Here is a 144179-nt window from a genome sequence, read left to right on the forward strand (position 1 = left end):
CATAGACACAGGTTGCAACGGATCACCTAGGGCAGTGGTGGCGAACCTATGGCACATATGCCAGAGGCGACACTCAGAGACCTCTCTGTGGGCACATGTGCCGTTGCCCCAGCCTCGCCTCCCCCCACGACCCCATCAGCACCCCCCCTGGAGCAGAGTCGCCCCCCAAGCGTGGCCCACATCAAGCAGCGCATCCAAGGACATGGCAGCCAGGCAGCGTAGACAAGACTCTGCCCTCATGCCTCATCCCGCACAGTTGATGCTGTAGGGCGCGGGCAGAGGGCATGGCCACCATGGCGCTGCTGGGCTACCTGGGCGATCTGCAGTGGGCCCTGGAGTCGGTGAGTGGCCCTGCGGGCAGGTGGGGTGGGGGATGGGGGGTGGAGCGGGGGCCAGTTTTTGGGCACTCGGTCTCTAAAAGGTTCGCCATCACTGACCTAGGATCTAATGTTGCAAAAACAGTTTTTAAAAAGTCACCACTAAATGCCCAGTTTGTTTATTAAAAATGTTTATATAGCTCCCCATTAATCAAAAGGAGCATATACCTGACTTTGGGCTTACATACCCACTTCATTAGTAAGATTAAAACACTATATAAAAATATAACAACAACAAAAAAATCAACCCTGAAACCAAAACAGCTTTGTGTTCAGAAAAATTGGATCCGATCTGATGGCAGGGGGAATGCGCGTCCAAAGAAGGGAGGCAGCAATAGAGGTATTTTGACTCTGGCATGTCAGGAGATGGCATTTCTCAAGGGATGGGATCCAGAAAGCTCAATCTTCCAGCTGGAAGTAGATGATCCAGAATATATTCATGAAGGGCTTTAAAAGTAGATGATCCTGATGCATGAAGGGCTTTCAAAGTGACAGCCAGCACCTTGAATTGCATGCAGAAGGAGATTGGTAACAAGTGCAGCTCTCAAGAGTGATATATAGTCAACTCACAATATATTTGTATCTATTCAAGCTACTGCATTCTGGACCAGTTGGAATTTCTGAGTGAACTTCAAGGACAACCCAGTGTAGAGCAGTTGCAGAAATACAAAAGGGAGTTGATCAACACATGAGACAATGGTGCCTTCTCAGAGATGTGCCCACCTGGGATTTGATTCCACCAGCAACTTCTTATTCCCCCCCCCCCCAATTGATCTGAACCACTCATTCAGAAAGAAACTGTGCCTCCCCCTTCTTGTTGACAATTAAGGTGGATACTGTAGTAAAGACCACTGAGGGACGAGCAGGACCAGGATTTACACTTCCCCTATTCTGGCCCCTCTACAAAAGTGACTGATGTGGATTTCCTCCAGAGCACTCTGCAAATGCAGCCATACAACCCTCTCAACAACTCTTCCCAGAAAGGGAATGTCACTGATACACTTAACAGGCTGAAAGTTTCCTAACTCTGCTTGGCCAAGCAATGGTTTCTTGAAGAAGGATTGCACTATTGCATCTTTCAGGCAGGTGGCACCATCTTCTCCTTCAAGGAGGCATTCAGTATTGTTTGCACATAGCCTGATTCCTTCTTGAAGGCTTTCACCAACAAGAAAGGCAGGGATCTAAGATACAGTATTAACAGAAAATGGAAGTTGGGTTCAAGCATCATGTTAAACCCTACCTGTTTTGTCCATGGCTTATAGAATAAGGCATGGTGATCTAGTTCATATAAAGACCCTAGTTTGCGAGTCAGCAGACTCCCATACTACTTGAACGAAATGATGCAGCTTTTAATATCAAGAAAATCAAAGTGTTGTATGTAGATTCAGTCTTACTAAGCTTCAATTGGTTCTCCTATCCTTTCTAAACTTCTGACATATTGCAATCAAAAGTTCTTTTAGAAACGAAACTACAAATTTTTAGTTGGGTGGGTGTAGAGAACTGAACTGGCTGTAATTTGTGAAATCAAACTTAGCTTCTCTTGTTCCCTCTCACGCACATTTTAGCAATGTGGTTATAGCATATTTCACACTCCTCTGGGAGACAAATGTAGGCCAAAGGCTTCAGGAAGGAATCTCTAGAAAGAAACATAGTGCCTTAGTTCTGACTGTAAGAGGGACAAAGAAAATATTTTTTTTTTTAAAAAAAAAACTTCTATAAATGGTTTTGCACTTTTTATTATTTATGCTGACAATGCAGACAACAGACCCTTGGTTTAGTAAGCAGGAGCCAAATGCGAGGAATTTACTCACTGTATATGGGACCTTGCAATTATCTGTACATAAAGCAGCTGGAAAAATCATCATTCTAGCTAGGCCTATGGTCAAACTAAATATACATATGCTAAACAAATCCTGCGTATTGTAAGCAAAAGTAATTTCATATTAGCAAGTTTTGCAATATCTCACATAGATATTTCAGGTCCAGTTTCCTTGCCCCTGGCAACTACTTCATATATCTCCATCTCTAAAGTTTTTTGTTTCCTCCATTTCTTGGATCTGTGTATTTATATTGTCTCTTAATGCACAATGTTTCCACACTCCTTTCCAATTTTTTTTCCATTTTTCAGACTGCCTGTAAATGTCCCATAAATAATATGCTTGTTTTCTGAGCAGAATAAGTGAGAATCATAAAGTAATGGGCTCAAAATCCGATACAATCATTGAAGGACTGAGATTAATATAATTGGTCAAACAAACCTGATATAAGCTTCTGAGAATATTTTTAAACCCAGCAATTAGGTGTTGGCCCAACTTGCCAGAAAGAACATGGAATTTCTGAATGTGTCAACAAAGAAACAGAGGCAAAAAGAGATCAGTCTCTTATGCGATGTCATAGAAACCCTCATGTTCATTGCTATGTGGCAAAGAGAGAACTTGGTTGTATGGCTTTATTCTTCTAGCCACATCTGATGGCCACCTTGCCTTCCTCACTGCTAGTAAAATACCAAAAAAAAAAAAAAAAACCCCCACAAAAAACAAAACCGAGCATATTCACTGGCATCTTTTACTACTATAGAAAAACCGGGTTGCATTTACATAATAAATACCCTGTTACAAATAAAATATATACAGTAGAGATTTCAAAAGGTACCAAAATACTTATATTTTGGCTTGAGGCTATAGACTATCCTAACATTTTCCCCAATCTACCCCAAGTAGAAGTATTCTTAGAAATTTTTTGAAGATTTGTATAGTGAAAACTACTGAAGTGCTCTAAACAAGACTAGGAAAGCAGCAGACCTTTGACAATTTTCCACTAACACAACTAAGATTCAAAAAACATTAAACTGCATCCCTGCTGTCAAATAGAAATTCAATATTATTTTAGCTGTATATAAAACACTGTCTTACAACCTTCTCAAGTCTAAAATTGGGAGTGCGCCAGTTAAATATATTTGAAGAGGTCCAGTACAATTACTTTTGTTGCTGTGTTTTGACAATTGACTTCTTTTTTTAAAAAAACCCAAAAAAACAAATGCATAAACCAAACTAAAGAATAACCAACTGGCTTCTAGAATTACAATTTGCTGCAGAGTACAAATCAGCTTGAGTTCTTAGAGAAGAGTACAATCTGATTGCCAAAAAAGAAAACTAAGTTAAGTGTTTTAAATTTAAGGTGCAATCCACTTTGGCAAACCACTATCACCTTTCTACCACGCCAATTTTCAGAAAGCTGTCATCATTCATAACAGGCATTCTCATCATTTGTTTAAGTATAGCATATAAACATGTAATTCAAGAAGCATCATCATAATAACCTAAGAACAATTGTGTTGTATCAGCAAATCCAAAACTATGCTAGTGCTGCATTCCATTTTTTTTTTTTGCTGGCCAGTTGCAAGGCTAATATGCCTTTAAAAAAACCTACAACAAAATATATTTTATTTTAAAAAATGCAAACGGTATAAAGGTCAAAGTCCATTAAACTACACATATCTAAACAATTGATGAAACAAACAGCAGGGAGAATGTAAATATGATACCACAGTTTTGCAAGTCATATTCCCTCAGTTCCCAGATTTAGGTAGTGTTCCTCTATCATGTACTGATATCTTCACTCCCCCGATCTCCCCCATCCAGAATCAAGCACGTTATTCTCAAGCAAGCAACATAATAATGATACATTTCATTACTTAATTAAACTTCTTTACTCAAACTTAACGCACTCCTAGCATTTTGTCCCTCACTTTTTTTTTAACCCAATTCCTTAAACTTTAGGAGGGATTCCTGTTCATATGTACTATCTGGGTAGTATACTCACTGTCTTTCTACCTCAGAATTGGACTTCCTATCCTTCATTTTCTCTCTCTCTCCTCAAACTTAGTAGTCCAAGTAATATCCAAGACAGGGGTCCCCAACCCCCGGTCCGTGGACCTGTACTGGGCCGTGGCATGCCAGCAACCAGTCTGCAAAAACAAGCAAAGCCCCATCTGCGGGATGCAGGGAACACACAAAACTACACCTCCTCTGGTCTGTGGAAAAACTTCTCTCCATATAACCGGTCCCTGGTGCCCAAAAGGTTGGGGACCTCTGATCTAGTGTCAACAGAAGGAAGACAGAACTACAACTTGGTCTCCTCCACGACAAAACTGTTATTGCAATAGGTGGCCAACTCTCATTCTCCGTTCTTTTCTTAACTGGATGCTTTCATTCAGTGCTTCTGGGGAGTTTTAGGCTGCATCTGTGCAAGTTTCCAACCCAAAAGGATTGACAAATCCTAAACTAAACCTAAGTGTAGTTCTGTGGTATGACCATTAGCAGCTCAAGAACATGCCAGAGAAAGAGAGCAGGGTTGACATGGGAAACAGTAATTCAAGGCACTGATATCCCCAGGCTCTCTGCCTCGGTGCTGTGTGGGCTGAGAGCAAGTGACTGGTCCAAGGTCCCCAGCTAGCTTCATGCCCAAAGTGGGACTAGAACTCACAGTCTTCTGATTTCAAGCCTGATGCTAGAAGATAGATGCTAGACCAGTGGTTCTCAATCTGTGGGTCGGGACCCCATTTGGGGTCGAACGACCATTTCACAGGGGTCACCAAACAATGCAGTCCGCCATTTTTTTCCCCTTTTCCTTAGCTGTGCTACTTCCTTTTATTCTATTGGCTTTTGAAAGCCAATAGAATAGATTCTCTTGAATAGAGTCTAATTCTATTGGCTTTCAAAAGCCAATAGGAATTATCCAGGTTGTCTCTGCCCTGCTGAGCCCGCCAAAAGTCCCATTCTGCAAACGGTGCTGCAAGTTGTCTGCAGTGAAGGCGAGCTGTCTGGAAGTTTCCACCCCTCCCTGCTGAGCAACTACTAAAAATGTAAGTAAAAGAGAGCCAGGGGTGAAAGGTGGGAGGCCGGCGGGCACAAGGAGGGTTGCTGGCGCGCGTGGGGCCCGGCGGGTGCCTTACTTCCCTTGGGCTGGGCAAGCTGGTGGCCCAGCCGGTGGTCGGCCTGTGCCATCTCTGCCGCTTGCCAGCTACGCCGGTGCAGGGGGCAGCACCACACATGCGTGGCGCTCCCGGGCAGGGAAAGTCCTCGACTTACAACCGGTTGGGTAGTCCTTGACTTACGACTGGTTGGGTAGTCCTCCACTTATGACCAGTTGGGGTCACGGCATTAAAAAGGTTGAGAACCACTGTGCTAGACAGTTAGAAAGTAACTATCTGTTACTTTCGGTACATCTTGATGTTTATTTTCCTTTTTAAATTTGTATTTTACTTTGTGAGCCAATATACAGTATATGCAGATTTTCTATCTATTTCTGCTGATTTTCTATCCAGATGACAGACAGAAGTACCACCCTAATTTTCAATTAACAAAATGAACAAACCCCTGCATCTTTTAAACCAGGGATTGTGAAGAAAGCAGTGATTGCAATCATAAAAGCTCTGAGAACAGGAGGCCACACTCACTGAATGAAATCTTCCTTCTCCCCAGCGCATATAGCCTGTGTATAAGCTTGCATGTGTGTCTAGGTTGAGCTAATGTACATGATTAGCCGTAGATTCAGGAAGTGCCAAAGAAAACATTTCAACATACAGTAAATAATTCATGGAATTTACTGAAGGCCACTGTCTAAAAAAAGCTTTAAAGGGGAATTAAATACATTGATGGAATATGGTAATGTAGGAATTCTTCACTCCGAAGCAACAAGCATCTCAGTACAACAGGTAGAAAAAAAGTTATTGGCTTCATGGTGGGGCTTCTTGGATCCTTGCAAAGCAGAATGTAGGGCAAAATGTAACATAGTCTAATCAGCATTCTTACTAGAACACTTAAATTCAGGAACATATCTGAAATCATATCCAATCTGGCATGTATTTACACTACTCCCTTCCATCCCCATTGACTCCCAACATGATGCTTCTTCCAAGTGACCATTCATGCTCTGAGCAGAAGTGGCCTGACTGCTAATGCAAACAAATTCCCTGGAAAAAGCCTGTCAAAACCAATGGGGAGTACATAGTTTTAGCCATACATTCGAAGGCTGGCAGTAATAGAAACCGCTTTGTGTTTTCCTTGGTCTGGCTTCTCTTCTGTGTTAAAGGAGAAACAGTCAACATATCTGCTATGCTACTATATAAAAAGGCTGAATGGTTCTTCGTTCAGATAAAGGTAGTTCATTCTGTGGCTCATTAGTAGCAGTATAGCTATCAAGCAATCAGACTGGCATATAACTATTCACAATTAACTAGACCTAACTCAAAAGTGTTAACAAATCAAGAAGACCTGCCTTAGTGAGTAAATATTGCAAATAAAATAATTCTTGAATGACACAACAGGTGGAAGAAGGGTTGTTCTTTCAGCCAAGAGAGAAACTATGGGCAACCTCTGATTGCATTCATAAGCTCTTTATAAGTATTCAGCTCAAATCTCTGTTCTTGAGAGAGAAGAAAAAAGAAACAAAGAAAGGTGCCAGAAGGAGAGAATATGTGGAAAGGAGGCACCCATTTTGGTTCTGCTCTTATCTGGAATTTGCTTCAGCCCTGCTTTAGCACAAGATACACTTCAACAAAAGAAGAAAAAATATAATTGCCAAATTCTGCCTTAAGAATTGGGCTCTAATATTGTTGGTAATTTCTTAGAGTATTGCTGGTGTGTGACCATACTAAACTGATGATGATTTCTTAGACTACTTTTTAAATGCACACTCTGGAACCTATATGCAGGTCTGTGGCTTGGCCATCATTTTGTTAGCAGTTACTTCCAGTACGGCTGCAGCATAAACAAATGGGTTGCTAAGGGAAATGGCAGCATGTCTGGAGAAACCAAGATTATGGAACAAGAGCTTTTTAGAACCAAAGAACCATATCTTCAAGTAACAATTATTATATTTGGATAGTAAAGTGTCCCAACTTTAGTGATGATCCAAAATTCGATGTAACAATTCCAGAAGTTTATTTTAAAGCCCTCATGGAGTCTCTATTCAAATGGGTTTTTAAAGAAGAAATAGTACATCCTTTGTGCTAATTTTATGATCTAACATTTTATCCATTCAACATAGTTTCAGCCTTCCAAAGTGCCACTCTCAACCTGCCAAAATCAACATCTCTACATTATGTACAGTATGATTTGATAAACCTTTGAACTTTTCCAGATGGTTATCTTGGCAGGAATCATTTTGACAAAATGTGCTATCCAGTGCCATGCTGCAATAACTATTAGTTATGTACAACATTAAGTGGTTAATTCCTGAAATACTCTGTTCTTCACCAGAATCTTGCATTTCTCCCTCTCTCAAGGATAAGCTGAACCAAGCCATTCAGAATGGCTCAACCCATTTCAGAAATAAATGCAGATTGGGGGGTGGGGCAGATATCATCCAGTTCATCTAAAGTACCCAGCTGCCTTATTATGGGGAAAACCATAATGCTGACAAAGATTGAAGCAAAAGGAGGGCAAGAAGCAGCAAGGCGGGTGGACTCAAAATGCACTGGCAATAGGTGCCCCATCAGAAAATCTGAAGGAGAGCCAGATCATCCTGGAGAGATCTACCTATGTAGTTGCTAAAAGGTGACAGTACCTTGAAGGCACACCATCAATTAGTGTGTTCACAATTATGGCAGTTCCTTGGATTGTCTAGTGCTTTGCACTAAAAGATAAAAAGATGCAATGCTTTCCACATGACATTGTTCGCAATTCCTTGAAAAAAAAATCTGTTTCCCCCCCCCCACCCCATCGTGCACAGGAGAAAAGTTGTAACCTGGGGTTAATAAGTATCTTTAAATCTGAAGCATTGAAGAGTCTGAATATTTATCACCTCACCTCAGATGCTTCTCTATCAGTTGCAGGGAAAGGGGGCTATGTACTACAAGAAAGCAAAACATCATGACTCAGTAGTGCTTCTCTGCATGTGAATGTTTTCTAAAAGGTGGATTGCTTAAATGGATTCAAAGCACAAATTTGTTGTTGGCAATCCAGTATTGTTTCACAAAAGACAAACTGAAGAAGTGACTTTACTCAGGTTGCCTCAAGAGAAGAGCAAGGGTTGAGGATAAGGAGCATGAAGAAATTTATTTTCAAGTATATGGGGGGAAAGCCCAGAGGCTTAAGAGTTAAGAAAACATTACCCAGAAGAAGAGTCCCCTAAAGAGATGCTTCATCTTAGGAAACAAGCACATATTTCAGCCACATTTGTTCATTTTTTGCTCCTTTCATTGCAATGTGTGTTTCTGGCGACAAGCTGGGGGAGAAGACAAAATTTAAGCTCTTGGAATTTAAAAGTTATTAAAGTTTATCTTCCAAAGGAGCAATAGAGATCTTTTTAGGAGTTTCAAAGTGAGATGGGCTAAAGAAGAGAACACATACCTGCTTCTTTCCAGGGATATATAAGGAACAATGTATACTGGTATTTGGGGTATTTTGAAACAATGTAGGTAAGGATAAGCATTTGTGGGAAGTGTATCTATCTATTGGGGAACTCTCTCCCTTTGTGCTCCTATCTAATTGTGTAGAAGAGGAAACCATTCCAGCTTTGCTGTGCTCTCCCTCCCTTCCTGCCTTTCTTCCCTCCCTTATCCACCATGGAATCTATAAATCACTTCTGGAAGGTAGCTGGGAAGCAGCGGCTAATGATAGTTTTGCTCTGGAAGAAAGGAAGTCACCTTTTAACCCTGCCTGCTGTTGTTTCTTTTACAATAAGACTAGCGAACAGATAAAAAACAACATGCCAACTGTCACAGAAGAGCTGGTCACAACTGCAGCAGGAAACCTTATGCAGACCCACAACATGTTCAGACTGAGGATGTCTGTCCCTCAGTCGAGTGTTTTGATGGGATGCCTTTTACCCTTCACTCATTCAAATGCTCCCTAAGTTCAATCAATGACGAATCAAACAGCCAGCTTTCTGAATGGAAAAATCAAAAATATTGCATGCCTGTTTCAGCCCATGAGAGATATTACCGTCAACACTTTTGACTTATGGAAAAATCAAGGGAGGGGGGAGAGAGAGGGAAATAGAGAAGCATCATGCAGTTTAAGTCATGAGAGCTAAGGCTTAATAGCCCAAATTCCAGAGAAAAACCGGTGCCAAAAGTACAACACGAAGTACGAATTAGCTTTAACAGGAAATGGTGAGAGGCTGATAGCCTGAATAGCTTTGACAGCAGGCCTAGGCCAATATATGAATGGAACCCTTTTGTTCCTTCAGTGACAAATAGGTTATAAACATAATAGAAGGTAAGTGTCTCTAAATTTCTTAAAAGCTACTTTTCAAATAATTTCCGGTAAATAAATCATAGGAAGCATTGAAATAGAACCTATTCAAATAATTACTGAGGGTCTATTTAGCCAGTTTACTTTTCAGTTTGTGAAACCTGAGAAGATGGACAAAATCCTTGGAATGACAAGGTCTACCATGCCTGTCATGACTTATTAAATTTTCTAGGGCAGAGCTGAGTGATTGGGTCAAGGAGATGATAAATGTTTTCCTGAAAGACAGCAAGGTCCTGATTCATCTTGAAGTGTAGACCTTTTAAAGACACCAGTCTTTTGCTACAGCATACTTTAGAAAAACAAAAACAAAAAACAGATGTGGGGAATAAGCTCTGAGCATATGGTTCAGAGTGTCATGGTTTGACTGAAATAGATGGTTTAGATCTGCTCTAGCAGAACTTCTGGAAGCGATCATTTGGAGATTACAGCTGGAATGCCATTAATACGCTCTTCCCTTCCTTCTTTTTCTTACCTGATCTGAGGGAAAAAGTCGATTTTCTAAACTAGTGCCACAAAACTTTCTGAAATAAGTAAAAGAATCTAAGCATTAAACAAGATACTAGATTTTTCTATTTACTTACTAAGGTTGGAGAGACAGTTGACCTTGGAAGTTTCACTAAGCTATATGAGATGAAATTGCATTCCCACTTGAAGCAAAAAAAGAGGGGGAAGGGAGTGAATCAATAGAGCCATTTCCACTTAGGGATGCCTGTGGTAGAGCAGCATTTATCAACCTCCATCCAATTTGTTAACTGTTCCCTTTTCCTAGGGAAATTAACAATGAAAATTCAACTTTAGAATGGCTGCTCAGGATAAATTTATCAACTGGATGGCAGTTTTAAAGCCAAAGACTATATTGACACCTTTCATTTTGTTATCTTTACTTTTTCTTTTACTGATAGGATTATGCCATAACATTTATTTTTGTAATTTGCCTTATATTTTTGTTGCAGAAAAGAAAAGAAGATGTTCAAAGTAAACAAATCAATAATATTTCCACATGTACCGTAAATGCCGGTGTATAAGACGACTTCCGCGAGCGCTGAAATTGGCGCCAAAGACGGGGGTCGTCTTATACGCCGAGTCGTCTTATACGCCGGAAATACTGGTAGTTTCCGGCGTATAAGACGACGTTCTAGGAATGCGGCCCGGCTATAAAGACGGGGGTCGTCTTATACGCCGGGTCGCCTAATACGCCGGCATATACGGTACATTTGCAAGTAACTGGAAGCGCTGAACCAAAATTGGCTGATCTCAAAATATGGTTGGACCTGATAAGTGCTTGGATGGGATACTACCAGGATATCTATGTCTGGGAAATCAAAGCAGTATTCTACAAGAATACTAACCTAATCATCTGAATCATTTGCCAAGAAAGCAACACGGAGGTGGTCTTTGTGTTGTCACCGAAAGCTCAGTTTGGCTTAAGGGAGATTTTATTACCACTTTTACGACCAACTTCTCTTTGAGCGAACAGCAATCAGTACCCTCATAGGCTCTAGTTCCCATGAAAGACAAAAACTATTCAGAGGCCACAAAAATGAATTTGATATGAAAGATACGTACAGTGAAGACATCGTCATCTCCAACTTCAGTTTCATTATGGATCGTGGAAGATGATGTTGTAGAACCTGCAAAGACATTTTAAAATGTGTGTTGTTCCTTTAGATAAAACATTATATTCCAACCATACCCTATTAAGAAAAATGTAGTGGAGGACAAATATTTCTTTTGGGCACAGTCATCTCTCTCATAAACCACCTGTTAAGCCCACATTTCTAAAGTCAAACAAGCCAGAGTGTTGTGCTGGAATGAAGAAGAGCGCCTGGACTCATGATTAAAAACCAGGTCAATATTTTTTAGGACAAAACCATTTTTTCCCGTTTTCACAAAAGCAATTCTATCTGGAATTTTGTTTTTGTGAATTCCTGATCAAGTCTTTTAGAATGGTACAAAAAATTAGGTGAATTAGGACTTGGGATTTCCTCTTGCCACTCTCCAACTATGTAAAGAATTTAAAAACCCAAGATACAAATTAGTTGGCAAAATAATAATAAATAATTACAACTTAACATCAATCTTAAAGTCTATTCAAGATAACAGCAAATATGGAAAACAAAAAGAAAGATCCACAGTATGAGAAATATAGGACACTTGCTCACTTTGGATTAACCTTACAGTTCCTTCTAACATTCCTAGATAGTACAGAGGACTGGCTGAATGATGGGATCACATTCTCTGAAAGCCAATATAGAAGATTAAGACTCTGATTTAAGTAATGTAGCAGGGCTTCAGTTTAAGACATGCAACGTTCTATCTTCAAAGTTGGTACCAAAAACAAAGAAATGGGGGGGGGGGGAGGGAGAATAGAGAAGACAGCCATTTTGCTACACACATTAAAGTGGTAGGATATTGTATAGTACCTTCTGTGAGATCTTCAATGGCTTTTCTCACCCCTCTGTCAAATGCTCGTGCATCAGCAGGGCTTAGAAAAGTGAGTCCAAATTTTCGGTTGTCAACTTTCCAGTGGTGAAATATAGGATTTGCCTTAGTGTAGATCAAGTCTTTTTTCACATAGCATTCCAGCACCACCTGGGGTGAAAATGCAAAGATGTGCAATGATGATATTTACAGGCAAAGGACACAAGTTTGTTAGCGTATTTACTACTTCCTCTTGCACGCATAAAAAAATTAAGACTGCTTATTTTGCGGTTGTTTAGTATGACTCTCCTTTCAACACAAGAAATCAGGAAAATTAAATGAGAGAGGACAACATGCTTGAAACATTTCCTGCTTGGCTGATAGAGGAACACAAACCTTTATATTACACACCATATTTCATATCTCTGTAAAGCCAAGTTTAACTTCTTTAGGAACTTATTCTCAACATGTGTTTGGGTATAAGTATTATATCATTTCAGCATTCATGACTTTACTCCTTTTCATGCAAAATGAAATCCGATCCATACAGTTAGTACCACAGAGTCATTGCTGCTCCATTTTATAATGAAAACTCCTTACTCTCACAATACATTGACAGACTCAGTTTCAACTGGGAAATTACCTTAAACCAAGCCAAATCCAAAAATGCTAGGGAATTCCTGGAAGCCTGGCATTTAGACAAATAAGCCATCAATGGATACATAGAGACAAATCACATTTACATATGGTTCAAAAGAGACAATAAAAAAGCTAAAAAGGAAACAAAAAACTAGAACACTTCCTGGCCAGTAGCTTACACCCAGATAAGCAGGGATTAACACAAGACACACAATCAAGCAGAAAACAATACCCTAATCAAGGAACTACCAAGGAGAAAACTATACTCCCACCAACACTGGCAATGCAAGCTACTATATATAAACAGGAAGCAAATCCCACACTCACTAGGACTGATGATGTTGTGTCTGCAAGCAAACAACTAAGCTCAGAGAATATCAAGGATTCCATAGTTCAACCCTGAGGTACAAAATATTCTTTTCTTTTGGGCAATTAGTACCACACTGATCACTCACATCTCAGAGCCAACCATGTAATCATTATTCTTTTTCTCTTCCTCTGCTACAGTTTTGTCTAATTTAATATCCTCCGGACATATTGGACTACAGCTATCATAAAACATTGGTAGAAGCCCAACAGGCATGCTAATTAGAAGATACTAGAGTTTAATTTATTACAGTGTTTTCAAATTGCTTTGACTCTAAACCAGTATCTTATGACTGAATCAGTGAAGCCCAGCTCATTCAAAAACATCTGTATGACCAAACCATAATAACTGATTCATCATCTCCTTTGTATTTATTTTAACAGTACCTTCATTTATCAGTGGTTTAACCACTCACAGTAGAACAACTGCATTTTTAACAGCTTCCAAAACATTAAGATTTGTGGGGTTGTAGAAACTACCCACTAACAATTTTGCTATTTTCCCTATTGAACCGGAAATAGCTAAAATCTATATATTGCGTTACTGGTTAAGACTTGGATAGTGAGACCTGCATTATAACTAATACTGAACATAACAACCCTGTAAGCTAGGTTAAGTTATTCATTTATGATTGAGTTGTAAATTAAGTTATTCATTATAAAGGTTTAAAGGTTTTCTATGTCCATGCATTGCCTGAGAGACGTTTCCATCATCATGTGGCCAGCATGAAAATACAGAACACAGTGACCTTTCTCACCAAAGTGGTACCTATTTATCAACTTGGATTTACATGCTTCTGAACTGTTAGGCTGGCAGAAGCTGGAATAAGTAACAATAGGTCACCCCATCATGCAATGCTTGGGTCTTGAACCTGGGCTGTCAACTTTCCTTGTGACAAGCTCAGAGTCTTAAACGTTGAGCCATTGCACCACCCTTATTCATTATGATTGCCACCAAATCATCATGAGGTCATGATGGGCAAATGCAATTCAGAACTCTGGAAAAAGGGTAAGCAACTTGGTTGATATGCACCCTTCTTTCTGTTGACAGGATGTGTGTGTATGTGTGTATATATATATATATATATATATATATCTATAATATATAATATATATATATATATATATATATATATATAGACACCACACACACACACACACACACACACTTACAGAAGCTGCAAAAAGCCATGGCCATACTTTCAGTGACAAACCTGAGGAATTTGGGGTGTAGAGTAAAGGCAAAAGCATACTAAGGTCACCTAGAACCTCAAGCAGATCCCACATCTGATGGGGCCATTTCATTTTTGAAGGGCCATACAGAAAGATAGTTTGATTTGAGGAAACAAACTTCTTTAAAGAAGGGGAAGAGGTAGAAAGATTTAATGAGGAGCATTAAAGCAACCAAAGCAACTCAATTAGGAGTGAAAATGTTCAGTAGCCACAGAGTATTTACAGTGGGGAAAATGAAGGAATGGAATGATTTTCTTTATAAATGAGACTGTCTGCTAAGCAGCATTAACTTACCTTATTAAAAGTATCTAAAATATATAAACTATTTCTAGTTCATACTCTGCTTTTGCCAACAGTAATTCAACCCACAATAACTTGTTTTATTCTTTATCAATTCTTCTTGCCTTAGAAATACTGTCTCCCCTTTCTTTTATTTTCTGGCTAGGATCACATTTCACTTCCAATGGAGAGGAATATTGCTGAGAAAGGCACAGTTGACTAGGACTCTGAAGACTTCATGCTGCAACATTTTATTGCAGGCCTCATTTGTTATGTCCAAGATCTAAAGGTGCAACAAAACGTGTATCTGTTATCTCTTTAGTTTGTTACCCCATCTTTGGATTAGACTAGAATTTGTGGACAGGGTCACCTTCTGATTAAAAGTGGGCAAGAACACCCAAAAGCAGGAAGCTGTGGTCACAGCAAAGTCACAGCAAAAAGCTACGTTTAAATCATCCTGGCATTTTTGCTCTACTGGACTCTTATCTCAAATGAAATGGTATGAATAATTCAGTCCCATTTCAAAAGCTGGAATTACCTCATACAATTAGGTATGGCTTGGTTAGGTTTTTTTTAAATATTTCTAATCTGTTTAGCAAATTTTGGAAAAAAAAAGTGTTGTTTTCCATTCTCATTCTCTTTAAACCTTTAAGGAGTTTAAACATTACTAGGCACCTTGCTCTTTGTGAAACCATACACTAACAATGCACTAAGAGAAGTTTTGTAGATGTATCACACATGAGCTTAGGAAATGTTAAGAAAGATGGGAGGGGGGCATTTTGGAAGAAAAGGGACCAAAGTCCATACCAGATCAATTTAATTTACCAGTTTGTCTTTTTGCCTTTCTCCATGGATGAGAAATCCATTTCTTCCATTAGCCTCTGTGCACTGGATCTTGCAGACACCAACCCTACTAAGGCCACCTCCTTCTTGGGGCAGCCATCCTCCACTGGAGTCATCTCGGGTCATAACCACAGCTTTGACACGCACAATATAGCTGTCACTGCAACAGACAAAAACAGGAGACGATTAAATCACAGAGTCCATTTCACAGTTTTCAGCATCTGATTATCTAAAGCTACAGAAAAACCATGGGGATGTAGACCTCAACTAAAAATGTGATCTGCCATCATAGCTAAAAAGTGATACAACAAAAAGATTCCAGGCATCATTCATGCTCAATCCAACTGAAGACCTCAAACTGCCTCAAGGAAAATCTTCATATTGAGAAGGTAGATCTTCCTTTGCACGTGAGCAACCTACATTCGACACCCAAAAAACTCAAGTAATTCCACACGCTAAGCGATGCGGATGATTTTTTAATGGGGATGGGGGAGGATGAATAGTTAACAATCTATGGAGTGAGATCAATGTTTATGGTTCATTTTGAAACAAAAAGATTCAATCTGGCCTTATGGGCTCTTGCCTATAAAAGCTGACCTCAGAACCAATGCATTATTAGACAATGCTACAGTGTGACTGCATGGAGCTATTGGTACTTGAAACAGGAAGGTCAGAACTGTAAATATATAATTTTTGGAGATGAGGGAGAGGAATGGTAGGATTGAAGGGCAAGTTGAAGAGTAAGGTGTCCAAGTACAATAGAACAGCATTACTGTAGAAACCCTAGGACTGAGAAAAGAGAAGGATCCTTTAATTTTGCTTTTATTTCCTCCTGTTTTGTCATTTTTCCGAATCCTACACAACTTATCACAAGCTTACCCAGAGGAATCTTTATTTCTATTTGTTACACATTCCAGCAGGAATGAAGTGCTGGCTATTTTCAATTCTCTTTTCTTAAAAGATCAAATCATGTAGCTTGTCTAAAGAAGCGCCATCTCTCTTCTCTTTCTCTCTTTTCAATTATTTTATGTAATATAATATAAAGTATTTTCCTTACAGAAAGAAAATATTCAACAAGATACTCACATAAGCTCACGATCGAATCCTTAATGAAGGACTGCATTAGAATAAATGCAACTGAAATTCACAGATGCAGCTTTCAATCTGGACTTTAGATTAGTAATAGAAACACTTTGTACTTTGTGGAGGTTTGTATGATACAATGTGATTTCGACTACAGCTAATTCTCGACTTACAATAGTTTATTGACCATTCAATTACAATGACACTGAAAAAAGTGACTCATGACCAGTTTTCACACTTATGATCATGTGACATCTCCATAATCACATGGTCAAAATCAGACACTTGGCTATTGATTTATATTTATGACTGGTTGCAGTGTCCTAGGATCATGTGATCCCCTTTTGCAAACTTCTGACAAGCAAAGTTGGTAGGGAAGCCAAATTCACTTAACAAGTTTGGCAAGAAAAGTCATAAAATGGAGCAAACTCACTTAATAAATGTTTCACTTAGCCACAGAAATTTTGGGTTCAATTGTGGTCATAAATTGAGGACTACCTTAAAGCTCTCTCTTCAAGGAAATTTTAAAATTCAATATATCATGAAAAATTAAGCAATCTCTCTTTTTGGATGTGCTTTCTCTCTCTCTCTCTCTCTCTCTCTCTCTCTCTCTCTCTCTCTCTCTCTCTCTCTCACACACACACACACACACACACACACACACACACACACACACAGGGGAGGAGGGGGGAAGGAGAGAGAGAGAAACATGCCTGGTAAAGTATGACTCATTTATTGTTTTTCTACCACAAGCTTGGTGAACAAAAGCAAATGGAAATAAACCAATAGTTCTTATTACTCTGTCCGTCCATCTACCCATTCAGGGTATGTCTGCCAGTAATAAGGATGCCAGCCCAGTACTCTATTGAAAAAGTAGACCCTACCAACCTTTTAAGATATTTACTTCCCACATAGATATTTATATGTCCAAGACTATAAATAACTTCTATAAACAACTTCCCTAGCCCGGAAGTTCTAAACTCATGCTATTTTGAGGGCAGTGTTTCATCTGTACATCTTGTATTAATTGACTAATAAAATTCAACTGATGCCTGTGATGGTGGAAGCTTTAGGAAAATGCATATCTCCAAACTACTAAGCTAATTGGTAACTACCTAGTCCTGTCTACCACTCTTTTCATAGTCTGTTTTCTGTCCAGAACAAGAGTCATCATTTTATTTAAGGGCAAAGAGGTATCCCTAGATTAACCAGAATGAAAAGACGGAATAAAATCTCCCACACATATATTTTTAAAATGGAAGTATTTTCTTTATTACGTGGGGTGTAGCTGGATACTATATTATATGCTATATATCCATGCTACTGATAGCATGGACTTCCACGCCAACATCCTTCAAGTCTTCAGTACAATATTTATGAAAAGAATCTGGTTCAAAGACAACTTTAATAAATACTAGATAACTGCTTATCAAGTAAACAGAAAATACAGTAAATGGCTCTAACATTTGATTTTCAACATCAAACATAATATTTGCATCAGAGGTTAACTGACTAAATAGGACTGATATCAGTGCCATTTGTATCTCTATTCATGTATACCTGTAATTAATGAAAAAAAAGATTCATAATGAATTTGGATGATGGAAGAATGTTTACAAAGAATAGGACAAAGTGGAAAAAATAAGACAGAAGTGCTAGTCATAAAATTGTGGGTAGTATGTAAGGAAAGAATGTTTGCCAAATGGAACAACATAGATGCATAGAAAGAGTACTTCTGCTTGTTTGGTTACATGGAAATATATGGATACTGGGTATGTCAGGAAAAACAAAAACAATGTGAATGCTGTGGGAATGTACTTATGCAGTACATATACTTATATGTGCGATAAGAAAAGTATAATAGGATCAAGAATAAATAGGTGTCACGTGAATGTGGATTGAATACAAAATCAGTGACCAGTATGAAAGAAATATGGAGTATGGAGTAGTCATATAGAGAGAATGTATGAGGATTAAGGTGGCAAAAGAAATATATGAAAGAGGAATGAACAGATCAAGAAAAGGGGAAATTCATGGCAATTTATGAGATCCTAAAAGAGAGGTAAGAATTTAAAGATCAAAAGGCAGATGGACAGTAAAATATGGCAAGTAAATACTAATTGATTAGATTTCTTTTAATTTTTTTCTTATCTCCTATTTTTATTTTGCCTTGCTGGCTACTTTCTACTTTTCTCCTGAGGCTATACAAACATGTTGCTAACTCCCAAAAACAAAAAAACAAAACAAAACAAAAAACCCACCATCGTGAGTCCCTATGTTTGTATCTTCATTAAGAATGATGTATTACTCTATATAGGCTACATACCCTATAACAAATATATGGAAAGAAATCCATTTGTCTTCAGCTTGGATATTAGTTTTCTAAGAGATAAATTTCTTTCTGTACCAGGTATTGCACACAAAACAATATATCCATTTTATAATAAAAGTATTGATTTATACTACATTCAATGTTACTAGAAGACATTTAGCATTTTCAACTTGGTGCTCCGTCTAGTCCTGTTTTGATACCTCCCTCCAGCATGGCCATAGTAAGTTGAAATCTAACCCAACTTGAAGAAAATGGAGGTATTTTCAAGATTTGAATTGTATTTTCCCTTAATGATGATTATTGGTAGCATTTTTAGTATTCCAAAATAAGGTTTAGTTTCCAACTGATATCTTTTCATGAAACAATTAAAGAAGCATTTCTGTATTATTCACATTGATTCAAAATAAAACTACATTTCTCTTAATGCAAGATATTTTGGGCATATTAACTTTAAGTCTCTTTTTATATGCTTCTTGGTAAATTCAGCCTTTGCCAAGAAGCACAAATGCTACTATATAAAACATCCTTTTCTAAATATCTGAAGGTAAAATACTCTAGGCACAGTTATTGACTGTGAACCTATTTTGCTTACAAAGATTGAAAATGACAATATAGATTGAATATAATTATGCTTCCTTGCTGATGTGAAGGAACTAAGTCTTCATGAGTTTAACATTATTAATGGTACGTATATAGCACTGCTTAGATGCTTAAAGCATTTCTCATACATTATCCTTATGATAGCCATGTACAATAATCAGCAGTGTTCACAGCATATTGCAGCTGCGGGGCTTTGAGAATGTGCTAGCCCACAGGTTGGCAACCTGCAGCTCCGGAGCCGCATGCGGCTCTTTGAGCCTTCCCCTGCGGCTCCCAGCCTCCTCTGCCTTTGCAGAGAGAGACAGAGACAGAGAGAGGAATTGCGCTTCCCTGCTTCTCTCTCTCTCTCTCTCTCTGTGTGTGTTTGTGTGTGTGTGTGTGTGTGCTGCGTCTCTGCAGGAAGCAGGAAGGGCAGGAGAGAGCTAGCTAGCCCAGCTAGGCTGACTCAGGAATTCTGGGAGTTGAAGTCCATGAATCATAAAAGAGACCAGGTTGCCTACCCCTGATCTTGTTGGACAACAGCCTGAAGCTTGTCAGGTGAGCAGCAGATAGGAGAGGGGGGGGAGAAAGAGAGAGAGAGAGAGGGAGAGAGGGAGAGAGAGAGAGAGAGAGAGAGAGAGAGAGAGAGAGGGAGAGAGAGAGAGCGGGGGAAGAGGAGTGGCAGACCAAGGGCAGATAGAGAGGTAGAGAGAGAGAGAGAGAGAGAGAGACCCTTTTGACATCTAAAATGAAGATAACACTGTATATATCCTTTTTTTACCTGTGTGTGTGTGTGTGTGTGTGTGTATATATACATACATACATATATATACACACACACACATACATACACACAAACACCTATAATAAAGGTAAAAAAGGATATATGCAGTGTTATCTTCATTTTAGATATCAAAATGGTTTTGCGGCTCCCAGTGTTTTGTTTTTGGTGGGAAACGGGTCCAAGTAGCTCTTTAAGTGTTTTGGGTTGCCTACCCCTGTGCTAGCCTAAAGTTTTAGACATAGGTACATTGTTCAGTTTATGATAGGTCAGAGTCCTCTTGCAGAGATTCCCACGCACTTTTACTTTATTCTTTTCTCTTTCTTTCTTTTTCAGTGCACTTTTTCCTCTTCTTGTTTCTTTTCTTTCTCTAAGTTTAGCTTGTATTATTAATATGGCTGTCAGACCAAAGGCATTTATTTCAAAGGGAGATGAAAAGTTATTAATTTTACGCAGTTTTATGTTATTTTAATCTTTCCAAGTGACTGACAGGAAAGAACAATACAATGAATGCAATAATAGTCAACACCATCTTCAAAACTATAGCTTGTAACTTCTCTATGTATTATAGATCCATCCATCCTCAAAAGATGTGGATGTTTTGAAGAGCAAAAAATAGGAAAAAAAATCTGCCAAGCTGCAACTTGCAGGAAGTTGATATCATGGGGTAGTACAGGGTGTCAAACTGCCGGCCCATGGGCCGGATGCATCATGCCAAAACCACACCCACCCCATTGCCGGCAATGGAAAAGAAGTCTCAATATGTTGCGACACGTCACGTGACGTTGTAAGTTTGACACCCCTGGGATAGTAAGATAAGGAGGATCATATCTTCTCCACCTCCGCTGAAGAGACCCATTTATAGTAATGGTAGTATACTGACCTAACCTATAGATTGAAATAAAGACAAAGGAAGAAAGATCCATGACCAGATGTACCATGGTTTAACATTATGGCTAAAGAATTGCAGTTACTTATAACTTAATATCTTCTAGATATGATTTCCCCTCCCCCCATTTTCCACAATCTTAGCTGGTATAAATGTTGCCAAATTAATTGGAAACTTATGGGAGGCAGAGCAGGTGCGCAGTTTTTATAATTATGACTTGTGTATTCCTAAGTATAATTATAATATTCTCTAGGAGACAATCAAAGGTTCATAATTTCTTCAGAAAATCACAATTAGCTTGATATACTATTAGCATGAAATAGCACTGAGGATATCTAAAACAATCAATTTATTGAGCTGTGCGTTTTGAAAACTTGAAAGAATATCCCTATTCAAGACTCTAGGGCAGGGGTGTCAAACTCGCAATGTTATGTGACGTGTCGTATCGTGACTTTTTTCCCATTGCCGGCAATGGGGTGGGCACAGTTTCGGTATGACGCATCCGGCCCGTGGGCTGGCAGTTTGATACCCCTGCTCTAGGGCATCATTCAATGTGCATCCTGTGTATTTGTAAAAAAAAAAAAAGAAGTCCTTTGTCATATTACATTATCCTTTTTTAAAAAAGAACTTCATAATAGGGACCCTAGACATAATAATTAAATGATACTGGAAAAGTTGCATTGCTTGAATATCTGAGAAATAGCTGCTCTTCCCTTTGTTAATCAGACCCTGTGACTGGATTATCAAACTTATGTCAGAATAAGGGCAACAACCCATTCAGTAGAGTTGAAATCTTGACAAGTGAAGCCGCTTTCCGATTTTCTCAGCTTGGATGCCCCAAATGCAATTGTCTAAAAAAACACAGTCCAATTATAAATATAAAAAGTCCTAATATTCTAATTAAAGAAATATTAATATACATAAGGATGTGACAAGGAAAAATCGGCAATGAAGCCAAAGGCGGATCTATCACCTTTAACAGATGAGAAGTGAGAGCAGTATAATGGGCTGTGAGAACAACCTTTAGATAGGAGATGAAAGAGCTGCAGCCTGAGACAATGATCTGATAAGAGGAAACCGAGTCCATCACCAGGAATGGGATGAAAAAGCATGTAAGAGAGAATTGATTCTCTCTTGTCCTCTGATCAGAGAGTGGGGAAGTGCTTTCAGACGGGCAATATTCTGTTACTCTAACCTCAGAATAAAGGTAGCATTAGTATTCTTGATTTTGTAGTCCAGACTATCTTGAAGGACTCACAAGCTGGAACTCTTGGATCTCCAAAAACTGGAAAAACAATGAGCAATTGAAAGATGGACAAGTCCTCCCCCGATAATATAATATTGTAATTCAGTCACATGGGCCGTTTAGAAATAAGGGAAAGTGCACTGGTTATGGGATCTGCAGTCAGCAAATGTAATGATGACTATCAGAACAGATGCTTGAAAGAGGAGACTAAATGGATCTTGAGAGTACCTGTAGTTTCTGTGAGAACACGCAACCAATTTCAATGAAATGATTATTTAAGGGACTTTCTGATCTCTCTGGGGAAATTTCCTGCACTTCTAAGTCTGACATCTTCTAAGCTAAACATTAAGAAAAGATCCAACAAGAAGACCAGAAATAGTGAACTGCCAATACGCTTATGAATAAGCATACGTTAAAACTCATTAGCAGGCATATTTTATCACCATTATGACTTTGAAATGGGCTATTAATAAGTTGATGGGTATGGGAGATATCTTTTGGAATTATTTCCAGAAAAATATATCACTAGATTTACCTCACCACCTTCCCGAAAGGGAGCTGAAATATAAATATATGAATAGGAAAGACTAATAATAATTTACTAATTGTGATGGCTTTAGACTCAGGAGCAAAATGTGTCTCAGCTGCAATGCTAGAGGAACTAAGCAAGAGACTGCTATTCATATCCTATTTTTTGGCTTCTGATGGGCAACTGGTTGACTACTGTGGGATGCTGGATGAGATAGGTCTTTAGTCTGAGTCAGCTTGACTCTTTTTAGGTCTTCTACTTGACTCAAAGTTTGGTAGCCAAGGCAACAATTACCCAGGCTGGTTCTCTTTAGACAGGTGTTTCTTTTCTTTTTTTATATTTTATTTTTAAAGAGATAGTATCAATACCGTATTTTCTGGCGTATAAGGCGACCCGGCGTATAAGACGACCCCCGACTTTGGCGCCAATTTCCATGCCTAGAAAATCATCTTATCTGCCGGAAACTACTGTAATTTCTGGTGTATAAGACGACTCGGCGTATAAGACGACCCCCGATTTCGGCGCCGTTTTCCACGCTTTAGAAAGTTGTCTTATATGCCAGAAAATACGGTAAATGGATTAGAATTACTGAAGCTACACAATTCAGACACAACCTAACATTAATAAAAGATAAGGCATAGCAAGGAAAGTTCTTTATGATATTAAAATGTTAATTTTTTTAGCTTAATGCCAAAATCTATAGTAGTAATCTATAAATGTTGAAAAAGAAAGAAAAAACCCACCCTAAAATATTATAGATTTTAATTTTTAATTTCTGATTTCTCCCTCCTTTTCAACCAATTTATAGTACCTATTGGCATAAACGTAAGAAACCATACTCGAAGTATTTTTATCTTGTTCCATAATAAATGATATATATGGATATCATTCTTGCTTAAAATTGGTTGAGACAGGTGTTCTGTCTTTAAACAAGTTGCTGTCTCTCCTGCATTCTGAAAAAAAAAAAAAAAAGGATGCTTGTGCTTTGCAAGCTCAGATTGGTCACAAGATTATATGGATTCGCAATATAAAGAGATGAAATCTGTCTTCGGTGACAAAATAGTGTTAAGATTCACAAATTGGATCGTTACTTTTCCATTTAAACAGCTTAGCTTGTGACCGTATATGCATTTTTCATGTAAAAAAGTAAAATATAACATTTTAAATTTCCTTTGAATTTGAAGCCAAATTTCTATCATCCTGACTTTTTAACATAACCTGATATATGATATTGTCCAAATGTGCTTGCATATGGATCTATGAATTTGTGAATCCACATAATCTTATATCATGCCTTGTGACCAATGTGAACTTGCAAAGCCCAAGCATCTTTATTCCCCTACAAAAGCATCAAATCTCTTTGGCACAGCAATGCACATTAAGAATGGAGTGCTCTTAATGACTTCACAATTTACAATGAAATAATCATCTGGCTCTGAAGCACCCATTCAGCAAAAGAACATTATAGTGTCAGAGGTCAAAGGCAGGCATTGTTAAATTGGAGCAGACAAAGGGGAAGGGTGGAATTCAATAATGAAGCAAATTAATGGCTGAAACTCCATTCAGAATCTGCACTAATTCCATTCAGCTTCACATTCTGGGTCTGCATTCACATGATGTGTTCATCAAAAGGAGCAAAACAGATTGATCCAATTATGTCTAAAGAAGACATTTAATTGGATAACTGGAAGGTGTATATATTTTTTAAAGCTTTAGACTTTTTGGAGTGGGGAGAAAGACCGATACTGTCTTGAAATACTGTCAAGCATTTCTCAACAATTCTATTTTCACTTAAGGGCATCACTTTATTTCAGAAATTAATATAACACATTACTCGGATTAAGGAGGTAATATTGTGAAGGGAATGACCTCAGTCTACTGGTGTTATATTTTTGGATATATTAATATTTATGGTATTCTCAGAATTACAGTAAATTTGCAAACTAGATAACATTTTAGAATACTTTGTTGTTTTACTACTTTTAAGCTATCATTTCTATTTTTTTGATTGTCAAATTGTATCAGAAATTTAGAAATGCTAGTGGTTGCCAAGGCTTTTACTCTAATAACCGCCAGGCATATTTGAAAAAATAAATCTAACAATTCTACAAAAATTGTGGGAAAAGACCACCAAATAATATTTTGTGGGACTCTGAAACACACCAACATGGGCAACTGAAAGATTAGTTTCTTGCTCAATGTAAATAAACTTTACACAATAAAACAAATGTACTCTTATCCATGTTATCCACTACTTACAACCACCAATTAACTATCTTTAAGGTTTTATACCAGGAGAAACACTTGCTAATGAGGACATATTTGGAATATTCAGTATCTTAAGATGGGCACAGATGTGAAATGACTGCCATGCAAGATTTGCCTCTCTGCAAAATGAACACCACAGCAGGTATGGTAGTTTCAAAACCACCATTTACAGAAGGCATACTCTCATCCCAAAGGCATTTCTGCCAATAAATATGTTAGAGACAATGTTTTGCTTTGCAGCATGTCTCTCACCTGTTTAGTTTCATTTTTAATTAAAGGAATATTTTTAAAATGAAAATTGGGAGAAGGAGTCTGGTGAGCACAATGGAAGGTATCTACTGGTATACTGCTGTTATGTATAATATATGTTGCCAACACATGGATAATTGCACTAATTGATCATAGTGGGGAGAGAAGTGGTTAATTTGCTTTTATAAGCAAACAGGATTCAAATCTACTCAGTGCGGTGGCGATTTGGAGACTAACATTCTTCAGATGCACTGGACTTTGACTCCCATTGCCCTAAACCAACAGAGGAAGGTTTCTCATATTCTACAGAGTTGATCTGGAAAATTGCAGCTAATAACCCAGGTGTTGCCATAAAGCAAACTGCTAAAGTTGGTTCTTGCTCTGACTTCATCATAAGAATTCCCTTCTTAAATGAAAGCAATACATTATTGAACATCAATTAAGCCAAGAGAGACAGCCTGGAAAACTTCCCCGAGATGTACTTTTTAAGAGACCATTCTCTGATGGTTGCTTAAAGCCATTAGTCAGGCTTTCTAGGAAATGAGTTCATAATTAGCCTCATGTCAGATAACACAAAAGCACTTCAGTCACAGCAGGTAACATGTGGAGAGCTTGTCAGTTTTTTTTAAAACATATTCTCATGTGGGCACTCACTCCATCATTGGAGGTTTTTAAGAAGAGGCTAGAGCAGGGGTGTAAAACTTGCAACGTCAAGTGATGTGTTGTGGCATATTGTGACTTTTTTGCCATTGCCGGCAATGGGGTGGGGATGGTTTTGCTATGATGCATCTGGCCCATGGGACAGCAGATTGATGCCCTTGGGCTAGAGAGTCACTTGTCTGAGATGGTAAAGGTTCTCCTGCTTGAGCAGGGGGCTGGACTAGAAGACCTCCAAAGTCCCTTCCAGCTCTACTCTATTCAATTCTACATTTATCTATAGGTAACAGAGCTTAATGGAAATCAGAATTTTCTGTTGTGTGAAATTGCACAGCACTATTCATATGTTTCTACAACTCTACATTCCTGGCAAACAGAAGCATATAAGATAACTGCTGTCAAATACAGTGGAACCTCCTTGGGATGATACGCTAGCTCTCTCACACTTGGCATTTTTATTTCAGCTATTTGAAGATTCTCCCAAAACTGTTCTGAAATTCCCAGCTAGTCTCTCTGAGGTGTAAGTAGGGATAACCTGATTTTTTCCCCAAGATCAGCCAAATTCTGCAAGGAAATTGTTTTAACCTTTGCAGATCTGAAAATGCCTGAATTCGTAGAGAATTTCTTTGCAGTCCTACATAATTTAAAATTGGCATCTGTAAATCTACAAACTATGGGGGACAAAATGGAGAAGAGGCAAGGATTCACAAGTCTTCATAGCCCCCCCCCCCGATATACCACAACAGTCAGTCTGGATTGTTCAGCCTTATTTAGATGGCTTTTGTTGGCAATGACTTGAGTTGTCAGTCCAACTTTAGTAGGCATTATTTTTAGATATATGTTATAACCAAGCTTGGGCCCCACCCAAGGGTGGGGACAAGCTAGAAACGAAATGTTCGACAGTCAAAATACAGGGTAGTTTCAAGTAATTAAGTGGAGAAGGCTGAAGTCAGTTTGTCTTAATTATGAGGATTCAAATTGTTTTGAATAAACTTGCCAAACACACACCTTCTTCCTTCTAGTAATTCTCCCTGATAACAGTGTCTTTCTCCTTATAGATATACAGTATGGGCAAATCAAATATTTCACGTTTTCTTTCAGTGGCAATTATTTGCTCATAGTTTGAACAGCAACTGTTCCTGCAGGAGATAGAAGAAGTAGAATCTCCTCTATTTGCTGAAATAGAGGCTTTGTTATGGAAGCCCGTTGGCATAGGAAGAAAGCCAGAATAAGACTAAAACGAGAAATTTAAAATTATATGTAATAGTTTAAAAAGGGTTTGAGAAATATGGACTGATTTAAGGATTAAGATTTAGAGTTGAAAATTTGTGATTATTAGAATATATATGTTAAAAAGAGTAAGAATGTATTTTCTTGAATAATATGTTTATTTGTATGAAAATTATTTCGTAATGGAATGAGAATAAGAATATGAAAGAGGCTTTTAGAAATTCAGATAGCTTTAACAACTAATTGTGTGTGTTAAGTTAGGTGTGTTCTTTTTTTTAGATATGATAATTATTTGAATGAGATTTAAATGCTATTTGAAGTAATAAGAGAGATCTGTGATAAAATCCATAGTTTATGAGATTATGAATTAGAATATATCTGGATTAGTATTTTAAAAGGGATACCCGAAGTGATAATACATTTATCTAAGGTTAAATTGGACTATGGTAATTGTAAATTAATAAAGCTCAAAACAGGATTAGGATTTATAGATATGCAATGTAGAAATGGATTGTGTTAAATAGGTTATATCATTTGAGGGAAATAGAGAGGGAACATTTAATGTATTTACTTGAGTTATTATATGATTTTGTTTTTGGATGATTGACCACCTAACCACCACGGTGTGTCTTGAGCATTCTGTTGTAAAAGTTTAAAAAAAACAATAAAATTTGTTATTAAAAAGAAGTAGAATCTTCTCAATGCACAATCCACTAGAACAGTGGTTCTCAACCTTTCTAATGCCGTGACCCCATAATACAGTTCCCCATGTTGTGGTGACCCCCAAGTGGGTGTGGCCACCAATAAGAGGGAGTAGGACAGCAAGGGAAAAGGGAAAAAATTGGCGGACAGCGTGGTTTGGCGACCCCCGTGAAATGGTCGTTCGACCCCAAATGGGGTCCCGACCCACAGATTGAGAACCACTGCACTAGAATATCTCCCACAAATGACTATACAGCCTCTGTTTGAAAACCTCCGACAAATTAGAAGTCATTAGTTTATGTGGCAACCTGCTCCATTGACTGACAGCTATATAGTCAAGAAATTCCTGCTGATATCTAGCCTGATCCTCTTTCCTTGTAGTTTTAACCCATTGGTTTTGGTTCTGCCCTCCTTATGGACTATTGTAACATGCTCTACAAGGGACTACCCTTGAAGAATATCCAGAAGCTGCAACTGGTGCAGGATCTGGTGGCTCAGGCAGTCTTGGATGTCCCCAAGGGTTGCTCATATAACACCTCTGCTATAAGGAAGGAAAGAAAACAGCACTATGATAACTGTACAGTCTTATGCATGAAATTTCTGAATTATGAAACTAGATGCTCAACTGTTGCCAAAGTCAACAATAAATTAACATCTGCTCATGTCTTACTTTTTCTCCTTTGCACATTAACTCATAACTTAAATGCTTATTTTAAAAAAATAGGCATAAATTAGGAAAGTGTGAAGACAAAGGAATAAAAACCAGAACATTTTATGCTTGTATTTAGTATATATATATACACACACATATACACACACACACACATGCTTAGAAATAAAAGCAAAACGCAGGTTTCCATTAGATCAGGCATGTCAAACTTGACGTATTGCAACTTTTTCCCCATTGTTGGCAATGGGGTGGGCGCGGTTTCGGCGTGACACATCCGGCCCATGGGCCAGCAGTTTGACATGCCTGTATTAGATGAATGGAAAAGTACTGTTCTTATTGAATTTTTCTCTGAATAACACCCAATACAGAACACTGGGGATTTGGATAAAAGAGACAATGCCGTTTTCAGTCCGATCAGAAGCCTCCCTGCTTCATCCGCCACAGGCAGACAGACAGATGAAGGGCCCATTTTGTGTGGGTGACAAACATACATGCACGGGTATGCGTAAGAGAACTACTATTCTTTTCTTTGAATATTAGGTGTAACCTGATACTGAAAGCACCTGCCTTCAGTCTACAACATACTTGAGACTTTGAACTACAGATCTCAGAGCTGAAACACCTGGGTTAATTTAAAAAAACAAAAAAACAAAAAAACCCTTTCTTGCTTTTTCCTCACTCCCTGATATTTTTAATACCTATTGAAGAGCATTGGAGAGCTTACAAATTTTTGCACATTTTATCACTATTTTGATTGATTCCAAGAAAAGGATTTGTCTTACTGTTAATAATAGGTTTGGATAAGAAATTAGCTAAGATTTGCAAAGCCTCTAGCTCAGTTTTTGCCAGGATGGTACCCTCCTTCAGATGTCTTCTGCCCAAGTCCTATCAACTCAAGCAATTGACCATGGTGGTTTAGGCTAGAGTTATATTCTAGGTAGCCTAATTTTTTTTTGTTTTGAGCTGTCCTCAGGCAAGGAAACTTGCTTGTTCATCTTTATTTTAAAAATCCTCACATAAAACTATTTATACAAGTAAATTATTCATTTCTGTACCTAGCTTCGTCTTCCTGGGACCTTGCCCTTGAACAAGAGCCCTGGAAAATTAGTTGATAGCTAACACACTGCCTTTTTTCTTTTCTTTTCTTTTCTTGCTGATCAATTCAACAGGAAGGAACAAAAACTGTATAGTTGCACAAAAATGGTACCAAGAGATTAGGCGATTCAGTAACATTGACAGGAAAATTCTTTTTCACCTGTTAGCAAGATTCCAATCAGGTGAAGAACAGAAATTTATTAAAATAAAAATGGATGCAAACAGTGCAACAGTAGAGAAGTCATTTCAAGTGAGCTTTTGCATTTTTTGATCTGTTTGAAGCCAAAGTTTCTGGCATGGAACTATGCTTTATCCCCTTTAGATGGCATTATTATTAATATAATTTGCTCATTGACCCAACAACTCAAATGCTGGGCCATTAACTAAATACAAATCCATTACACAATTCTATAAATGTACTTTTATCTGTACTTCAGTCTGTCTGCTCCATTCTTTTCCTTTAATGCTTTATTTACATATTCTCCATGTAAATGAATATAACACAAAGAAATGAAGTGTGAAACTGGAGCCATTTGCATTTGACCATATGCAACTTATTTTTTAAAAAAAGAAATAAATTTTCCCTCGGTAAAGAGAATCTGTCATTACAGCGAACACTTAATTCTATTTCAATCTGGCTCACAGTTAAATAACTGAAGGAAAACTCATAATTTAAAGACTGTTAATCACCTGCAAGATCAAGTGAATTAAAAACTTCATTTCCAAAATGGCACGTGTGCATTGCTAAACCCCAAATTCTCCTGTTTCTCCTTTACTCTGTTCAGGAACAGAGAACATTCATTGCTCTCCACCCACACCACAAGTCAGTGAGAACGGTTCATGCAAACACAAGTTAATTCTTTTTTAATGAATCATTTTCACTTAAAATTAAAATGCATATTCTCTCCCACCACAGACCTCTGCAGCATTCATAGATTCTTTTAAATGGAAAAGAATGAGGCAGAGAAACAAACCCAAGGTATATGAGCACACACACGTATAGTCTCTAAAAGGGGAAGGCACATACCTGCCACCAGATGCCATTTCCTCTACATTTTATACCCCAGTGTGCACCGTTTTCCCATTATTGCTACAATAAACCATATGCTAAAATGAATTGCCTCGCTGACTTGAGTAGCAGCTGGTTAGCAGAAAAGTGGCTTCCCCAGGCATGATTCAGTCTCCTGACAAATATACTGCGCCATACTAGATGAGTCATCAGAGGACTATTCTGCATTTTATACAGCAGTGGCATAATTCTTCATATTTCACTGTCCTGATTCTCACAGGGAATAATAAAACTGTCCAAAGGTTCTTCTTCACTCTTCGGCACCTCAGATTTTGGTTGAATAATGCTGCTCACACCCTGCATTTGTTGTGGAAGAAACTACAAATGTAAACCAAAACACACAAGCCTCTCTAACAGGAAGAAAATGAAACAACAGCTGCAGCATTGGCATTTTATTAGCAGTTGCACAATACAGATTTGCAAGATGTTTGGTTGTGTCTTTGCCTTCAGATACTTCTTCAATGTGGAACTAAAACTGTATAACTTCTGACCCATGAAGTCAGGCCTGGCCACATTTTGCCAGCCACAACATTGCTCCTTGGCTAAGCCAATTAAATTTGATTTTGCAATGAATATCACATGTGTTCAATATGCACTGTTATATTTTTATTACACAATTAGAGGTTCTGTGTGGACTACAGCAGGGGAAGTCCCAACAGTCATTCCCCATCTGAAATTCTGGGTCTGCCAAAATCCTTTCAGCTTAAAGGATATGACTGAAGTCTTTGGTTCCTTTTTAGCTTCTGTTGGGTGGGTTTAAGGATAGGAATGGGTGCAGGAGGCCTCTGAAGACAAGCTACCATCATACCCACCCATTATCCCTCCAAGCCCAAAAGGCAAACCTTAAACTGTTTTATTGAAGTGTGCTGTTTTTACTGACAAATTCTGATGTGATCTCAAAGTGCTGGAGTCCTCATGTGGCCCATGGGCTATCTCAGTCTGATTTGTCTCAACCAATTAAGCACACTAGCAAATGCCAAAATCTATATGTGCCATGAAAATTAAAGGAGTAGAAAGCATCTGCACTGGAAAATAGCCTGTGAAAGAGTGCGTGCAACTCTTTGGGTACTTGCCAACATGCCTTGCCAATATTCCATCCACCCCAAACACATATTTCACTCTTAAATCAGGCTTACTTCTAGTTTATAAGCCAATCTGGAAATAAAAGTTTAACAATAGCTGAGTAAGGCCAACCATGGGGAAAAATGGAATATATAGCTCTTTAATAACTTCTGTAGAAGCATCTTCCTGCACTTGCCTTATAAAAAAGACACTTGTGGAGTCTTATGTAATTTCTCCAAACTACAAAAGGAAGAGAACATTTTTTGCTTGCTGGTTCACTAGAAGTCAGAAACAGTGGCTTCCTATCATGTGTGACAGCTCAACCACTGTCTGCTATAACTATCAAAGGACAAGAGTAGCAGAACTAAGTTTAAGTTGTCTCATAACAAGTCAAAACTAGATATTTGTAATCAGTTTTTAAAAATGGGCATCATGGTTCTGAGTGGAGCAGACAGGTGTGATAAGCAAAAGGTTTGACCACACAGGATTTTCTAAGAAAGAGCATGAGAATTCAACACCTGGATTCTGCACTGTCTAGATCTGGGGTAGCAGCATACATAGAGAAAATCTGAAGAGACAGGCATCTGAAACAAAACAGTTAGTGCTGCATGCTTATGTAAATAGTGCCCTGTGTGCAGTCTAACTCTGATTAATCCAGCATTAACTGCACAGCTGCCAGAGCATAAAGCTAGGCTGCTGGTGAAAGATGGAAGGTGTCGAAGAAACAGAACAAATGACTCAGACCAAAGGACGAGAGAGAGCACCGTGATATGGGAGAGAAAGAGAACAGTGTTTATTTATATAATGCGAATATTTTAAAAGCTTTAGTCACAAGTAACTTATCAAAATAACACAGAGAATGATGTATGGAAGAGATCCAAACTGTCATTTGCAAATGTATAGGATGTTAATGAAAAGGATGCATCAAAAGCTTACTATTTTTAAATATAGCTGGCTGTGAGGCTCTAATTGCTTTTAACTCACTTGGAGTTCTTTCTCAAAGATGAAAAGTAGGAATTCTGAGGTACTTTTGAAGCAGATTCAAACAGCACCAATTGACAAAAATGAGCAAGGCAAGGTGTTTCAAGGATTTTGTTTTCATCCAGCTTACCATAAATGGAAAAATCTCCAATGTTTATTAAAAACATCCTTACATGCTTTCCTAAAAGCTTAAAAATGCTAAACAGGGATGTTTATCTTCCCAAGATGGGGAGGACATATAGTTGAAATCAAAATTAAACAAGGGTAAAATTATTAAGCAAGCATTTAGGCTAATTGCCGCCCCCAATCTAGAAAGAAACAGGGTATTTCAGAATTTGCAGTTAGCTTATTCCATAGTGCTGAGATATTAATCATTCTGCAAACCATGGTTTATGTGAATCACACCACTATAGCTTGCTCCAACAAAGTTCTGTTAAAACTAGCCATTACTTATTGTGATATCAGTATTAGCCTGAGAGTGGTTTTTTCCAAGTCACAATGCAGCCGAAATGTACAGTAATCCCACAACAGTTTATGGCATCCATCTGCACATGTACAACTGAAGGCACAATATTGTCATTTTATTTTTTCAACCATCATTTTTTTACAGCTGATTCTGTCAAAAAAAAAACAACACCCTGAGATTCAAGCAAGCTACAAATATGCTAGCCAAAGGTCAAGGAGCCAATTCCTCGTTCTTAATCATTTAACAAAAAGGAACTTTCTCCCACTGAATGATTTCAAGAATTAAGACTTGAAATCAGCTTAGTTTCCCATTTTTTCCCCCTGAAGGGTACAATTTTTCTAATTTGGAATGTGATCTGCCTTTGGCTCTGTGTCAAGTGTACCCAATTCTTTCCGGATCCGATGGCTACACTTGAAGGGTGACATGGCGGTGTTCACCACTGCTGGTTTGGTCAAGTCCTTTCCAGAATAGCTTAAGCTGTAAGAGCTGAGGGAAAAATAATTGGGAGAAGCTAATCACCTAGCTAACATTTTATATCTGTTTATAATTTACTTAATCTGTATACCACAATGGTTGAATTCATGTAGAAAACTAAGCCAAAAGTTCAACAAACCAACGCATGTACAACTTGACTTTCCTTTTTAAATGCCTACTGCGGTTTTTAGGCCTATTATAATAGAGCTTGTTCTGGTTAGTTTAAAACTGAAAATGCCAGCCTTCATTGGATAAAAGAACCTGATTTGCTCTAGACTTCCAGATAGCAGAAGTCGGTAAATGTTGGACAGGGGAGATGCTTGGTATGGTGAGAATGATAGATTTTTATTTATAATATTTACTTATGTGACCTAGTCAGATCAACTCAAGCAGCCATCTAGTTATATAGTGTGCACATGGAAATCTACTATACCCTGTGCAAAAGTGAAAACTGAGAGAAATCAAATCCAAAAGTTATAACTCCTCCTCCCCCCCCCGCCCCCCAATACCATTTTCCTAAGACTCTGCTTATATCTGCTCATTCCAAACAAGCTAAGATAAGAAAAAGAGCTAAATGTTGAGAAGGAGACAAACTAAACCAAACCAACCTAATATACCAATTATTATAAAGGATCTTCTTATAAAGGAGAGATATATGAAGAGCTCTATGTCAAGCTCCTCAATTTCAGGGTTAGCAGGATGTGAACAATACATTTCCTTAATATTCATCAGATTTGTTGAAAGCTGTTTTAGGGCATCTCAACCTCAAGTTTGTTCCTGCCAGAAGCTTGATTTTTATAGAGCACTTTGGTCAAGTATCTGCATCCTTATTCTTGCTATTTAGTTGGGAAGAGCACCTGCTGTCCCTGTATACAATTGAACTCCTTTCTCAAATACACAACTGGACTGACCAATCTGGTTGTACGTCATACACACCCAACAGTATCAAATGGATTGATAGGTTTTCTTGAACTCATTCTATTCAAAATGATTCTCTCTTTTTAAAATCAGCATTGCAATAATTTCATTTAATCAATTCCGCATTCACTGTACATCAGGGGTGTCCAACTCGCCGCGTCATGTGATGTGTCGCGATGTAGCGTGACTTTTTTCCCCTTGCCGGAGCTGGGGTGGGCTCAGCTTCCATGTCATGCATCCGATCTGTGGGCCGGCAGTTTGATGCTCCTGCTGTACATGTTTTCAGGGTATCAGAAAAATTTATATAGGACCTCAGTGAGAAGCTAATGCCTTAACCAAGCCCCATGATAAATGGAGCATTACAACCCTGCAGACACTATCTATTGATTATAGAATCTGCTGATATTCATTAGCTTTTCTTTTATCTACAAGCAAGATCATGGAATAAAAAAGCTTCCTACCGAAGAGCATGTCCCTTTCCACTGGACCTGGACTTCCTACCAATCGTACTACTCTCTGACCCCCTTCAATTGAAGGAGATTGTTGGGCTCCAAAGTTGCATGGATTTGCAGCAAGAGGTAGCTCAGCAGACTCTTCAAAATAACACACAATAATGTCTTCAGGGGCATAGTTATGCTGAGTTCAGAGCCCTTCATTCCTTCCTGCTGCATTATTTTTTATTCAAAACATTCCCTATCACCTCCCATGTTATTTTTAAAATCAAAGTAGCATGCCATAAATCACCATGTAGTACATGTCTAAGTTGAAATGTATCTGAAGCTGGTCTCAGGGCTGCATCACAGTGCAGTTCTGAGAAAGTTTCAGCTCCATAAATCATATTGGTTTCCAGAGTTAATTCCTATTTGCCTAGTGTCTTTTGAAGTAATATATCTAAATGTACAGAAACAGTGGCATTTTTTTTTCTGGGGATCATTAATTCTGAAATGATTACAACCCATTCCAAAATAAAAAGCTCTATTTAACCTAGGGTTCAGAATGATTTCATTGTTAATAGTGTTCTGAAATCGCATGTTATAGAGGCAAGGCTTCAGAAATCCAAAATATAAAGTTCAGGTACATCAAAAGAAATCCGAAAGTAGCATTCTGATAGTCCAACAGTAACAAAATGATATATAGCTTGGATTGAGATATAACAGGCTTAAAATTACCTAAATAAGTTTAGATTCTGAGTGAATAAGTAGACAATCAAGTTCCCCATTCATTCCTCTTCAAAGCTTTTACCATGAAGGTAGATCCCAATACAATTTATTCCCACTGTTTGACTAAAGCATCAGTTTTCCCAACTAATTTAGTGATTTTTTTTTTTTACAAAAAAGAGATTCAAGAGAAAAAGAAAACATCTAGTTAAATGGGAGTAAGAAATAGTGGGCCAGCAATTATTCCTCCTCCAATCTTGCTCAGATTTTGTTGCCACAGAAACCAGATTCCCTTCTAGCCTGACAACTGGAATTAGTACTCCTAAAGAAGTATATTTGGTCTTATAAATGTGTTTGATTGCACCTCCCTCTATCATCAGGCAAGCTGGTAGCTCAAGTCAGACAGATGCAGGGCACTATGATTGTTGCTGGGATTTTTTCCCCCCCATTTACTTGAATATAGTGAGGTCAACAAATTAATTAAACAGTAAAACTGAATATTTATTTATTTAAAATATTTACATAGCTGCCCATCTTACAGCCAAACACTGTGCAACTAACAATCCAAAAATAAAACAAAACACAAAAAATAAGAACACAAAACCTTAACACCACAACCACACTTCCCTACTGTCACTCATTACATTTTTGTTCCACTTTGCCTTTATCTAGTTTTTTTTTATTAGAATACATTTTATCAGATGGCAGCTTGATTTTTTATTTCTAAAAAATTCTTGAGGAGGCTGTTCAAGAAAATGAAAGGATTTAAACCAGAGCAACTCAAAAAAGTTTTGCTTCTCTTTAAAAAGTGGGAGAGACAATTTTAAAAATAAAAAAAGCATAAACTTTATAGGAAACGGGATAATTGAAATTTATGAGATTTGGAAAGTAGTCTTGATCCATTCATATCCTGTTTTTATATCTAGGCAATTATTCAAGGCATTCTAATAACCGAATCTAAAAAAATATATAAGTAACAATGTTGAAGTTAATATTGCCATTAATTCCAAAATCAAGTAAAAATGAAAAGTTCAGCATACAAAAGCATTTCTCAAAAGCAAAATCTATAATGTGTAAGCAAAAAGGTAAAAAGTGGAAGAAAATAATGGATGGTTAGTTTCATGGGCACACCTGAAAGCTTTTGTTTTATACTGATATATTGACACATTTTATATTTATATTGACATATTGAGACATCAAAGACTTAAGCTAGAAGCTACCTGCAGTAGAACCCCAACATTCAAAATAGCTTTTTAACTTCCAGGATTGTCCTGTTCACAAGTATACTGGCACATTGATTGGTATTATAGTTATAAATATTATCAGTTAAGGATTGGCTCCTATAGTGAACAAGCAGCCCAAGAAAAAATGTTAACATCCAAGTCAGTCTTGACTTCTGACTCTATTACGTGGACAGGTCCCTTGCAGTTTCCTTGAGAACATTTTCAAAAGTGGTTTGCTGCCACTGTCTTCCTAGGGCTGAAAGACACTGACTGACTCAAAGTTATCCAACTGCCCTTTATGCCTAAGAGAGGACTGTAACTCATTGTCCCTTGGCATTTAGTCCACCATATTTAACCTCAGCATCAACCTGGCTTTTAATCAAAAGCCTATTTGCAAAACCCATTTGAATCCCTGTTTGCGGCTAGCAACTTTCTGTCATGATTGCTGGGGTGATAAAATAAGAACTGATGAATCATATATTGGTAGTCCCCGACTTAGGACCACAACTGAGCCCAAATTTTCAGTTGTTAAGTTGAGTTTTGCCCCATTTTACGACCTATCTTGCCACAGTTGTTAAGTGAATCACTGCTGTTGTTAAGTTAGCAACATGGATGTTAAATGAAACTGGCTTCCCCCACTGACTTTGCTTGTCAGAAGGTAGCAAAAGCTGATCACATGACCCCAGGACACTGCGACCGTCATAAATATGTACCAGGTGCGAAGCATCTGAATTTGGATCACATGATCATGGGGATGCTGCAATGGTTGTTAAATGTGAGAAATGGTCATAAGTCACTTTTTACAGTGCTATCATTAACTTTGAACAGTCACTTAATGAATGATTGTAAATGGAGGACTACCTGTACTCTTGTGATTGAAAAAAAAAACAACCCTCCAAATATATGTTCAACCCAATTACGTAACTAATACTTGTATCAAAATAAACTCCTAAGGCCTGGGTAAGTTTTATTTACATTTGATTTAAATTCATAACCACGTGCCTTAAAGCTTGAACACTTCGACTTTTCCATTCCCTTTAAAGTGTAAGATATCACAGCTCTGAAAACCTGTAAGACTTTAAACAGATATGTGACTTGCCAAAGATTAGAGATCTGAGGGCACTCTTTAATGTTGAGCAATTACGGTATTCATCCTAGATTTAGTCCCTTGGTGTTAGGATTTGAACCAGACACAGTGATTAAACACTTAGTCCCACATTTCCAAACAGACAAGGTTAGAAAAGTAGAGAATTACTGCAGGGAATTAGGAAGCCATATAATAGGAGTGACTGTTGTGAAGTGAAGGCCCATATAAATAATGTAATACATAAAAATAAAATGAAGACATTCTGCGTGCACAGGTAGACCTCAACTTAACAACTGTTTGTTGGGTGAACATTTGAAGTTACAACAACTGAAAAAAGTGACTTACAATTGGTCCTCACACTTATAAACATTGCAGCATCCTCATGGTCACATGATCAAAATCTGGGCTTCTGGCTACTGTCATGTACTTAGCACAGTTGCAGCCATGCTGGGATCCTGGAATCACCGTGTGTCACTTTCCCAGCTGGCCTCTGACAAGCAAAGTCAATGGGGGAAGCTGGGTTCGCTTAATGATTTCATGATTCATGTAACAACTACTGTGATTCCTTAACAAGCATGACTAAAAAGGTCATAAAATTGGGTGTCACTCCCTTAACAGCCATCCTACTCAATAATGGAAATTCTGGTCTTAACTGTGATTGTAAGTCAAAGAGCACCTTTATCAGCAATCGTATTCTTTTACTTTCTCACCCTTCCAAGATTTAAATCCGGAGCCTCTTTTCAAGTCAATGGCTGCTTCACTTGCTTCTTTCCCAGTCTTTTAAAGGTTTCTGCCATCTCTCCCTTATTTACAAAATGCCTTTCCCTGGCATGACAGTCAGAAAGTCCTCCTCTTCAACTCTTATATTTGGCATTAATACTGCTATTCTTTAGGCACAATGCAAGATCATTCTTGTTCACACTATGCTTGCAATGGCATGTAAGGGTTTTCCTTTGTTTTTTAAAAAAGGCTTTTATCTGCGAACATTTGATTAGTTATCTGAGCATCTGCTGGGGTTTCTCCCTAATAACTTAATGATTTTATGATTATGAATTGCCTTAAGAGCCACAGCACAGTACAAGGTGGGTTGCAAATTCAGCAACCCAAGAAGCAAAACACAGTTTTTCATAGAAAATTTACCCAATCAGATCCAACTCCCTTCTGTACTCTGATACACAGCATCAGCCTCCATTTCGCTTTTCCATCCATTACTCTAAGGAAGGCCAGGAGAGGCCATGCCAGGTTAATTGTTATGGGAGGCCTGCTTATACAGCAGGAAAATGGCCAGCCCAGCACTGCTCCCAAGGAAACCCCACTCCACTCCTTTTTTATTCTTCGTCTTTGCAAATGCCCTCAGGAAGTAGGAGCCAGGAATATGTGCAACAGGCCCAGCAAGCAGCAAGGGAACACAATTTTTCCAAAATTGTGAAATTTGCTAGCCACCAAAGGGACTGTCACAAACAGTGGTCAGCTGTCCCAGTCAAGAATCAACATAAGAGGCATTCAGATGGTTTTAGGTAACTCCTGGTAATTAATTAAAAAATTAATTCCAAGGACATGTTCTTGTATGTGTCCTGGGCTACCTAAAGCCATCTGAAGGCCCCAGGACACATTCCAGAACATGTCCTTGGAATTAATCTTATTTGAATTGTTCCATTTTAGTTTACTATGTATCAATCAATCTTGGAGGTACCATCTAACGCTTATTGGCAAAATCTATCTAAAATCAATTTCTTGTGGGGGGGAATTAAGTGTGATAGAAAAGATCCACTGTGTCTATTTCTTACTCCCTACCCTATCCCCAAGGAAAAAAGATTTGGAAACATGAATTGTACTGTCATTTTCATCATTTTGCTGGTTTGATTTTTAGGTAAACATGTGCAAAATGTTTTGGGTTTGAAATGGCTGCTTTGAGTTTCCAAGAACATGTAACAAAACTTGGCAGGTTCAACCAGCTCTGTTCTGAGTGTTCCAGGCACTACAACTGGATTGTCATTTTATGGTTGGGTTGCTGTTATGAACAAAATGTACTTTTTTCTAGTGTAGCTAGTATAGTACCAGGGAGTAGTCATGTCCAGGCTACCACTGGTTTAAACCGGATGGCATATGAAAAATGTTGAGAAGAAAGGAGGAGTTAAGCACACTACCAGGCAGAAAACCATGGTTCCCAGAGGAAACTTCTCAATCCACTGGGTACATTACTGCTTTTTAAAACAAAACTGCTATGGGGAACTGAACAATTTGTGGGGATGGAAGGATATATATATATATATATATATATATATATATATATATATATATATATATATATATATATATATATATATATATGTCTTTGGTTGTTCGGGTTTTCTCCCGCGTAAAATTGGAAGTGTCTTGGCGACGTTTCGACGAAGTCCCATTCGTCATCTTCAGGCTGGTGTTTTCAGCTTCGTGCTTCGAGCAGCAATATATATATATATATATATACACACACACAAACACATACATACATATACATATATGTGTGTGTGTGTGTGTGTGTGTGTGCACGCGCGCGCATGTATGTATATTTGTTTTGGTAGGCAAGTAAAACAAAAGTATGAATGTATGCACTGCAGTACTTTGCATATGCTCCTGAAATAGTGTGACTGCCCAGACTGCTAATAAAATATTCCTTTTGTCTGCATGTGCCCTTTCGGCTCAAGGTTGAATCTTGTGGAGACTGAGCTTCATGGTGCTTTTAAAAATGCATATAATTCTATATTGATTTGGGTTGAGTTTTAGCATATGTGCACCTCCTTGTGCGTGGCTGCAGTGCCAATGTTACGCAACATGCAGCTAGCAAGCATTAGTTGCCCTTTATTTTCAACCAGCAGTGTTCTCCATGTTCAAGGAAGGTAGTCTAGCGAAGAACACCATGGTTGCTTTCGCTAAGCCTGTGCATAGTATGCAGGCTGCCAAAAACAACCAAATGAGTTGCTTCAACTTGTTATGTGGGGTTCCAGTATCTAAGGAAAAAATGATAGGGGTGTTATTTTACAATAATAATAATTGGGAAAGCTTCATAAAGGAGAGCTGTTAAGACAAAAGAAATGTTAAAGAGATTATGGTTCTGACTTGTAATGTGTGGGCCGAACAAATTGTTAAATAAGGGGACGCAGTGGCGCAGTGGCTTAAGGACACTGGAACTGCTAGCCAGAAATTGTCTGCCCACCCAGCAGTTTGAAAGCAGGCAATATTACAAATAGATAAATGGTATCACTTCAATGGGAAAAACCTAGCTGTGTTTGTTTGTGCAGAGAGCAGAACCTGGGGCAGAACCTGGCCAGATGTGACACAAGGTGAGGCAAGACCAGCGGAGGAGCCCGGAAGAGCCAGCAACTTGAGCTCCACTAGCTAATTGGTGTAAAGGTGGTTTGCCTCACCTGGTACACCAAGGATAGGAGCTCAAGGGCCAAACAGAATAAACCAGCAATCTAGGCTTTCAGGATTGCATTGTGTCTACTATGTAGATTTTCCTGACATTGTATGCCATACACTAAATAAATAAATAACTAGTTAAAGTTTACTTAAAATTGAAAAAAAAACCTGTATGATCTTTATCAATTGAGAAAGAATATTGAAGATTTTTTTTAAAGCAACAGATTTTATCCTAAACAGGTTTTTCCGTGGAGAACATTAGAGCTATATTTTCATTGCAGGATTAAATCTAGGTCAGTCACCAGGACCTGAAGTTTGATTTTCCGAGCTTTCAGACTGGAGCCTACCCTCAGTGAACTTCTCTCTACCACAGTGGCTCTCAGCCTGTGGGTCGGGACCCCATTTGGGGTCGAACGACCATTTCACAGGGGTCGCCAAACAACGCAGTCCGCCATTTTTTTCCCCTTTTCCTTAGCTGTGCTACTCCCTTTTATTCTATTGGCTTTTGAAAGCCAATAGAATAGACTCTCTTGAATAGAGTCTAATTCTATTGGCTTTCAAAAGCCAATAGGAATTGTCCAGGCTGTCTCTGCCCTGCTGAGCCCGCCAAAGTCCCATTCTGCAAACGGTGCTGCACCAGTTGAGTAGTCCTCGACTTACGACCGGTTGAGTAGTCCTCGACTTACGACCGGTTGGGGGTCGCGGCATTAAAAAGGTTGAGAACCACTGCTCTACCAGAATCAACTGGGAGACAAACTCTGCACCCAGTGGGAGATCAAACAGATTCCTAACCAACCTAGCCAACAACTTTGTCATCCAAAAGGTGGAGGAGGGAACTAGACGTAAAGCCATACTGGCCTTAATTCTAACTAATAGAGAAGAAGTGACAGAGAGAGTTGAAGTTGCTGGAATCCTGGGCGAAAGTGACCATGTCATACTGGAATTTAATATAACACAAACACTAGCAACAGAAAACAATCCAACCAGTGCCTTGAACTTAAAAAGAGCTGACTTTATCAAACTCAGAGAGAACCTAGGAAAGATCCCATGGATAAAAATCCTAAAGCAAAAAACAACCCAAAATATGTGGGAAATTCTCAAAAATGTGATCATAAAAGCCCAGACCAGCACAATACCACTGGAAAAAAACCAAGAAATTCAAGAAGAAACCAGCATGGCTGCACACAAAGATCTCTTTAACAAACTGAAGGACAAAAAGGACAAATACAAAAAATGGAAAGAGAGGCACATAACTAAGGCCGGTTATCAGCAGACAGCCAGAACATGCAAAGATGACGTCATGAAAGCAAAGGCTCAGAACAAACAAAGACTTGCAACAGAAATCAAGAATAATAAAAAAAGTTTCTTCCAATAAATTAACAAGAAAAAAGTAAAGGAAACTGTAGGCCCACTAAAGAGATAAGATGGCAAGGAAATAACAAGCATCAGGGAGAAAGCAGAGGTGCTTAACTCATACTTTATATCAGTCTTCACACAAAAAGAAACCATAGCCAAAATACCCAAAAAACGACTGCAAAAGACAAATTAGAAACAAAAATTAAAATAAGCAAGAAAATTGTAAGAGAACACCTATCCAACCTTGACAAATATAAATCACTGGGGCCTGACAGATTACATCCCAGAGTTCTGAATGAGCTGGCAGATGTTATCTCAGAACCACTGTACCACATCTTTCATAAATCCTGGAGCACAGGGGAAATACCTGAGGATTGGAAAAGGGCTGATGTGGTTCCCATCTTCAGGAAAGGGAAAAAAAAAAAAACAGACCCAGGAAACTACAGACCAATCAATATAACATCAATACCTGGAAAGATCCTAGAAAAGATAATCAAAAAACAGATTTGCAAACAACTAGAAGCAAACAAAGTTATAACTAGTACCCAGCACGGGCTTGTTAAAAACAAATCATGCCAAACCAATCTTATTCCGTTCCTCGACAAAGTGAGTAAACTAATAGACCAGTGAAATACTGTGGATGTAGTAGACTTCAGTAAGGCATTTGATAAAGTAGACCACAATCTACTCCTTGGTAAATTAGTAAAAAGTAGAATAGACAACATCATCACCAGATGGATCTGTAGCTGGCTGGCAAACTGAATTCAATGAATAATCCTCAGCGGCACTATCTCTACATGGAGAGAAGTAAGCAGAGGGGTACCACAAGGCCCAGTACTCTTCAATATCTAACTAAGATGATCAAAGGCCTGGAGACTCCAACATACGAAGAACGGCTGCAGGACTTGGGTTTGGCTAGTCTAAATAAAAGAAGAAATAGGGAAGACATGATAGCAGTATTCCAATATTTGAGAGGCTGTCACAAAGGAGAGGGAGGTCATGTTATTCACCAAAGCACCAGAGGGCAGGACAAGAAACAATGGTTGGAAACTGATCAAAGAGAGAAGCAACCTGGAATTAAGGAAAAACTTCCTGACAGTGAGGACAATTAACCAGTGGAACAGCTTGCCCCCAGAAATCGTGGCTGCTGTTCCACTGGAAATTTTTAAGAAGAGACTAGACAGTCACTTGTTTGAGATGGTTTAGGTTCTCCTGCTTGAGCAGGGGCCTGGACTAGAAGACCTCCAAGGTCCCTTCCAGTTCCATTCTATTCTAATATTGTGTGTTTTGAGCTATTCTATGCATAGTATTTATGTGGTGCTTGGTTGGGTGTGGCTTCCTACTGGCTGACTGGGATGTTGATGGCTGGCTATTAAGTCATTGGCTGTTGTTTCCTTGTGCTGCCAAGTCCTCGGGTTCCTAAGTATCTGATAAACTGCTGGTAAATCAGCACACCTGTTGTCTGACAAGGGGCCCGTTTCCCAGGATTCAATCATTTCCCTGGCTATCTTTGTACCTGCTCACCCAACAATCTAAGTAGCTGCAAAATTGAATGCATATGTTTTCACTGTTTTCTATAGGGATTTTGCATCCTGTGGTCACATGACCACAATTTATGACATTCTTGCCAAAAATTGGTTTTTAGCAAAAACGCCCCACCACCCATATTGGGTTGACTTAATGATTGCCACAAAAAGGTCGTAAAATCAGGAGTGTATAACCCTAATGGGCTGGCCCCATTATGGTTTTAAGTTGAGAACTACCTGTATTAAAAAAAATCTTTTAAAAAATACCATATTTTCCAGCATATAAGACGACTGGGCGTATAAGATGACCCCCAACTTTTGAGAAGATTTTTATGGTTTAGAAAGTTGTCATACACCAGAAAATACGGTATATACTTTAAAAAATGGTAGCCCCCTTCGGGAATTGATCGCAGGACCTAAATCACCTTCAAACCCTGCCTTGCAAGAGGTAGGAAGCGCCCGGCCACGCAGAGAAATGAAATCTTCGCTCGGGCTTTCCTTGCTTCGGGAACAAGGGTTTGAGGCTGGATCCCCGGATAGAAAAAGAGAAAGCAGAAAGGCCACGATTTGTGAGTCAAAAAATGAGGTGACCTGCCTCTCTGCTCCATCTCAAACTCGTCCTATCTAAGCCGGTCTCTTTTCAAAGAGAGAGGAGTGGCCGGGATCTGTCCAAGCAACGTTCTCCTTTGCAGGCTAAAAGTGGCCACGGAGACCTTGAATTTCCTTCTGTGTTTATACCATGTGTGTGTGTGTAACTCTCCGGAATCTGCTGCGGCCCCCATGACAAGTGAGCAGGAGGAAACCGTTCAGTGGCCCCGCTTATACGCCCAGTCGTCTTATTCACCAGAAAATACAGGTATCTTGGGTCGGTTCAGAAAGCCAGAATGGGCCAAGGGAACCAGCAGAAGTGGGTCACCTGGCTGGTGGCAGCCTCAGTCCAGCTTCCAGGCGGGTCCCAAGATACCCGTATTTTCTGGTGTATAAGACGACTGGGCGTATAAGACGACCCCCAACTTTTAAGAAGATTTTTATGATTTAGAAAGTCATCTTATACGCTGGAAAATACGGTATTACCTCACCAAATTTTATACAATGGGTAGTGGGAAACATTCAGCACAGATGTCAACCTCAATTACTCAATTACCCAAGGGCTTTTCATCCTGAAAACTTTAACTCAACTCTTGGTGCCTATCTCATTCAGAGTATACCAATCACCAATATTTCTTCTGATTAGAGAACATCTGAAATATCCCCAACATCTACCCAACTACATAGTTATCTCAATTGGTGCACCATTCCATGGATCCCTCACTAGTATTTGAACAGGGAGATATCATCAAATGCAAGCAAAGTCCAGAATTGACTCATTGCCTGTTTATTTTATTTATCATATTTGTAAAGCCACCCATCTCACAATAGACTGATTGAGGAAATGGAGGCATTTCCTGGGGAATACAAACCAAAACACCAAAGAGTCGGGTTATCTGACGGCTTCCCTTCCCATCCCCCAGGCAGTGCAGATACTTCTTCTGGTACTTGCCCGAAATAGGGCTGCAATTCTCCCACAGTGAGCTACATGAAAAAGGGGCCAGAAAGGCTGAAGGAATGTTTAAGTTTTAGAAAGGTTCAGTCAAAGCTCTTTAACTCAGGGAATCTTTCAAAGAATTGAGAGATATATTGTCATAAGAAGCCCTGACAGAAATTTATCAAATGCAAAGCACAGCAATAATGCATCTACCGTCCAGACACAGAATAATTTATGCCAATATCAAAGCCAGGATATTGCACAAGTAACTAAACGTAAGAACACAGATTTAGAACCTTTACTAAGTGTGTCAACAGGATTATGTATCATCTATGAACCTGAAACACATGCTCCTTCCTAGACAGCCCTTTGCCATCCAATTCTATACCCTGGAGCAAGTAGTAGACGCTGGGAAATTCATTACCTGTCCTTGCACTGCTTAAATAGAACTATATATTATGCATACACTGATCCTGGATGCTAGAAAAGTTCATGTCTAGACAAGTGTTGCTGGCAACTTGCTCTGTACCAGTAGTTTGCAAAAAAATTAAAATGTTTCCCCAAATGCTGCTTTTGTTTTGTCCATTTGATATTGCTTCAGGCCAAATAAAACTAATTGTATTCCAAAAAAAATATATCTCAGATTGGCAGGGAAACCTGTCCGCTGTTGCAGCCCTTGGATGGGAGTTTCAGAGCCAATCTATGATTTATCACTTCCAGCAGGACTAAGAGTTGTTTCCATAAGTGGGCATCCATGGGCTGCATTCCAAAAGCATCTTTGCACATTTCCATTATTACACGGATGCTTCTGTTCTTCTCTTGCATATCCCTGGTCCAGGGGTAGGCAACCTCGGCTCTTTTATGACTCATGGACTTCAACTCCCATGAATTCTGGGAGTTGAAGTCCATGAGTCATAAAAGAGCCGAGGTTGCCTACCCCTGCCCTAGTCTGTGCTAGAGGTTACTCCCGACCTCTAATGCAGTTTTGAGGGCTCAGAAATCTGTTCTACTATACATGTTATAACCTCAAAGGAAGGATATTACCGGATATATACCTTGTATTTTCTCATAACTTTACTATATGCAAGGAGGAGTTATGGCCAAGCAGCAGGCATCTACATCACAAAAATGTTTCAGAACATTAAGCATTTCTGTCAGTGAATAGAGTCAACCACATAAACATTAATATTATATTTGTATACAAATCGACCCATCAGGAATAACTGATCCTGTCTTTCATGACCAGATAGAACTCCTCTAATCATTCATTTTTCCCACTAACTGGAGAAGATTATACTTATTTCCATCCTCCTTCTATCACTAAGCTGGCAAGCAGACATTTCTAGGATGAATCACATATTAATTCTAGGCAGGGATTTGAAGAAGAAAACATGGGCACGACTCGAGAGTTCACACTTAGCAATAAAGAGAAAAGTACCGTATATGCCTGCGTACTAGGCGACCCGGCGTATAAGATGACCCCCGTCTTTATCGCCGAGCCGCATTCCTAGAACGTCGTCTTATACGCCGGAAACTACCAGTATTTCCGGCGTATAAGACGACTCGGCGTATAAGACGACCCCCGTCTTTGGCGCTGAGTTTAGCGCTTCCAGAAGTCGTCTTATACGCCGGCATATACGGTAAAGTAGAGAATCGTATGTTTGATGTAGTCCAACTTATGATAGTCCATTATGTCCTAAAGACTGGCACAACAATCCCAATCATTAATGTCTGACTGCTAAGCCGAACTGATAACGTATGTGTTAAGTCCTCGAAGCGATGGCGAATGAAGACGCATTTCTAGTGAACAGCTCTTTATTGTGCATTTAGTCAAAACTCCAACAACGAGCAAAGGCACGCAGGCCTCCTTTTATACGTCCCAAATCCCCGGACATAATGGCAACATCTTCAGGCACTTTTCGTGCCTTGTGCATGTGCGCTAGGCCGGCGCCACTCAGTCTGGTCCCGGGCAGCTTTTGCAAAGCCCGGGAACCCTTGCAATGTCCAGAGCCTGCATTTGCAGGCTCAGGACACAACACCCTCCCCCCCAGATAGAACACACATGGTACTTGTTTCTTTACAATCAACACAAGAATATAAAAAAATATTCTTCCCTCTTACAGACACTCCACTCTACTACAAAATTGTTTTGTCACTCTCTAATGTGTACTTCGCGTGTTCTACTGCTACCTCACAAAGGTTCCATCTCCTCACCATAGCCTTGTACTGTCTTTATGCTGACAAGAACCTCACATACTCGTCTAGGTGTTTAGGAGGGGCTCTAGCCCATTGGGACCTACACAAGGTTAGGGAGGGTGCCTGGCCTGACAGCTCCTCTGCCCAGCTGGACAGACGAGGACTTGACCTTAATGGCACCTGGCCTACCGGTCTGTCTGATGGGCTCGCTAGACCAGGACTTTTATGCACATGTTTTGCAGGTAACCCCTGATAGGGCGTACCGGCAGAAATGCCAGAGCTCTCCCCAGGCTCTGTGAGAGCAGCTGCACTTTCCCAACCTTCTAAGTTGGCTGGGAATTCCATAACTACTCTGGATGGCTCCTGGGAACTTAGGTCCTCGAGCCCGCGACCAGTCTCGGACGTGACCTGTGTAGTAGGTGTGTGTACAGGGCCCCAAGGTCATGCCTGAGGTGCCAGAGTCAGGAGTAGCCTCTCCGTTTGCCCCCCATACAGAGGACTTCCTTCTGGGAGCAGTTGCAGAATTTGGCCTGCTCCCATGCTGTATTGCCAGCTCTCTTTCAGGATGTGAGTTGTTTGGATACTCCCGGTCAGTCTCCTTGTCTGGAGTAGTGCTAGCTATGGGTGAATAATGTGAATACCCCTGGTGTGACTCCCTGGCTGGAGTAAGTATGGGTGTGTGGGATGACCCCCTGCCCCATGACTTCCTGTTTGGAGCACTTGCGGAACCTCGAGATGTGGGATCAATGGCCTCCTCAGCGGCCATTAATGACTGCTGACATTGATCCCCAAAATGCACATTATAATTTTCCTCCTCCCCCCAGAGCAGGTCCAGGGGCGGAAGGGTGAGAATCCAGCCTCGCATGCAGCTGATCTATGTGCCGCCAAAGAATGCGGCCGTCTTCCAAGGATACTTCATAGAACAAGGGCCCCGAGACCTTGCAGACCACAGCTGGTACCCAGAGATGACCAGGCCCATAGCTCCAAGTCCAGACCGGAGCATCCATTTGCAGGCTCCTCGGTGCCCATGGATGCAACACCTGAGACGCCCCCCGATCTGGATGCAGCCTGTCCAGCTTAATAATAAGCCGGCGACCCCAGTGAAGTTCAGCAAGGCTCTTCCTGTTGGCTGTGCAAGGTATGGTGCGATGTGCAAGAAGAAAGTCTGCTAACCTGTGATGCCAATCACCGTAAGTCAGTCTCTTGAGGGCATCCTTGGTGGTGCACACCATACACTCAGCCATTCTGTTGGTGGATGGGTGGAAGGGAGCAGAAGTTGCATGGCGGATCATGTTGGCCTGGAGAAACACCTGGAACTCAGAAGAAGTAAATCGAGGACCGTTATCTGAAACTAGAACATCTGGAAAGCCATGATCTGCAAAAATACTTCTCAGCACCTGGATAGTCTTGGCAGCAGTAGAGGAGGACACAGGAACAACCTCTAGCCACTTAGAATGTCTATCAACAACAACCAAGAAGAATTGCCCCTGAAAGGGCCCAGCGTAGTCTATATGTACTCTGGACCATGGGGTTTGAGTTTCCTCCCACCTATGAACAGGGGCCTGAGGCATTTCAGGCCAGAATTGTTGGCACACATGGCACCCATGCACCTGAGCCTCGATGGTTTTATTGAGGCCAGACCACCACAAATGGCTGCGCACAAGTGCTTTCATCCTGACTATGCCAGGGTGTCCCTCATGTGAAGAATGCAGCACTCTAGTCCTCAATGAGGTAGGGATTACTACCCTACTTCCCCATAACAAACAACCCTTGAAGGTGGACAACTCATGTCTCCTTTGCCAGAAACTTTGGAACTCAGTATCAGGGCATCTGTCAGGCCATCCTGACAACACCCATGACAGCACGCGTGTTCAGCGTGCGATCAGTGGCAGTTTCAGCAGCCACATCCCTGGCATTGAGGGGAGACTCAGGTAGCTCTTGAATGGAGAGAATATTAATGGCTGTAGCAGGATCGGGCTCCAGTGTTGGCAGGGGTAATCTACTCAGAGCATCAGCATGACCCATTTCCTTTCCAGGTTTGTGAATTAACAAGTAGTCATATGCTGATAGGAAAATGGACCAACGCAGCATACGAGGAAAAAGAATATGTGGGGTCTGTTTGGTCATGGTAAACAACCCTATAAGTGGCTTATGGTCACTGTAGACTGTGAAATGGTGGCCGTATATGAAATCATGAAACTTCTTAATGCCAGCCACAATGGCCAGCGCTTCCCTGTCAATCTGAGAGTAATTCCGCTCAGCAGAAGACAGGGTTCTGGAATAATAAGCCACAGGGACCTGTGTCCCATCAGCCAACAGATGGCTAAGAACTGCCCCCACTCCATATGGAGAAGCATCGCAGGCAATGCAAACAGGTAACTGCTCATTGAAGTAAGCCAGTACAGCATTAGAAGTAAGCAAGGGCTTAACCTCATTGAAACTTTTTTCATGGACCTTAGTCCACTGCCAACAGGCTTGTTTGTCTAAGAGCCTGTGCAAGGGCTCAGCTATAGCAGCTTTATTTGGCAGAAATACATGGTAAAAGTTTAGTAGCCCCAAAAAGGCTTGTAGTTCCCCTTTAGACTTAGGGCTTGGGGCCTGCTGAATGGCCTTTAATTTAGCTTCAGAAGGATGGATGCCTTGAGCATCTATCCTGAATCCCAAAAAGTCAGTAGAATTGACTCCTATCTTACACTTGTCCTTTTTTAACTTAAGGCCTGCTTTCCTAAAACGCAGCAAGACAGCCCTTAATCTCTCAGCCAAGTTTTGAGATGATTCCCCTGCAATGAGGACATCATCAAAATATGGACAGACTCCAGGAATACCCCTCAGTGTGTTCTCCATGATACTCTGAAAAATGCCAGGGGCTACATTCACCCCAAATTGCAATCTCTTCACTTTAAAGGCTCTTCTGTGAGTCACAATCGTCTGAGCCTCAGCAGCTGCCTCATCAACAGGCAACTGTTGATAGATCTGTGCCAGGTCAAGCTTTGCAAAAATGTGCCCCCCCCCCTTTAGGGAAGCCAGAATGTGACTTACTACAGGTACTGGATAAGCATGTTGCGGCAGTGCCTTGTTTAGTGTGCACTTGTAATCTGCACATATACGTATGTCCCCATTAGCCTTTAGAGGCGTTACTATGTGGGTTTCCCAAGGACTAGAATCTACAGGCTCTAAAATGCCCTGCTGGAGCAATTTGTCCAGTTCAGCATCAATCTTGCCTTTGAGTGCAAATGGAACTCTCCTAATGGGTGCTATGGATGGATCTAAACGTAACGAAACTGGAGGCCCCTTGTAGGATCCAAGCTCAGAGCTAAACACATCTGCAAATTCCCTGCAGACTTCTGCAAGACTAGACGTTTGCAAATGGTGCAGCCCTACAACCTGGATTCCCAGGGCCTCAAACCAATCGAGTCCTATAAGACTTGCACGATCACCCCCAACAACCAACACATCTAAGGGACCCTCAAAATCCTTGTACTGTACCTTAAGGGTCGCCTCCCCCTTAATACACAACTTAGAATTCTGAAAGTCCGTGAGTATCACGTTGGATGGCCTGAGTTTCATTCAAAGGCCCCTGCTGCTACAAATCTTCCTGAATGTGTTGAGGGAAATTATGGAAAGAGCGGACCCAGTGTCCAATTCCATGGATAAAGGAACCCCCTGCAACTTTATTTAAGGGACAGCTTCTTCTTTAGGGGTTTATGTATGCCTGTCCTTAGAATACCCACCCTATTTTGGCTGGGGACCCTGGTACCTTTCAGATGCAATTCTTCTCTAGGTTGTACCTTCTGACGACCCAAACAGATGGATGTGATGTGGACTTGCCTTCCACAGGCCCTGCAAATGGCGAAATGGAACCAGCAATCTGCTCTTCTGTGGAGTCCTCCGCACCCAAAGCATTGTAGAGCTGTTAAAGCCTTTTCTGTGTGTTTCTTCTGTCTCCTTCTGGCTGCCTGATAAAGCTTATTCACCTCATCTTCAGGAACTTCTGATTCTTCTTGCACGTTCTCCTGGTGAATGGCAACTGTCTCTGGGGAGCTTCTGGTGGGCTGCATATTCTTTACTGCCCCACCTGCTGCTTCCTCTGCTGTAACCTCTCGCAGAGCATCTTGAAAAGAAACATCTTCTTTCGTGAAGATTCTTTGCTGTAATTTTCTATTTCTTAGCCCACACACAAAACGGTCACGTAGTCTTTCCTCTAAATCTTTAAATTCACACGGTCTGGCTGCTCACCTCAAGGCCACGATAAAATCCTTAGCAGATTCGCCTGGCTTCTGATCCCTTTGTTCAAACATGTGCCTCCAAGCAATGACGGACATCTTGGGCTGGAAATGCTCTTTCAAGAGTTTCTTGAGATCTGCGTACGTTACTGTTTTCAGGGAGGCAGGGGCTACAAGATTTTCGGTGATCTCGAAAGCCTCTTGACCACAGACGCACAGCAAGATAGCAGCCTTCAACCCATCCTCACGAATTTGGTTGACTCTAAAGTAGTTCTCCACCCTCACAATGTATGATTCCCTATGGGGGAAACTGCACGTGCAGCAAACTGCCTTGCTTTCCCCCCCACAAACCTCATAACCTTTTGATAACCTTTGTCCCAATGAAGCAGCCAGAAGATCATCCCCTTTTGACTTAATATCTCACCTACCTAAATAAATAATATGCTTAAGTTCCCCCTTATCTCTTCCTGTCTTTGTCAGTTCTTTCTCCTTTTGATCTACCTGTATTTGTTTTTACCTGGTCTCTGAACAGGTAATATGTTACTAGAAAATAGTTGCTTATATAAAGGAATTTTCCAATGAAGAAACTTTATGTCAGCATCTAACGGTTAAACTTATGAATGTAAAATGTCAGCATTTAATGGAAAAGCCTATGTATGTAAAAAGCATATAAGAAGCAATAAACTCAGAGTTTGTCAAGCTGTGTTCTGCAGCTTCAAACCTTTGCTCAAGAAATGCCTGAGTCTTTTTCTTAGCATCATTACAATTCCCATCTTTCCGGGTGTGAGACGTCGAACTCCGATAAGCGACCGACCTTCGCCATTGAAGCTTGCTCTTCACTACTCGCTTCTTGCAGGGAAAGGGGTCTTTCAGCCCAATCTCACCCTCCAGCGATGCTGTACTGGCAGGATGGATGCTGACTTGGACGTCGTTTTTCCCTGTGCAGGACTTCCTTGGGTGAGTTTTAAATTTCCCTTCCAGTTTCCTTTCGAAGGGATCCCATCCTCGTCGCCAGTGTTAAGTCCTCGAAGCGATGGTGAATGAAGAAGACGCATTTCTAGTGAACAGCTCTTTATTGTGCATTTAGTCAAAACTCCAACAACGAGCAAAGGCATGCAGGCCTCCTTTTATACGTCCCAAATCCCCGGACATAAATGGCAACATCTTCAGGCACTTTTGGCGCCTTGCGTATGCGCGCTAGGCTGGCACCACTCAGTCTGGTCCCAGGCAGCTTTTGCAAAGCCCGGGAACCCTTGCAACAATATGGATCTCTCATCTCTTAAACAAAGGGTGTCCATAAAGCGAACTAACAAAAACAAAATATTGCTGCTTTAATATGCAAGATATTTTGCCAGCTGGTAGATAAAACAATTGAAAGTCTTCCATTTCCTAAGCCAAATCCCATTTGATCATCAAGAAGGCTAGAAGTTTTAGTTACAAGTTCAAAGCACTAAGACTCCAGTGGAGGAATAAAAAAACATGCACGAATATCACAAGTTTTGAAATGCTCTTCTAAAAAATAAATGTCTTGACTTGACTAGTCAGAGAAGGGCACATGGAAGAGGAATACCAAACAAAGGCACTAATATTCAGTTAATAGTTTATTAACAACATTATCAATGCCACCATATAACATGTCCTCAATAATCTAAAATAGGCAAAAAACAATAACAGTTTACATATGAAACAGAACATAGCCTCATAAACAATTACAAACTAGAAGTGTGCATATCTTTGCTTATAAATAAGAGCAGTTTTGAATAAACAAAAATCATCAGGGATTTTATAAGATCAAAAACAAAGGCTCTAGGGCCATAACAAGTCATGGCACTTGCAGATCATAAATACCCAAAGTTGTGCTTTTAAATAATAGCAAATGATTGACTCTATTCAATGGAAAAAGCAACAGAGGGAACTAGTTAGATTTAGAAGTAAACACGCCATGATCATCCAGAAAAATGGAAAACAAGAAAACCTCTACAGCATTTTGCACAAGTTTACAACTCCTTTTACAATTTTGGAGAACTGCAAATCATCACACAGAAAACATATTTCTTTATACAGCATTTGGTTAACTCTCATACAATCTCTTTTGAAGCTGTCAACACAAGCTGGAGTATCTCCTCAGAGCTTGATAAATAGCACTTCCCCCAAATGCTGCAATATCTGTTTCTGACCTCCTTGGGCTATATAAAATTGCTCTCTTCAGGGGGACTAAACCTGAATATTGACTAAGGTGAAACTGATCAGTCCTAAGAGTCAGATTCAAGTCTTGTGGATTAATAGTATGTTCTATTGAAGAATGGCATGATGGGAAATGCAGCTCCACATAGCAATAGAATGCATAAAAATATATCTAGTATATAAACCAGGGTTCATTTCTTGCCTACTTACATTCAAAACTTGATTTATCTCCTGTTAATACTGCACCTGGCATTTGATCACTGGTGGCATAGTTCAGGGCTTTTCAACCTTTTCACCCATGTACCACTTTTCGGATAAGGCAATATCTGAGTACCACCACTTGCCCAGCAAGGTATCAAAAACTTGACCCCCCCCCAAAAAGGAAAAAATGAGGAAGTACAGGTAGTCCTCAACTTACAACAATTCACTTAGTGACTGTTTGAAGTTACAAAGGCACTGAAAAAAGCAAGTTATGACCATTTTCACACTTACGACTGTTGCAGCATCCCCAGGGTCATGTGATTTACATTTGGATGCTTGGCAACTGATTCATACTTATGATGATCACAGTGTCCCAGGGTCATGTGATCAATGGCCGGGAGGGAGCTGATCACTCAGGTTGCAGGGTGCCTGTGGGGGGGGGAATCCGTGGGTCTCTGGTGGAGGGGGATGGGACTGGGGTGGGTGCCTTCCTTCCTTCCCTCCCTCTCTTCCATTGTCCCTTCCTTCCTTCCTTCACTTCCCTCTTTGTCCCTTCCTCCTTCCCTCCCTCTCTCCCATTGTTCCTTCCTTCCTTCCTTCCTTCCTTCCTTCCTTCCTTCCTTCCTTCCTTCCTTCCTTCCTTCCTTCCTTCCATTGTCCTGTGCTATGCCGCCCAGACCCTAGCCTGGTTTTGGCAGGCAGCAATGCATCACGGCTCTGCCTCTGCACGCACAGAGGCAGAGGAGAGCACATGCGCCTCAGCCTCTGCATGCATACAGGCAGGACGGGGATGTCGCTGGTTCACCTCCTGTTTTCAGGCACATATGTTATGAGCCCAGCGTTCAAGCCAGGTTCCCCGATCCTCTCCATGTACATCATTCTTCCCATAGCTCTCCCCTGTGCTGTCGAGAGATGCTCATTTCTGGCCTTATTGCTACCATTCTTAAGTTACATTTGCACCCGCCAGAAGGAAGAGAGCAATGTTTTCTCCCTCCTCCAAAGGAAGGGAGACAAACCCGCATCGCCACCAAATCACCCTTCCTTTGGGCGAAGTAATCTTTGAGACTGTTTCAGCCTGAAGCAGAGAGTCGGAGAGCTGCGTCACTCTCGCAGTTTGGACCCTCTACTTTTATGCTTTAGGAGAAGCATGCCTTTCAAATCTCTGATAACTAACAGAAGGGGAAACCTGCTGCAAAGGCGCATCTCCCAAAAAGATGAAGGGGGGGGGGGAGAAAGGTGATCAGTCAGCCAAGAGCCCAGCTGTTTCAGACTTTAAGCCTGTGATACAGGCAACGGCGTGTGCTTCTCCCAGCTCGGAAGGGGAAACTGACTGGTGGGCAGGCAGGCCAGCCGTCGTGGAAATGGGGAAGGGTTAAATGCCGTGAAACAGTGGGGGGAAGGGAGTCAGGCAGGCGCATTTCTCCCTCCACACCTGCGTTCTGTTCGCTTTGCCTGGCGCGCTTCAGCAAAACATACGTGGGCCTCAATTCCCACCTGCTGCCGCGAGATGAGTCCTCCAGAAGGCAACGTGAGGGCCATGAGGGATATCGCAAGCTCGCGGTGAGGGGAAGGAAAAGAAGATGGAAGAGAATGAGGCTGCAACAGAGAGAGAGAGAAAAGGGGGAAAAGAAGGAGGGCGGTTGTGATGTTGGCGCTCAGGGCTGCGACGCGAGCGGTCTCAAACCCCTTCCTGCCGAGGGAGTGGACGGCTCTGTCCCCTATCAGGCTAGCGCTTGTTGTGAAGTAAGAAGAGGGAGGGGAAGGGCGATATGGATCCCGCTGGCCTATGTACACGAGAAGAAGTCAATCCGGTTGCTGCACAATGAGTCCCTGGAGAGGGTGGGACCTTGCTCTGCACCTGCGCTCTTCACGTGCCCTCCTGCAGGGCATGTTTGGTAGGGTTTGTGCAGGCTGCTGCCAGGCAGCATGTTTTCCACAAGCAAGGGCAGGAGCAGAGTGGGGGAAGGCGACCGAGACACTTGCCCCGTACCACCAGCCAGGTGGTCGCGTACCACTGGTGGTACATGTACCACAGGTTGAAAAGCCCTGGCCTAGTTAACATTCCAGCTTTTCCAATTTGGAAAACGTACCAATAGAAGACATTTTAAACACCGTATGAGTTATGAAAAATAGGCACAAAGAATTCCCATTTCACTGGCTATTTGAGAAATTAATGATTTCAACTGATTCTATAAATGACAGATACACTATAAGGAATAATTTGTTCTGATAATGATTTACTCAGTGCTGGATTTGACAGGCCATTGAAAATAATGTTATGTGTTAAGTACTATCATTTTAAACAAATGGGATATGGCTACGTTTATTTGACACATGACCAACTGCTTTTGCGACCAGTTGTTTTCAACAAAAATGATCAAACTGATAAAAGGTAAGCACTGAAAAACTGTTATGTAATTACAAATGCAAACATCATTAAAGAACAACAGGCATAATATTGGATTCTCCTTTATTCACAGAGGGGGAAATAAACAAGTTAAAATTCCTTTGCCAATATTAAGACCAGCTTGTGCTTCATCCGTGAAGCACATGCTTTGTGCAATGTGTATCCAAGGACTGAATACGTGTCTCAAATGTCAGGTACAGATGGCTAGAGAGGCGGGAATGTAAGAGCCAGAACAAGCCTAAACGACACACCGCAGCTTGCTTTCCAACATTTTCTTTCAAGAAATAACATATCCATATCTATGCCACAGTTCAAAAGCTGCAATCCTAAAACACACTTACTTCGAAACATCTTCAGTTGAGAATAATGTACAGTTCAGGCTTATGATCACAACTCCCATTGTAAAGAAACATGTTTTCTGATTTAAAATACAATCTTCAGTTTGTTTTGGCTATCATACAGAAAGACTTTTTAGAAAAATCTCACGAGATAACAATTATAAATGCTACATTTGATGATCTGTAATCCCAGACAACTGCAGTCCAAGATACATAGTTAATCAAACAATGGCTTAAAGTGGAGTGCCCAGACTTATAAAGTAAGCTTATAAAGTTGGCTACACATGAATTTAGTCATTTTACAGAAAACAATTCAGAAGACACTGGGATTGAGTACAGACCCACAGAAAGTTAAGCCTTTTTCTCATCGTTTACATAAATAAGATTTCTGGACAACCACAAAATTCTGCAAGTGGTTCAGAAGGCAGAAATCACAATAAAGAATTAAGCCTTATGAAAACTTGGTAAAGTTCTTGGGCATGTTTAACCTTCAAAACAGAAGCCCAATGGGAGATATGATAGTAATCTACAAATGTCTAAAAGGAGGGCTGTCACATGTAATGGTGGTGAACATTAGGAAAAGTTTCTTAATGGTAAGAGATGTTTAGCAGTGGGCCAGTCTGCCTAGAACAGTGGTGGTGAACCTATGGCACGCATGCCAGAAGCGGCACTCGGAGCCCTCTCTGTGGGCACACGCACTGTCATCCCAGTCCTGCCTCCTCCCATGGCCCTCTCCTCACCAGCAGTCCCCCCGGAGGAGAGCTGCCCCCAGGCGAGGCCCATGCGAAGCAACGCAGCCAAGGATATGGTAGCCAGGCAGCGATGACAAGACTCCGCCCTTGCGCCCCATTGTACGCAGATGCTGCAGGGTGCAGGTGGAGGGTGTGGCCAACATGGGCTGGGCTGCCTGGGTGATCTGTGGCAGGCCGTGGAGGTGGTGGGTGGCCCAGTGGGCAGGGCGGAGCAGAGATGGGGTGGGGGGGATGATTTTTGGGCACTTAGTCTCTAAAAGGTTTGCCATCACTGGCCTTGAACAATGGCAGGATAACTTTCAATGTACATTTTAAAATCTGGGCTTTGAAGAATGGTGTGGTGGATTCTTCCATCAAAGATGGTGACTGCATTTGATAAGATCCCTTTTAACTCACGTAATTCTCTAATTTAATTTAAATTCTTGACCAATTCTGTGGGACGATAGTGGATAAATAGCAGACTGAGTTGTACAAACCAGTAATCAAGAATGTTCATATGAGACATCACCTATTATTATCTACAGTTCAAGCTACAATAAAAAGACATAGAAATATAGATCTGTTAGCAAGCTTTGATCAAAGACACTGGTGCACCAGACACAGCAATGTCACATTCAGGTATCTAAACATGTATTTTTCCTAATATTGGAGTTTATTGCTGAAACTTTGGATTAATGCTAAAAAAATAGTCTCTTACTGCTTCTAAGTCAAGCTCTGATACTGAACAATACTGATAAATTAATATTATTAGGCAATGAGGAACACAGAAGTTGTCTGGTAAGAGTACCCAATGCTTTAAGAGTAATAAAAAGAGGTAAATTAGTCTCTGTTGGTCTGGCTACCAACTCAAGAGTATATAAAGCAGGTTTTCCCTTGCCACTCAAGGTATGCAAACTGCCAGCCTTCTGAAGGGCAGAATAAAAAAAGCAAGCCACACTATCACTCATGTTGGCAGTAGTGTGCCATGGAAACAAGCTACATTGCCATGGAGACTACCTGCTCCACTGGCACATGGTTGGCATTGAAGGAGAAGACAGAAAGAATGAGTTTAGGAACTTATCCTGTTTCTTAACAGGTGCAGGGCTGGACTATGCCATGATATTTATATGCACTAATAATGTGGAGAAGAGCAGGATATAAGGCGGTCAAGCAATGTTTACATTCATCCACAATGAATTCAGGATTGGTTAAGAATTTTTATTCCTCAATTGTTAGCATGTTGCAAATACTCAAATTTCAGCACACTACAGGTAGCCCTCAACTTACAACAGTTCGTTTAGTGTCTGTTCAAAGTTAAGACAACACTGAAAAAAGTGACTTATGACCGTTTTCACAATTACGACTGCTGCAGTATCCCCATGGTCACGTGATCAAAATTCAGGCACTTGGCAATCGACTCATAGTTATGACGGTTGCAGGGTCCCAGAGTCATGGGATCACTCTTTGCAACCTTCTGACAAGCAAAGTCAATGGGGGAAGCCAGATTCATTTAACAACCATCTCACTAGCTTAACAACTGCAGTGATTCATTTAACAACTGTGATAAGAAAGGTCGTAAAATGGGGCAAAACTCACTTAACAAATGTCACGCTTAGCAACAGAAATTTTGGGCTCAACTGTGGTCATAAGTCAAGGACTAGCTATACTTGTCTCCCTGCAGACAGCTGCCTTAGTTCCATTTAAATGACTTGTAAATAAACTACTGGGGCACCATGCCACTGGCATACACAGGATTTTCAGCACACACAGAACCACCATTGTGCAAGACTTTTGTTCTCCACTAGGACTGTCCCCACTAAACTCAATCAGAAATAATGACATGCTGTCTTTAAAACAATGAAACTTTCACTGTTCCCAACCTACAGGATGGCACTTGTCCACAGAGGTACTCAACTGTCTACTCCAATGCTGTTAAAGAGAGGCCACCCTCATACTGAAACAGTAGCTTGCATAGAAATCCTGTACCTCATCACTTGATGGAGGTGAAAAAGGAGAATGGGTATGCATCTGAATGTTTATGGTCTACTTTAGCAATAGTGTACACCAGTAACATGACTATAAAACTTGCTACCCATCAATAACTTTGGGATAGTTAGAAATGTTCAGTTACCAAACTACTTCAAATCTGATTTAAAATCTAGTTTGACAATGTCATACAATCCATTAAATGGTGGACGGGAACCACATTCAAACAAACCGTGAGTACACGTACAAAACTAGCATGTACATATCTGAGAGTTCAACTGTGAAAGTGAAATTTGTTATACAACTCCCAATGACTATTCTTGTAGGATCAGACCAGAGCCCTGGTCTGAAGAAAGTCTGAAAAACCAAATATCCTTAAATGCCCAAAAAAGCAGCTTTGTAGATGTTTACATTTGTGAATCCTGAAAACTATACAGCAATCTCACCTATTTCCTAATAGCATCGAGATATTGTGTATCCAGCTGTAAAAATCCCATACTTCATTTCAATAATTTTTCCAGGAACCCTGCAAAGTGAGTCAGGAGGTCAGGACAATAGCTTGGGACATTCTGGTATGGGGTGAGGTTAGCCAGGTTACAAATCTGACAAGAGTAACACCATAAACAGCATGTGGCAATACTATGTCGTCCATCTTTCATACAGAAAAGTTATACATTCACAAAAACATACTCACTGCTGGTATGTGAGATTACAAAAACCTCCATTTGGGAAGTGGTCGGGGAGGGAGTTTTCTCTTAGCAAATCCCTTGCCAAAGGTTTCATATTCTTAAAGTGATCCATGCATTCAGGTTGTATTCATTGTTGTGAGGAAGAATTTGTGGTTACAATATCATGTTAATGTCCTGTCCTATTTTTTTCTTCAGACAGATTGCCAAATGCAGATGTGCCAAGTATAATTATAAAAAGTGTTGCTTATGCTAATGAACTTTCAGGATGTCAAATAAAAAAAAATGTTTTGTTGATATTTTCAGATAATCTCAATCCAGTAGCCAGAAAAATGTATTTTTTGCTGCTGTTAACAATCTGTATTACTGCAGTGAATCTACATATTTGCTGACCTCTGTTCCATGGCTGTCATGTTGGCAGGCCAAGCTGCCATTAGGTGATATGAAAAGTTTTTAAAAGTTTTAAAGTTATTCTTTTAGTCTATTCTTCTGAGGATGTGTTTTAGACAGCACTCTTGACAGGCTACTGTTCCATTGCATTTGTGGCCCTACCACATAAAATAGTTGAGCAAAGACTTATTTCAATTTTTCTGTGGCAGCATACTGACATTTCTGAATATAGCCCACCTGAAATGTTCTAATAAAACATTCCAAGCAGGACTATTTTGTTTCAAACAGTTTAGTATTTGTTTTTTTTTAAAAATACATGCATGCCCCTTAAGTTTACCCTTCCAATATTCAAAATAGTTCATTCTAAGAAATACACTTTGGGATCTCCCTTATTTGGCACAAACTTCTTGCTGAAAGTTACAGGAAAGTAGAAGGGGCGTTGACTTACCTGAACGCCTTTTCTCAGCACGGAGATGGATAATCCACGCAGTGGGTTGAGACTGTATTCCTGGCCAATCAGATCAGTCAGCCAAAGTTGCCACGCCCCATCCTGGACCATGATCCTTAGTCTTGACTCGAGCGCAGCCATTGACTGACAGTAAGACGTTTTGGCTCCACTAAATATACCCTATTATCCTAGTCTATAAGGGTGGGTGTGGATTATCCATCTCTGTGCTGAGAAAAGGCGTTCAGGTAAGTCAACACCCCTTCTCCAGCACTGGAGATGGATAATCCACGCAGTGGGACATACCAAAGCCTATTGTCCCTTGGGTTGGGGAATAGACTGGTCCCGTGTGCAACTTTGGTCTAGAACCTGCTGGAGAACCCTCCTACCGAAGGAGGCCTCTGCAGAGGAGTACTTGTCGATTTTGTAATGACGAATGAATGGAGAGGGCGAGGCCCAAGTGGCTGCCCTGCATACCTCTTCAATAGAAGCCTGCATGGCCCATGCTGCTGAGGTGGCAGCACTCCTTGTGGAATGGGCCGTGATATGCTTGGGGACTTGCAAGGACTCCGCCTGGTATGCCCCCGTGATGCATGCCCTAATCCACCTACCGATGGTAGAGGACGAGACCTTCCGGCCCCTAGTAGCGGGGTGGAAGGATATGAAAAGCGCTTCCGAGCGTCGGAATTCCGCTGTGCGCGAAATGTAATGTCTTAGTGCCCTTCGTACGTCCAAGGTGTGCCATTGTTGCTCCAGGGGATGAGCTGGGTTTGGACAGAAGTCTGGTAGGACTATTTCCTGTGATCTGTGAAAAAGGGAGTTGACCTTTGGAATGAATGAAGGGTCTATTCTTAGGACTACCTTGTCCCTGTGAAAATGGCACAGGTCCTTCCTCATTGAGAGAGAAGCTAACTCGGATATCCGCCGAGCTGACGTGATGGCTACCAAGAATGCTACCTTATGGGTCAGATAGCGAATGTCACATGTTTTGAGTGGTTCGAAGGGCGCTCTGGTAAGAGCTTGTAGTACTCGTGGTAGTTCCCACGATGGATACCTGTGCACGGTTGGCGGTCTGATGTTCGCAGCCCCCTTGAGGAAGGATCGTATTAAGGGATGCTTGCCCAAGGATTCACCGGGGCTGGCAGAAAGTATAGTTGAGAGGGCGGCGATTTGCCTGCGCAGCGTGTTTGGCGAGAGGTCCCTCTCTAGGCCATCTAGTAAAAATTCTAGGATCTTGGGAATTGTGATCCCTTCGAGTAACAATTCCTGTTTAGAGCACCATGATTGGAAGCTTCTCCACGTGGCCTCGTAGATACGGTTCGTGGAGGGGCGCCTTGATGCCTGTATGACCCTAATTACACCCTGTGAGCAAGCCCCCTTGGCTAAAATTGACCGTTCAAGAGCCAGACGGCTACTTGTAGCCACTGTGGCTCTGAGTGGGAGATCTCCCCCTGCTTGAGGGAGATCCTCTCCGGAGGAATCTGCCATGGATTCGTGCGGGAGAGACTCCTCAAGTCTGCGAACCAAGGTCTCCTTGGCCAATAAGGGGCCACAAGGATTACCTCGGCCCTTTCCCGCAGAATCTTGCGTACTACCGCCGGAAGGAGAGGTAAGGGTGGAAACGCGTACAGGAGCCCCCTTGGCCATGGGCTCCGTAACGCGTCCGTCTGCTCTGCTCCCTTGGATGGGAATCGGGAGAAGAAGCGAGTTAGGTGGGCATTGGAAGGAGAGGCAAAAAGGTCCACCTGGGGAAGCCCGAAGCGGTGACAGACCTCCCTGAAGATCCTCGGGTGTAGTTGCCACTCCGAGTGATCTATTGTTGATCTGCTCAACAGATCTGCTTGGATGTTTGCCTCCCCCGATATGTGGTCGGCCTTTATGGAGGCCAGATTTTGTTCCGCCCAGGCCCCCAGTAGGAGGGCCTCGGCCGAGAGCGAGCGAGAGTGTGTGCCCCCCTGACGGTTTATGTGGGCCTTGGCTGTCACGTTGTCCGTCAGGACCAGTACGTGCCTGCCTTTTATGCTGCTGTGAAAATGCCTTAACGCTAGGTGAATAGCCCGCAGCTCGAGCCAGTTTATGTTGTGTCGGAGATCCACCGCTGACCAGCGGCCCTGTGTCCACTTGGTCCCCAAGTGGCCTCCCCAGCCGAATAAGCTCGCATCTGTTGTGACTACTACTCTGTCTGGTTCCCTGAAGGGGGACCCCCTGAGGAGAGCTGGAGATAGCCACCACCTGAGGGAGTGTCGTACTCTCAGAGGTATGCCTACCCTCTTCCGGGATGCACTGATTTGTTGTCTCTGAAACGGGAGCATGAACCACTGCAGTTCTCTTGAGTGCAGCCTTGCCCAAGGAACTATTGCTATGGTCGATATCATCTTCCCTAGCAGCTGGGAGAGGCAGACCAGCATCACTGACTGACCGCGGCTTACCTGTTTTACAGCTTTCTTTATGCTGCTGCTGCGTTCCTGTGATAGGTACACCTTGCATTCCTTTGTGTCTATGACCGCTCCCAGATGGAGTATTCTCGTAGTTGGGGTTAGATGGCTGTTTGGAAAGTTCACCGAGAAGCCGTGGTCCTGCAGCAGTTTTATCACTAACTTTAGGTCCGCCCGAGACTGCTGGGTGGACGATGACTGGATTAGAATATCGTCCAGGTAGCACTGGACTCTGACTGGTACGTTTCTTAGGTGTGCTGCCAGAACCGCCAGAATCTTGGTGAACACCCTGGGCGCTGATGACAGGCCAAATGGAAGTGCCCTGTATTGAAAATGGTGTCCCCTGTAGGCAAACCGTAGAAAGCGGCGGTGAGCCAGAGAGATAGGGATGTGCAAGTATGCCTCCGTGAGGTCGATCGATGCCAGAAAATCCCCTTTCCTTACGCTTCCAAGGATGGAGCGTAGTGTCTGCATTTTGAATTTGCGGTATTTTATGTAGAAATTTAGCCTTTTCAAATCCAAAACGGCTCTCCAACCCCCCGAGGGTTTTGGGACCACGAAGAGGATAGAATAAAACCCCTGGTCTCTCTGGTTCATAGGCACCGGCTCTACGGCCCGTATGTTTAGAAGGTGCTGAACGGCCTCGTTCATGAGCCTTCTCTTTGTTGGGTTTGTGGGACAGGGGCACGGGCGGAAGCGGTTCGGGGGCTTTGAGAGAAATTCTAGAGATAGACCATGACGTATGGTGTTCCTGACCCATACGTCCGTGGTGGTCTCTTCCCACTGGGGAGCAAACCCTGCTAGTCTGCCCCCTATGGGAAGGTCTGGGTGGGAGTCATCTGGTATGGCGGAAGGGGCGGTTGTTCCCCCGAAAGGGCCGTCTTCCCTGCGTTTGCCTATGTCTTGTGTTCTGTCTGTCCCCGTCTTTCCCTATCCTGTCTAGCTTGGAAGGGTTGGGAATTTTGAAAGTAGTTGACCCTGGCTTCCGTACGAAAGGATTGTTTCCTTCCCCAGGAGCCGGGTCTCTTGTCCTGCCTTTTAAGCATGTGTTTAAGGACCTTGCGCTTGTCCTTGTTCTCTGTCAGGTATGGCGTTAGTGCCTCACCAAACAGCTTTGCCCCTTGGTACGGAGCCGAAGCCAATTTCCACTTGGATTTGGTATCAGCCTGCCAGTTCTTTAGCCAGAGGATGCGCCTGCTCGTGTTGTTTGCCGCCATTGCCTTGGCTGAAAACTTGGTAGCTAAAAGTGTTGCGTCCGACGCATATTCCATGGCCGCTACCATTTTGCTGAGTTCCTGGTGAGTGCGTATATCTTCCATGGGAACCCGGCCCTGTAACTCACGGAGCCAACAAAGTGTGGCTCTGGTGAAAAAGGACGCGGAGGTAGACGCCCTGGTAGCCCAAGTTATTGCCTGGTGCGTTCTCCTGTAGTTGGACTCACTCTTTCGGTCCTCGGCTTTAAGAGCCTCAGCAAAATCTCCTGATGTGGCCGTGTCCGATATCAGGGGACCTATGGGTTCGTCCACCACAGGCACCTCCAATGTTCCCTCTAGCTCCCTTGCTACGTTAAATAGCTTCCTCTCCGCATTGCTAGGAAGCGGTAGGGAGGTTGGCGCTGCCCACTGTTTCCTTATTGTGTTTAGGAACATGGTCGGGCATGGTATGCGGTGTTGAGTGGTTACCTTTTCGGCGAACGTCGGCTCAGCCTCCGTGTCAACTGTGACAGGCTCCGCTGGTGTCCCATGCCCCAGATGGGCTGTGGCCTCAGCCTTGCGCAGAATAGTAACAAAAAGAGAAGGGTTAAACAGGCCGCTGAAGGACGGCCCTTGAGGTGAGGTGTCCTCCTCCTCCTCAGACATTTGAATCCCTTGTGACGTACCTGGCTGGTCCAGGTAAGCTTCCTCAGAGACCGACGAGTCTGAGATGGAGGAGAGGTCCTGATGGTCCTCCGTTTCCTCCCGACGCCTCGTTCTAAGTCCTAGAGGCTTGGCTTTTGAAGTTTGAGCCCTGGCCTCAAATGCACGGTCCACTGCCTGTGCTATTAGGGTGGCTAGCAGATCCCCCGTCAATGCAGGAGGAGTGACCATTGCCTGCGACCCCGCAGGTGCTGTGGTTAGCATGGTCCTCGGGGTTTCCTGTAACCTCCGTGGGGAGGGGGATCGGGAGAGTGATGAGAATTCGCCTATCCCACCCTCTGTTTGGGACTGTGATGAGTTCCCTAATGACCAAATGGCCCGTGGGAATGCAGGGAGACCCAGCGGTAGATCAGGACCTATTCCCCCATTCTGCCTATTTTCAATTCTGGCCCTTTTCTGGGCTCTGTCGAACTCTTTTTCTAGGGCTTGGTGTCTTCTGATTGCCTGTTTGTCAGCCTTCTTTGATGACTTCCTTGCAGCCTTTCTAGGGGCTGCAGAGGATTCCGAATCCTCTGAAGCAGGTGCTCCAGAGGATGAAGGCGGGGCTCCAGTGGAGGGAATGATTGCTTCCTCCATTCTCCACTAACGCTGGGCCGCGATAGGGGGGACCCAGGTAGTAGGAGAGCTCCAACTTTGAGTAAGGACAGGCGCACTACTGGGGGCGTCTGGAACTCAGGAGCAGACTCTGCAAAATTGTCAGAGTTAGTCACTGTGCACGGATAAGAACAGGCACGCTAATGGGAATGCCTGGAACCCGGCTTGACTATGGTGGGTAAGGACAGGCACGCGACTGGGGATGCCTGGAACCCACCACTAAATCCAGAAGCGTACGGGCCACTAATGGGGGACCCGAAGTCTGGAAGGAGCCAAAGGCAACTAAACACAGTTAGTTATGAAAGGTTCTTATTTACTTTAGGTAGAAGACACCAAGTCCTGGAACCAGTAGCTATGTGTCTGATTTGAATGTCTCTGAATGAATAATAGATGCTTTAGTACCCCAGTACTGCTTGCCTATTAATTCACTCCAGCGGCTGAACCTAGCTTTCTCAGGGAGTCCTTAAATCCCCTGTTTGGACAAAAAATATGGCCGCCGCTGCCAGGAGACTACTGCGCATGTGTTAACAAGGCTGCCTGTGCCACGTGTTGTAACAAAGAGCTGCGCATGCTTCCAGCTGTGCAGACAATGGCGCCTCGTTTAAAAAATCCTGAGCAGCCTGGAGTGAAAAAGACTGCTCCTTCGCACGCCAGCTGTTTCCCTTAATCAATCTCCCTCCCAGCATGAGTCCCCTTTGTCCTCCGCTTCCCTCGCTAATTGCTTGCCTTTCTGTCTTTTTTGTTTTGTTTGTTTTAAACGCGAGGGGTTGCCCGAGCCCCCCGTTTGTTTAAGGCGGCTACCGGCTGCTGGAAGGTGGCTGGGGTTTGGGTTAGGGAGGGGAGTTAGGGATTTCCCCCTTTTAAGTGGGGGTGGATTCCCCTGTAGGAATCTGACTTCCTGAGTCTTACAATTTAGCAAGGAAATTTTTGAGTAATCAATTAAATTGAATTAAAGTATCTCTAATTAACTTTTAAACTAAGCAATTTCAGCTACTAGAAAAAATCCCCCCCAATGGAAAGGAACTATACCTGCCCAGGAGCCAAAATTGTAGGTCTGTCTGTATGGCCAGATCAGTCAAGACTAAGGATCATGGTCCAGGACGGGGCGTGGCAACTTTGGCTGACTGATCTGATTGGCCAGGAATACAGTCTCAACCCACTGCGTGGATTATCTATCTCCAGTGCTGGAGAAAGGCCACAGAAGAGTGAGAGGGGTAGTTGAGCAAAGACTTATTTCAATTTTTCTGTGGCAGCATACTGACATTTCTGAATATAGCCCACCTGAAATGTTCTAATAAAACATTCCAAGCAGGACTATTTTGTTTCAAACAGTTTAGTATTTGTTTTTTTAAAAAAATACATGCATGCCCCTTAAGTTTACCCTTCCAATATTCAAAATAGTTCATTCTAAGAAATACACTTTGGGATCTCCCTTATTTGGCACAAACTTCTTGCTGAAAGTTACAGGAAAGTAGAAAGGCCACAGAAGAGTGAGAGGGGTCTGCAAAGACTATTTTCAAATCTCTCTGACACAGAATATCTGGAATAAAATTATAGCTCCAAAAAAAGACATTATCAAAACCAAAAAATGTTTAATAGTTCCCATTATTACTCAGTAGTATTTTAAATTAATACTGTGATATTCCCTAGTGATAATATCCATGCAGATACTTAGGCCACACATTTTTAATTTGTTTCTGAAAAACCTGACACAAAAAGCTTACATGGATCTTTGTGTGTTGCATTTCTCCCTTGAAAAACACCACCATCTCCCCTTCCCCCCCATATAAACAGCATTATACAACATGGAGCAATAAGGTTTTTCTTCTTAAACCAATATGGCATTAATTAGAAAAATCCACATTCTCTTCTGGTACTCTTCCAGGAACAAAAATTCAACCAAACAAACCCCCTTCCATACAACACAACATTCAAATGTATAAAGGATATATTACCATCTATTTTTACGGCCCTGAATTGCTGGAAGCAGAGCTGTAATTTGCATTTTGCAATTGAAAACAAATAATTATAGATACAAACTAAAGGGAACATTAAAACCTATCCTCCTTTAAATATCTAGGTTAGCACCTTTCCTATTCTCAGCACAGCTTTCAATTCAAGCTCTACTTAAATAAGCAAGAAGTTCTTTATGTATCTTATACATGTAATAAAGATGTTAATGCTCACCATCTTAGCACATGCTCTATAACCCTTTTGTTTTTTCTCTGATGATGTAGAATTCTAATAAAATTAGACTTCATATTCCCTGCAATGATAGCAATTTGTCCAGGTTCTCAAGAAGAAAGGAATCCTAAAGCCACCATCTTACCACCTCTACGTCTAACAATTGGCAGGAGATTATTATTTTGATATGCAATATTTAGCTTTTGACAAACATAAAACAACACCCAAGAACATAGGCTGAGGTCTGGAGGACTACCCAGGGTTTTTTTTTTTTTTTTGGCAAGCCTGAATATGACATTTCTAGTGAAAGGGATGCAGCTATTTTTCAAAAGGTTTGCAAAAGCAGATTTTGAAGCCTACTATGAGTACCATAGTTTGATTTTTGCACCTTCTGATACTGTAATTTTTAGGTTTTTCTTACTATATGCATAATAATAAAATAAGAAATGTGTGAAATAATTAAAGACTTTCAGAATTAGATTGAAATAGCCTAGTTTTAGGCTATTTCCACATGACATTTCATGTCCCATTGACAAGGGATGGGACATGAGATAATCAGAAAAAAAAAAAATATCTGGGGCACTATTATTCCACAGTCTACTCTATTTGAGAGTTAATGCATTAATGCATTCACCTTTATGAGTATTGCTTCAACTTGCAAATCTCTCTCTCACACGCACCTTTATATGTTACAGCTTGAATTCTTAGCAGCCCTAGATCAGCCCCAGGGCATGAACGTTTTATTCATTGCCTATATAAACAGTCAGATTCTTTTCAAGTATTAAAATACAGCCAATGAATCTTTCCCATCTTCCTCCCTAAGAGCTCTTAAAATTACACTGTTAAAACTTGTTTGTGGAAAACATAAGCTGGCAAGGGGCTTATCTTTATAGCCCCTCCCTCATTTCTGATGATTATTGCCCTGAATGCTTAAAAAAAAAAAAAAACAAGCACAAGAACGGTAGAGGAAGAATCTCCTCAATTTAAATAACTGGAGAACACAAGCTGACCTCTTATGACCTGGACTGTTCCCTTGAACTTTTAAACCATACCAAGATATTGGGAGCAAAAGTAATCCATCACGAGAACATAATTAGAATGGCCAATCATTAATTTCAGATCTGCCCAATGGATACTCTTAGAGGCTGCAATTCAGGCCAAATCACATTGCTACCCTCATTTATCAACTATTTCATGGGATAAAATAAGCACAAGTCCCTTCCTGTTATTATATTCTCTGCAGTATTTCAGCTCTTTAGTGAGCCACAAAAAAAATATCTCCCTGGATATCTCTCTCAAGAGCCCATCATTCTAACCACCCTCATACCAGCTCTTAATTTCTTTTCCAGTAGAACTACTGTAAAGGATTCATTTAAGGATTTTCTCCTAGTCAGTCCTCACCATAATTTTCCATAATCCTCACCATAATTTCATATAATTGTAAGGAGCATCTCCCTAAAATGCAATAATGGCTTTTTGTGTTTGTAATGTTAACCATCCCTGGAGGGATGCTATCCTTCCTTTTCTCTGAAAATGATTTCCTTTCTCTGCAAAAAGGCCACCCTTCACAACCAACTGGAGTGTAAACAGCGGTGACACAAGCCACATATTATTTCTAGGGTGGTGCAGTGATCCAGATTCAAAGGGGGAAAAACTGATTCAGAGCGTGTGGGGGCATTTAAGTAGTTGCTGACTGCTTCTTAAAGAAGTAGCATCTTTTCCTGGCCTCAATCATATAGTTCCTGGCAGACTCGGGGAAATAAGACATTTAAACTGGTTCTGGCAGGTACTTCTCTCTCTCTCTCTCTCTCTCACACACACACATACACACACACACAGACTTTTCCTCTTTGAACCCTGGTCAGTACACAGTGCTATTTACCTTTATCTTTAGTTGAGATAGAAACTAAATTATATGTTGCAAAAAATACTAGTTATTAAAATCTTTCAAGCATTATGTCAAATATGCTATGACCATGCTGCCTCGATGGCAAAACTGGACTACGCTGCAGTTTGTTTGTTTAATTTTATTAAATTTATTTCCCACCCATCTCACCGTGGGGCTACTCTAGGTGGCTTACAATAATAAAAAGGAAGAATTGAAAAGAAATGCAAACAAAACAGAAGTAAAACAATAGAATGAGCAAATCTTCTAAATATATAAATAAATAGTGAAAAAGAAGGTGGAGGTGGCATCTGGCATCAACTCAGCAGCCACCTCCGGCATGGAACTCCCCCCCCCCCGGATCCTCAGGCCAACTGGCAGAGCCAGGTCTTCAGGCTCATGTGGAAGGATAGGAGGGTGGGGGCAGATCTTACCCTGGAGGGTAGGATGTTCCAAAGGGCAGGCGCTGTGGCAGAGAAAGCTCTTCCTCTGGATCCTGATAGTCGGAGTTCTTTGACCTATGGGATCCGCAGTAGAACCTCTCTGCCAGCACAAGTAGGATAGCTTGTCCTAGAGGGATGAGGCAGTTCATCAGGTATCCTATGTCATTAAAAGTCCTAAGTAACACTCTGAACTGCACCCGGAAGTAGACCGGTAGCCAGTGAAGTTCATGGAGCAGAGGTGCAGTATGGGTCCCCAAAGACTGCTTTTGCTCCCACTTTGCACCAACTGAAACTTCCAAGTGGATTTCAAGGGTAGCCCCATGTAGAATGCATTGCAGTAGTCCAGACAAGAAACGACCAGGGCTTGAGTAACTGAGCGCAGGGAATCATGATACAGGAAAGGTCACAGATGTTTATATTTTTTACCGTGTCCACTGCAAAAGCCTCTTTCCATGTATTTAATACAGACATTTGCATGCTCTTTTGTTGCATTTGGTTGTTTCAGGGGTTTAGGACAAATTCAGTTGCCTGGCCTTTACTAAACAACTAGCAATATAAGTAATCTGTGATTTCAGTCCAGTTGCTTAGCAATCATTCGAAGTTATGACAAACCCAACAAAGGCTACTTAGGACCTGGTTCTGAAATTATGGCAGTCATCTACCTCCCACAGGTGCATGGCTGCATTTTGGATGCTGAGCAACCAGCCTGCATTTATGGCTATTTGCAGCATCCCATGGTCACATAATGTGATTTGTGACTATTGCTGGAAACAGGCAGCTACTTCCAGTTTCTGGCAAAAAAACAAACAAACACCCAAAGTGAACACTACCACATTCACTTTATGACCACTCCCACAAAAGCGTGTAAAATCCAGTTGGTTATGTGATGACTTGCTTTACAATTGTCACGACTTACAACCATAATTGCCAGGCTCAATTTTGGTCATAAATTGAGCATTACATGTAGTTCTCTCTCTACTAATTTCAAATTAGTCAGTATTCCTTCCATGGTAATATTCAATTCATCACCTAGTTTCTATTTAAAAATTTGCTATGTTCACAGATAATCAAGTTTATGAGGTGAATGAATATCCACTCAATCCATCATACTACTCTTTCTGACACCATATAAAGAAAATAAGTACAAGCACAAGTAAGCCATATTCTTAGATCTGTCCTAGCTTAAAATAATGCAGTTTAATTAAATCAGGTTCTTGTTTCTGTGCATCAACAGTTTAATTTCTCTGGCATGTAAGTTTTATCCTAAAGAAAATAATTCTATTTTGTAAAGATTAAGTACCCGTGTCTCTTTTAAAACACTTATAAAAGGAAATTATCTCTAGAACAAGCATGATACCATGTACCCTTATATACTTCTTACCTATAAATTCACTCTTCTCTTTTCTTTACAGCACTAGCCACAGGCTATGCTCACACAAATTACTGACTAGTTTTGATTATCATCTTAAACCAAACAATAACTATGCTTAAGAAACCATGTCTTAGTGCAATGTGTGAAGCAATTCATAGTGTAATGCATTCTATTCCATGCAGTCTTAATTCTTCATTATGGCTGATTATGCTTATTGCACTAAGCTTCTTGACTTCATCTTGTCATGGGAATCCACCCATTGTGCTTCATAAATCATTACATGTGGCTTAGCATGCTATGCAAATCCAGTCTATTGTGCTTATTACATAAGATATGAATAAGCACAACCAAAGTTTAATAAATGCATGAACTATGGACAGTGAATTTGCCCATGTGAAGAGCAGCTTAGATGCCACAAATCCCACAAATGAACTATGCTTCCACTACTTAGAAATAGCACAGCTGCATCAACTCTGCAAGCTGCCAAGACAGGTGACTTCTAATTCCAATTAAATTTATATGAGTTTGACTCTTGGTCACCACGTATCTTCTTGGCAATCATACCAAAAGTGGTTTCCCACTGCTTTATTGGCTTCCCAACCTAGACTGTAGACTCTGGACTTTCCTGGTGTTTTTCAATGCAAATACTAATCAATAACAACTCTGATTAGTTTTTTCTGAAATCACCAATGTTGGCCATGGGCAAAGTTAAAGAATTAAGCTCAGTTCCTGGTGACAACCTTGCTAGACAGCCTGAAATCATGTCTGACTTGGAATACTGCATCAGGATTTACTTTGTAAGGCTGCTTGGGACAGTGCTTCTCAGCCCATCATATCTTAAATCTCATCACTGTCAACAGTACAGGGTTCCAGCTAGACAGAAACAAAAATTTAGCTATTCCAAGTCAGGCATATGTAAGCCTGACTTATGACTGCTTGCTTGCTTATTTAGTGACCATTTGAAAGTTATGATAGACCTCCCTCAGGGTACTTGCAATGCAGTTCTGAAGTTTTCACAGATGGGGCCCCACCACAGTAACATGACATTTTGTATCATGGCAACTGGTCTGCATTTACAGCTATTTGCAGCATCCAGTGGTCACGTTTTACAATTTTTTTGCACAAAACCAGCATTTGCTTTCAGTTTTCAGCAAAACCAGCCATAGGAAACACTTTGTTCACTGTGGTGTTCGTTTAATAACTGCAGTGGTCACTTAATAACTGCTGCAAAAAAGATGGTAAAATCAGGTTGATTATGGGATGATCTGCTTTATGACCATCATGGTTTACGACCATAATGGGCAGGCTTCATTGTGGTCGTAAGTCAAGGACTACCTGTACTACATTTACCAGGTACAATGAACTTTAACAACATGAACGTGGCAGTGAGGATGCTGACAATAATTTTACCAGCACTAATTGTAACATAAAAGTGAGTTCTATTTTATTTTAGCTTCTAAATGCAAATCTTTTAGAAGCTGTTTCATTCCTGGACTCCAGGAAACCCATTGCTGATATATTCAATTCTCTTGGCCTAAAACACAACAAAGCTAATTCCCATATTATTCGAGAAAGGGAGTGAGTGAGAAAGGAACATTTTTTAAAAAACATTTTCAACTATGTGAAATATTTTGAGGGTCTTCTGGTGAACCATTATGATGAACTGATATTCCTCTAGAATAGGCTTTGGATGAAAATGGCAGCCAACTGCAGGATTCAGGCTGCTGAAATCTCTCTAGATTAAAAAAGAATCACAAGATTACTCACATGTATTCCATACAGGGTTTCTTTTTTTTTCTATAAGTGGCAGGAATTGCATTTTTGTGGTCTGCTTGTGATTAATCGGGAGTCACAGGATTCCATCATGCTTAGAGCCACTAATGTTGCCCATATGGACTTTATCTTCAACTGAAGCTGATCAATTTAAATTTATTTTTTTCCCTTTGGGCTGTTTTTCTTAAAAATAAACATTGACAAACTTCCGACTGGTTTTATTGAAAACACCACCTGAGATTTCTTTAATCTTTTTTTTAAAAAAGTTGAAATATAGGTTGTACATTTTGAAATGTACAGCAAAAAATTGTTTTTTCTTCTCTTTTGTTCCTTTTTCTATACTTTAACTTTTATTTTTTAAGATGTATTTCTATATTATGTATTTGTATCAGTTTTATTTGTATGATACAATATTTAATACAATTATTGGAAAAAATGAAATATTTTGGGCACTGTGGCATTATGTAATAGGAAAAAAGGGGGAGGGGAGCAGAATAGATATGTAATATCTCTACTGAATACTGACCATTAGACAATTACAGAATAGCAAGGCCTATTTGGGTAGCGTCAATGCACCATAGGAAAACTCTTTATATGGCAAACACTTCTTGAACAAATATACCTTGTAATTATAATGAAACAGGAAGGATAATTCTGGGATATTTCCTCATACTTTGGCTCTGCTCACACCCTTTCACTGAACTCTGTCTTTGTGATGAACATCTTCCCATCAATGAAGGGAAGATCAAGTTCTGCCATGTTGGCAAATCTGAACTGCTCAATTATACCTCCGTCTTCGGAGAGGAAAAAAAAAACTTAAATGGTGTCATGAAGCATAATATTGAGTAGCAGTGCTTTTTTTGTTTAAAAAAAAAAAAAAAAAGGTGCCGGAACTCACACACGTCATACAACCCGCCTTGCCTACCCTACAAGGTTCCATCCAAAAAAGGTGCCGGAACTCTGTTCTGGGCGTTCCATGAGAAAAAAAGCCCTGCTGAGTAGTATTGCAAACATGCAACTAAACTTATGAGTGACGTTCTGTACCACAAACCTTGATGGAAACAACCACTAGCCCAAAGAAATAACAGGAGTTCCACCAACTTATCCAAAGTTCAGAGGATCTGAAAGTCAGACATTACAAAATAAAAATAAACACAAACAAATGTAATCAAATGCCCTCTTGGCACCCTGTAGTTTAAACAGTCAGCAATGAGTTGGATTTTTGTCCTGGAGATAAGGCAATTCAGCAATTGTCACACTTAGACTTCCCAGGACTGCGTTTCCTGCCTTAAAAGCAGAGACTGATGTCACGACAGCAGGACACAGCAGGGGTCCAGCTACACAGCCAAAACCCATGATGATAAATAGAGCTGGGTAGCAATCGCTACTCCAAAGCCATTCATAACATTTCATAAGGAACTGCTGCCTGTGAATGGGAGATAAAACTGATGCTGCAAAGCAATCGGAAATAATATGAACAAGCACAATGCTGGACTCTGGAGCCAATGAGGAAAGTGGTGCATAAATATCTTCTTGCCAAAGGGAAAAAAAAGCTGTGGAAGGCAGCTGCTAAAGCGCATGTCCTCCTACTCATGTAACAGAAGCTTCATGCATCAAGGAATATCTTGGTTTTGAAGTATTTTTTAAAAAGCTGAGATAAAAGCTAACTGGCTAAGAGATACTGAAGTCCCCATTCATGTCTCACTTCAGCCAAGAAGTCACTGAGGTGGCCTTAAGAAAGTGCCTTGCCTTTCATCCATGTAGGGCAGTAAATGTAGCCTATGCTGTTTAAGGACACAAAAGCATAATAAAAGCTACATGGAACATGCCAAACTCAGTTGTAGAGCATTGGTCTTTTTTACATGGTTTCAAGCATATAGTGATTAATGCTATTTCTCTTATCAACCTTTCAGATAATACATTGTAAACAAACAAAGAAGAGTCTCCTTTTTAATACCCTGCAGCCTTCCAGATAACATTCTGGAAGTGACTTGTCAGTGCAGATTCCTAAGCAGTTCCCATTTTCACATTATCATTCTAGGGCAGTGGTTCTCAACCTTTTTAATGCCGCGACCCCCCAACTGGTCGTAAGTCGAGGACTACTCAACTGGTGCAGCACCGTTTGCAGAATGGGACTTTTGGCGGGCTCAGCAGGGCGGAGACAGCCTGGACAATTCCTATTGGCTTTTGAAAGCCAATAGAATTAGACTCTATTCAAGAGAGTCTATTCTATTGGCTTTCAAAAGCCAATAGAATAAAAGGGAGTAGCACAGCTAAGGAAAAGGGGGGAAAAAATGGCGGACTGCGTTGTTTGGCAACCCCCGTGAAATGGTCGTTCGACCCCAAATGGGGTCCCGACCCACAGGTTGAGAACCACGGTTCTAGGGATTCTAGATTTACTTGTCAATTTATTATTTATGGTTAGCATTGATACTGTGCTTCCTTCTCCTTGCACTTAAGTATTTGTGGAACCGACATCATCTTACCATCATCTTACCGTTCTTGCATCCTCTTGCAAATAGCCTAGTGAGAAAGAGGTATTTCTGCTGGTATACAGAATGAGAAACGACAGCTAAGGAAAAATAGGAGCACTTAAGTGTTTATGAAAGGGGAAATGGAATTCTGACAATTCAAATCCAATTTTTATGAGCTTCTGCGGGGTTAACATCATAAAAGAAAGCTAAAACTAGAAATCAAACCACAAGCCTGATTCAGACACAACACTAACCAAGTTTGGCACTTCAAGAACAAACTTTAATATATTCTTGGTGTCTCTTTTGCTACAGTCAAAAAGGCTCAGAAGCATAATTTGTGAACATAGATTGTAATATACAGTTTAATAAGACAGCTAATATCTAGACCTCTCATAGATCCGTTTATTTGAAACATGAATATAAAGAACAAATTAAGGAAAAAGAATTGTATGATTTTCTATTAGCAGATTTTGGGATGTTTTCTCTTAGCCAAGAGAACAGTAACCATTGATAGCATTCTCAATCATTTTCTTAATTCACAAGCAAACATATTGGTCTTTACATTGTTTTAGCACAAATCACTATAGCTACTTTACTTTTAAAAGAGGGACACAATAAACATTTTCAAACGTTAGAAAAATATAATCATCCTATAGCAGCAACATAGCATTTACAAACTTATAAAGAGCAACAAACAATTGTTTTGACTAAATTTCATGATTACATTGTTTCTCAGGTACATTCTACACAGTATAATGACTAACTAGAATTCCCAAACAAATGCCTATAAAAGCAGCATATCTTCAACTCAAACATCTGAGACTGGGGGTCCATTAAAGGATTCACAATGAAAAGCTTTTTTTTTCACTCTTTTCTGAAGCACAGCAGAATCCCATTATACTCTAAGCATGTCAAGTATGTTTGGTTAGGAGAGTTTCTGACATTTACCTTTTATGTCAATAGTTATTACTTCTTTTCTCTACTTTTAGACAAGTTCATCCCATACCCTGCTCCTGCTCAAGTGAGTCAAGTGGAAACAGACTCTCTTCAGGCTATAACTACTGCTAAGTAGTTTTATTGGGATAGCAATAGCAATATAGCACTTAGACTTATATATCCCTTCACAGTGCTTTACAGCCCTCTCTAAGTGGTTTACAGAGTTAGTGTATTGCCCCCAACAATCTGGGTCCTCATTTTACTGACCTCGGAAGGATGGAAGGCTGAGTCAACCTTGAGCTGGTGAGAATCGAACTGCCGACAGCTGGCAGTCAGCAGAATTAACCTGCAGTACTGCATTCTAACCACTGTGCCACCACGGCTCTTAAGTGGACAACAGTATTCTTCTGGCGGGCTTCATGGCAGTATGGCTTCCAAATCAAAAGTGGGCCTTAGAACATTTTTTTTTCACAATTCAGTTTAGAGAAATTTTCTTCCTCTTTTCTTCCTTGTTTATCGGCAAGGCCAAAGCCAGAGACATGCCTAATTATGACTTAAGTGATATAGGTTATGGTGAAAGGGAGCTTGGTTGTCCTAACTGCTTGCAATATACAATGTAAAACTATAGCTGAGGCTAGGAAAGTTGTTCTTCCAGAGAGAAACCTCACTAAAATTTATTGACATTTTCCCAAATGCCCTTTAACAAAAACATTCCCCTCCCCAGCAATTTAGAAACATTGTTTCCATTTTCTCCAACAGAAAACAATTCAAACACTATTAGGTGCAGGTGTTACTCATTAAAAAACAATAGAGGTGTGCAGAACATTAAACATTCCATCAGAGACCAGGTTTCTGAGCCTAGAAGAGCTTATATACACCGTAGGCAGGACAAGGAAGCACTTTTTTTTTTTTATAGTGGACTTCAGCCAAAAATGTGCATACATACATTGTCTCACAAAGGAAAGCCTAGATATCATCTTGGTTTTTTTCCCCAAGCAGCTCAAAGTAGCATACATATAGCAAGTTTCAAGACCAAATCTCTACGAATTCAGACACTTTCTACAAACTCTCCCATTTTTTTAATGCTTCTTTCATATCACACAGGAAATTCCCTTGGGCAAGAATGTACTTGCCACATACACAAACCTTACACTGGGCAGCTTTACAGTCTACAGAAAAAGGAGATCCCTGGTAAATTAGCTGAGTGTATGTTTGCATGGAAAAGAGAATGAGCAGGCAAAAGTTAGACATAAACACTGCTGAGACACATATACAATAACCCTACTGATGATGTTGAATTATACAATTGCTCCAGTATCTAAATCAGGCATGTCAAACTGCCGGCCCATGGGCCGGATGCGTCATGCCGAAACCACGCCCACCCCATTGCTGGCAATGGGGAAAAAGTCGAGATACGTCACGCAACGTCATGTGACATCGCAAGTTTGACATGCCCGATCTAAATGCATGCAACTCAATTTTCATTTATATCTTCAACTATAGATTGTGATAATACTACAGTTTATTTTTTTTCTGTTAAAAATTTGTTATACATTTAACACTAAAGCACAAAGCAAGGTTAACTTGATCATCCAGGACTGACATTGGTAGGACAAATTTGTTTTGAAGAAATAATCTAAGTCTGAGGTGTCACTCTGAAATAAGATGTGGGATTGCAATCTGGCAGTCAATTTTATACTGGAAAGGGGATAGATGAAATGGAAACCACCAAATTAAATGCGAGATGACAATCACAATTTGAAGGTATGAAAGATATCCCACAGAAATATGTACCAGGAAACCTGCATACAACTGAAAGGGGCGCAGAAGGGTTAGACTTTTACACTCTGCAACCTGACAGCCATTTATCTACAAACTATTGAGCTATATTTTAATAGGACTTTCTAAGGCATGCATACATTTCTTTTGTTATACTGTATACTTTCCTCATTGTTGCCTTAGTGATATTAACAACATTAGACTTCTATATTTTTCCAATTGTAATCTTTTAGGAATATCTGTTATATGTTACTGACTACAAAATGTTTAAGTGTTTGACACATTTGAATGGTATTATGAAATATAATGCTGAAATGTAAATATCAACACAGTTTTATTTATCAAATTTATATAGCTGTCCATCTTTCCAAAGGCAGCTCCAGATGGTGCACAATGTAGTATGTAGCTGTACTGAGTTGTGCTGAGACAATCAACTGAAATTCCTCTCTAAGATTTATATACTCAATGCTATAGGACAAAGACAGTCAAACTTTTTCAGGCAGTGGAACCATTACTTAATGTACTGATATGTTCTCAAAACCTGACTGAAAGGTACAGCTCTTAGTGATAGAAAACTGGCTGATAAAAGTTCTACGGAACAGTTTGAAATACCCTATTCTAGATGGTAATTTCATGGCCACTAATGATATAATTAGTTTCAAAAAAATTATTTATATTTTTTTTTCAGAAAAGGAAATAAAACTGAACAATAATCTCATTTTTCTAACCTACTATTTAAGTGGCAGGTTGGTCATATTAAGCTGTTAAAGAATTAATATTCAAATTCCTCTTTAACCTTAGCTGATATAATACACAAAGAGGAAATATCTTGCACTCTTAAATGTAAGGGGGTAAATGAAACTGCCCAAGTCACATCACATGATGTCCCTGTAACCTATATAAGCACCAGAGATTTGCTATGGTCAGTGATAAGGGATCAATAATAATATCAGCTAAATGATATCTAAAGATCAAAATACTTCAGCTAAGCTCATACGTTTTTTCTTGCCAAGCTGTCCCAATCTCAACAAGATGGGATATCCTGGAATAGAAACATTTGGTTTATGAAAGGCAATAAGAAGAGCCACAATGATGTAGCATATATTATAGCACTTTTTTTCAGTGCCGTTGTAACTTTGAACAGTCATTAAATGAACTGTTGTAAATCGAGGACTACCTGTATTAAATCTAAAATGTCAAAATCCTCATATCATTAGAGAAACTTGGGAAAATATTGGCAAAAATGGTTGCTTGGAAGCCAAAACATTAAGCGAAAGAAATGGGGATAGCTTAATTTTCAAATATAATCATCATGTTTATGATACCCAAACCACAAAAGATAGCTGTAGCCTACTTGCAACACAGTTCATTATGCTTTGCCAATATGATTCTGTGACTATACATATCTGCTTATCCTAATTTTACAATTTCTGGGAGTTGGATATGTATGTTTTTATTACAGCATGTTCTCCATTATAAACAAATGCTAAAAACTGTGGTTTCCAACAAACCCCCTAACCTACTGCTGCCAGTACTAAAACAGTTCTTGCCATAGGTGGAAATGACTAGGCTATTGTTTATATCCTCATCTTGTATCTGTGCCAAACAGGTTTGTGTCAAAGTGCCTTCTAGAAAAGGGTCAAGGAGATTTGCAGTTATCCTGGCTCCATAAAATATGCAGCATATGTTGCCCAAACCTGTGCCTTTTGCCAAAATATAAAATATAAGCACCTTGTTGAAGGTATTATTCACAGATTTCTGTATTTTATTTGGCTTTTCATTTATGCTCCATTTGCTGACATGCCAAGTAAATGGAATCCTTCGCTCCCAAGGAGCACTAGTTTCAGTTAAGGAGTTAAGCCACCAAGGCAAGTAAAAGTATTTAACAACTACTAGACAACCCGTGGTGACCTGTTGGGTTTACATTTCAGAGATATTTTTTTTTACCTTAACAGAGAAACAGAACCACTGGTAAAAAGAATTATGGGAATGGGAGCAACTTTCAAGTTCCTGCTGGCTTCCATATGGACCTTCCTTGTGCGAAGCTTGCCCCTGGGAATAAGGGTCATGTAACTTCAGCAGCATCCTGATTGTGAAGTGGCCACAACTTTGCCAAACTTCAATCCCACAGGAGTTCTGGGTCCCAGATTTCGGATTAATTCTGTGTAAATTAGCCTCTTGGAGGTTCCCTGGTTCAAATATTGTTGCCCTACGATTTATTTTCAAATCTACAATAGGGAAGTGCAACACTGAAATATTCAATACAAATTAAAATATATATCATATTAGCTCATCCCCACCCAAGAAATACTTCACTTCTCAGCTTCATCTTCCATTCACGAGATGGAGCTTTTTTTTCCAACGCAGTAGTTCCAGTTATTCCATATTTCTTACTTTGGTGGTAGGGAGAGGGGAGAGAAAGAGAGAAGTAACAAGAGGAAGATAGGGTGCTGCTAAGCCACTGTAGAGCCAGGATTTTTAAGTTTTCTTCTATGAGGTCTTTTCAGTTTCCCATTCTAAGAAAAACTAGGGCAGCCAGCCTAAAAATGCTATTCTATGCCTATCCAGACATCATGTACCCAAGTCGCTATGTCCAGAAGCTCTCTGAGAAATGCTGCAAGTTGCAGCCTAAACACACTTGCCATTGAGCAGCTACAAGCATTGTGAACACTGAACAGTCTAATGACAACACGACCTAATATCATTTCAGGGCCAGAACCCATTTTGTCTCACTTCGGTTGGGCACATACACTATAGTACTGATTTTAATTTTCGTGTTCATTTAATTTCATGTTTGTGTGTTGCCTTCAAATCAGTGTTTGTCTCCTGGCAGCTGCCATAACTACTGTAGTTCTTGCAGTTTGCTTGGCAAGGCTTTTCAGAAATGGTTTGCCCTTGCCTCCTTTTTTGTTGTTGTTAGTTGTGAAGTCGTGTGTCCGACCCATCGCAACCCCATGGACAACGTTCCTCCAGGCCTTCCTGTCCTCTACCATCTTCTGGAGTCCATTTAAGCCAGTGGTTCTCAGCCTGTGGGTCGGGACCCCATTTGGGGTCGAACAACCATTTCACGGGGGTTGCCAAACAACGCAGTCCGCCATTTTTTCCCCCTTTTCCTTAGCTGTGCTACTCCCTTTTATTCTATTGGCTTTTGAAAGCCAATAGAATAGATTCTCTTGAATAGAGTTTAATTCTATTGGCTTTCAAAAGCCATTAGGAATTGTCCAGGCTGTCTCTGCCCTGCTGAGCCCGCCAAAAGTCCCATTCTGCAAACGGTGCTGCACCAGTTGAGTAATCCTCGACTTACAACTGGTTGAGTAGTCCTCAACTTATGACCGGTTGGGGGTCGCAGCATTAAAAAGGTTGAGAACCACTGATTTAAGCTAACTACTCTTCACTGAATTAGCCCAGTTACCCAGAATCATACAGCCATAAATGTACCACACACAAGTCACAAACTAATGATCTGCGTTTCAGCTTAGCAAACTCGGTCTTGCTGTTTTCAGCCATGGTTTTTTTTTATTTTTACGCTTTTTCTAGGTTGGGCTCACAGCTGTGTGGCAGCTGCAAATTATAAACAGATTGCAGGTGCAAGGAATATTGAAATAGTCTAAACTATTCTGAAATAGTCCATCTTTGTCATGCTCGGCCATAAACCGGCAAAGGCATTTATGTCAGAGTTGCTCTTTCCCTCTGGCTCTACCCCCGCCCCCACCCCATTTCCACAAAACTGAATTAGCAACAGCTACATCCTCTCCACGGATGTTCATTTTAAACCTTCACCATCAACCCTTACATTAAGAAAAATAAGGGGGGGGGGAGAGCGTGAGTCACTTCTCGTTTCCAGAATGCAAGAGATGCTTTCTTTTCGGCGAGAGGAGCAACTATTTAGAGAAAATCCATTTCCTAATCTTTCAGAAGCGTTTTCTTATTCTCCCTCCCCCACGTCTCGCCAACAATTCAAGAAAGGTATAAGGAGAGGCCGGCAGCGAGCGAGCGAGTGAATGAACGAAGGCTGAAGGTTACCGGATTTATGAATGTCAGGATCATGTGACAACAACGGGAACCTGTCTTATTCACAAAAAAGGGGCAGAAAAGAACCCAGCCATATGCAGCCGTAGAGAGCATAAAGAGCTTCGCCCGAGTCAGAGAGCGAGAGGCAGTTATAGCCCTTGCGGGTAAGCCGGGTCACCTTTTACCACCAGTAGCCCGGGGAGCCGCACCCCACCGCCCAGGCAATTTTAAAGAACGCCGTGCCTTAAAGGAGAGGTGCGGTAGCGGGGAGATTTAAGTGTAGTCTGGAAGCACTTTGAGAGGGATTGGGTTGGAAGTTAACAAACTTTTACGGGCAAAGACGACCGCTAATGGTTTCGCTCGCTGTCTCCTCAGCCGCCCACTTCCATTTCTTTAGTTTACACTCTCACACAAGAGACGGTCCCGACCGGCTGCAAGGCTAACAATGAGCTGAAAGCAGCGAGGCGGCCGTGCCTAAAATGTTATTTCCCCCCCCCTTCTTCCCCCCCCAGGGCAGCTTCAGAGTCAGCCAAGGCCCAGGCAGGCAAGCACCGTGGCGATCCGCTCTCCCCCCCCCGCCACCGCGTGGGAGGTGTGTGTGTGTGTGTCTGTGTGTGTCTGTGTGTGTGTCTGTGTCTGTGTAGGAAAAAGGAGACCCGAAGCCTCCCTCCCCCCATCTGGCAGCCCGAAGTCGCCTTGCAACAGCGATCAAACCTTTCCTCCTCCCCCCCCCTCCTCCTCTCGAGATGGCTCTCTCCCACGGTCCGAGCAGACTCCTGGCCTCGAATGGTGTTTTTTATGAATGGAAATGTGGTATGCAAATGAGAGCAAGTCAAGAAAAAAAAAAGAGAGAAAGAAATGGCGGATGTGAATGCTGCAAAAAAAAAAAAAAAAAAAAGCTAGGCAGGGGAGAAGTGAAAGGTGGGAGGGGGCGCAAGGGGTGGCCGAGAAAGCGGGGGACTGGCATGAATAGTGACCCTCAAGCTTTACAGAGCGAGCAGCGTGAAGAGGAACGCAGAGAAGAAAGGAGGGAAAGCCCGTCTTAGACGGATCCCGAAGAAAAAGTCCATCCAATACTTCTCTACTCCTTCTCGCCCCCCTTTGCCAGAAAGGAGCTCGGTAACATTTCCCTCTCCAAACACAGGCAGGCTGCAGAACTGGGGCGCTGCACGCCCTGCGCCAACCTTTCCAGCAACGCCGAGAAGGTGGGCGCTGGGAAGCCAAGGGCTCCCGGCAAGGCGACCCAGACGTGGGATAACCGCAAAGCTTGCACTTCTTTGGCGATCGCCCCGGAGACCGGGGGCGACACGGCTACAAGAGGAAAAGCTCGCCACGACCACACCGAGCCCCTCCCCTCGCCAGATGTTTACAAGCATGCTCCCCCTCCCCTCCCCCCCCTTCTGCTCGTCGGACACTTACTCGTCTGGATGGGTTTCCTCGGTCATTTTCTCCTTCTCATAGACTTATCCCCCGCCGCGGGCAGCCGGGCTGCACCTCTTCATTTTTTATTTTTTTTCCCCCCTTCAGTTTCACATCGAGGGCAAAGAGAGAGAAAGAGAGCGGCCGACCGAGCTCGAAGGATGCGGGGAGAGACCGCCTCGGCTCCGCTGGAAAGCGGGCGGGCGGGCGGAGGGGGGAAGGGGGCAGGGATGGGGAGGGAAAAGGAAGGAAGCCAGGCAGTTTGCTAAGGCCTCGTTGGCTGCCAAGCGCAGGGCTGCGCGCGAGAGAGAGACGAGACCTGCGGCGGAAGGGCGCTCAGCGCGCGGGAAGGCAGCGGGGCGCCGCGTCGGCCAACGCGCCCGGATGGTGCTGCAGCCGGCGGCCGCGTCCGAGCCCCATCGCTGTCTCTTTACTCCATGTTGGATTCTTAGCGCCACCGCCAACAGGAGGAGGAAGCTGGGCGGAAGCGATGACGTTATCCGAGCAGCCCAGCTGCTTTCGGGGAGGGAGAAAGACAGGCGGGCAAGGCGCCAGCTCGCTTCCCTCCCTCAAGATGGTTGGGAGCGAAGAGCCAGCGTCCAGGCGCAGGAGGAAGCGGAGACCGCTCCGCCCGGGGCTTGCAAAAACCGTCGCGGTCCGCCGCTCTTGCCCCGAGGGCCTCCCAAACCGCCGCTGGGATCTCTTGCGCCAGGGATGCGTCCGGCTGTCGTTCGGCCCCTTTTCCAGCCCTTCAGCCGTGCGGCCGGCGGCCTCGTCGTCTTGGCCGGGCGGCGGGTGCTGGAACGAAGGTTGAAGGCTCGCGTTAGGCTGCAGGGGTCCGCGGGACCCGCGCGACGGGCGGCCCGGAGTCCGAGAAAGCGCTTTTGAGCGCGTGCGGGAGGGGTGTGTTTGCGTGTTTTGAATGGCAGAAGACGCGTTCCACGTGGCTCCTGAGCAGAAGTCGAGCAAACATTAGGCGCTCAGTCACACCTTCCTCCCCTTAATCAGAAATAACATGGCTTACTTCCACGCTCTCTAACCAACGTTGCTAGAGAAATAGAGGCAGAATTACTCGACTCAAGTTTAAAATCGGACTCCGGAGACTCGAGCGATCTAAGTGCAGGGATACAGTTTCTTTCACGTTTGCCAAAACTTCAACTGGCTTCCTTTCCGTGAGCCCACTGATAATGGGACGCTGGATTTCAGTGGCAATGACAAAATGGAAAAGTAACCTTCGCTATGATGCCATAGGTTTAGTTGAAACTGCTGTCTGACCAGAAATCAAAGTATTTCCCCTAACTTACTCACCTGGGTTTCCCCAAATTGCTGGATCATCTCCCATCTCCTACAATCTCAAGCAAACAGGCTAAAGAATAGGGGCATTTTAAGGATGTCATATTGGAGGAAGCAGCACTGGCAGCTCAGCAGAACTGTTTTATTAGCTTGATGGATTCTCCTTGGGGAGTTCCAGAGATAAAATATTTCCTTTCAAACCCAAACAAAACTGTACTATTAATATTCTTCATATGCACATATAGATTGTCCTCAATAAAGACTTTATTCTTCAAGCCAGGATTAATACTCATTGACAATAAGACATGCACATTGTGGAAATCTACATGAATGGTTGAACTAATGTCCGAAACCTGAAGAACAGATTTTCCAACTTCAAATTGCTTTGTACAAGGTAGAAAATTATAGAGAAAAGAGATCAGTGTAACTTTTTCCCCACACATCTTCAGTTTCACATTTCTTCTGATGTGTTTCTTTTGAAAAGGAGGAGGATTTATGAGGATAAGGAGAAGCAAATCAAGAGTATTTAACATCAATGAACTTGTGATTAAAAAAAAAAAAACCTTGGAAGGAGTTAATGACAAGAATTAAAGCAATGCCAGAAATGTCTAGCATTGGATTAAAAAAAACCAAAAATGTTACTTCAATATCCAGGTCTTATAGCAGCAATTTTAGTCTCCTCAATTGATGAAAGCAAATAAATGACTTCAGTTGAAAAGTTAAAGTGTAAACATATTCCCTAAGTAGATTCACAAAATTTAGCAAGTTTAACAAAATTCTCTAGCAAGATTGTTTCCTTTACTTTGCAATGGGTGATGCATTTCATCTTTTAAAATTACCAGGATTTTTGTTATTTACATAGTGATTTGGGGGGGGGGTGAGCCATTGTTCCAATGTTGCTAAATAAATGTCATAAATGAAACTAAAACAGGCAGTAGGGTCAAGTGTTTCATAATAATCACTAATGTCATAGAAGCTTTTAATTACCATCTTCACTACTTAAATGGATGTATTGTTTCTTGTTCCTTTAAGTCAAGCTGACATAAAGAGACTTCCCCAAAGGAGTGATCTATACAGAATCTCATACAGACTGATAAAGCCGGATTGCTATGCATTTTAAGTAAATACCACGCATAGTTATTATCATATAATAGGCAATTTTCTAAACTTCACATGAATGTACAGGTAGTCCTCGACTTAGGAACACAATTGGGCTCAAAATTTCTGTTGCTAAGTGAGACATTTGTTGAGTGAATTTTGTCCCATTCTATGACCTTTCTTGTCACAGTTGTTAAGTGAATCACTGTAGTTAAATTAATTGTATTGTTAAGTGAACCTGGTTTTCCCATTGACTTTGCTTATCAGAAGGTCGCAAAAGGTGATCACATGACCCCGGGATACTGCAACAGTCATAAATGTGAATCAGTTGATAAGCATCTGAATTTTGATCACATGACCATGGGGATGTTGCAACGGTTGTAAGTGTGAAAAACGGTCCTAAGTCACTTTTTTCGGTGCTGCTGTAACTTTGAATGGTCACTAAATGAACTGTTGTAAGTCAAGGACTAGCTGTAGAGTGGTGCCTCCTATAACTAGGGTTAGTTATGGGCAATGACTTTAAGGCATAAACAGCGTATCTTGCCCGTGTGCTTATAAAAAAAATGATAAAAAATGTATGATGTGCTTTAATAAGCAGGGGTTTTCCTGATGTAGTTCCTTTATAAGAGCAGAGTTGCTTAATTTATAAGACAACATTGCTTCAGATTTGTCCTCTGAATAAGATCTGATGGTAGTTAATGAAATTAATGGGGCTCCAGACACTCTAGTATACAGTAATTTAGGGGAAAAAAAAAACCCCTGCCCACTGCAATTACAAGGAGTGTCACAGATACCACTGCTATGACTCCTAAGTGCTTTGTTTGAAGCCTGATAACCACTTCCTCTTGCTTACTTTGTTTCTCATCACAAGATATGGCTATTCATACAGGAAAGGCTCCCGACAAAAAGCTATAATTTCCAGATAAAGCTGAAGCCTGACATCTTGCAGGAGAGAAAAAGGAGGACGGAAATACACTACAAAGCAGAACAGGATTTGTCCGATTGCTACCTAACCCTTTTCTTTTCACTTGGCTGTTTTGAGAATTTCTCTGGTTAGAGTTTTGAAAGATGACTAGCCCCCAATTAATAGTGTTGATGCTGTACGAATCCAGTCATTAATAAAACAATAATGTTGCTTATGACAAAAAACAAAAAGATTCACCTTGTGCTCAGTGTAAAATTGTAACTTGTTTTTTGAATTTATTATACTCGGATACAGTGCTTTTTTTCTTTAAAAAAAAAGGTGCCGGAACTCACACACTTTATACAACCCGCCTTGCCTATCCTACAAGGTTCCATCCAAAAAAGGTGCCGGAACTCTGGTCTGGGCGTTCTATGAGAAAAAAATCCCTGCTTGGATATATACTGTACTAAGAAAGTTTTTCCTCTATATCTGAGTAGAATAAATATAAGAACAAGTTACAGTTTTACATTGATTACAATACGAATTAACCTTTTTGTTTATTTACTTTAAAATGGTGAGGATGTCTTAGTTTCACAGTGAATATAATAATGGAACAAATAACATCTATGTAATCTTCATTTGTGGGGGGTTATGATTTACTCAATATACAATATACATGCACTATACACACAACAGGTATGAAGTGCAACAAATGTCAGATAATACAGTATGGCATATTGGCATAAACTAGTATTACAGAAAATAGAGCGATGTGTGATGAAAATCTATGGGTGAAACTTAAAGGATATGGAATCTAGAAAAGTCCTAAACCCAAAGTAAAAATAATGATCAGTTTTACAATTTATGTATTTATTTATAACATTTATATAGCTGTCTATCATTACAGCCAGCTCTGGGTGGCTCCCAATTAAAAATTAAAAGACAGATAAAATCATATGGTATGTGTAATTTGCCATCTTAATTACCAAATTAACAATTAGGTAAATTAGTAGCTGCAAGCAAATTAATATTTGATTTATTTATTTGAATAATTTATATTCCATCTGGTTCCGCAATTTCTGGGACAGAGTTTTATAAATGATAAACATAAAAATATGTTGAGATAGATCCAAACTCTGACCTCCTAATATACTTTGACATCGTAACTTTATGTACATCCCAAGTATACGTTGCTATTCTATATCCACCTCCTAGTTGATGGGATGTGTACATACTGATGGAGATATTAAGAGCTATATTAAGAACTGCCCAAATATCGATATGTTAAGGAAAACTTTATAAACCCCAACCTCCCAGAAAGTCATAATACAGGTATTCCTCGACTTAACGACCACAATTGAGCCCAAAATTTCTGTTGCTAAGTGAGACATTTGTTAAGTGAGTTTTCTTCCATTTTACGACCTTTCTTAAGATAAGATAAGATAAGATAAGATAAGATAAGATAACCTTTATTGTCATTTTTTGACTGGGGGCACAACGGCATCCATCAAAAATGAAATTTAGTTGCCCGCTCTCAAAGTGAAACACATACGTGATACACACCTAAACATACTATGTACAACATATGTATAAACCCACATCTCTACATATACATAACAAATAAATATTAAATATTGTCCATCTTGAATATATAATGGAAGGAGGAAGCTTGAGAGTTCACAAGGTTAATGCTGTATGGAATGAAACTATGGCTGAATCTGGATGTTCTGCTGCAGATACCACGGAGCCTTCTCCCAGAAGGTAAGAAGGAAAACAGGTCGTGAAGAGAATGTGTAGTGTCCCAGATAATCTTACGGACACTGCTCAAGCAATGCTTATGTGCTATGTCCTGGATGGGAGGAAGGGAACTGCCAATGATCTTTTTGGCCATCCTCACCACTGTCTGCACCGCCTTCCTGTCTAAAGCAGTGATGCTTCCAAACCAGACTGTGATGCTGTATGACAGGATGCTCTTGATCGTCCCCCCCCCCCTCGGTCAGGATAGGGGAAGGAAGATGTGCTTTTCTCATACGATGCAGAAAATGCAGGCGCTGCTGAGCCCGCTTCACCAGTTTCTCACTGTTGAGCGACCAAGCCAGCCTACTCGTTAGCTGCACAGTTGTTAAGTGAACCGCTGCAGTTGTTAAGTTAGTAACACGGCTGTTGAGTGAATCTGGCATCCGTACTGATTTTGCTTGTCCAAAGGGCACAGAAGGTGATCACGTGACCCTGCAACCATCACAAATATAAGTCAGTTGCCATGCGTTTTAATTTTGATCACATGACCATGGGGATGCCGCCATGATAGTTAACTATGAAAACTGGTCATGAGTCACTTTTCTCCAGTGCCATTGTAACTTTGAAGGGTTCCGAAATGAACTGTTGTAAGTTGAGGACTTTTGCCCATACAAAAGAAATCAAGGATGATAAGGCAATATATGTGATGTGGTGGGATGAAATACTGGCTTACAGAGAAATCTCTAGAGATTGTAGCCTGCACAAAAAACAACTTTCTGGAGAAAAACTGAACTTCGGTTGCTCTTATGGCACATGGGGAAAATATGTCAGAACTGATTGGCACGATACTTAAAGTTAGCTGGGACTACTGCAGGTGGATCTATTATGACTCAGGCCAGTATTTTTAAACTCAGATAGAAACAAGATACACTAAACCATACATAAGAATCCCTACAGACAGAAAACCGCATATTTTTATTTTTAAATAACACATCAACTCATTAAAATCAGAAAGGAACTAGATATGACTAATACGTAAAAATAAATGTATTATTATTATGAAATTGACTATTTTCAAAATGTATGTACATTCATATATTATATAAGTGCATAGCAATCAAGAAGAAACTAGTAGATAAAAAGAATACAAATGTATGTTTTAATATGTTTTCAACAGTTTCAGAATCATTGCAAAAGGTATCATTATAAGAATATTCAAAATTAATATTCTTTGCTAGAAAGTTGACATCTTTTCCCATAAATTATTTTATCAGAAGAATTATAAAGAAAGAATTTATATCCCCTGGCTGCCCTCTTTTATTTTCTCCCCTTATTCTTGTCTTCTTTTCTGGATGAATTCTAAACTTATTTGAAATTGAGTTAAAAATTGAATTTATTATAACATTAGTAATGATCACTGACCTTGTGCAGCCAAAGGTCAACAGATATTAATTAAACCAAGGGTCCCCAACCCCCAGTCTGTGAACCAGTACCAGGCCGCAGCATGCCAGCAATCGGTCCGCACAAACAAGGAAAGCCCCATCCACAAAATGCAGGCAGCACACAAAACCACGCGCCCCCCCAGTCCATGTAACTGGTCCCTGGTGCCCAAAAGGTGGGGGACCTCTGAATTAAACTTTTTCTGAAGGAAGGAGGGAAATAAATTTAACCTACTTTAGAGGGAAGGACTTCTTTGTTGCACTGGAGATTCTGGAGTCTCAAGCAGGTGGGCTACGCCTAGAAGGCCACCTGCCTGCTGAGTGGAAAAAGGTACAAGTTTTCTGCGTCAGCTTAATTGCAGCACCCTGGGGTGCTTAGGGTAGTTGGTGCTGCTGCAGCGCAGACTAAGAAGCAGCTCTTACATGATGCTCCTGCTCAGTCTGTAGCTAGTAGTGCCTGGTGACCTGCCCTGCACTGCTGTGGCTAGGCCAAGACAGCAAACTTGTCCAGAACTCTTTGTGAGTCACAAGCTCAGGGGTTTGTTTTTGTTTTTTTGATGATTGGTGGACATTATTCTTTAGTTTAAAAATGTAATATTAACTATTTTTAGTTTGTGAAATATTTCCCATATGCATTTAAATTGCTTCAGGCCACCCTTGGGTTATCATGGATTATATGCAGCCTTGGGCCATGTGTTTGATACCGCTGGCCTACACCTTCTCTGTATTGCTAAATAGCGATAGAAGAGCTTGATTGAGCAAAGCAATGATGGGGTGTAATCTCTACATGAAGAATTATGGATTTAACAGACATGGGATAGGAGCAGTAAAACACTACTATATTACACGATACAAGCCAGATGTATAATTTTGGAATAATAATGTGTGTTTGCTTTCTGAAAAGGCGTTTTACTGACATAATAGAAAGAACTGTCAATATTATTTTATAGTCAAGGTATACCAATGAGTTTAAAAATTAGGCTGAATGGTTTCTTATATGTAAAATAACACTTGTTTTCTTCCCCCACAACCCCATAGTTATTTTATTTCTTCAACTTTCCCCCCCCCTGCCTCTGTTTAACATATGTTCATATTATTTTTGTTTTAAATTAAGCCACTGGGCTAGAGAGATCAGCAACTGTTGGCCCCATTGGGTGAGGCCTATGTATTTGGAATATTATAACTTGGAATGCAAGTGGAGTAAAAGATAAAACATGAATTAATGAGAGAATTGAATATATCTATATCTATATATCTATATCTATATCTCTCTATCTGTCTACCTACATCTTACGTCTCTATGAAACTAAGAGAAGGGAACAGTGGATCTGAATGAAGATTTTATGATGTGAGTTTGTGAATACATACAGAGAATTAAGGATATAGATTTAATTATGAATAAAAGAGCTACAATGTATGACATAATATTAATTTTATCTAAGTCATTGTGAGTATGTCTAAAAATAGGAATCTATAATTGGGGTGATAATTACATGCTAGACTACAGTGAATGGTGATAATGGAAGCAGGGTTCTCTCCTTCTCCAGGGTTGTGGAGTCAATGTGCTGAGTATTTTACATATTATTTTTAGAAATTAGTTGTAAGCTGCCCAGAGTCACTCTTGATGGTAAGATGGGTGGTATATGAAACAACAAACAAACAAAGAAACAAATAAATAAAGTAAATAAGTAAGCGAGTTTTTGGTATTTTAGAGATTAATGGGGGAAGGTCATATGTCAAAAATGGAATTGAAATATAAGTTATGAACAGGAAATCACAAATACTGGGAGAATTTTGAAAAATTGTAAAGCTGCAGGTGTAGATGGTGTAGCTGGATCAATGATAGATTACAGAATGTTTCACATGAATATAAAATTGAACGTTGGTTGCTGAATTCAGTAAGAACAGAATGTGATGCAAAGAAACTATTGTGAGAAAAAATGGAATGATTAATTAATGGTTCAACACTAAGCAGGAAACAAGGCAGAGAAGCGTAAAGTCCCCTTAGGTGTTTATTATATTTATGCATAGATGTCTTAGGAATACTTGTGGTTGCATTAGAGACGTGTTATTAGAAATTATGCATCTGCATATAATTTTGTTCATACAAGATACTCTATTGTTGTTGGCTTAGAACCTGAATTATTTGCAGTAAATGTTAGACAGATGGTATGAGGCAATTGAGAGCATGCATTTGAGTATTAGTGCATGAAAGAGTAAGATAATTGTGTTAACAGGAAAAATAGAATAAACAATTGCAAGCTACACATACACAATGAAATGTTTAGAAATAGGTAATTGTGTGTACCTTTGTAGAATCTTTATTAAAGACAGGAAAATGGATTGAAACATTTTAAGAAATACAAATGCTTATAGAAGAACATGGGCATTATATGATCTGTTTTGAGAAATGAATGTTTATTGAAAGAAGTGAAAGTGGCTTTTTAAATGGGCGGGGTAGGATTCCACCTACTTTCATATATGGAAGAGAGGAGTACTGTAGGTATGTCATGAGAAACATGTCATGTAGTGGGAGTGAGGCACTTATGAAGTAGGGTAAAACAAGAAGAGATAAGATTTCGAATGAGGAGGTTCCAAATGAATGTGGTTTGAATAAAACATGACCAGTGTAAAAGAAGTACCTAGAGATGGTTTGTCATATATGAAAATGAATTAAGATTGAATTGCAAATCAAATATATGAAAAAGTGTGAGAGGATGGAGAGTAACGGGGAGACCAAAAAAGCTGTAGCTGAGTGGAAATTATAACTTTCTCAAAGAGAAGTGAGAACAAAAAACAATGTATGTATAAGAGATGGTGGAAACATGGAAGTTTTTCAAGGATAGTAAGATGGAGAGGTATGGTGTGAAATACATTTAGTAGCTATCCTCTTTACCTATCTCAAGTGGTAGTAATTGGAGGAAGAGGTCAGACTCTAGGTATCATGGTTATAGGATGCCACAAAGCTTGGCACACTACCCAACTCCAATATCATATCAATACAGAAGTGTTGGCAGAGATGATTCATTGGCATGAGGTCAGGTGTCATCATTATTCCAGTGATCTTGAACTTTGCCTTTCAACTCTAAACAATGAAGGTCTTGCCCTTGTCCCAAAGGTGTTTTTTCCAAAAAAAAAAAACAAAAACAAAAAAACAACTGGAATTTCTTACCAAGGAAGTCCAGTTGCTTTTGGAAAAGTACCTTTGGGACAACCGTGACCTAGAATGATTGAGACTTCTACTATTTGAAGCCTGAGAAGATGTAGATAGGGAAGAACAAGCTGAAACTTAATCCCAACAAGGCTGGGTGGCTTTGCCTTACAAACACTCTGACTCAAGGAAGATTTTCTCTCCAGTTCCAGAGAGGGTCGTGTTGAGCAGATTTACAGCCTGGGAATCTTTTTTATTTTTATTTTAACTCATACTGCCTTGTTCCAATTGTATCTACTCATCCAATAAAATTAGGTAAAAGAGATTCCCTTTATCTCCCTCTTCACTCAAAAAATGCCACCTTGCAGATTTCAATTGCTGTTCTTCTTCTCTGAAACATCATTTCCCCAGCCATCCATATGACTTCAACCTCACTGGACTTCTGAAAGACCATTAAATCTTGGCTTTTGAGCAAATTTGGGGGACAGATGTGACATTAAGTGTCTCTTTTTGTAGGGTGGTGATGGAGTGGCATATTAAATCTGCTTATTGCCTAGAGCAGGGGTAGGCAGCCTTGGCTCTTTTATGACTTGTGGACTTCAACTCCCAGAATTCCTGAGCCAGCTTGGTTGGCTCAGGAATTCTGGGAGTTGAAGTCCACGAGTCATAAAATAGCCAAGGTTGCCTACCCCTGGCCTAGAGTATGGAACTGTTGTTGGTTTGACTTTTATGTATAATTTTAAACCTTATGTCATAAAATAGGTACATACATAAACTTGCAAACCAGGGAACATTAGAGCAGCATATACGCCCTGCTAAATAAAGAAACATTTTTTTTTGCCATCTCCTGGTCTGTTTGCCTGCCTATCTGTTTGTCTGCCTACTTTTGACTGTCTGTTTTTTCCTCCTTTTTTGTTTTGTTTTGTTTTGGTGGTTTGTACAACACTGCTTACTCCAAGAGGGAGTATGTGTGCATGCACAATGTACTCCTTGGGCAAAGATAGGAAACCTCAAGCTTTTGCTAGGCTGACTCAGACAGAATTCCTCTTGGACTATATATGAGTGTGGTATAACAGTTGCGTCACGAGTCTAGAAGGAAGAATCTTCAGCTGAGATGGATCACCATTTCCCAATTCTGGGAAAGGAGAAATGGGTCATTTATCTGACAGTGCAATTCCACGCATGCTTAGTTGGAAAGAAACACCACTGATTTCCACAGTAAGGATTACACGTACAGTTGTGCCCTTGATGATATTTTCAGTGTCACAAGATCGCATCCCAAGAAGTATTGCTAACAGGATGCAAGAAAGGGCAGTGAAACATACACTTTTATCTTTAATTATTCATTTCTGGAGAATCAGCCATTGTATTATTTCAAGGCAGCAGGTTCTGCTTAGTCATCTTCAACATGCTGTAGGACTTCCTCTTTTTCTAAAGGAAAACGTGTGCAGTTCAAATATTTTGAAAACATCCATGTACTCCGGTTAAAGGCAGGAGAAATATTTCATTATGTAAAATGGATTTCCTTGGCGGTGATCGTCAGATGCGGTTAACTGATTGTTTCATGACAGCCAAATGAAGTTTCTCCCTGAACGCATGACTGACTGCAGGATAAGGGGAATCGCCTTGCGTGACTGGAAGACGCTTCCCTGATTCAATCAAACAGAAGTTTTCAGGTCTTTTTGTGAAGGGCCTGATAGTCTCTGAGTGTTCATCATGCTTGCAAGTTTCTGTTGTCGCTGCTTACAAGAAATCAGCGGAAGTGTCCAACAGAAATCTCAATGCCAATCCCCAGAAACCACTTACAGGTGGTGATGGGCAATTTAGAAATGTGATAGATAGATAGATAGATAGATAGATAGATAGATAGATAGATAGATAGATCAGGGGTTCTCAACCTTGGCAACTTTAAGACTTGTGGACTTCAACTGGCTGAGGAATTCTGGGAGTTGAAATCCACAAGTCTTAAAGTTGCCAAGGTTGAGAACCCCTGAGATAGATAGATAGATAGATAGATAGATAGATAGATAGATAGATAGATAGATAGATAGATAAAGGACTTTTTTGTCATAGAACACCCAGAACTGAGTTCTGGCACCTTTTTTGAATAGAACCTTGTAGGGTAGGCAAGGCGGGTTGTATAATGTGTGTGAGTTCCGGCAGCTTTTTTTTTTTTTTACAAAAAAAGCCCTGGATAGATAGATAGATAGATAGATAGATAGATAGATAGATAGACAGACAGAGACAGACAAGTCATGTGATGTGCTCTGTATAACAACTGGAAATACGCTGTCAGAAATGATGTCTTTTAATTGTGGTTTGTTAGGAGAAAGAAATACAGAGATCTGTTTAATACATAAAATCAAATAAATAAGAAATGGGCCCTCTATGATTAGTATAAATGTCCCCAATAGCAGGAAGGGCCAGGTGGGAAGAAGGCACAAGTGTCGTGCAGTACACTGGAAAATGTACACTAAGTCAAACTTCTTGGCAGATCTCTCATATAGATATGTTTATAATTAATTTATAATATGTTTATAATTAATTCTGTAAAATGGGACTTTATTGGATCAGACAGCCCAGCAATAATTGCACGTTTCTAATTTGAAAGAATTTATTTTGCTCAAGATGCACTTTTAGAAGTTGCTTTCTAAAAGAGCTGTGCCTGTAGTGTCGTCTTTCGCAGAGTTCCTCCAAATCTCTTCTTAAAAACCTTAAATAAGAAATAACGTAATGGACTATGCATTGCAGTTAACACAATGCTTCTCTGTCTTGTATTTGTTTTTTTAATCTGTCTCTTGGGAAGCACTTAAATGAACTTTGCCCAGCCTGAAATCCTTTGGATGCTGTAGGGGAATTGATTGTGGTAATCCAAGGCATATGGGGGACATCAGGCTGGTGAAAACTGACCTATATATTATAGCTGGAGGCCACTGTATGTGGCTATTTGCCTGCATTTCAGTCCATATTCATTTGTTATTTGGATACATTGATTTTAGCCAAAGTTTTTCATATTTTTGACTACTACCAATACTCTTTCTTTCTTTCTTTCTTTTTCTTTCTTTCTTTCTTTCTTTCTTTCTTTCTTTCTTTCTTTCTTTCTTTCTTTCTTTCTTTCTTTCTTTCTTTCTCTCTCTCTCTCTCTCTCTCTCTCTCTCTCTCTTTCTTTCTTTCTTTCTTTTTTTCTTTCTTTCTTTCTTTCTTTCTCTTGCTTACTAACTTTGAGCCATATTTCAATGCTTAGTTCCATTGACGTTATCTCTGATTTATTCATTTCCTTCCTTCCTTCCTTCCTTTATTGTATTTCAGCAACACATTTTGTTAAGCAACAGTCAGTTTCTACCCTCTCTTTCCACTATCTCCATTATTGGTTTGTACAGAATTAACTTGCTTCCATTCATGTACTTTGCCTTTAATGTTGGTTTAAAAATGGGAAGGGTAAATCTGATCTAATGTATATTGCTGTAGATATATGCCCACACACAGATATATGTACATTATATCTATATATATTCAATCAATTATATATCATTATAATTCTATTATATGCTACACATGCATACACAACTATATACTCAGACATTGTAATGTAATAATAAACACAACACCACAACAAAGTATAACACAACACAGGACAACACAACACAAAACATAGCATAACATAGCATAGCATAGCATAGCATAATTAATATAATATACCCCTATGTTTGCCACCAACAGTTTGTTTATTCATTTCTTACCTTGCCTGTCTTCCAGAGATTGAAGACATTGCACAAAAGCTTCCCTCCCTTTATATTTCTCCCACAACAGCCCTGTGAGGTAGATTGGGCTAAGAAGAAGGCCTGTGGTGGGCTTTGGGCTTGCTGAAATAAAGGGAGGGGGACGCTCTTCCCAGGGTTATGTGTTCTGCATCAAAATGTACCAAATCAGCCTTGCTGCATCTCAAAGTCCTCCTGATAAACTTTTATGAATGGAGGAATCTGTTCTAAAATCTTGCCTACAGGGAGCAATGCATAAGTTCTACTAAAGAACTTATACTCTGCTTCTAAGGAATGGATCCCTTGTTAGTGTATCTGTGAATCCTCTCTCATCTGTCTGTCGGTCTGTCTGTCTGTCTATTTGTCTATCTGTCATCCATCCATGGGGACACACACACACACACACACACACACACACACACACACACACACAGCTAGATACCTTCTAACACATATATTTTCAAATTCTCCCTAGTAGATGCTTGCCTTGTTGTCATAGCAACATCTTTCCAGGTTCTGATATTCACCCCTTTCAGGTTCTTGCAGACTGCAACCAGCTTCTTTCTGTCAGTAGCAAATCACCTAGCAGCATTTAGCATTTATTTATTTTGGCCTGCTTGCATCCTAAGCTTTGCTTGCTATCCTATTCTAAGGAGACCTGGTCGAAGAGGTTTCTGTCTGTTCTAACTTTGCAGGGGGGGGGGGGAAAGGCACCGTGCTTTCTGAGGCCAGAATGAATGGGTTGCTGTCCTTGCATTTGGATGCTAAGGAGGAATATATGAAGAACCAGACATGATAGTTTCCAACCTGTTGCTTCTCCGAGGGGTGCTGCCAGTTCTAAATCTGGCTTGGCCTCCTTACCAACCAGCAGGCCAAGAAACAAACTCCTGTTTCAAAAGAACTCTTTTTTAAAGCTCCAACTTCAAAAAGTCTCTTCAAAACAATTAATTCAGGACCGTGCATTAACAGAACAGAGTTGCATTAGCAGAAAAGTGCTTTCGTTGAAGAGGTTAGTCTTCAGGGATCTGTCTTTCTGTGAGAGTTTAAATCTGACTGGATACAATTATATGGAGAGAAGTCCTTTCTCTCTGCTCTTGTGAGAACACTTTCACTTAAGAAATGTGTTCCTGGCATCTGTTTTTTTATTTGTTTGTTTAACAGGTTTTGATAACACACACCACCAGTTAACCTGTTTAGAAAGTATGCATGAGTAGATGGAAGCATTTACTATAAATGAGAGTATTATTTATTATTATTATTATTATTAATTTTATTTTATTACTATTATTATTTCCTGCCTGAGCAGGAGGTTGGACTAGATGACTTCCAAAGTCCCTTCCAACTTTATTATTATTATTATTATTATTATTATTATTATTATTATTATTATTATTACTACTACTACTACTACTACTATTACCATTACTACTACTACTACTACTATTATTATCCTATATAGCAGAGATTTAAGTAGCCATTGCTACAATATTGGTAGATTCTTAAACCAGTTGCCTTTCTCAGATAAAATAGCAACATCCTCTAGTTTAGAGTCTATAGAAGTGCAGATTTTTGATGAAAGATTTGTAATACTGTACTAATACTAAAATACTGTAGGCCTTTCAGCATTTTAAGGTTGCACCCCAAGAACGGGGCACCTCTGGGACAACGAAGTAGGAGTACAACTAAAGTTGATATAAGTATTTAATCAGAATTAATTAAATCAGCAGTTATTTAAATACACGAATATTCCCCGTGTGTTTAATAATCCTCTCCTTTTGTCATGTTGAAAAGTATAGTTTAGCAGCATGTTTTAGGGGTCTTTGGAGTTGCAGATTCTATTTTATTGTTCCAGACAATGCTGCTAGTATTAACTTGCTTTATCTTATTCTCCAAATGTTATGGAAGATTCAGACAATACACCTATCAGGCACAGAGTAAACTGCACATCAAATGTAAGAGATGTCCCATATGGTTTCAGTATACTACAAACATAGGGCTTCCTGAAAACCTTGGAAAATGTTTGTGTGAGTCAGACATGGATGGAAGCACATTTGTGCTTGTTTACCATCTGTGATCCTGTTAAGGATGAATAGGGATTATTTGGGCACAGTATGGATTGTGATTTAACAAAAGTCAGGACTGCCTTCTGCTAAACCAGTGGTTCTCAACCTGTGGGTCGGGACCCCATTTGGGGTCGAATGACCATTTCACGGGGGTCGCCAAACAAGGCTGTCTGCCATTTTTTCCCCTTTTCTTTGGCCACGCCCCTGGCACCCAGTGATGTATAAGTGGTTGGGGGTCACCACAACATGGGGAACTGTATTATGGGGTCGCGGCATTAGAAAGGTTGAGAACCACTGTGCCAAACCCTTTCTATAGTTTCTCATCAGGTCTTCCATTCTTTTTCTTATCAGAAAAAATAGGCTAAGAAGACAAAGATGGAATAGTTGTATAGGGTTTTTTTTATTGTTAACAGAGTTATCTTTCTCAAAACATTCTCTTAAGACCTAAAATTAATACTTCATGTTCTGTTATACCAAATTTCCTTTTTGGATTTCTGCCAGTAGTCAAAGGGCAGCTTCTACCTTCCTTAAGACATTGGCCATGATGTTTAGGGGTGGTAGGACTTGTTATCCAGCAACATCTGGAAGACTCCACCCATCCCTACCAAAGACGTTAAAAATTGATTGGGCTATACTGCCAAAATCTGCAAGATTAAGTAACTTCTTCACTATCAAGCGCAAGCATCTTAGGCCAGTTTTCAGTGTCTCTGCTTTAGAGATTTATGCAGTTCTGATCTAAGCCAACAATTAAATAAGGTGGTTCTGTTAAATGAACATCTTATTCAGTGCTGGTAGAAAATGTCCATATGTGCAGTTTCTGATCATTGTTATGATAGTTTTGAGAAGTATTTGGATTCTTTGTGTTTCCTGGAAGTGACAGGTTGAAAGCAACTTTTCCAGCATCCCTGGAGGTGCACACTCTTCTCCATGTTGTTCTCCATGATCTCCCCAGTGTTGTTCTTCAATCCTAATTTTATAGTTGAAAACAATGGGAAAATTCTTCAGTATACGGAGAGCAATCACATCATCACTACTCAATGACGTAAATGTAAATTACATTTGAATTTGATCAAATTTAATTTTTGACATGATCCAAGCTATGCCTTTGTCCTGGACCTTTGGTGTTTGGGAATGTGATCTCTAGCCTTCAGTTCAAAGACTTAAGTGCAGTTTCAGTTCAAAATGGCCACCCTGCTCTGTTTTATAGGATCAGAGTATGTTCTAGAACTTTTGGAACATTTGCTGTTTTGCTTTGCTTTTTATATTCCTGGCAATGGTTTTGTTTCAGATCTCATTATCTGAGGTGGCTTTATTGATGTCAAGAGAACATTTGTCCTTTGCCATCCTGAGTATAAGGAAACTAATGTTTAAGTCTGTTCTATTTAAGGTGGGCAAGACTTTCTTTTGAGAAGTTACTTGTGGAATGGATTATTACAAAAAGAAGAATAATTGAAGGAATTTGCATATATTTCTAAAAACGAGTCCTTTAGGCGTATGACTTAATGTCTTCATATAGATTGCAGTTATATATATTACCCTTTTAAAAATATATTGAGGAGTGAACTTTGCAAGGTAATGCAAACAGCATTTATTCTATAGAAGGTGATTCTTAGCAATTTCTAAGGAAGGAAAATAAAATTATACAAAATCTCTGACATTTTCTGCATTAAAATAACCATGCTGCATGAATTTAAAGTGTTTTTTTGGAGTCTAAGTATATACCTTGTTTATGCTTCAGCTTATTTTTATGAGTGGGAGGAGAATTCCTCAAGAATTGGGTGAGAGCGACATCCTGTGGTCATTTCCTCAACTGCATGTGAATACTATATATTTGAATATCAACAGGAGTATGAATACATATAGATTATAAACGAAGTACGCTGTAGTTTCTTACTTCGTTGCAAAGACTAAATTTAATGACACGACACCTTTATGATTTGGGATGGGGTGGGTTAGTTTATTTAGGATATATCCAGGCATCAATTGGGAAAAAAATAATTATTAAAAGGACCTGCTGAACTGGCCCATATCCATATAGGGCTTTTGGGCAACAATGCAGGAATGCTTTATCAGTACCTTCTTTTCAGAAGATTTTTTAAAATTAAATTTCTCAGTTATAATTTTATTTATTTATAATTATTTCTAAGGCCACTCATCTCACCAAGGGGGCTCTGGGTGGTGAACAGTTTTAGAAATAATAATATAAATAACAGTAAGAAAACAAAGCATTCATATGCAAAACAAAAAATGGCCACCTAAGGGTTCCAGTAAGTGAAATAGTCGCACCACTAACCCTGAGACTTTCTGGTGGCCTCTTATCCAATATTAAGGAAGGCCAACCGTGTGTAGCGTTTCCAAGATTGACAAAGGACCACTACCTGTTGAGGATGATTTCCTAGTATCCATGTGGAATTATTGATCACAGAATCAGGCCAGGTACATACAACCACACAAGAATCTTTAGTTAGGTTTTAACAAATACAGGAAGTCCCTAATCTGTTGAGTGTTTGCTTGCGATGAGCTACAAATAGTCAGAATCCAAAGCAGAAGCAGAAAGGGTTTTTTTTTTCTTTTTCTTGTGAGTTTTCCCAGTGCACAAATAACTGTAAGGAAAAAAAAAAAAAGACTGCGAGAAAGCACACTCAGAGGAAGAGTTTAGCAATTTTTACTTTAAGATTAGAATCCCTAACTTGCTTTCTGTGTTTTTTTTTTTTTTTTACATAGATGTGAGTTTAAAAATAAGAGATGCAGCTTCTCTTATGCTATGCTGTAATATTTCATGACAGCCTTCCCCATCCTGGACCATCCCCCAGAATTCCCTAGCCAGAATGGCCATTGTGGAGAATTCTGGCATTGAAAGCCACATCCCTGGAAATGCCCAGGATAGGGAAGACTACTGTGTATAATGTTGATGGACAAGCAGTTTCTCTAAAACTTCTATCAAAGTCCTTAGGGGTGGAATTTGGTATCGATGTATTAAAGCTAAGATGAAAGACTTCATAATATGAAACTAATTTTACATTTTAGCTTAGGAGTAAGTTGACTCTGTGCTTATTTTTACATTTTTCCTGTGCAACAAATTGTAAATAAATATCTACGCTCTCCGAGTACCATTTCACTCATATCATATCGTGCATATGGTTCTCATTCTGACAGTGTTGAATGTATCTGCCCCGTAGAGGCCCTGGCATGGCTACAAGACTTGCTTCTGTAAAAGATATTATAAATAATATAATATTTTATTTTTAATTTGGTTTCCATGTTTAAGATGCTATGGTTTGTATGAAAGAGAAGGGAAGAGTTTTTTTTTTTTAAATAACAGGACAGGCAAAGATGTTGGGACAATCCTATGTCTCCTCACTCTTTGATCTGTAATGAATTGTAAAGTATGAATTATATTTGTTAGCAATTTTTGAGTCTATTTTAAGTTTCAGGAAACAAGTCTTACAGGAAATGGGAAAGAAAGAGATCTTTGAATTAAGAAGTATTCCTGAGACATTCCCCTTTATGTTTTATTTCTTGATGAAGAAGCAAGGGTTAAAAAAAAGAAAGAGCACCGATCAGGAATACCTTGTGACAATATGAGAGCCAAGATGGCGCATTTATCAAGTTGCTGGATTAGGAGCAGGAAGACCTAGTTTTTAATTCTTCCTGAGGCACAAAAGCTAGTTGGGTGAATTGGGGTCAGTGACTCCCTCTCAATGATAGACTGGAAGTTGAAAAACATCCCTCTCTCTACCAACCAACCAACCAACCTTCATTGGATCACTCTTGTAGAATGTAGATTACAGCCCATGTTGTCCATACACATAGTTTAGTCCTAGTCAGAATTTAGCAAACCATAATAGTGTTAGAAACCATGGCTATGTCCGCCAATGGCCTCAGTGTAGAATCAAAAGCTTTTAATGGGAAGGTGCAGGCCATCCTCTCCTCTGTTCTTGCCATAGAATCCTGACTTGCCATCTTCAGAGCCCGGCAGTTTTCGGCCTGTTGTCTTCCCATCCTGTTGTACTGCACGGCCTGTTCCCCTAGGAGGCGTGATAACACTGTAAGAGACAGCTCAGTGGAAAGACTGGAAGGCAGCACTGTTTCTTTTCTCCCTTTGAAGAAGACAGGCCTGATTCTCTTACTGAGATGGCAAACTTGTGGCTGAGTTGAGAAGCAAGGCTCAGTGCTCCACCGTAGAACACGGATTTTGCCAAGGTTCAATCATCATACAAAGCTATGGTTTTAGTGATGATTTATTTAATAAGCCACAAGAGCCTGTGATTACACAAAATGATAAACCATAACCCCTGGTTTATGAGCTACAATGTGCTGAAAGCCAAAACCAAACACTGATGGAACAAGAGAGTTCCATGTCTGCAGATATCAGTGAAAAGGCAGTCTTAACACTAGCCTTCTTCCAAATAATATTTGTTTTACCTGTGAGTATTTATGATCATGGAGCCAGTTTGGTGCAGGGTTTAAGGCATCAAACTAAAAATTAGGAGCTCATGAGTTGCACAAATTCAATACATACATACATACATACATCTGCCCAGAGTCACCTTGCAGGGGAGATGGGCAGCTTAAAAATTTCATATACATACATACATACATACATACATGTATATATATATATACATACATACATAGATATATATTCTTAATTCACGAAGATGTCCTTCTCTGAATTTGAAACATGATGCTTCCTCTTCTCACACTTATTAAAGTATTTCTGACCACATCAGATTGGTGAACTGAAGTTCTTACAAGATGCACACCCCCTAGTATTGTTTCAAATGAATGAAAATAAAGGATTGTTCTCTCAGTTTGGAAAGGGAGTTAAAGAATGATATGCAAAAGCTTCAATTTAAGTGCCACAATAATTCCAGAGCTGACATTGGCTTCAGCTAACAGGAAAGTATTTTAAGACATATCCGGGTTTGTTTCAAACTGTTGTTCCCCTTATTAAAATCTGCTGGATCTGGATAGTTGCCTGTCTTCAATACATAGGGACAAAGAGTTTCCTTTAAAAGAAAAGTCATATGTGATAATTAATATGTTGGGTGCACATAACTGAAGGCTCCCTGTTTTATTGAGTGAATTAGTTTCAGAATATGGTAATAAGAAATATACCATAAAACCAATTCATATTCTTATATCTTTCACATTTACTAGGCAGGATATCATAAGCAAAGCATTTAAGAGTACAATTTCAAAGAATGGAAATTTGGAATACAGTACTGAAGTTAAAGAAAAGAAATATTGTAAGCTAATTTGAGAACTTTTAAGCATGAAATGAAAATACTTGGATTCTAAAGAAACAGTCCAGACCTTAGAAACAGAAGCAACCATAAGACTGATTCATGACAGGAAGAAAAATCCATGACAGACTTCCTGTGGTTCCATACATGTCCAAGTACAGAATTTTGAAAAGAGCAAGCCAAAAGAGAAGCTCAAAGGATTTATGTGGTGATGCAATTTATGCCACAAACATTCAAGCTAATTATATTTTCCACAAAGAAAAACAATCATACAATTATAATTCTAAAAGATTGGATAAAGTTTCCCATCCGTACTTCACCATTTGAAACTCTGAGGAGTTTCTCCTTTAAGTGAACTTTTCTCCTCATCCTCCTTTTGATTTTCTTCCCAGGAAAGTCACATCTTATTTACTTAAACTTGACACCAAATCTGCATAGAGAGGATTTGCGCATCAACCTTAATCAGCAAGAAGGAAACTTCAAGGACAAATACAAAGTTGCGTCATAGATTGTGCATCAAAAAGCATCAGTGGATACAAATACCATGGCATATTTAGTTTTCTGAGCTAGTGTGACATACTGAAACTTAAACCAATCAAACAGGTTGGGATCTGTTAGATCAGTGGTGGTGAAACTATGGCACACATGCCAGAGGCGGCACTCAGAGCCCTCTCTGTGGGCATGCGTGCCGTTGTCCCAGCTCTGTCTACCCCATGGCCCCCTCCTCACCAGCAGCCTCCCCAAGGAGAGTCGCCCCTGGCACGGCCCGCATGGAGCAGCGCAGCCACATGGCATCCGGGCATCCAGGGCAAGACTCGCCATCACGCACTGTTGTGCGTAGATGGTGCTGCAGGGCATGGGCAGAGAGCGTGGCCACCATGGCTCTGCAGGGCTGCCTGGGCGATCTGCTGCGGCAGGTTGTAGAGGCAGTAGGTGGCCCTGCGGGTGGGTGGTGGGCAGAGTGGGAGTGGAGCAGGGGGTGGGGTGGTTTTTGGGCACTTGGTGTCTAAAAGGTTCGCCATCACTGTGCTAGATTAAAATGTGATTGGCTAGCTTATATTTCTCTATTTTTAAAAAACTCACCACACAGAGACAATATCTTCCTTATACAATAACCACTTTGGTGTGTTTGAGATTGTCTCCCCTTGGTTATACAGGTAGTTTTTGATTTATGGTGAATTGGGACAGGAATCTTGGTCATTGAGTGAAGCGATCATTAAATGAGATGTCCACATGATTAATTCACTCAGTGGATGCAATCCGGGCACTCCTGGTTGCAGTCATTAAGCAATCTCCCAGCTTGTTAAGCAGAAGTAGTGAAAGAGCTGCCTGCTAAATTCAACTTACCTCTATATGTGGAAATTTCTGGATCTGTGCTCCATTTCTTTATTCCACCAGAGGAGTTCAGCTCCCCTTAGCAGGCAGTTCTTTCAGGCAGCCAGACCCCAGGGACAAGAGGGAGCCCCTCAGCAGCAGCTTGCAACTGACTTCCTTCTGACTTCCCCATTGACTTTCTGGGGAAGCTGGCAGAGAAGATTGTGGATGGCGATCACATAATCTGGGGTGCTTAGGAACTGGTTATTAGTGCAAACAGGTTGGCAAGCACCCAGATTGCTATCACATGACCACGGGGTGGTGCAATATTTTGTGATAGATCATAAAACACCCTTTCCAAAATTATTGCAAATCTAGACTGTTGTAAGTCAAGGACTACCTCTCTCTATGGCTGATGTTTCTTGAAGGACCTTATAGAAAGAAGCTAATTTCTTCAAAGGTTCTGCCCTTTGCAGAGGACATCTTCTGAAAGGTAGATGTTGGCTGCCCAGCAACAAGTATTTATTTGTTTACTAGGACTTGTTTGCTGCTCCAATCAAGTAGGACTCTGAGCAGCTTACATGCTCTTCCTACAGTAAAAGGGTTAAAGAAGTATAATGAAATGATACCTAAAATATAAATACAAATGTAGTAAAATACATTAATCCAAAATGTTACGAAGTCTAATAAAGTTGGTTCAGCTATAACATCAATACAGGCAATGGAGAAGGCACCTGTGAAGGGCCAACTAATGGTGTGGAGATCCACTGATTTGTATATTCCTGCTTTTGGGGCAAGTGTCAGAGGGCTCCAAGATGTTTGGAGGTCACATCATGTGTGGGTGATATGGGTTTAAGGGCGTGTGTGTGTAGTTTTCATTGTTTTTAATTGTAGTTTGTTTATTTCAAAACTAAAACTAAAGTTAGCACACTTTTCATATTCACCAAGTGGCAGGAAACTGGCACCAGTTTTTAGCTATCATGGTAAAAGAAGCCACTGTGGACTGTGAAAATGGAACTTGGAAGGTAACTCGTGTGCAATACAGTGATTTTTTAAACCATTGTTTGCGTTCCTCCTATTGTTCCCATGTTTGGTGCTTTTTCTTCTCTTTCAACCATACTTGCTCAGCTTATTTGTCTTGTTTACTTACTGTCCTTATAGTTTACCACCCGTTTCCCAACTGAACCATACTGATTTGCATCTCTTATTCTCAAATAAGAAAATCCCCCAAAAGCATTTCAAAAAGACCAAATGATTGATTGCATGAATCATCTTCAACTTTAGGAGGTGTGGTAGATCAGTGGCTTAATGATTGTTGGAGATGGTCTTTGCGCCAGTGGTTTGAGCCCTAGCACTGTGTGGCGGGGTGAGTTCCTGTCACTTGCCTAAGCTTCTGCCCACCTAGCAATTCAAAAGCATATTTTATGCAAGTAGATAAATAGGCACTACTTCAGTGGGGAAACAAGCTGGTCGCTTTGTGCAGGAGGTCAGATTCCTGCTGGCACTGAATCTGCGACCTCCTGCACAAAGCCTGTTTGAGAGACAGTTCCAGTGGATAGAGGGGGGGGGGGAATGACTTGGATGACACTGCAGGAAGAGCCACTTATCTTTCTGGTATGCAGCTAACTCGCCCTCCTGTGGTTCATCCTGGGAAGCACTCAAGCATGTACAGAGCTAGTAAATTATCAGCAAAGTACTACTACTCTACTTCTCTGCATTAGCATTGTAATCTCTTGGCTAATATAACGATGCCATACAACAGGCATGTCAAACTTGTGATGTCACATGACATTGTGTGACATATTGTGACTTTTCCCCATTGCCGGTAATGAGGTGGGTATGGTTTCGGCATGACGCATCCGGCCCATGGGTTGGCAGTTTGACATGCCTGCCATACAACAACAATAACAATAATCAGATAATAATAATGCCTGGCAATGGCTAAGAGCAGGAAAGTTGAAGAAAGAGACAGAGGGGCTAATTCTGGCTGCACAAGACCAAGCCTTAAGAACAAATGCATTCAAAACCAGAATTGAGAAGAGAGCAACAGATAGGAAGTGCCACCTGTGCAAAGAAGCTGAAGAAACAGTGGACCATCTGGTAAGCTGCTGCAAGAAGATCGCACAAACTGACTACAAGCAACAGCATGATAAAGTAGCAAAAATGGTGCATTGGAAGATCTGCAAGAAATATCATTTGCCTGCAAGCAAGAACTGATGGGACCATAAAATAGAAAAAGTAATAGAAAATGTAATACTATCAAATGTACACATCTGCCTATCCCAGGTCCTTGGAAAGGACTTGATAGGTAGACAAAAATGCCAAATCCAGTCTGAACATCTGGCTGACTGTGCGATGAACAAAAACCTTCAACTTTACAAATTTTGGAAGGCAAATACTTTGTGAGTGGCAGTTATCTCAAAAATCATTGTTCAGGAGTTTCTACAGTACATATCTGGCAAATGTTGAACATAATTATCAGGGGATGACATCATGAATTCCCTGTACATGTGGGAGGAACATAGTTATTTGCAACAGGGGAAGTGTTTTACACTTTAGTGACCAACATTCTTCTAGTATTTTGAACTTTGTCTTGTTTTGATGTGACAGATGGTGGTTGTAACATATAAAGCTGGTGTCAATGATGCTTATCTATATTGTTTCAGTAAAGATGGGATGGCCCTTAGCCTGAAGCAAGGAACCCAGATGATCACCTTAGTTCTAATCCAGAACCAACCTAAAATAACAGTGGGAAACATCTGTATGCAGTCTATTGCCAAAGACATCCTGTTTTTTTTCTTGAGTTACAATTTTCCTTATTATTGCCAACTGCTATGAAGATATAAAACATGAATGCATTTATTATGAATTATGTACATCTCAGATGTTTCTAAAAGCATTTACATTTTCTAGTATAAAGGATACTTTTTAAAATAAGAATTGATTTTGATATATCCAAAAGATTTAGATTAAAAGCTTATTCAGAATTTTTGTAATATTGATGACTGCTATTAAAAATGATTGATAACCATGCCGCTTGATAGGAAGCATCATGGTTTGACATGATACATGCAAAAATAAGATAAATGTATTAAATTCTGGTGTAAAAATCATTCATTTTGCTATGAATTCTAATAGATTTATCTTGCTTTATCCAATATTATATTAACTGTGGGTTGAGAAGAATGTTAATCTTTACCATATGGTAATAAACTATAAGACTGCATTAGTGGCAGAGGAATATTTTATTTAAAAGGAGAGTCAGAATGAGGTATGGATTAGCTGACAAACAAACATTCAGAAATTTGTGTATCTTCATGACCAAAGCAGTTTGAAAAGAAATGCTGAATTAATGTGAATAAATTCTTCTAGTCAAGTGAGTCTGTTCTGCATAGACCAACATCTAACTATCTTGATTATTAGGGAGGATTATATAAAGGCAGACATACTAATACCACAATCACATCAACAAGATCTTCACACTGGGATGGCAGTGGTTCTCAACCTTTTTTAATACCGCGACCCCCCCAACTGGTCGTAAGTCGAGAACTACTCAACCGGTCGTAAGTCGAGGACTACTCAACTGGTGCAGCACCGTTTACAGAATGGGACTTTTGGCGGCCTCAGCAGGGCAGAGAGCCTGGACAATTCCTGTTGGCTTTTGAAAGCCAATAGAATTAGACTCTATTCAAGAGAGTCTATTCTATTGGCTTTCAAAAGCCAATAGAATAAAAGGGAGTAGCACAGCTAAGGAAAAGGGGGAAAAATGGTGGACTGCGTTGTTTGGTGACTCCCGTGAAATGGTCGTTCGACCCCCAAATGGGCTCCCAGCCCATAGGTTGAGAACCACTGATTTAGTGGCAGAATCAGAGCATATGCTCGGCAATGGGAATATGTTTGTTCAATTATCAGCATCTCCCAAGTACAATTGAAAAAACACACACACCAGCTCCAAATCTTATTAATTTATTTATTAAATTTATATGTCTCCCATAATGCCATTTTGTCATCCTAGGGAAGCATATAACTCAAAGTAGACAAAGGAAGCAGTGCTCATTCTTTCTTCCATAAAATTTTGGGCAACCCATGTTGAAAATCATAGCCTTTGCAGAGGGCTAGGCTAGGGTAATCCAGAAGCCTGATTCAGAATACTAAGGCAATTTCTATATATACTGCAGGCTCAGTTATTTTGAGAACCATTTTACATGGAAATTTTGGCCATAGCAGGATTAAGCTTCTGCAAATGCTATAATTGTCAATAAGGGTTGCCCAAAATTTCATGGAGGAAAGAGTAAGCACAGCTTCCTTTGTTCATTGTAATGAGCCTTGGTGGCCCAGTGGTTAGAATGCAGTATTGCAGGCTAATTCTGCCGACTGCCAGCAGTTTGGTTCTCACCGGCTCAGCCTTCCATCCTTCCAAAGTCGGTAAAATGAGGACCCAGATTATTGGGGGTAATATGGTGACTCTGTAAACCACTTAGAAAAGGCTGTAAAGCACTGTGCAGCGGTATATAAGTCTAAGTGCTATTGTATTTGCCTTGAATGTACCATGGGAGCTTTGTCCTTCAACTGTTCTTTTTTTTTTTTTTTTTTTAAAAAGGGAAACCTCAGTTTGACAAAGTTTTGATGCTGATCATGTGAAAACCTGTGAGTTACGTCTAAAACTTTCATTAAGACCAGCCTTAGGTACAAGATGACCTCCTAGATGCATTTTCAATAATCAATACGTGTTAGTACTAAAAACTCTGCTGAGTCATGTTTTCAGAGGTCAGCATTGCCAAAATTATGTTGACAAGGAAGAGACTGCAGCTGTTCAGACTTAATTAGAATTTTATGTCTTTGTATATCTGTTTGTAAGAAGGGTATGTTTGCCCAATGGTGAGGGGAAAGCCCCTAATTTAAAAAGACCGTGCCAGAGATTCTTTGTCTAATCTTGCACTAGCAACCAGAACTAAGTGTTTCTTATCTATAACATGGGAACAGTTTCCTTTAAAGAATGGAAGTGTGGAGATAAATGGATAGATAGATAGAGAGACAGACAAAAAAGGTAAGTCGTATCTAACTTTAGGGTTGGTTATAGATAGATAGATAGATAGATAGATAGATAGATAGATAGATAGATAGATAGATAGTGTTATATCTTCGGTTCTTTAGGCATTGAATGAGGCAGAGTGTTGAAACAGAAAACAAGTTTATTAACTCAGAACAGAAGCAGCCCTAAAGGCTGCTGCACAGCTATTTATACAGTTAGCCTCTAGGTGGCAACCAATAAGTTTAAAGTAACAGTTTCCGCCCCAAACCATGTTATCAGCTTGGAGACAGCCAGTTTGGCTTTCAGTAACAGCAACTGTTAAACAATACAGGAATGTAGGTCAGACATTAAGCAAGTGATTTAAAACAGTTGTGGCCAATACATTACAGATAGACAGATAGAGGTAGAGATTACATACATTTGATTTGTTGTGTGATCAGGATTGTCTTCTTGATTTTGTCACCCTAAGGCCAACAACTTGAGTGTGTTTCCAGTTTTCTGTTTCTGCACAGTTGTTTCTTATTTTTGAGCCATGCCTCTCGGTTGTCAGATTCTGCCTCAAGGCCCATCCACATGTTCCTGTGTTTCTCTTTTATATCAGCGATATTCATAATCTGTTAAATGATTTGTGCATGGGCCTAACATAGGTCTGAAAGGGAAATGTGTATTGTAAGTGTAGAATAGGGAATCTTCTGTTCATGGCAAGTAGATGGTCATGGAGTGATGCCATTTCTTGCTGTTGAAGATAAATGATAGTTAAAAAAAACATCTTGGCTGTTGTGACATGTGTGAAATGGCTCTGAATAATGTTTTCTTTGCAGGGCATAAGGGAATCTTTCTTGTAAAGCATTGTAAAAATAGAAGCACCCCTCCCCATGCCCATCCAATTGTAATTCTAATGATTGTCTAAGCATAAGAATCCCTGTTGTGCCAGTTTATCAAGCTTGTTTAATTATCCAGCTTTATATAGTTTCTTTTCTTTCTTTTTTAATGAACAAGACATAACTTAGTTGAAACCCTGAAGCACCATCTAATTCTATTTATAATCCTTTGTTTAGGGTTCTCAAGCCAATTTACCTACCACATTATACTCATATCCCAGTTGAATTAAATTAATTATACGACTGAGATTTCAGGCATAAAGTACTTTAGCTGAACACAGCATTCTAGTCGTGAAAATTCTAAATAAATTGAAGGGATAATATGGATTTGTTCTGGTCTTATGAAAAAACAAACCCAACCTTTTCAGGTAAGGAGCCATCTGTCAGAAGTTCAGAATACCCATATCTCTCATTAAAATTATAAGAAAACAAAATTTGCACAACTCCCCCTAAGAAATTGACTACTTAGCAACAAAGTTCAACTCAGAGTCAAAAGTTGGCCAGTGGCACAAAATCTACAGTTTAGCTAGGATACTATCATTTAACTGATATGAATCCAGGGTTATAGTAAAGGTAATTGGGTAAGACACAGTCTCATATGTTTCTAAATGTTTATTTGATTGTTTTAAACAGAAGATGAATAATCATTAGAAGTGGATCAAAGACTTTGATTGTTCTAATTTGGATTAGATGTTAAGTTCAAGACATAAAAGCAGCAGTATATGTTTCAAAATTATTGCTGAAATGCTGGAACTGTGGTTATTTCTGATAAGACTCATAGTGAATCAGAGAAATATCTGCAAAGTTGCCTGGATTGGTAAATGCAAATTGTTTTTAAAATGTTGGTATGCACAAAGCTGGTTTGGAATTTGACAATATCATATGGTAGCTGAGTAGCTTAATATAAGACTTGTAACAAGCAGAGCATGCTGCAAATATTGACCAGAAAAATGTGCCACAAAAGAGCAGAAGAAAGTCCATCAACATCTTAAATGTGCAGACCAGATTACAGAACATAACTTGGATAGACTGTTTGATTTTGGGATAAATTTGTATACAAAAGATAAGAGTATAGAATTGTAGCAAACATGAAGGATGCCATCAGATGATATTTGGAAGGATGTCTCTGGGCCAGAGAATATTTGGGATTTCCTTCATTGAGAGTAGAGCCCATTGTTCAATGAGAGCAACCAACCAATGGAACAACTTGCCTTCAGAAGTTGTGAGTGCTCCATCACTGGAGGCTTTCAAAAAAAGACTTTGTCTGAGAATGGGGGTTGGACTAGGTTCCTTCCAACTCTATTATTATATGTTCTATGTTTAATTTTGGAAAGGAATACCCAACCTCACTTGTCCTACATACCCCAATCCTCTAAGGCAGTGGTTCTCAACCTTTTTAATGCTGCGACCCCCAACCGGTCTTAAGTAGAGGACTACTCAACCGATCGTAAGTCGAGGACTACTCAACTGGTGCAGCACTGTTTGCAGAATGGGACTTTTGGCGGGCTCAGCAGGGCAGAGACAGCCTGGACAATTCCTATTGGCTTTTGAAAGCCAAAAGAATTAGACTCTATTCAAGAGAGTTTATTCTATTGGCTTTCAAAAGCCAATAGAATAAAAGGGAGTAGCACAGCTAAGGAAAAGGGGGAAAAAATGGCAGACTGCATTATTTGGCGACCCCCATGAAATGGTTGTTTGACCCCAAATGGGGTCCCGACCCACAGGTTGAGAACCACTGCTCTAAGGACAGTAGAGAAAAAAAATCTCTCTCTCTCTCTCTCTCTCCCCCCCCCCCCTGTGTGTGTCTGGTGTGAAAGAAAGAGGGAGAGGAGAAGATTGAAAAAAGACTTTGATTGCAGAGCCTCCTAACAGGCAGCAATTTTTCAAAAAATCCTAGTACTGGTTTAAATTAATTCCACCATTGTAATCAGGCTGAAGGAATTCAGAAGAAAGGAGGGAAATAGTCTGAAAGTGTGTGTGTGTGTGTGTGTGTGTGTGTATTCATCCATCTGGAAAGGCTCCCTCCCTTCCCCTTTGTTGGGACTGAGCCTGGCAGGGCTTTGGCTATGGCATGCCTTTTATGGTTAGTTCCCTTCCCCTGTTTTTACAGTGGAAGAATTTTCATGAAACTGAGAATAAGTTCAGATGGATGTGAGCATAGATTAGGGGAAACAGCACAAAAAGAAGGATTGATTTGGCTGACAGTGATATGTGTGATTCGGTCATGGAACAAACTTCTCCTCCTAATTAGCAGTTTCTCTTCTAAAAAAAAAAGTCTCTTACATTTTTATTCCTGAGAACAGAATACATGTCATTTATGGAAAGAAAACAGTCAAACCAAAACTTGTGTCCTATACTATTATCTCCTGATGGATTTTTTTAATTGTGTGAACTCATGCATAATCATTGGGGAAAACTGATAGAAAATTAGCTTTTTTGGAGCACTGGTGATGCCAGTGAAAATCTTCAAATTCAAGGATTGACAAACCTGGTGCTCTGCTGACACCACGATTCATAATTCTTATCATTGCCACATTGGCTGATGCCGATGGGAGCTGAAATCCCACATATCTGGACTTCGGCCCCAATTACTGAGGAGCTGTGCTTGGGACAAAAGTGAACTTCCCCTGCTCCCAAACTGGCAGGAGACGCAACCTCGCAGTGCCTTATATTCATCGTAACTGGTTGTGAGAACTTCCTCTTAGGGGAGGAAACAGAAGACAAGAGGATGGCAATATGGTTTTGGAAGGCAGAGAAATGGCAATGGGTCTTTATCCACACTGTGAAATCGATGCTCTTCCATTGCCATGGGTGAAATAAAATTCAGCTGCAGGTACTTTTGTCTTCTACAAGTAGATACAGGTAATCCTTGACTTACAGCTGTTTGCTTAGTGACTGTTCGAAGCACTGAAAAAAGTGACTTTTTTCCACCATTTTTTCACACTTACATCCATCGCAGCACCCCCAGGGTCACGTGGTCAAACTTCAGACACTTGGCAACTGGCTCATATTTATGATGGTCGCAGTGCCCGTGGGGGGGGTGTCTCTCACGTGATCCCCTTTTGTGACCTTCTGACAAGCAAAGACAATGGGGGAGCCAGATTCACTTAAGAATGGTGTTACTAGCATGACAACTGCACTTAAGACCTGTGGCAAGAAAGGTCATAAAACAGGGCAAGACTCACTTAATAAATGTCTTACTTAGCAACAGAAGTGTTGGCCTTAATTGTAGTCATCAGTAGAGGACTGCCTGCATTGGAAGGAGAGCATCTTCTCTTTTATCTTCCCTGGGCCCTGCTTGTGGCTTTAAATTGTAGCATCCCAAATGAGAAGGACGAGGGGGGACGTGATAGCAGTGTTCCAATATCTCAGGGGCTGCCACAAAGAAGAGGGAGTCAAGCTATTTTCCAAAGCACCTGAAGGCAGGACAAGAAGCAACGGATGGAAACTAATCAAGGAGAGAAGCAACCTAGAACTAAGGAGAAACTTCCTGACAGTTAGAACAATTAACCAGTCGAACAATCTGCCTCCAGAAGCGGTGAATGTTCCAACACTGGAAGTTTTTAAGAAGAGACTGGACAGCCATCTGTCCGAAATGGTGTAGGGTTTCCTGCCTGAGCAGGGGGTTGGACTAGATGACCTCCAAGGTCATCCAACATTATGATGATGATGATGATGATGAATGTGCACAGCCTTCGGGGGAAAACAAAGGGTAATATGATAAAGTAGAAGCCTATGTGGATGCCTGTTTCTCTTCTCCCTCTGCCCCCAATGTGATCTTACGAGTCATCCTGGGTGTATCAGTTAATTTCCCTGAGGTTGCTCTTCCTGTTCTAACATCTAGCCTCTTCTGACCAACAGCAGCTGCGGACATGATGACCTACATCACACAGCTAGGTGACCTCTTCTATTTGAGAGGCTGAAAAGCCATCATTGGATTGTCGGACTAGGAAGTGTGACCACAGTAATTAGCAGGAACTTGCTGGAGCTGGATATGGCACATTTAATGCTCTGCAGATTCTTGGTGGCATTTGATCTTGGGGACTCAGGAGCGAAGATCATAGGGCAGAAGTTTTGAAAATGGAGAGAAATTAAAAAAAAAATCTAGACAATAATTCTCCAGTGCTGGGCTTGATGGCAGGTTGGATAGTGCTTCTGACCCACGCTGGCAACATTTCAGAAAGGGGCGATTTGCCATTGAAGCCGTATGAGCGAAAGGGAACCAAATTTCCTGCTCCAGTGAAAGTTAATGTTCCCAATATTACAAAGAAACAAAGTGTTGCAACACTTGTTCCCCAGGTTGCAGCAATATAATTAACTGGCAGTTGTGCAATTTATGGGGGAGAAATGTGTGATGTAGTTATGGAGTATAAAGGTGAAGGGGGGGGGGAATTATGCTCTTCAAATGCCCGTCTCCTGCAAACTCTGAATATTGCCTTCAAGGCATATGCTACATTTTTTTCCTGCCCCTCCCTTCCTCCTTTACTGTGCTGTGCTTGTATTAGTCACACCCATTTATTTCTACCGTAATTTATATGTTAGTTCAAACTTGGCAAGAGTGCAGGTGTTGCATCCAACATTTGGTCTTGCTTCAGAAGTTTCTATGAATATGAATGCCTACAGTTTTTACAAGCTTACTCTATTGCCATAGCAACATGTTTGTTAACTTAAGAGCTTGTAGTTTTAATAGAACTCTTATTCAATGAGATGTGCAGTGCAGGGTTCATCCAAGTATCTATAATCTAGTTTTATTTATTCTCAGTTATGTGGAAAAGATACAGGCTGATTAGGGGATACATTTAATTTGATTTAAAAAGAAGTTTGGGGGAAACCAAAGGAATCTTCTGTGTTGTCAGTTCTCATTACCATAATGGATCTCAATAGCAAAAAAGGTCTTCAGAAATTGTCTTCAATATATCCTCTTGCATTAAGGCAGAACAACTTATTTATACAATTTTCCATACTAGCTATTATATATACATTGTAATAAAACCCTTTGAAAAAGTATCAAGGAAAAAGCACACTAAACCAACAATGGATCACCTTGCTGGCTGGGAGTTATTCAGACGTTTTGGAGGTAAAGAGAGGAACAAATATACTATTGGATAGGAGACAGTTTTTTGTTGAATGTCCTGCCACAGCCCAAATGCCTACAGATGTAAGATTTGTTGAGCGCTTCTACAAAAGGATGCTTAGATTGGCCCTTCTGACTTCCTTAATCTGAGTAAGTAAGTCATTCCTGTATAGTCCCTGCTGCGCTTGTCTTGTTGTTGCCAACACCACCTATTAAAGGGAAAATTCCATCCTGCACCCTTTCTCAGGAATTAGTGAGTGGAAAACTACCTCATTGTGCTACCTCAGAGATACCCGTGAGGCTAAGTTCCTTGTCATTAAAAAATTTCTAGTTTCAGGAGAAGATACAGGTTGCTTCATTTGTAGAAGAAGATAAAGGAGCAAATGGAGAACCGTATGGGGAAAATTGTCAAAATCTCATGATTTCTGTAGGTTTAAGGTTGCAACTAATCTTCCAAGTGTAATACATATATTACAAGTAAGACTAAGGATCAAAAGAAAAAAGAAAAAGGAAAAAAGAAAAGAAAGAAAACAAAAAAGAAAAAAGCCCAGCTTGGTTCAATTGATAATATAATGAAATACAATTAATTTGCATCTAACTTTCATTAGACGCCTCCTTCTCATTCTCTAATCCTACTGGTGATGTAGTCCAGACAAGAAGCACAACTATAAGTATTAACTTTATCTTTATTGTAAGGTTACATTATCAGACTCTTGCAAATCTAAAAAACTTTTTCCCCTTTTCCCCTCTCCAGAAAACCAGGTAAGATCTCTTCTGAAACCCTTTGCGTGCCTCCCCTTCTTCTGCGGCTGATACATTTTTTACATGATGGTTGTGTGGACTATGGATCTTTCCCTTGTCTCCCCATGGATCTATGTGCATGCTGTTATACCACATTAGTTGGGGCAGGCATCAAACAGAAGTTTCATTGGGATGGAAGGCAAAAGAACAGGGTCAAAGTGAAGCTGCCTTTTCCTTTTTAAAATGCTAACTTCAGAGAGGCAGAAAAGTCTTTCTCTTGAGTGGTGGCTCAGAGATGGTTTCCCAAGTTTCACTGGCCTCTTTCAGCTTTCTAGATTGTGATATTTAGTTTTGATCAATTAAATATTTTATATTGGAACTCTTGAAACATTGTTTCCTACCTTGAATACAAAGGGTAATTTCTGAATAATTTAAGGAAATAGATTAATTTGGGGCAAACTCCCAAGCTTGTTAGCGTTCTTCTAAATTTATTGCTCTAAAGATTGCATTTCCTTCTTTTATTAGCATGCCTTTGAAAGTGTTCACTAATTTTGAAAGTATTGAAATCTTGTTTTGCCAGACAAAGAACAGATGAATAACTTGGTTCATATAAAAGCTGGATTGTGGAAAGAAGGAAGAAACAACTGTTTCCAGAGATATTTTGAAGTATTTTGATGCCTGTGAAAGAAAAGGAAATAGTATCATACACCAACTAAAGTGAAGGTGTGTTGCACCCCAAACTAACCAAATTAGTTTAATATATGAGGTAGGATATCCCAGAGGCATCTGTCTTACTCTCTGAAAGTAAGAGTAGCAAATTCATTCCCATTTCAAGATTGCTTCAGCTTGCTTCATGGTAGTGCAAGTCCTAAATATCTACAAAATCCATACAAAAGTATTCAATATAGGTGACACCAAACTGGATTTGATGTTCTTGTGACTTTTTCAGCTGTTCTTTCAATAGTAATGAACCATTTCTGTTAAATATTATTAATTAAAGGCATTGAACATTTTTAAACAAAAGGATGGTAGTGGGGTTCCTTGTGATTATAATTAATCTGAATGCAAATTCTTGAGCTCCCATCTTAAAGAATGTGTTTAATTTGATGTGCTATAGAATGAATGTTGTGACAACATTAAACAAGTTGAAGTTAGCATTTTGATTAATGCATTATGATTTGGCAATGTCAGATTTCACTTTTGTAAAAGAGCTTCATTTGTTGTTTCTCTCCCCCTACCCAGTTCAACATTTCACAAATTGACATAGCAATTAGTCAATTAGTCCATTGGTTCCTGTGATATCTGGCCCCTACAGTTGCAACACAGCAAAGTGTATTCATCTACAACTTGATATTCCCTAGATGTGATGAGTCCATAATTTCCTCTAATCCTAACCAACATGCTGGCTGTAATTTTTATAAGATGTAATTCCAGCAGTACAGAAGGTGCCACACTTCTGTACTGTTTTGTCCCGTAGTCAACGGAAGTTATGGCTGTGCCATATCTTGTAGATTTTAATTTGGGATTATTCCAGAAGAAACCTTAATGTTATACATCATCTGGAGATCCATGGTTAGACAGGCAATGAATAAATATTTCAAATAAATAATATAAGTGTTTTTTCCCCCTGCAGCAGCAGCACAACTACAAATTACTTTCAGATTCAAAGGTGGCAGCTATTAGAATGTTATAGCTTCAGTAACTCTGATGGTTTCTGTATTGGGAGCATTTTAAAATGATCTCATGCTGTAATTTATTGATATCTTTTCTGCACTTTCCCTCATCTTATTATTATTTTCATTATTATTTGCTGGGGAGAATTCTTCTTCCAAAATCTAACTTTCTAACTAGTGTTTAGCTGGAGGATACATATATGTGTAGAATTTATGTTTAAAAAGCTAAACTTTGCTCAAATTTCAGAAGGGCAAATCAACTTTTTAAAGGATATTACATGCTCTAATAAAAACAAAATCTTAATCTCTGAGATTTTCATCTTTACAGTGTGGGGAAAATAGAAGAAATAATGTATGTGTGTATGACATGTTTCTCCATCCTTTTGGAAAGCACACTTAATAATTTTTCCTCTGATCCTTCCAAACAGAACTAAGAGGAACTTAGACTTTTTACAAGAAAACAGAGCCAGAGAAAGAGAGAATCTAAGAGGGAAGTGTGGTGTCTCTTGCTTGCTATATTATATTGCTATAATTATATTGCTCCTTTCTTTTTTAATGTAAGTTCTTAAACTTACATAGAACTTCTGTTGCTGGGGATTGAAGGAAAATCACTTGATGCAATGAAACTTGTAGTTAAAGTTTAAAATAGTTTCCATCAGTACCAAAAGAAAACCTGATAACTTTTTTTACAGGGAGGGCATTCCTTTGTATGTATATATGTATATAAAGTGTTACACAAAAGTTTCAATAAAGGATGACTATATTTCATCCTAATCATTCTTAGGTATGTAAGCTATATGTTCAGAAGTCAGAGGGACACCAGGTTTTCAATCCACTGAATAATGGGAGATATACAGTTATGTTTCTAGTGCTGCTGTACAAGTCTATTAATTATTAACCTTAATCTGAAATTAATTTACATGCAAGTAAGAATTCTTTTTCAAAATCCAAGTTGGATTTGTGGTATTATAGGCTAAAATTCAAAACAGGCTATAATGAATTCTGATTCTCATTCTTTATTCATCTGACAAATATTATAATATTTAGAACTGATATTTTTGTTGATTCAGGTTCTAACCAAAAGCCTAGGATCATGGAGGTACCATCTTTAAGAAGAGACTGGGCAGCCATTTGTCTGAAATGGTATAGGGTTTCCTACCTGAGCAGGGAGTTGGCCTAGATGACCTCCAAAGTCCCTTCCAACTTTATTATTATTATTATTATTATTACTATTATTATTATTGTTGTTGTTGTTGTTATTGGAAAACTCTCAGAAATATCACCGGTTACAGCAAATCTTCCCTCCATACTGAAAGAAATTGACTACTGGCAGATGAGTTGAATGTGTTTTACTGCAGGTTTGAGAGGAAACCACTCTCACCTATCTCTACCATCCCCATCTCAGATACACCAACAACAGCCAAACCTCCTACAACTGACTCCCCATCCCCTTGGGCCCTCCACCTCTGGTGATCACAGAAAATGATGTGCAAGGTCTATGTCATAGACAAAAGCTTGGAAAGGCACCAGGCCCAGACAAGTTAACTCCTTCTTTTTTGAAAGCTTGTGCTGACCAATTGGCCACCATCTTCACCCGCATCTTTAATAAATCACTAGAGATGTGCTATGTTTCTTCTTGCTTCAAATGCTCTACTATCATTCCAGTGCTAAAGAAACCCTCCGATTGAATGACTACAGACCAGTTGCTCTGACGTCCGTAGTTATAAAAACCTTTGAAAGGTTAGTGCTGGCCCACCTGAAAACCATCACGGATCCGCTGTTAGAACCCTTGCAATTTGCCTACCGAGCAAATAGATCAGCAGATGATGCTGTTCATATGGCTCTGTACTACATCCTACAACATCTTGAATCTCCAAAGACCTATGCAAGGGTCCTTTTTGTAGATTTCAGCTCGGCATTCAATACCATCAATCCAGATATTCTTCTTACTAAACTAAATCAGCTAGCCATGCCTGACCACACCTGTAAATGGGTCATAAGCTTTCTAACAGACAGGAAGCAGCAAGTGAAGCTAGGCAAAATCACATCAGATATCTGTACAATTAGTACAAGGGCCTTCCAGGGTTGGGTGCTCTCTCCACTTCTCTCTCTATACCAATGACTGCATCTCAAAAGATCTCTCTGTTAAAGTACTGAAGTTTGCAGATGATACAACAGTGATTGGCCTCATTCGAGACAATGACAAATTGGCATACAGATGGGAGGTTGAACAACTAGTGGTGTGGCCAGAACAATCTTGAACTGAACACACTCAAAACTGTGGAAATGATAATAGATTTTAAAAGAAACCCTACTACTCTATAACCTCTTAACAATACTAGACAACACAGTATCAATAGTAGAGACCTTCAAGTTTTTAGGTTCTATAATATCTCAAGATTTAAAATGGACACCTACCATCAAAAATGTCATCAAAAAAGCACAACAAAGAATGTTCTTTCTGCGCCAACCCAGAACGCTTAGACTGCCGAAGGAGCTGCTGATACAGTTGTGCAGAGGAATTATTGAGTCTGTCATTTGCACCTCTATAACTGTCTGCTTTGGCACTGCAACCAAACAAGACAGATACAGACTTCAATGAATAGTTGAAGTTAGTAATTAGTCTGCCTCCCATTGAGAACCTGTATACTACACAAGCCAGAATAGAATAGAATAGAATAGAATAGAATAGAATAGAATAGAATAGAATAGAATAGAATAGAATAGAACTAGACACAAGGTCAAAATATGTGCCATGCCAGTATTCATTTAAATCAATCAGTCAATTAATTTTGATGCAAGTCCAGCTTGGCATCATATATCAGGTGTTGCCACTAGAATATTTGAAAGTTTCCTGGTTTAGTTGGTAGATTTTGCCGAAGCTCTACTTCAATGTGTTTCAAATCTGGCAACTTTTAGATAAGTGGATTTCAACTCCTAGAATTTGCCACCCAGCATGGGAATTGAAGTCCGTGCAGTGTAATCTGAATGTTGCCAAGTTTGAAAAATAGTACTCTTGCTACAGATGCTGCTTCTCCTAGAGATGTGGTGGAGCAAAAAATGGTCACACAAGAGAGATTTCCAGTGAAAGCACCATTGGCCTGGTGTTGACCTTCTTGTCTTTTTGGTGTTCATGAAAGAGATTTTAACTTTATGTGTGTTAGTTTGATTTTACTGCTGCTTTTACTTTTTGCTTTTAGCTACTCATTTTGCTGTTGATGTCATTTTAATTGAATGTCAATATCATATATTCCCCCCTTGGTTTTATAGCTTTGAGATCTGCTATGGAAACTTCAGTGAAGGATGACCTTGGAAGCTTTTCAATAATAGAATAAAATAAAATAACGGCACCATAGTCATTCTGATCATGAAGCTGTGCTCGCTCTTCTGTTCTGAGAAAATCTCAGCTTGCTTTGAATCTAAAGGAAAAAAAAACAATACCTTCCTTAAAAAATTTTTTTTCTGGATTTGCTGTCACCTATTTAACATTACTGATGTGTGCCTCCCCAATGATTCCATTTCTCCAATATGTGTATATTTGTTTAAAGCATTTGTAGTCTAACTTTCCCTCTCTACCCAAAGGGTCCTAACAAGCTTTACAAATATCAGTATACTAGCTGTACCCAGCCACGCGTTGTTGTGGCTCAGTCTGGCTAAATGGAAAAGAAAGAAAAGAAAAAGCGCACGTTTGTAATATGTTTAATTTCACATGTTTGTGGGTATACAATATTTTTTGTTGTTCCATTGTCTGTGCAGATATAGAGATTGTCTGAAATCGTGGTGTGTGTTGCTTTTACGTCCAACAGATGGCGCTGTTTTTCAAAAAAACATGTTTTTACCTGTCACAGGTGTGACATTGATATAATATAGGTATATAAAAACACACGCGTATTTGAACACAACGTTGTGTCAAAATTTCAAAGCAATCAGTGAAGAACTTTTGGAGATTTAAGATTTTGAACAAACGAACATTTACATTTTTATTTATATATAGATAAGCGCTCTGGCCATTAAGTTTGCAATTCAGATGACATGGTGTATAAGATGAGAGATAGGGTAGAGCAAAATAATACTTACAACAGTTTGTTTTGTGACAGATCAAAGTTACAACGGCATTGAAAAATGTGACTTATGACTGTTTTTCACAGTTTTGACCTTTGCAGCATCCCCATGATCATGTGATCAAAAATTCAGATGCTTGGAACTGGTTCATATTTGTGGCCATTGTTGCTTCCCAAGGACATGTGATCACTTTTTGCGATCTTCGGACAAACAAAGTCAATGGAAAAACCATGTTCATTTAACAACTGGGTTAGTAACTTATCAACTGCAGTGATTCACTTAACAATTGTGGCAAGAAAAGTTGTAAAATGGGGCAAAACTCACTTAAGAAATGCCTCACTTAACAATATAAATTTTGGGCTCAATTGTGGTCATACGTTGAGGACTACCAGTAGAGTAAACTTGTGCATTCATTTATAAAAAAATAATTTGAAGGTAAATAGCTTTGGCCTATATTACTTGGTCAAAATAATGATCAACTTTATAGAAGATTGAAAGGCCCAAGCATGTGGTTTAAATTGTTGACAGTACCAGGGACCAGCTTCTTGGACCAGGACTCAATTATATATCTCCTATCCCTTCATATGGCTGATCTTGGCTGACCTAGAGTCAAACATGACAGAAATCTCTTGGACATTTGTGATTTTGTGGCTAGACAAATGGACTCTTAACCCAAAGGTGCTTTTTCATGAGGCAAATGGACTGTCTTGTTTTTCTTTGAAGATATTTTGCTTCTCATCCACGAAGCTTTTTCAGCTCTGACTGGATGGTAGTGAATGGAAGGTTTTAGTGGTGGAATTCAAATATTTGAAACAACCAGTTCTCTGTGTGGATGCTGCTTCCAGAAGTCCATTCTGGGCCTGGGCAACAAAAAATTAGCTACTGGTTCTGCTGAACAGTTGCGAATTGACTGAATCCCACCACTGGAAGGTGCGATACTCCTTGCAGACAGCTGGTCATTTGCATTCTTTTAGAGAGCTGTTGAGGCTATCTGGAGGTTTATCTGTGTCATCAGGGTCACCTGAGTACTGCCTTCTTGGTACTGCTGAAAGGACTGTGTTGTAGATTGGAGATAGATGATGTCAATTTTGATATAGATGGCCTCTTTGAATGCAGATGACCAGATTTCTGAAAAGAGTATAAATCCTTCCATTCTCTACCATCCGGTCAGAGCTGAAGAAGCTTCTTGGATGAGAAGCAAAACAAAGAAAAACAAGAAAGTCCAGTTGCCTTGTGAAAAAGTACCTTTGGGATAACTATGACCTGGATATCTGAGAATCTCCATAGACAAGACTCTTAAGGTCAACCACATTACAGAACTGATTGCTCTCTGTCTGGCTTGAGGGTACAGCTCCCCCATACCCATGGCAGCTTAATCCTTTTGCTGTTGCTTCTTGCTCTCCCCACATTGCAGATGTTTTGTTGCTCAGGACTTTAGGGTTTTGAATCTGAACAGTTGTTGTCATAACTGACATTCTGCCCTGAGAATTGGCTCTCAGCTTATCTCTTACTTCAGGCACTTTTATTAAGTCACCGCTTCTAAACAATCCCAAGAACATCCTTTCCAACACTGGACTAACAATTTCCTGTGCACTAGTATTTGGCATTTTCCTAGCTGATTTAAGTTCCAGCTTTTCATTGCTGCTGCCAAAATTAACCAAAGTCAGTGGAAATGTCTTAGTGATAGATAGCCTGGGTTAGTACTTCTGCTTTTTCTTATGAGAAACTTGCACTATTAAAATAGATAAAGCACTAAAAACTTTATGAATGGGAAAATGTTCATAATCATAATCTTTGATTCTTGCATATAGTGACTTATTTAGTTTTTCAGGTTCCTCAAAAGTGAGGTTTCAAAGTTATTTCATACAATAAACAGTTAAATATCTTAATGCATAAATAAAGCAGCATAGGAAAGACATATGTTTTTTTTTAAATAAAGAAAAGTCACCACTCTAGCTTTTTAAAAATGAATAACTATAATAGTGACTGGGAAAAGAGAAATACTTACTGCCCAAAAGACCAATGTGAACATTAAGCTCACTTCTTGAGAAAGCCATTCCACAGACAAGGTCTCATTAACCGAGCAGGTTTCACACTTTAAGCAGGCTACATATTGTAAGAAACAGAAATATACTAAAGAAAAAGAAGGAAACTATAAAGTAAGAGGAATTATGTTTAATTAGTATACTAGAATTCACACTCACATGCTCCATTTTCTTCTGCACAAGGAGAACCAAAACAACTTAAAATGTAGAATATTCCTTTCAGCTGTGCTGAGATGTAAATACAATATCTAGATCTTCCTGGTCCCAGTGGTACCCAGAAGCAGATAAGGGGCATTTGACCAAGGTTCAGATCAAACCTTTACTACAATATTTTGGCTAAAGTGCAGCATTTAGATTACTTTCCATGTCAAACCTACACAAAATGCATTGCACAAATCCAGATTAGAGATGACTAGAGCATTAATGCCCATGGCTTTGGTTTGATTTCTTCAAGAAAGGGTGCAACTAAAAGAGATTGGGAACAAGTATTTCAAGTCAGCAACATCTGCAAAGTATTCAGGAACAGGCTGGACTCAGGAATACATTGACACTGTGAACATGATGATTGTAGCTACAGTGGTGGAATATAAGCCTTGAAAAATGTCTATGGAGATTCTCAGTCTTCCAGGTCATGGTTGTCCCAAAGATGATTTTTCACAAAACAACTGGACTTTCTTTTTTGTCTTTTTTGTCACTTCTCATCCAAGAAGCTTCTTCAGCTCTGACTTGGATGTTGGGGAATGTAAGGATTTATACTATTTGCAGACAGCTGGTCATTTGCATTCTTTTAGAGAGTTGCTGATGCCACCTGGAGGCTTATCTGTATCATCAGGAACACCTGAGTAGTGCAAATGAATATGGAGCCTTCTTGGAACTGTTGAAAGGATTGTGTTGTAGATTGAAGATAGATGATGTTATATTCCTCCTCCTCTGTTGAGAGAGGGCTGTTCAGTTTTGACATAGATGGCCTCTTTGACCCCTTTCAAACCAGTGATCCTTTCTGTCCAAAATGTGGACTTTGCTATCTTCGAAAGAGTGGCCTTTGTCTTTTAAATGCTGATGGACTGCCGAATCTTGTCCTGATGGGTTTGTTCTCCTATGTGGTGCCATACATTTATGAAATGGTTGTTTCCTCAATGTACAGATCTGCACATGGCTCACTGCATTGTACTGCACATACCAGTTGCTCAGTTTGTGTCTGGATGTTTTATCCTTAGAGTGAACAAGCTTTTGCCTTAGAGTATTCTTGGGTGTGAAGTGTGCACATATATTTGTTGGCTGAAGATCTTTCTGAGCTTTTCCGATATCCCTACCAGCTTGGTGTCATCTGCAAATTTGATGAGTTCCCATCTATCCCCTCATCTAAATCATAGATGAAAATGTGAAGACTACTGGGCCTAAAACAGAGCCCTGGGGTACCCCACTGCATACTTCCCTCCCTGTAGATGCAGTTCCATCGAAGACTACATCTTGAGTGCCGTTGGTCAGCCAACTGTCTAACCCACATTTTTCTATCTAAAAGAATGAAAATGACCAGATGTCTGCAAGGAGTGTAAATCCTTCCGTTCCCCACCAACCAATCAGAGCTGAAGAAGCTTCTTGAAAGAGAAGTGAAATGTCTTCAAAGAAAAAAAATGAAAGTCCAGTTGCTTTGTGAAAAAGCAACTTTGGGATAAGCCATGAAAAAGGCAGCAGTAACTGCCTCCAAGATTGTACTTTTGCCCAAATGCTCAAACAATCAGCTTATTACATTACCTAAAGGTAGAACATCTGTGGCCCTCCATTTCTATGCACAGTCTGCACTGCAAAGGATATTGAAAGCCACAGTTTAACAATATTTGAGGAGTTCTTTAATTCTGACATAACTTCTATTGTAGCTAATTAATGATATAATAATTTTGTGTTGATGATACTGGGGTGATGTCTTATACACAATGAAACTAGAAGAATCTAAAAAGTTTTTAATCAGCCCATGTGGGTATTTCAGCATGGAGTACTCACGGTTGCATCTCATTGTAATTGAAGATTCTAAATTTCAAACATGTTGCCTTGCTAACTTATGGGCTTGTATTATACTTTTAAAGTGCTTTCAGAATTATGAAATATGCAGGATCCTAAATAAATCCTTTCAAATAAAAGGCTATGGAGTAGGAAAGATGACTGAAAAGAAAAAAAAGAATCTGAAGTGGCTAACAAAATTCATCAAAGTTATTAAAGCATAAAACTGCATTTTTAAAAATTGAGAGTTAAAGTTTGTTTATTGTGGTGTGGAAGATCCTTTGCTAACTCATTACAAATGAGAATAGGATAAAGAAAACCTGCCCAATTTTTGCTTTTAACAAAGATTTATTTCTGAGAAAGGGGCAAAACCAGTTGCTGTGATTCCAATTAGAAGAACAAGAAGCATGACGTTGCAAATCTGGGGTATTAAAAATGTAAATCCAAAGCCCAAGGGTGCCTGGATCACAACTAAAAGAGATGGAGGACAGAAAGTGTCAAGCGATAACAAGAGTGGTACTCAAATGGTTTGTGCTGTCTGATTATCTCCAGACTTTCATACTGAAGCTAAACCTTACCAGAGGTTTAGACTTTGAAGCTTCCAGTAATGGAAGAATATCTCAACAAGAACAGACGTGAGAAGAAACAATATTAGGGGATCTCATCTAAGTCCCTAACTAAATGTCTTCCTTCCTTCCTTCCTTCCTTCCTTCCTTCCTTCCTTCCTTCCTTCCTTCCTTCCTTCCTTCCTTCCTTCCTTCCTTCCTTGAAACACTTCTTACCCTCATCCTCTTTTTGGTAGAAGATGTACAGCATCATTTCTATCTAGGGAGATATTTCTGTCTAATAATCTTGACATTACAACACCATCATAGTATTAAACGATTAAAAACCAAATGTCTAATTTGGAGGTGACATCTGGTGAGATGGCAATGCAGGAGGCTGCATTTACTGAGCCCTATCTGATAATTATAAAATTTATTCCATAAATATTGGGTAGGAGTAGTTTTTATTGAAGCATACAGGAGCCGTATCAGCTGTGGCTTGACTGCAACAAGCAAAGTTTACTGCAGAAGTGTGATATACTGATAACACAGAATGTAAAGTAAAAGTGGAACTTCAAGAGTTTTATCTTGCAAAATTTATTTTAGCTCTCTCAAGTATAATACAGGGAGCCATTTAGTAAAGCTGAGAGCACTTACTTGCAGGAGGATGGGAGAATGATTGAGAACATAATGAATAGGAGGACTGCTGTTATTATTTATTTGATTTGGAGGTAGTTTGATATTTTTTAACATGGGGAAGGGATGGATTCTTTCCAGAAAACTTTCATTCTGAAATGATATTATTTAGGCATCCTGGGAGAATTTCATTGCTTCTAAAAACCAAAGGAATGTACTCTCTTCATGTCTAAAACATCCAAAAACCAAAGGAATCAACACAAGTATTTTCTGGTAGTTAAAGCTTATTGTGAATAAATTTATATATTAAACCATATTTTAAAGCAAATTTGATTGTATTTTTTAAAACTAGTATTTAGTCAAAGAAAATTTATTTCTTGATAGATACAAATTTAATTTATAGTTTTAGATATTTATTCTTCCCTTCTTTCAGTAGTTCACAATGGCAGTTATAGAATTTTCTCCTCCAATTCTTTCTATAGCAAGTTGAAAGCCCTGTGGCTCACTTTGATTGATTGCTCAAAGTCTCCAAGTGAGCGTCTGTGGCTGAGAACAGATTACATGAGTCTTGCCGGTCTTGTCCCAATGTTTTGGTGAGGTTAGCTTAGCCCAATGCTTATGGCCTTCCTGTAATCCTTTAAAATATGATTCTTTCAACAGGGATAGCAATAGCAATAGCGCTTAATCTTATATACTTTCCCCTATGCTTTACAGCCCTCTCTAAGCGGTTTACAGAGTCGGCCTATTGATCCCAACAATCTGGGCCCTCATTTTACCGACCTTAGAAGGATGGAAGGTTGAGTCAACCTTGAGCTGGTCAGGATTGAGGGAATCGAACTCCTGGCAATGTGAGCAGAGTTAGCCTGCAATATTGCATTCTAACCACTGCACCACCACAGCTCTTTGCTGACAGGTTGCATGCTGGATGCATCATGTCTTGATGTACTCCCTTGTCATGTGCTTTTTAAAAAACTTATGTTTCATTGTTTTAATCTGGTTTTGTAAAATGTGTTTATTGTACATTGCCCAGAGTAGTTTTGTGTGAGATGGGTGGCCATATAAATTTGATAAATAAATAAAATTAATATCACTACCTCACATTATAAATTTCTCCTTCAGCCTGCCACCCTGAACAGGAACAAAAAAGAGAGATGCCTCCTGCTGTTGGGGTTTCCTTTCTGTTTATTTCTTCAGAATACATGAAGATTTCTGGTTGCTATTTCTCTTTGATTTTACTTTGGGCAAATTTATCTGAGATAACCCATATTACAAGTAAGCAGACACATACCAGCAAGGATCCTTGACAGCACAACTTTTCCAGTAGAGATTCATGGCAGAAGAAGTGGTAGTCAGTAGCCAGCGCCTGTGGCATGAACCTATTTCAAGTAAAAACCCCACTGCAGTGTTATGATGTAATATTGTTTAGTTCATGCAATGCTGTGATACAAGTAGGAAAGAGAGAATGCGTCATGACATCATGACACTTGTTTACATGCAGTCCTTGACTTATGACAACTGGCTCCAGAATTTTACAGATTTTACAACTGTATTTACAATGTGTGTTAAGCAAATTATCACGGTCATTACATGCATCATATCATTAAGTGAATCCTGTGGTTGTAAGTCTGACTCCAGCTTATCCAATGGGCATTATTTTGCTGGCAAAAAAGTTGAAAAATATAATAATGGTACCACAGGATGCTACAGCCTGTCGTGAATGCAAACCAGTTGCGAAATGCCTGAAAATGCAATCATGTGACCCCAGGGGTAATGCAGCAATTGTAACTGAGGTCAGGCCATATAAGTAACTTTTTTTCAAATCTGTTGTAATGTTGAAGAGTTGTTAAGTGACCAGTCATAAGTCAAGGACTACATAGTCATTTGGGTGTTGTGGTTAAAAATGGATGCCTGTGAAATCAAGTGTATTTTAATTACTTGGACTATATTTCTATAGTATGTGAAATATAAGAGATACAAAACCTTCCCTGTAATAATATATTTCCTGTAATGGAATACATTATTCCACAAGCATAAGTATCTGGAATGCTTTATTAAAAGAGGCATGTATAATATCGATTCACTGAAACACCAGCTGAAACACAAATTTGGTAAATGGAAAAAAAAAACCAGCTTTCTGATAGCAGGATGATTTAAAATTGGAAATAGAAGCAAAAATTTGAAGACTGGGACAATTATTGGTGTGCTTATTCCATAACAATAAGAAAGAATGGACCACCCTTGGACAGTGGGCACATCTGGAATTTTGAAAATCTGATATGGATGTTTTACAAAATGGCTCATACAGAGGGATTTGCTTCTTCTTAAAATGGCTGCCATCATGGGTGTTGCCAATCATAAAACAGAAAAGAATCTCTAGTACAGGGATGTCAACTCTTGGCAACTTTAAGATCTGTGGTCCTCAACTCCCAGAATTCCACAGCCAGTATGCTGGCTGGAAAATTCTCGGAATTGAATTCCACAAGGTCTTAAAATTGCCAAGCTTGGACATCCCTGCTCTAGTATTATATGCTGCTTTTAAGGCATGGTGAGTATAAATAAAAATGATGCTGAGGCTCAGCCTTTCCTGTGCATGCCATCAACTTCCCATTTAATTTTTCTAACAATTAAAACCATCTCCCCCCCCCCCCAAAATACCCAACTGAAGCAGGAATCCTGCTATGCATCAGGGGTGTGTTTTGGGGCACTTTGCTTCTTACAAGCACCACTTTGCCTGTTCCTGGAATCAAGATAAATCTTAGTTACTGACAGTGCATTTACTTGGGTCACACATGATGCTTCTCTCTACTTTATAACAAAGATTCTTCATTATAGAAAATGTCTCCTTTCTCCCAACATGCCTAGACATATCAATGTAAACTTATGATTAAAAATCTGCAGAAGTGTAATTTCTAATAATTTGGTAATTATTTTAAAAGGGCTCATTCACACGTGTAGTTTATTGTGATTAGAGGGTTCTCAGCATAGCCTGCTCTTGAAGCTCTCGCCAGCAACCACAGGGATAATTGGCTTTAAATCCTCTGAAACTCATACCTCATTAAATAAGACTGTCAGCATCCTGCTGTAATCTTGCTGAATCCTTTTTAGATTTGCCTGGCTGCCATGTCCTTTCCCCTGTTCTTGTTAATCTGCAGAAGGAAAGCCCTTTTAGGTTCTTTGTAGTGGTGTCCAAGAAAATCAATTTCATTTTGATACCTCATTTGTTTTCCTTTTAAAAAAAACCCCTCTATTTTCTCTGCAGCTTAATTTTTGTTTCATTACTCATTTATTAAAATTGTGTTTCACAAATCGTTTGGATAGTTATAGACAACTTCATGACTTCAATGAACATAGAATATTATTTTTCCCATTTGTGTACACAGAATATTATTTCTCCTACTTCACTTGATTTTACCCAAATGTGACAGATATGGTGTTATTTTGAAGTATTTTGGGAAGAATAATGACTGCTGCAACAGTTAGGTTTCTCCTTATTTTTCCTAATGGAACTCTTTGTGTTAGAATAAATGAAAAATGAATGATATGTGCCAATTGATTATGTAGGTCTTTGAACAAAGGTCTAGCTCACCTCCCTGTTTTCTAGCCTCTACGTAAACTGTTATGGGAATGGGAAATTAATGGTCACAACACAGTATGATCTGGAATAAGGTAGTTGTGATCTGTTACGAGACAAATATGCCTCATCCTTCCAGATAATTTTAATTTTTTCCCCTGCTAACATTATTACATTTGACTGAGTCGAATGTACAGGTTTAGAATAACGAACACCCAGCTTTGATATAATACTTATGAAAAGTATCTTGTGCAGTAGAATACAACCTGAAAAGAAGTTGATACTGTGATGTATCTGCAAAAAAGGCAAATGCAGTTTTGCCTGAATCAACAACAGAACAGTTTCCACATAAGGGGAAGTAAGAATTCTACGTTATTCCACATTCATCAGAACCCATTCTGAGCATTTAGTCCACTGTTGGGCACCACACAGTTCAAGAAGGATTCAGACAGCTGGTTTTGAGTAAGACTATACAAACGATAGGGGACTGGTTATTATGTCCTATGAAAAGTGATAGACAGAACTGGAAATATGGAACCTGTACAACAGAACACAGAGGATGTACAAATATGATGGAAATCTTTAAATATCTGAGAAGGCCAAACCCTGTTTTCTATCATACTAGAACATATAGCACAAATTACAAGAAAGCAGATTCTGGCTTGCATAAGAAAAATTTATGTAGGAGGCTTTTGACTAGTTGCACTAGTAAGCTTCCTTTATATATGTAACTGCTTGGAAAATACCACTTTGAAAGTAGTACAAAGATTCTGTTGGAAAGTTTGGATAGAAGCTAGGATCAGAACTTTAAACCAATTCTTATATAATGACTACTTTAAAGATTTTTCCCATCCAAATTGAATTTGGTCTTCCCAACTCACAACAGTGGTGGTAACCTTCAACTCAAGAATGCTCTAATACTGGGGTGTCAAACTCACTGCATCACATGATGTGTCACGACATATCGTGACTTTTTCCCCCTTGCTGGAGCTGGGGTGGGCGTGGCTTCCGCGTGACGCATCCAGCCCGCAGGTCGGCAGTTTGACACCCCTGCTCTAATGGATCAACATAGGCCAGATGCTTTGGCTGCCTCCAAGGAACCTGAGATGCTTTCAGGCTTGATGGAGTCTATGACAGAATTAAAACCTATAACATATTTTTTATAAATATACCAAAAGAATGTACAAAACAAAAATAAAACAATAAAAGGACTGAAATTCACAACCAGGTGGAAAAATTGATTAACCCTATCCATTATGTAAGAGGATAGAGCAAAAGCAAATATTGATTGGGAAGCCTAGGCAGTTAGGCAATGGAGTTGCACAAAGCACAGTAATCTTTCTAGAACAAGCAGAACAGACAGACAACATCAAACTTTCTCTCCCTCAGTTCTTCCAAATTTTTTTTGAAGCAGGGCCTTTATTAAGACTGAAGACCAAGCTGCATAAAAAGGGCAGTGCAATAGGACATTGCAAACTCTCAACTGACAGGGACATAATTCCTCCCGCATTGAAGTATTGTCAGCGCTGGATTAACTGCTAAGCAAAGTAAGTATGTGCTTAGGGCATCAAGAGGAAGGCAACACTGAATAATTTTTCCCCTAGCTATCCCGACTTTATAACTCTTTTACTGCCACATTCACTGTGATAGTTTTTTTCATAATTGTTCTTATCTACTGTGTTTGACTTTAATATGCATTGCAAAAACTTTTTTTGGGTCATGGCGAATGACTAAAGTTTAAATGTTTGAGCCTTAATGAATTGCCACTTAAACAAGGGAAGGACCGAGGGGCACTATTGTGTCCTTAATCTGGACCTGGGTGCTGTATTGTTATAGTTCCTTCTATTAACATAAGTGGCAAAATATTGAAGTTCACCAGGGAGCAGGCGTTTTGTGCAGCACATGTGAGATATTAATGAGCTGGGATGAATGGCTGTCCACAAAGAGTATCTCCATGAATGGATGGAGTTATGTTCTACTCATCCTGAAGATGAATATCAAAGGCATGTTGTTTCAATTTCCAGTGGAGTCCCTCAACTTCAGATGAAACTAAGTATTGAATTGAAAAGACCATAGTATCGAAAACCTAATTCAATACCTTTATTCCCCAATAAGATTAAAAACAATCAAAAAGAGGCAAAGAAATCAGGGCTCTCTCATAAAAGAATCTAAGGCAACAAAGTCCTTGCATGAGCTGTTAGAAAAGCCAGACCAAATTCTAAATATAGCCAAGAGCTGGATATGTTCCGAAGGACTTGGAACGTAGATCTGAAACATTTGGGTTGTTTGGACGGCTTCAAGGGATCTTAAGTCTTTGTAAATGCAAATCTGGGAACTGTAAAGCAGAAAACTAATCACTTTAGTTTTACAGATGCTGATAGCAGTGGACACATTATTATGGCTTCTGCTACCCGTGAAAGACGGAATTGCATTATCAGTCTTATGGGCCTGATCAGTGACATCTTTTATTTGTTCCCTCCAGGCAGCAGAGGACCGAAATATAATTCCCGGATATTTAAAAGCCTTTGGAGATATTATTTATTTTCCAGCAATTACTTTTGTCTTAGAATACTGAGTGAAGAGCCTGTCTCCTCCACATTATAAAGCAAAGGCTTGCTTAAAAACTGTGCCTTGGCCTACTTGCTTTCGGGAGGGCATGGCTTCCTCATCAGCATAAAAAAGAACTGAAATGGATTCTTAGCCAATTTGGGAGAAGATGCCATTCAATATTTTTCAGAGCTTGAATTATAATATTAAAACTGAAATGAAAAAAAGAAGAAGGAAAACAACATTGCTCCATTCCTTTTCTCCTTGAACATCTAACTTCCATTAAAGTATTTTCATGAAGTTTCATAATCAAAACTAGGAGCCTTCAATCCATAGGAGAAGCTGCCAGCTATACCCAAAATCTGTATTTGGTAAATAAATCATTTTTAAGGCTGTAAAGGAGAGATAAAGAGCACTCTATGTGTTTAAGCAGAGACAGGACAGCCATCAGATGTAGATAGAGGGAAAGAAGCAAAATGTGATGGCTTCTTCCTCATTTTAATTTTTTTTAATTATTGTATCTTTCTGTAACTAGGTCTGATCCTCATTTCTTTCACTTCTTTTATTTATTATTAGATTTTTATCCCACATTAATTACTTTATAAGTAATTCAAAGTGGTGAACATATATAATACAGTATTTCTTCCTCCTCCTATTTTACCCACAACAACTCTGTGGTAGGTTGGGCTGAAAAAGAGAAAGCAACTGGCCCAAAGTCATACAGAAGGATCTGGACAGACTTGAACACTGGGCACTAACTAACAAAATGAAATTCAATGGTGAAAAAAGCAAGGTTCTACATTTAGGCAAGAAAAACCAAATGTACAAGTACAGCATAGGTGGCACCATGCTCAATAGTAGTAACTGTGAGAGGGACCTCGGAGTCCTAGTAGACAATCACCTAAATATGAGCCAGCAGTGTGCTGCAGCTGCCAAAAAGGCCAACACAGTGCTAGGCTGCATTAACAGAGGGATAGAATCAAGATCACGTGAAGTATTAATACCACTCTTCAATGCCTTGGTAAGGCCACACTTGGAATACTGCATCCAGTTTTGGTCACCACGATGTAAAAAAGATGTTGAGACTCTAGAAAGAGTACAGAGAAGAGCAACAAAGATGATTAGGGGACTGGAGGCTAAAACATATAAGGAACGGTTGCTAGAATTGGGTATGTCTAGTTTAACGAAGAGAAGGACAAGGGGGGACATGATAGCAGTATTCCAATATCTCAGGGGCTGCCATAAAGAAGAGGGAATTAAGCTATTTTCCAAAGCACCTGAAGGCAGGACAAGAAGCAACGGGTGGAAACTAATCAAGGAGAGAAGCAACCTAGAACTAAGGAGAAACTTCCTGACAGTGAGAACAATTAATCAGTGGAACAGCTTGCCTCCAGAAGCAGTAAATGCTCCAACACTGGAAGTTTTTAAGAAGAGACTGGACAGCCATTTGTCCGAAATGGTGTAGGGTTTCCTGCCCGAGCAGGGGGTTGGACTAGATGACCTCCAAGGTCCCTTCCAACTTTACTACTATTATTACTATTATTATTATTACCCAGCCATCTTTTGTGCCTAAGGTGGGACTAGAACTCACAGTTTCCTGGTTTCTACGCCAGCACCTTAACCACAACACCAAACTGACTATTCTCACTTCACTTTCTTTTTCCATCCTCAGGCTGTGCAGATTAAGTGACAGAGTAACTACTACTTGCCTTTAAGCACAGGGATTTGTACTACCTGGTCTAATGCCTATGGCTTGATGGACCAGAAAGCTTGTTGTATCTTGTATCTGAAAGCTACTAGATCAGTGGTGGCAAACCTATGGTACGTGTACCAAAGGTGGCACTTGGAGCCCTCTCTGTGGGCACACATGCTGTTGCCCCAGCCTTGCCTCCCCCTGCGACTCCCTCCTCACCAGCAGCGCCCCTGGAGGAGAGTCGCCTCCAAGTGTAGCCCATGCAGAGCAGCGCAGCCAAGGACATGGCAGCCAGGCAGCGTAGACAAGACTCTGCCCTCACGCCCCATCGTGCACAGTTGATGCTGCGGGGCGCAGACAGAGGGCATGGCCACCATGGTGCTGCTGGATTGCCTGGGCAATCTGTGGTGGGCCCTAGAGGTAGTGAGTGGCCCTGCGGGCAGGTGGGGTGGGGGTGGAGCAGAGCGGGGCCAGTTTCTGGGCACTTGGTCGCTAAAAGGTTCGCCATCACTGTACTAGATCATTTTTCTTCCTATCCAAAAAGCATCAGTGTAGCATCACTGCATCTGTTGAGGCTGATGCTAATGTACTATTTTGATTCTGGATACCTGGGTTGCAGTTCTAATCCCTTTCCTGATTTCAGTCTTTTCCTGAGTTAATTTTTTATAAGTTCCTTTAAGTTATGTTATGTTATGTATTCCAATAGAAGAGGGTATCTGCAAAGAACTGTGAAGCTCTCTGCAGTCTCCCATCTTGGTTCTTTGTTTGCAAACCTTTCATTGCACGTCATTATGAAAACCCCTTAATCTCAAAGCACATAGCAGATCCAACCAGTTTCAGTTGGGAAACTATTAGCATCTTAATCTAGGGAATTCCTGGAAGCTTGGCATTCGGACAAATCAGCCATCAATATATACATAGTTATAAACCACATTTATACACCATTCAGAAGAGACAATACAAAACTTAGAAAAGAAACAAAGAGACTATAGGGAGAACAAATCCCATCCAGCAACTATCCCTCAGATAAGCAACAATTAATAACAGCTAAGCAAGCAAGCAGAAAATGATACTCTGATCAAGGAATCAGCGTGGAGGAGGTTACATTCTCATTGACACGGGCAATGTATACAAAATTTCTGGAGAACATTAGGTTGCCTCTCCCTGTTCTAAAAAGTGGGGGCATTTTCCACTGATTTTGAAATAATCACTTTCATTGCTTTTAAGTCTGACTGAAGATGTGGGGACTCGTTGCTATAGCCATAATAGGTGGGGGCCCAAATGAAAGCCTACCTTATATCTCTGCCTAGGCATTAAGATTATTAGATTTTTTTCCCTTCATTTCCATGAAAAATATATTGTATCTATGATGAAGGGAGGAACGCTTTTGGTGATGTTTGCTTGATTTTAACATGCAATCTGAGGCAGCTTTGATTAGCAGGGCCATTTGAGGGCAAAGTTAAAGCATTTGTTTGTTTCTTTGTCTATATTTTTATTTATGTATTCTCTATAGTTTAAATTTGGGATTGAGATTTCTTTTTAATTCTTCACAATGTTATAGGTTGATATTTTTAAAACTGCACTGTATTTTTAAACTTAGATTTATATACAGGTAGTCCTCTACTTACAACTATTTGTTTAGTGACTGTTCAAAATTACAACAGCACTGAAAAAAAGTGACTTATGACCATTTTTCCCCCTTGTGACCACTGCAGCATCCCCATGGTCACATGATCAAAATTCAGATGCTTAGCAACTGGCATGTATTTATGATGGCTACAGGGGCCCTGGGGTCATCAGGGTTTGTGACCTTCTGACAAGCAAAGTCGATGAGGAAGCCAGAGTCACTTCACAGCTGTGTCCCTAACTTAACAACGGCAGTGATTCGCTTAATAACTGTGGCAAGAAAGGTCATAAAATAGGGCAAAATTTACTTAACAACTGTCTTGCTTAGCAATGGAAATTTTGGTCATAAATCTAGAACTGCCTGCCATGAGCCCTGGTGGTGCAATGGTTAGAATGCAGGACTCCAGGCTAATTCTGCTGACTGTCGGCTGCCAGCAGTTTGGCAGTTCAATCCTCACCCGCTCAAGGAAGACTCAGGCCTTCCATCCTTCTGAGGTTGGTAAAATGAGGACCCAGAATGTTGGGGGCAATAGGCTGATTCTGGGTAAACCTCTTAGAGAGGGCTGTAAAGTACTATGTAAGTCTAAGTGCTATAGTGCTATTGCTATTGTCCCAGACCTTATTTGCATAGCCTGCTAGCCACAGTGCAAAGATGATGTCCCACTTAGCATTTGCAGGATGAGCAAGACTTCTTCTGATGGTCATTCCACTGCTGAGGCAGGCTATAATTATGATGAGCTATTCTGGAACGAAAAGATTGAGGGCAATAGAAGAAGGGGACAACAGAGAATGAGGTAGCTGGATGGAGTCACTGAAGCAGTAGGCATGAGCTTAAATGGACTCCAGAAGACGGTAGAGGACAGGAAGGCCTGGAGGAATGTTGTCCATGGGGTCGCAGTGGGTTGGACACGACTTCACAACTAACAACAATAAAATTCTGGAATGAAAGTTGTGTTTTCCATCTTATGCCAGCGCCAGATCTTCCACTGAATCCACAGTGCATTGGAGAGGAACATTTTGAGGCTGGCCACTTATAGGGTTGCAGTTTTCTGCTGCAGGACCACCCACATCCCTTGCAACTGCTGAGCTCTGCACTTTCCTGGCCATTTGTGTTGTGATGGCCAGAGGGATTGGATGCTTCTCTTGCACAGCTGTTTTCTTCTATTGGCGGTGGTGGTGGAGGCTGTTCAGTAGGGGAAGATCAATTTCTTTTTTTTTTTTATTGAAAGTTTTTTAAATTTTACAAAACAAATCCCCTCCCCAACCCCCCCACCCTCCCATACCCTCCCCCACCTCCCCAAACCTCCCAAACCCTCCCCCAACCTTCCCAGAGCTGAGTACAGGCTTAATTAAAATTTTTCAGAAAAAGAAAAGAAAAACTTAAAACACATATAAATCCTAAACAAATCTAAATACATTAAATTAAATAGGTTATCTTCTCTAAAAAAAAATAATTGCAATCATTAAACACATTATAATATACTCTAAACATTTTCTAGTATCATACTTATATTATTATCCATCATTCTGTATAAACTCCCTCCAAAACACAAATTTAAACATTACTTTCTTTGAATATCTATACCTACAATATAAAATCTAATCTCTCCCTCTTTCTTTATCCTAGAACACAAAAATAAACATATAAACCTTCATTATACCATTAAAACTAAATACTCTTTGAATACTTAAACTAAATACTTAAACTTAAACTTCTTATCTAAGATTTTCATTCAATCTCCATAATCTTCTCTCCTATAAAAAAAAAACTTAAAAGACATATAAATCCTAAACAAATCTAGGTACATTTAATTAAACAAGTTATCTTCTCTTAAAAATAATAATAATAATAATAATAATAATAATAATAATAATAATAATAATACCCAATCATTAAACACATTATAATATACTCTGAACCTTTTCATATCATACTTATGTTATTATCCATCATTCTTTATAAACTCCCTCCAAAACACAAATTTGAACATTACTTAAAACATTAGAATTCCCTTATACACATTTAAATCTTTACCAATAACAAATTCCATCCACAATAAACACATTCCTTATCAGTCTCTCTTGTCCATAAACCTCAAAAGAAGTGCTTTGAAAACTGCCCTTAAAGCTAACTCCAAAAAGTTTGTAAATCTTGCTTCTCCCACAGACTCAGTACTATTTTGGATACTTAAACTAAGTACTTAAACTTAAACATTTTATCTAGAATTTTCATTCGATCTCCATCCTTGTCAGTCTCTCTTATCCATAAATCTCGAAAGAAGTCCTTTGAAATCTGCCCTTAAAGGTAGCTCCAAAAAGTTTATAAATCCTGCTTCTCCCACAGACTCGGGAGCCAATACTTGTGAGGCTTCCTTAAACTCCTTCTTCTGTTGCTCTTTTTCTTTACGATTATATGTTGCACGAGTTGTCCTCTGCTCCTTCATCTCGACTTGTTGAGGCCCCTCAAACTGAGATTTCCCATTTTTCATTAATATAGGCTCTTCAGACTGCAATTCTACCCTTAAAGGTTGCTCCAAAAAATTTATAAATCCTACTTCTCCCGCAGATTCAGAAACCAATAGTTGTGAGGCTTCCTTAACCTTCTTCTGTTGCTCCTTTTCTTTACAGTTATATGTTGCACAGGTTATCCTCTGCTCCTCCATCTCAACTTGTTGAGGCCCCTCAAACTGAGGTTTCCCAATTTTCATAAGTATAGGCTCTTCAGACTGCAATTCTACCTTCTTTTCTTCCAAAGCTTTAAACTTAATAGATGGCGATGAACATACCCCCAGGACCGAAGTATAAAAGTCTTTTGCTTGAGAAACAGTATTAAGTCTATAACATATCCCCAGGTAATTCACCACCATTCCAATCGGAACATCCCATCTGAACAAGATTCGTCTCTTTTTAAGTTCATCTGCTAAAAAAGCAAACTCCTTTCTTCTTCTTAAAATTTTAGATGTGATCTCCTTTAGAATTATAACATCTTGTGAAGCAATTTGAAATCTCTTCTTATAAAAAGCTTGTATAATTTCGTTGCGCAGGGATCTTTTCCCAAAGTAAATTACCACATCTCTTGGCAAATTCTTTTGCACTGCCACCACAGAGTTAACTCTAAATAATTTTTCAATTTCACTAAGTATTTCCTCTTTTTCTTTATTCAAAATCACAGCAAAGTCCTTTGCAACCATCTCTCTCAGATCTCCTTGCACAGACTCTCCCAAACCTCTGATTCTTAAGGCATATTCCATTTGTCTATATTGAAGCATAAGAATCTCATTTTCCATTTCTTTTTCCATGCTTTCAAATTTTCCCTCCATCAATTCCACTTTTTCTTCTACCTCTTCTACACGAGAGTTCAGCTTTTCAAGAACAGAGGCAACTCCTTTTAGAGCCAAAACTATCTCTTGCCTCAAAATCTTATTATTTTCCTCTAAAATCTCTTTCATTTCTGCCCTAATTTGAGATATAACATTTCCCATCATATCTTGCAAATCCTTCACAATTATTGGCTGTACCAAGGAAGAGGGTGAAGCTATTGATTTAGGTTGTTGCACTGATGATAACACCGAAGAAGAAACCACCTTAGGAGCTGTAGGAATTACTGGACGCTTTGGAGCCATCTTAAAAAAAATCTTTACTCCTTCTTAAAAATTACAAAAATTAAGCAAAAGAAAAAGAGAGATTAAGTCCAAAAAAATTCAAAAAATCCTTCAAAAGGATATCATTATAACAAAAAGATACTGAATGCTTTGGAGCCATCTTAGAAAAATCTTTACTCCTTCTTAAAAGTTACAAAAATTAAACAAAAGAAAAAGAGAGATTAACTCCAAAAAACCAAAAAATCCTTCAAAAGGAGATCATTATAATAAAAAGAAAGGAGTTAAAAAAAGAAAAGGGAAGAAGAAAAAAATAATTAAATAGAAAAAATCCATTCCATTTTTTTAAAAGTACAAAAAGCAAAACAAAGAAGTTAAACAAAAATAATAATGCTTCTAAAATCCAAACCCAACATCAAAATCAAATCCACATTCCGTTCCAATCATTAAAAAAAGGAAAAGGATAAAAAAAAAACACCAAAAAGCCTGCCGATCGCCATTCTACCTTCCCCCCCCCAAAAAAACCCGAAAGGCTTGCCGATCGCCATTTTACTTTCCCTTTCAACAAAAGAAAAAAAATAAAAAGAGGGAATATAAAAGTAAAAGTAAATCTTTAAACTTAAAATCCAAATAAAATCAAAGAAAGCAAAAGCTAAATCCTCTACTCAGCAATGTCCGCCTCTAAAAAAAACTCACCAGATCACTTTAATCGCGGAGGTGGTTGCAACGGCTTGTTTTGTCCCTAGGGACAAAAGCAGCTGGGAAACGGAGACAGTCTGAACTCCGTGGGAGCACTCCTCTCACCCCCCCAAAAAAGCCTTGGGGGTGCATGAGAGTGGCTTTACCACTATTCAGACAACCCTCTTCCCCCCCCTTTGCCCGGGAGGGGGATTTTGAACCGCTGAACAGCTGATGGCTGCTGTTCATAGTGATTCAAACACTTACCCAGGAGGACGGCTACAAAGTAGCCGCCATCGCGCGCGCAGATCCACCGGAAGCCTCATCAATTTCATATGACCAAAGGTCTTAAGGTTTTTCAAAAGGTGCGTATTTCCATTGCCAAACAGGATTTGTGATTTTCCTGAGCTCAGGTGTTTACTGGATTCAGAGGCTAATTCCTAAATGTGTTGTAAGTGTGCCTGCATCAGCTTTAATTATTTTTTTTTTATTAATCGCATTTATATAGCCTCCCATCTCACGGAAAGTGACTCTGGGGGCTTGCCATGGTCTGATGAAACAGTTAAAGCAAAACAATCATAATAACCTGAAATCATAGTACGATAATTATTAAAAGAGCATTAAAATATACAATCAGAACTAAAGCCAGAAAAAAGAATAATACTTGGAGAGATGTTAATAATAATAAAAAAGCCAACTCACGAGTTCATTCGTCCTCAGAGTATTCTTGCCATGGGAATATTGAAACTCCCAGTCTTCCAGAAGATTAAATAATATTCCCATAGCAGTG

At 39.9% G+C, this 144179-nt stretch overlaps 1 protein-coding gene across 1 annotated transcript; it reads right to left on the bottom strand.

Annotated features, from left to right (window-relative positions):
- Positions 1-10873: 10873 nt before the first annotated feature.
- On the bottom strand, positions 10874-87185 carry LOC120319471 (sprouty-related, EVH1 domain-containing protein 2-like). Its single transcript, XM_039368360.1, has 4 exons — positions 84983-87185; positions 15401-15578; positions 12061-12229; positions 10874-11268 (listed from the first exon to the last, which is right to left on the bottom strand). Exons 1-4 carry the CDS (start codon positions 85006-85008, stop codon positions 11159-11161), a joined length of 483 nt encoding a protein of 160 aa, XP_039224294.1. The 5' UTR covers positions 85009-87185; the 3' UTR covers positions 10874-11158.
- Between the last annotated feature and the right edge of the window lie 56994 nt (positions 87186-144179).

The sequence above is a fragment of the Crotalus tigris genome, unplaced genomic scaffold, assembly GCF_016545835.1.
Source record: "Crotalus tigris isolate CLP2741 ecotype Arizona unplaced genomic scaffold, ASM1654583v1 scf7180000020751.392760, whole genome shotgun sequence".
Classification (NCBI taxonomy): domain Eukaryota; kingdom Metazoa; phylum Chordata; class Lepidosauria; order Squamata; family Viperidae; genus Crotalus; species Crotalus tigris.

What these genes read in the sequence shown, in the direction of transcription:
- LOC120319471 (XM_039368360.1), bottom strand. Translation starts at nt 85,008, where the DNA reads ATGACCGAGGAAACCCATCCAGACGA. An exon ending in GAGGAAACCCATCCAGACGA is followed by an intron (nt 15,579 to 84,982) that starts GTAAGTGTCCGA and finishes TGTCTGTTGCAG; the next exon opens with TGACAGCTATATTGTGCGTG. An exon ending in CATTGAAGATCTCACAGAAG is followed by an intron (nt 11,269 to 12,060) that starts GTACTATACAAT and finishes ATGTCTTTGCAG; the next exon opens with GTTCTACAACATCATCTTCC.